The sequence below is a fragment of the Hyla sarda genome, chromosome 1 (genome assembly GCF_029499605.1).
Source record: "Hyla sarda isolate aHylSar1 chromosome 1, aHylSar1.hap1, whole genome shotgun sequence".
Classification (NCBI taxonomy): Eukaryota; Metazoa; Chordata; class Amphibia; order Anura; family Hylidae; genus Hyla; species Hyla sarda.
The window spans coordinates 567,955,679-568,099,857 of NC_079189.1; the positions used below are offsets into that span (position 1 = coordinate 567,955,679).

General features: G+C 46.0%; 1 protein-coding gene across 1 annotated transcript; it reads left to right on the forward strand.

Moving 5' to 3' along the window:
- Positions 1-45,507: 45,507 nt before the first annotated feature.
- Positions 45,508-108,351, forward strand: LOC130275675 (uncharacterized). Its single transcript, XM_056523941.1, has 3 exons — positions 45,508-45,716; positions 104,096-104,281; positions 107,756-108,351. Exons 1-3 carry the CDS (start codon positions 45,620-45,622, stop codon positions 108,349-108,351), a joined length of 879 nt encoding a protein of 292 aa, XP_056379916.1. The 5' UTR covers positions 45,508-45,619.
- The last annotated feature ends 35,828 nt before the right edge of the window (positions 108,352-144,179 follow it).

Sequence of the window (144,179 nt, forward strand, 5' to 3'; positions counted from 1 at the left end):
GATATGAGATAGATAGAGACGTCAGTGTTTCCCAACCAGTGTGCCTCCAGCTGTTGCACAACAACAACTTTCAGCATGCCCACACAGCCAAAGGCATGCTGGGAGTTGTAGTTATGAAACAGCTGGAGGAACTCCTGTTAGAAAACACTAAGTGATAGCAGTGGCGTCTCCAGCATTCAAATTTAGGGGGGGCATATGGGGGGCCAGTGACAAAAGTGGGGGGGGCAATTTTAAAACGTGTGTATGTGTGTATATATATATATATATATATATACACACACACATTTTTTTTCCGTTTTTGCCATAGATTTTTGGGTAAATGACTGATGTCATTATAAAGTAGAATTGGTGGCGCAAAAAATAAGCCATCATATGGACTTTTAGGTGCAAAATTGAAAGGGTTATGATTTTTAAAAGGTAAGGAGGAAAAAACAAAAGTACAAAAACGGAAAAACACTCGGACCTTAAGGCGTTAAAACCTTTGGACACTACCATCAAATTTGATAGCGGCATCTAAAGTGTTAATGTCGGACATCAGCCTGATTGGTGATGTCTGGCATTAGCTGAGGGTTCTAGCTAATGATTTATACAACACAGTGGGAGCAGGCACTGTGCGTACACATACGCCTTGTGTCCTTAGGTCTCATTTACACGGATGGATCCTCAGCATATTTTACGCTGCGGATCCCCCGACAATGGACCCTACAGTGCTGCCTCCATCTGTGCCTGATCATAACCGCAATCCTCCGCTACGAGCAGACACGCTGTGATATGTATACTCGCACACATCGCGGCTGCTCTCGGCCTAGTTCAGAGAGCAGGAGGAGCGGCCATGATGTGTGTGAGTATACACATCAAAGTGTGTCTGCTCGTAGCGGAGGATTGCCATTATGAGCAGGCACAGATAGAGGCAGCACTGAAGGGTCCATTGTCGGCGGATCCGCAGCGTAAAATACACTGTGGATCCACCCCTGAATGAGCCCTTAGGATACGCTCACACGTACAGGATCTGCTGCATATTTTCTGCAGCTGATTTTGCTACCTATTGAAGCTAATGGGTTGCAAAATCAGCTGCACAAAATATGCAGCAAAAATATGCAGCAGATCCTGTACATGTGAATGTACCCTTGAGGGGTTAATGAGGGGTTAATGTGTTCACATGTTGTCCTTCCAGAGGGGTCACTTTCCCTCCTCCAGTGTCCACAGGTCTCCAACAGGACACATTACCAGAACAATTTATGGAAAAATCGCGGCAAAAATTGCGCTGTTTTACCGCGATTTACGAAAAATCGCGGTATAAGCGCGCAATTTTTGCCGCGATTTTTCCCAAAAATAGTTGTGATAATGTGGCCTGTTGGTGACCTGTGGACACTGGAGGAGGGAAAGTGACCCCTCTGGACTGCTACTATACACATGACCCAGCCCCGGGTTATACTGCTGATCAGGGGGAGAGAGAGGCAGGACACGGGGACATCACTCACCTCACATGCTGTGCTGTGTGACCTGTCAGCTCTCGACCCCTCCTCTCCTGTGCTGGGGCGGAGCCATCAATGTATCGGGACATCCCTATTTATTTTAAATTGGGGGGCCCAAGGGGGGGCACGGCCTGATCTAGGGGGGGCCATGGCCCCCTCTGCCCCCCCCCCCCCTAGCGACGCCACTGAGTGATAGGTAGATTGATAGATTAACAGATAGATCAGTGTTTCCCAACCTGGGTGCCTCCAGCTGTTGCAAAACTACAAGTCCCAGCATGCCCACACAGTCAGAGCTCTTATAGCTGTGACTGCAAACTGCGGCTGCTTAGTATTAAGAGCAGGCAGGGGGATGGCCCAACCCACAGAAGGTCCGGCCCACCGGGAAAATGCCCGGTGTGCGCAATGGCCAGTCCGGGCCTGGCTACGCTGCAGTACGTAGCTGCGCACAGGCACGTGGCCTCATCCCCCAGAATTCCTTGCTGTCTTAAAGGGCAAGTAACTAATACGGGCAGGCCGCAGGCATCAGCTGGCCTGCCGAATGAGGTATATTTAAAATTTTCTTACCGGAGTGACAGTGCTTATTGAAAGTAGCGGCGGGCGGGGGGAGATAAAACCATTATCGGTCCCCCAGCCTGAATTGGTGTGGGGGGGGGGGGGATCCATCCTCCCTGGTTCCTACGCCCCTGGGCTGCTGATAGGCTGCATCCTGCATGTAATTCAGGGTCATCCCGCCTACTTCCCTTCCCGCCTACCCAGCATTCCTTCCTCCATGTACTGACATGTGGATCCGCCATTTTAGATGCCCTGGAGCCTGCACCGCAGTAAATGGAATTTAATGATGTGATTTGGGTGATAGAATTGCGGCGATATTCGCATCTGTTGCGAATCGACTATTTTCTAAAATTCGTAACAAATTCGGCTTCATCAGTTTCGATTCGCTCTTCTCTAAAAGAGAACCCATTATGTTCAGACAATGTGTACGTCTCATGTACGTTTTGTTCCTTCTGATTTTCTTGTGTCATTAAATTTATATTTTGGTAGGAAAAGGCAACGTATAATAAGTCTGAGACATCATAATATATGTAATGATTTTTTTAACCTGTGCACTGCTTACACAAAGAAACCAAATTGAAGAGGTAAGATCTCGAACGTTACGATTTTATTAGGTCAGTTTTTACTACATGTTTTGAATACTGGATGACATATACAGTGCTATGAAAAAGTATTTGGCTCTTTACTGATTTCTCTCTTTTTTTTTTTTTTTGCATATTTGTTACACTTAAAGGAGTACTTCAGTGCAGGAACACTTATCCCCTTTCCAAAGGATATGAAAGAAGTGTCTGATCGCGGGGGTTAATCCACTTGGACCCACCGCAATCTCCTACATGGCACCCAGGTTCTCTCCAGGAAGAGAGGGATTCAAACCCCACAAAAAGCGGCCACTGACACCCCCCCTCTATGTATCTCTATGGGAGAGCCTGAGATACCCGAATGCTGTATCTCTAACTCCCCTATAAAGATGCATGGAGGAGGCGTGTCAGCCACCACTTCATGCGGGGGTCAACATGCCGCATTACTGGGGACTGCGGGGGTCCTGTGCAGAAGATCGCAAGGGTTTTCAGCAGTTGAACCCCCTACAATCAGATATTTATCCCCTATCTTTTGATAGGGATTGAGTGTTCCTGCACCTAAGTTTTCCTTTTAAGTGGTACCTAGGAGGAAAAAATTCTAATAAACTGGTGAAAGAAATGTATACACATTTGTAAATTACTTTAAGGACCAGGCCCATTTTGGCCTTAAGGACCAGAGTGTTTTTTGCACATCTGGCCACTGTCACTTTAAGCATTAATAACTCTGGGATGCTTTTACCTTTCATTCTGATTCAGAGATTGTTTTTTCGTGACATATTCTACTTTATTTTTTACACTCGCATGTTCCTGTAGACCCAGTTTTTGAAGTTTTTACAAGGGGTAAAAGGAGAAAAATCCTCTCAAAATTTGTAACTCAATTTCTCTCGAGTAAGGAAATACCTCATATGTGTATGTCAAGTGTTCGGCGGGCGCAGTAGAGGGCTCAGAAGGGAAGAAGCGACAATGGGATTTTGGAGAGTGAGTTTTTCTGAAATGGCTTTTGGGGGGCATGTCACATTTAGGAAGCCCCTATGGTGCCAGAACAGCAGAAAACCCCCCACATTGCATACTCTTTTTGGAAACTACACCCCTCATGGCACGTCCAGTGAGCCTTAACACCCCACAGGTGTTTGACGACTTTTCATTAAAGTCATTAAAGTGACGTTTTTTATCCCAAATTTACCCTTTTTACAAAGGGTAATGGGAGAAAATGCCCCCCAAAATTTGTTACCCCATCTCTTCTGAGTGTGGAAAAACCCCATGTTAGGACGTAAAATGCTCTGCGGGCGAGAAGGAGTCACATTTGGCTTTTGGAAAGCAAATTTTGCTGAAATAATTTTTGGGGGGCATGTCACATTTAGGAAGCCCCTATGGTGCTAGAACAGCAAAGAAAAAAAAATACTATTTTGGAAACTACACCCCTCAAGGAACGTAACAAGGGGTACAGGGACCCTTAACACCACACATGTGTTTGACGACTTTTTGTTAAAGTTGGATGTGTAAATGGAAAAAAAAAATTCACTAAAATGCTGTTTTTCCCCCCAAATTTTACATTTTTTACAATAAGAGTGAATTACCCCCAAAATTTGTAACCCCATTTTTTCTGAGTATGGAAATACCCTGTGTGTGGACGTCAAGTGCTCTGCTGTGCACTACAATGCTCAGAAGAGAAGGAGCGCCATTGAGCTTTTGGAAAGAGAATTTGTTTGGAATGGAAGTAAGGGGCCATGTGCGTTTACAAAGCCCCCCGTGGTGCCAGAACAGTGGACATGTGACCCCATTTTGGAAACTAAACCCCTCACAGAATTTAATGATGGGTGCAGTGAGTATTTACACCCCACTGGCGTTTGACAGATCTTTGGAACAGTGGGCGGTGCAAATGAAAAATTACATTTCATTTTTCTCCGGTGTGGCGTAAAATGCTCACTGCACCCCTTAATACATTACATGAGGGGTGTAGTTTACAAAATGGGGTCACATGTGGGGGGGGGGATCCATTATTCTGGCACTATGGGGACTTTTAAACACACGTGGCCTTCAATTCTGGAACAATTTTCTTTTCAAAAGCCCAATGGCGCTCCCTCTCTTCTGTGCATTGTAATTAGTCCGCAGAGCACTTTACATCCACATATGGGGTATGTTCTTGCTAAGAAGAAATGGGGTAAAAAAAACTTTGGTGGGGGGCGTTTTTCCTATTTTCCCTTGTCAAAATGAAAAATTTACAGTAACACCTTTCCCATCAAACTTTAATGAAAATTTGTCAAACACCTGAGGGGTGTTAAGGCTCACTCTACCCATAGTTACATTCCGTGAGATATGTAGTTTTCAAAATGGGGTCACATATGGATATTTATATTTTTTGTGTTTGTTAGAACCGCTGTAAAATCAGCCACCCCTGTGCAAATAGCCAATTTAGGACTCAAATGTTCATAGTGCGCTCTCACTCCTGAGCCTTGTTGTGCATCCGCAGAGCATTTTAGGCCCACATATGGGGTATTTCCATACTCAGAAGAAATTGCGTTATAAATTTTGGGGGTCTTTTTTTCCTCTTACCGCATGTGAAAATAGAAAGTATGGGGCAACACCAGCATGTTAGTGTCATTTTATTTTTATTTTTTTACACTAACAGGTTGGTGTAGACCCCAACTTTTCCTTTTCATAAGGGTTAAAAGGAGAAAAAGACCCCCATAATTTGTAGTGCAATTTCTCCCGAGTATGGAAATACCCCATATGTGGCCCTAAACTGTTTCCTTGAAATACAATAGGACTCCGAAGTGAGAGCGCTCCATGCACATTTGAGGACTAAATTAGGGATTGCATGGGGTGAACATAGGGGTATTCTACGCCAGTGATTCCCAAACAGCGTGCCTCCAGCTGTTGCTAAACTCCTAGCATGCCTGGTCAGTAGCTGTCTGGAAATGCTGGGAGTTGTTGTTTTGCAACAGCTGGAGGCCCAGTTTTGGAAACACTGCTGTAAAATAAGTTTTTCATTTTGTATTGGGGGGGACAGTGTAAGGGCGTGTATATGTGGTGTTTTACCCTTTATTATGTGTTAGTTTAGTGTTTTTAAGGTACATTCACATTGGTGGGGGTTTACGGTGAGTTTCCCGCTAAGAGTTTGCCGCAGCTCAAACTTGAAGTAGGAAACTCACTGTAAACTCGCCCGTGTGAATGTACCCTATACATTCACATGAGGGGGGGCAAAAACCTCCAGCTGTTTCAAAAGTACAACTCCCAGCATGCACTGACAGACCATGCATGCCGGGAGTTGTACTTTTGCAACAACTGGAGGCACACTGGTTGGAAAACCTTCAGTTAGGTTCTGTTACCTTACTCAGTATTTTACCAACCAGTGTGCCTCCAGCTGTTGCAAAACTACAACTCCCAGCATGTACTGATAGCCGAAGAGCATGCTGGGAGTTGTAGTCTTGCAAGATCTAGAGGGCCACAGTTTAGAGACCACTGCACAGTGATCTCCAAACTGTAGCCCTCCAGCTGTTGCAAAACTATAAATCCCAGCATGCCCACACAGCAAACAGCTGTCTGGGCATACTGGGAGTTGTAGTTTTGCAACTTCTGGAGGGCTAAAGTTTAGAGACAACTGTGTAGTGGTCTCAGACTGTAGCCCTCCAGATGTTGCAAGGCAACTCACCTGCTTCCATAGGATCCAGGGAGCCGCATCGCCGTCCTCTTCTGCTGCCGATTGCTGCCTGCTGCTGCCGCCGATGGGTAAGTGGACTTCAGCACCGGTCCTCCTCGGTTTCCCCGTTCTGCCCAGCCTATTGTGGGTGGGCAGAATGGGGAAACCGAAAGTTAACCCCCCCCTCTCCCGATCTGCTATTGGTCTTCACTTCCAGATGAGCAATAGCAGGGATAGTAGGGTGGCACCCTTGCCACCTCACTCCTATCCCTTCAGGGGGATCGTGGGTGTCTTGGACAACCCCGGTCCCCCTTATTTTCCAGGTTACCGGTCAAAGTGTGAATTCATCGGCGATTTGCAGCGATCGCCGACATGGGGGGGGTCTGATGACCTCCCTGGGCATTTGCTCGGGGTGCCTACTGATCGATATCACAGTGACCCCAGTCCGGTACCAGGGAGAGAAGGCGTAGGTCCCTAAGTGGTTAAAAACCTTAATCATTCCAGTATTTATCAGCTCTCGTATACTACAGAGGAAGTTGTGTAGTTGTTTCCAGTCTGAGCACAGTGCTCTCTGCTGCCACCTCTTTCTGTGTCAGGAACTGTCAAGAGCAGGAGCAAATCCTCATAGCAAACCTATCATGCTCCAGACAGTTCCTAACATGGACAGATGTGGCAGCAAAGAGCAATGTGGTCAAACAGAAAAGAACTACACAACTTCCTCTGTAGTATACAAAAGCTGATAAGTACTGGAAGGGTTTTGTTTTTCATATAGAATTAACTTGGCTCCCATGCAACGCAACTCCAGCCTGTGGCCCACTGTTTCTCCTCCTAACATCGCTAAAGTAATCGCAAAATTTGGCCAAGGATGAAATCGCTACATAGTAAAAATGTAAAAATCGTGATTCTATTGCAATATATTGTGCAGCCAGAATAAAAAGTAAGATACATATATTCCTATACATTTAAAGAGTTTAAGACTACAAAGACAAACAGGAGATTTGCATTTTTTTTTTAAATGATAAGACATTTATTATAAGAACATAACAATCTGTTTTCTTCCTCCTTCTTGTTGTTATGGAGAGAGGTTGGTGCCGTTGGATCTCTTGGCTCTAGGTCTTTATCTCTAGAGTTGCCGCAGTTCTAGTTGTTCCAGTAGTAAGTTCTGGGCTGTGGCGTGAAATTCCAACTCCAACATACAGATGACAGGTTCTTATGATGTTCTGCATGGTCCTCTATACTCCAAAGGCATCAATCTTAACCCTTAGGGAGATGCTGCAGGTGTTCCTGGACATGGTCAACAATAGGTGTTGCAGGTTGAAATAGTAAGTCACATATGTCAGCAGGGTGAGGACCAGCATTGACCACTCGATGATCTTGACAAAGGCTTCACTCATCTCTTTACATTCTCCAGCACACAGGTGGGTGTATACAATGACCCCACTTCCGATAATAAGAAACACACAGGCAAGGGCCATGGCAGAGCAGATGGCTCTAACATGGCAGATGACTCTTGATGTTCCCGGCACTTTGTACAGGAGGATGGATTGACACATGTTGTATGTTCCAGCACATATGAATGTAGTCATGGCGGCGATGAGATGAATCATCGGGTAGTCTTTGGTTGAAAATACTGACATGATGACAGTCAGGACACAGGATGACCAAGCGATGACTAGTAGGGTCTTCTGGATCAAGGGCTGACGGGGTCCAAAGTCTTCACGATGGAACAAGATGAACCTATAATTCAGCCATGTCAGACCAAAAGAGGCTATGGCCATCCCTATAAATCCTAAACAGAATGGGATCTGTTCAGGAAAGAAAATCCCCGTCTCACTGATGTATACCAGTGGGGATTCAGCATGGCCTTGGATCATGGTGATGGTGTAGCTGGTGGAGATCCAGACCATACACCAGAGGGCCAGGAAGAGGGGAATGAACCCCAATCCTTTAATCTCCATAGATGAAGAAAAAAGGCACAAAAGGCAAAAACCGCAAGGGAAATGCAAACCACTCTGTAACAATCTACAGACTGAAGGCCTGGGCACTGTCAGAGCAATGTAATGCCTCCAGAATTCTATGACATCACGTGATGTCACCAAGACTCTTTCTTTGTTTCTTGGAGTTGTTCATGGTTACATATCTGCTATGAACAGAACCTGATGTGACTCCATTTTGATCATCTTTGATAATTTGATAGTAATAAAATGTATTTATTTAATTTTAGAACAATCATTAGAACAATACAACAATATTTAAGCTATAATCATATCTTATTTCCCTTATTATCTTATTTATCTTAAAGGGGGTGGATTATAGACAAAAGCAATCACTCGTTCAAGTCCGTCTGTTTTAACAGTCAAAATAAAAAAACTGCCCTTTCCCATCTATTACTACTTCCCTCTCTTCACATTTATAAAATATGTCTGTAATTTTATTTCTCACTGGAATCATCACTCAGCTTTTATAGTAGTTTGAATCACATCCCTTTTCCCATAAAAAAAAACAATGTAAATAAAAATAAACATGTGGTATTGCCGCATGCGGAAATGTCCGAATTATAAAAATATAGTGTTAATTAAACCGCACGGTCAATGGCGTACGCACAAAAAAAATTCCAAAGTCATGAAAAAATAAATAAAAAGCTAACTAAAAGTCCGATCAATACAAAAATGGTACCGATGAAAACTTCAGATCACGGTGTAAAAAATCAGCCCTTATATCAGCCCGATATTTTTTCTTCAATTTTGTCGCACAATAAAATTTTTTTCCATTTTTTGGTAAAATGACTAATGTCACTGCAAAGTAGAATTTGTGCAAAAAATGGCAAAAAATAAGCCATCATATGGAATTTTATGTGCAAAATTGAAAGCGTTATGATTTTTAGAAGGTGATGAGGAAAAAATGAAAACGCAAAAACGGAAAAACCCTGCATCCTTAACCCCTTAAGGACGCAGGACGTAAATGTACGTCCTGGTGAGGTGGTACTTAACGCACCAGGACGTACATTTATCTCCTAAGCATAACCGCGGGCATCGGAGCGATGCCCGTGTCATGCGCGGCTGATCCCGTCTGCTGATCGCAGCCAGGGACCCGCCGGCAATGGCCGACGCCCGCGATCTCGCGGGCGTCCGCCATTAACCCGTCAGGTGCCGGGATCATTACAGATCCCGGCATCTGCGGGAGTTCGCGATTTAAATGAACGATCGGATCGCCCGCAGCGCTGCTGCGGGGATCCGATCATTCATAACGCCGCACGGAGGTCCCCTCACCTTCCTCCGTGCGGCTCCCGGCGTCTTCTGCTCTGGTCTGTGATCGAGCAGACCAGAGCAGGAGATGACCGATAATACTGATCTGTTCTATGTCCTATACATAGAACAGATCAGTATTAGCAATCATGGTATTGCTATGAATAGTCCCCAATGGGGACTATTCAAGTGTAAAAAAAAAATTTAAAAAAATGTCAAAGTAAAAGTAAAAAAAAAGTGAAAAATCCCCTCCCCCAATAAAAAAGTAAAACGCCCGTTTTTTCCTATTTTACCCCCAAAAAGCGTAAAAAACATTTTTTATAGACAAATTTGGTATCGCCGCGTGCGTAAATGTCCGAACTATTAAAATAAAATGTTAATGATCCCGTACGGTGAACGGCGTGAACGAAAAAAAATTTAAAAAGTCCAAAATTCCTACTTTTTTAATACATTTTATTAAAAAAAAAATTATAAAAAGTGTATTAAAAGTTTTTTATATGCAAATGTGGTATCAAAAAAAAGTACAGATCATGGCGCAAAAAATGAGCCCCCATACCGCCACTTATACGGAAAAATAAAAAAGTTAGAGGTCATCAAAATAAAGGGATTATAAACGTACTAATTTGATTAAAAAGTTTGTGATTTTTTTTAAGCGCAACAATAATAAAAAAGTATATAATAATGGGTATCATTTTAATCGTATTGACCCTAAGAATAAAGAACACACGTCATTTTTACCATAAATTGTACGGCGTGAAAACAAAACCTTCCAAAATTAGCAAAATTGCGTTTTTCGTTTTAATTTCCCCACAAAAATAGAGTTTTTTGGTTGTGCCATACATTTTATGATATAATGAGTGATGTCATTACAAAGGACAACTGGTCACGCAAAAAATAAGCCCCCATACTAGTCTGTGGATGAAAATATAAAAGAGTTATGATTTTTAGAAGGCGAGGAGGAAAAAATGAAAACGTAACAATTAAATTGTCCTTAAGGTCAAAATGGGCTGAGTCCTTAAGGGGTTAAAGGGGTTAAAGGGGTACTCCAGTGGAAAACTTTTTTTTTTCTTAATCAACTGGTGCCAGAAAGTTAAACAGATTTGTAAATGACTTCTATTAAAAAATCTTAATCCTTCCAGTGCGTATAAGCTGCTGAATACTGCAGCAGAAATTATTTTCTTTTTGGAACACAGAGCTCTCTGCTGATATCATGACCACAGTGCTCTCTGCTGACACCTCTGTCCATTTTAGGAACTGTTCACAGTAGGAGAAAATCCCCATAGCAAACATATGCTGCTCTGGACAGCTCCTAAAATGGACTGAGATGTCAGCAGAGAGCACTGTGTTCTGAAAAGAAAAGAATTTCCTCTGTATTATTCAGCAGCTAATAAGTACTGGAAGGAGTAAGATTTTTTAATAGAAGTAATTTACAAATCTGTTTAACTTTTTGGCACCATTTGATAAAAAAAAAAAGTTTTCCACCGTAGTACCCCTTTAATGTGCTATATGTAAGTGTATGGAAAAGTAGTTGTCTGTGCACACAATATGCAAAAAAGGACATTGTTTTTTACAGCCGTGTAAATAAGTGACATGTTGCGGATGCTAAAATTTTTCCTTTTTTTAACATATTTTGTTCAAAACAACCACTTTTTCATAGACATACATAAAGCATATTAATGATAAAAATACTGACACAACCTTTCTCCTTACACATTTTTGGATTTTGTGGACACATTTTTTTTTAAAATAAAATATGCCTGAAATACACTTTATGTACCTAGTCTGTTAAAGTAAGACAATTTCCCATGATAAAAACCACTAAATAAAGCATACAGTTACAAAATAACACTGGTATATAAGGAGAAATATCACCATACATATTACCATCATATTGTTACTGATCAAATCCTGTATACTGAGACCAATATTACCAATAATACCAGTATAAAAAGGAGGAGTATTATCACTATACAGTACATAAATGTGGATACAGAGACAAAAAAAAGACATGGTCGCACATCCACAAAATGCACAAATGATCTAGCGCTTCTCAGCAATATATATAAAACAAACAGGTCATTTGTGTACTTTATGATCATAAAGTGCATGAAGCCTGCCAGTCTGGTCACGGCCACCTGGATGTGGTGGGTCCCTAACATCCCTAGCATAACATGGTGTTGCACCACGCGGCGACCACTACCGCCACATAGTTACATAGTTACATAGTTAGTATGGTTGAAAAAAAACATATGTCCATCAAGTCCAACCAGGGAATTGAAGTGAAGGGTGTAAGGGGATAAGGGAAAGGGATGTAGTTTTATAATTCTGCATAAGCATTAATGTTATTTTGTTCCAGGAATGTATCTAACCCTGTTTTAAAGCTGTTAATTGTTCCTGCTGTGACCAGTTCCTGAGGTAGACCGTTCCATAAATTCACAGTCCTCACGGTAAAGAAGGCGTGTCGCCCCTTTCGACTAAACCTTTTCTTCTCCAGAAGGAGGGAGTGCCCCCTCGTCCTTTGGGAGGGTTTAACCTGGAACAGTTTTTCTCCATATTTTTTATATGGGCCATTTATATACTTATATACGTTTATCATATCCCCCCTTAAACGTCTCTTCTCAAGACTAAACAATTGTAACTCCTTTAATCGCTCCTCATAGCTAAGATGTTCCATGCCCCATATTAGTTTAGTCGCGCGTCTCTGCACCCTTTCCAACTCCGCAGTGTCCCTTTTATGAACAGGCGACCAAAACTGAACAGCATATTCCAGGTGAGGCCGTACCAATGCTTTATAAAGGGGGAGTATGATGTCCCTGTCCCTTGAGTCCATGCCTCTTTTTATACATGACAATATCCTGCCAGCTTTGGAAGCAGCAGCCTGACATTGCATGCTATTCTGTAGTCTGTGATCTACAAGTACACCCAGATCCTTCTCTACCAGTGACTCTGCCAGTTTAATCCCCCCTAAGACATACGATGCATGCAGGTTATTAGTACCCAGATGCATAACTTTACATTTATCCACATTGAACCTCATTTGCCAAGTGGATGCCCAGACACTTAGTCTATCCAAGTCATCTTGTAACTTATGCAAATCCTCTATAGACTGTACCGTGCTCCAAAGCTTGGTGTCATCTCCAAAGATAGAAACAGAGCTGTTAATGCCATCCTCTATATCATTGATAAATAAATTAAACAACAGCGGGCCCAGTACTGAACCTTGGGGTACACCACTAATAACCGGGGACCAATCAGAGTACGAATCATTGACCACCACTCTCTGGGTACGATCCATGAGCCAGTGTTCAATCCAGTTACAAACTAAAGTTTCCAAGCCCAAGGACCTTAACTTACCTGTCAGACGTCTATGAGGGACAGTATCAAACGCTTTGGCAAAATCCAGAAACACTATATCCACAACCATTCCTCTGTCAAGGCTTCTATTCACCTCTTCATAAAAGCAAATTAGATTGGTTTGACAACTTCTATCCTTAGTAAACCCATGCTGGCTATCACTTATAATACTATTATCCCCTATGTATTCCTGTATGTAATCCCTTATAAGTCCTTCAAACAATTTACCCACAATGCACGTTAAACTTACTGGTCTATAGTTTCCTGGGGAAGACCTAGAGCACTTTTTGAAGATTGGCACCACATTCGCCTTGCGCCAGTCCCTTGGCACAATATCAGACACCAGAGAATCTCTAAATATCATGAACAAGGGTAAAGATAGTACTGAACTTACCTCTTTAAGAACTCTTGGTTGTAGTCCATCCGGCCCTGGAGATTTGCTTACATTTATATTACTTAACTTACCTTGTACCATCTCTACATTAAGCCAGTTCAGTACATTACATGATGTGTTACCAGCACTGACCTGGCCAATGTCAGCTCCTTTTTCCATAGTGTATAGAGAACTAAAGAACCCATTCAGTAGCTCCGCCTTCTCTTGATCGCCCGTGACAACCTCCCCATTATCATTATTAAGGGGTCCTACATGCTCTGTCCTTGTTTTTTTTATATTTATCTAAAAAAATATTTAGGATTAGTTTTGCTTTCTTTGGCCACCTGTCTCTCATTTTGAATTTTTGCTGTTTTTATTACATTTTTACAGATTTTATTAAGCTCCTTGTACTCTTTAAATGTTATAGCTGACCCATCAGATTTGAATTTTTTGAAGGCTATTTTTTTGTTGTTTATTGCTCTTTTAACATCATTTGTCAGCCATGTAGGATTTAGTTTTAATCGTTTATATTTGTTCCCCTTTGGTATATATTTAGCTGTATAGTTATTTAGAGTTGATTTAAAGATGTCCCATTTACCTTCTGTATCAGTATTTGAGAACATCTCCCCCCAGTCTATGTCCTGTAGTGCAGCCCTCAGCCCAGGGAAATTTGCCTTTTTAAAGTTATATGTTTTTGCTTTTCCCGTCTGTCTTTGTTTTCTACATTTTAAGTCAAAAGTAACTATATTGTGGTCGCTATTACCAAGGTTTTCCCGCACAGTTACATTACCAACCAGCTCTGCGTTGTTGGAAATGATCAGATCCAACAAAGCATCACTTCTTGTTGGGTCCTCCACAAACTGGCCCATAAAATTATCCTGCAATAAATTTAGGAATTGTCACCCCTTTGTAGTTTTAGCCAGCCTCCGGCCCCAATATATATCTGGATAGTTAAAATCTCCCATTATTACCACTGTACCTGCCCGGGTGGCCCTCTCTATTTGTTTATACAGCCGACCTTCTATCTCTTCATTGATATTAGGGGGTCTGTAGATTACACCAAATACTATTTTTTTTAATATTTCCCTCCTTTTGTAATTCTACCCACAGTGATTCCACATCCTCAGAATCATCACACACTATGGCATCGTTCACACTGACTTTCATACCACTTCTTACATACAGACAGACTCCACCACCTTTTCTGTTCATTTAATCCTTGCGAAACAATGTAAACCCCTGCATATTAACAGCCCAGTCATGCGAGGAGTCCAGCCATGTCTCAGTGACCCCAACTATATCAATATGTTCCTCCAGTATCAAGGCCTCAAGCTCCCCCATTTTATTTGCTAGGCTTCTGGCATTTGTGAACATACACTTTACATTTCCATTAAGTTTTACACATATAGTCTCACTAATGGGATTTTCAGAGTTATTGGGGTTAATATTATTTGAGTTATAATGGCTAATTGTACTATTTAAGTTATTGGGGCTAATGGGATTTTTTGAGTTATTGGGTCTAACGTTATTATTGAAGTTATTGGGGCTAATGGGATTTTTGGCGTTATAGGGTCTAACGTTGTTATTTAAGTTATTGGGGCTAACGGTATTTTTTGAGTTAATGGGGCTTATTATAGTTGTTGAGTAATTGGGGCTAATGGAATTTTTTGAATTATTGGGATTACAATTTTTCAGGCTACATTTATTTTTACGGCTGGTTTGTAACCCATGGATCTCCTTATCCACTGCTCTTAACCTCCCCCCACAGGACTCCTCTCCACCCACCATTATGTCCTGACCCCTCTCTAACCTATCCATCCCACTGTCTGCTTTCTTTGCTTTATTATCCTCCCCCCACTCACCTAGTTTAAATACTCAGCCACCCCTTCCAGGATTCTCTCCCCCAGCACAGCGGACCCCCTTCCATTCAGGTGCAAATTATCCGTAGAATAGAGTTTGTACCCCAATGAAAAGTCAGCCCAGTGCTCTAAAAACCCAAACCCTTCCCTCTCGCACCACGACTTAAGCCATGCATTTAACTCCCTAAGCTCCCGCTGTCTTTCCTGCGATGCGCATGACACAGTAAGTATTCCAGAGAACACAACCTTAGAGGTCCTTCCCTTCAGCTTGGCACCTAGTTCCTTGTAATTATTCTTCAACGACCTCCACCTACCATGTATTCTGTCGTTGGTTCCCACATGGACCACGACAGCTGGGTCATCCCCAGCCCCCCCTAGTAATTTGTCCACCCTTTCCACCACATGCCGAACCCTGGCACCAGGGAGACAGCAAACCATTTGGTTGAGGTGGTCTTGGCGACAAATTATTCTATCCGTCTTCCAGATTATAGAATCCCCTACCACAACTAACTGTCTTGGCCTACCTGCGTTACCATCCCCCACACTACTAGTTGAGCTGTTCCCCCGGCTGTTAGGGAGACCAGTATCCACTAGGGTTGCCATTTCTGATACTGAGGCCCTCGCATCATCGCCCAACTTGGCAATTTTACTTGGGAGATCAGAAGCAGAAGTGACCTTCCTTTTCCTTGCCCCCTTTCCAGTCCCTCTAACTACATTAACCCAGCTCCCTACTTGGGCCTCCTGGCTAGTTTCTCCAACCTCCATTTCTACCCCACTAACTGCTTGCTCTGTAAGATTGTCAATCGCCCTCAATGTTGCATTTTGCTCCTCTAGATCTCTAATACGAGCTTCCAGGTGGGCAACATGCTCACATTTGTCAGAGCGGTATTCACCCTGAAGCTGCTGCTCCAGAGATGTATACATGTGGCACAATGTGCACTGAAGAAAACCTCCAATCCTGCTGTCCATATCCTTGGTGACAAACAGCTGTTATTAACTATTAAGAAAAACTACTTTTATCAAGGGAGTGTAATACTTTCAGTTACAGTGGGTCCTGCTTACAACTCCTGCATTTTAAACTTCTGCCACGACACCAGTGCCCACGGGAGGGGGACGACCCGCTGGCCAAGCAGCCCCAAATGCCACTCGAACCAGCCCACGGGACGCCACCCCCCCCCCCACGCAGACACGGTGCCACGGCGGGAGCAGCCACCACACAGTACCACACCAGTGTGAACAGGGTGTAATAGTTCACTTACCATGTGCCTTCAGCCAGAGGCTGGAAGCCTAGCCAGGAAGGGAGGGGCCCTAAAGCACTTCCTGCTCACTTATATGTGCAAGGGCTATGGGGGAGGGGTGAAGTGCAGACCAAGTAAAAACAAAAAAACGGAAAGGAGAATACAAAAATGTGGATACAGAGACAAAAAAAGACATGGTCGCACATCCACAATATGCACAAATGATCTAGCGCTTCTCAGCAATATAAATATAAAACAAATAGGTCGTTTGTGTACTTTATGATCATAAAGTGCATGAAGCCCGCCAGCCTCGTCACGGCCACCTGGATGTGGCTGGTCCCTAACATCCCTAGCATAAAATGGCGCTGCACCACGCGGCGACCACCACCGCTACGACACCAGTGCCCACGAGAGGGGGACGACCCGCTGGCCGAGCAGCCCCAAATGCCACTCGAACCAGCCCACGAGACGCCCCCTCCCATGCAGACACGGTGCCACGGCGGGAGCAGCCGCCACGCAGTACCACACCAGTGTGAACAGGGTGTAATAGTTCACTTACCATGTGCCTTCAGCCAGAGACTATGAACATGCCTGAAATACACTTTTTGTACCTAGCCTGTTAAGGTAAGACAATTTCCCATGATAAAAGCCTCTAAATAAAGCATACAGTTACAAAATAACACTGGTATGTAAGGAGAAATATCACCATACATATTACCATCATATTGTTTCTGACCAAATCCTGTATACTGAGACCAATAATACCAATATAAAAGGAACACTTTTATTGCCATACATATTCCTATCATACTGTTACTGACCAAATCCTGTATACTGAGACGAATATTACCAATAATACCAGTATACAAATAAGAATAATACTGCTACACCATGACCACTACCATTACCACCACATAGTGACTGTATAAAAACCACTGAAAAGAAACCAATATTCCCAATACAAAGCCCATATAGTAGTGACCCTGGCTCTATACAGGCACTGCAGACTGTATAAGTGATTACAGTGCAGTTACATCTACTGACTCACAGAGAGCGTCTTCTTGGAGTCGTTCTCTTATCTTTTCTTCTCTGTCTTGCTTAGATCATCATGAATTCTTCTTCCAATCATGAGTTGTCACTGCAGGATCTGCCAAGCAACAAACATATTAGGCTCCACACTTTTTAAGCACATTCCCCACCTGTTCCTTACTCTCAGTGCCCTAGGTAATGCCCCCAGCAGGTAGGTAGAGAATCTCCACAATAAGTTACAAGCCCCCAGTAGGTTGGTAATGCCCCCAGTACATAGGGAATGCCCCTCGTATTGCTCCCAGGCAGGTAATGCCTCTGGTAGGTAGGGTATAGGTAATGCTACCAGGAAGTAGTACCCCCAGGTAGGTTATGCCCCCAGAAGGTACCAGGTGATGCCCAAAGATAGGTTGTAGTTAATGCCCTAAAAGGTAGGTAGTAGGTAATGTCCCCAGTAGGTAGTAGGTAAGTTGCAATATAGGTAATGTTCCAGTAGCTAGTGACCCCCCAGGTAGTTACTGCCCCTTGCAGGTAATTGGTAAGGTAATGCCCATGATAAGTAGTGCTCTCAGTAGGCAGTACCACCAGTAGGTACTTTACCCAGGTAAGTAATGCTGGCAGCCCCTGTGCTTGCCTTAAAGTACCCGCAGCCCACCCTGCAGTCTAAGTGAATAGAGGTTTGGGGCTAGACTTGGGGTTAGGGGCTCACAGTGGTCCCTCCTTTCTGCTGTTTAAAGGAAAACTGTCAGCAAACCAACCACATTAACCAGTGGTACTGGCTGGTAGTGCACGTGATGCTGATTAACCAATTAAGGACCGGGGTTTTTTCCGTTTTTGCATTTTCGTTTTTTGCTCCTTGCCTTTAAAAAATCATAACTCTTTCAATTTTGCACCTAAAAATCCATGTGATGGCTTATTTTTTGCGCCACCAATTCTACTTTGTAATGACATCAGTCATTTTGCCCAAAAATCTATGGTGAAACGGAAAAAAAAATCATTGTGCGACAAAATTGAAAAAAAAAAAACGTTTTGTAATTTTGGGGGCTTCCGTTTCTACGTAGTACATTTTTCGGTAAAAATTACACCTTCTCTTTATTCTGTAGGTCCATACAATTAAAATGATACCCTACTTATATAGGTTTGATTTTGTCATACTTCTGGAAAAAATCATAACTACATGCAGGAAAATTAATACGTTTAAAATTGTCCTTTTCTGACCCCTATAACTTTTTTATTTTTCCGTGTATGGGGCGGTATGAGGGCTCATTTTTTGTGCCGTGATCTGATGTTTTTAATGGTACCATTTTTGCGTTGATAGGACTTATTGACCTATTGCACTATTTTGGACTTTGGAATTTTTTTGTGCACACGCCATTGACCGAGCGGTTTAATTAATGATATATTTTTATAATTCGGACATTTCCGCACGCGGTGATACCATATTTGTTTATTTTTATTTACACTGTGTTTTTTTTTTTTATTGGAAAAGGGGGGTGATTCAAACTTTTAATAGGGGAGGAATTAAATGATCTTTATTCACTTTTTTTGCAGTGTTATAGGTCACATAGGGACCTATAACACTGCAAACACTGATCTTCATCATTGATCACTGGTTTCTCATAAGAAACCAGTGATCAACGATTCTGCCGCATGACTGCTCATGACTGGATCTCAGGCACTGAGCAGTCATTCGGCGATCGGACAGCGAGGAGGCAGGTAGGGGCCCTCCCGCTGTCCTGTCAGCTGTTCGGGATGCCGCGATTAGCCGCGGCTATTCCGAACAACCCGACTGAGCTAGCCGGCAACTTTCACTTTTAGCCGCGCGGCTCAGCGCGCTATTAGAGACGGGTCCCGGCTTCACTATGACGCCGGGCCCGCCGTGATATGACACGGGGTTACTGTGTAACCCCGCGTTATATCAGGACAGCAGGACCAAGGACGTACCGGTACGTCCTTGGTCCTTAAGGGCTTAAAATGATGCTATCCTTGCCAGGATCTGTCCCCTTGTTCTGTTGTTATATTCCGTTTTGTTATTATGGTAGTGAGGACCAAGTGGCACGGGCGGGGTGAGAAGCTTGTGTGATAGCCTGGGAGATGTAGGGTATGCGGAGTGCTTGTTAACCCTTGCTATTCGTGACGCCAGGGTATGGGCTCCTCAATAAAGCTTTCCCTACCGGCACCCTTCCCAAGAGCGATAGGGAGGTAGATAAGAAGAATAGATTGTCCACAACCGGAGAGTTTTCTGAAACAGCATTATCGTTTACTGAAGGTTTTCTGCAAGCTTCAATATTACAACAGTCTCTGGGTATAACAACAGCTTTTGTTTGATTATTGACAAAGGTTGGGAATTTAGAATTGAGTCTTTTGATACTATGCTTTGCTCCACTGGATTTAGGGGTTAATTGCAGTCCAGTAGTCACGCTAGCAATAGCGGGGATTTAGGTTTGAACTCACGGTTTTGGTTCCGCTGAGGCGGCAGGTGTTTGAGGCCTAGCTTGTCTTTGAAAGTTGCTCGCAGTTGGACGCAGCTCCCTTATATGGGCAGGGGCTGGACTACTGCTAAATGGTCCATACTGATGTCAATCATCATTACAGAGATTTGTGGGTAACACGTGACCCAAGGACCTCCTAAGGTCCTGCAACATACAATAGAGGTTACTAGCATGGTCACATGACCGAAGGTCCTGCGACGCCGAACAAGGTAAATACTATACATTACTATAAAACATATATATAATTATTAAATATATACATTTATCATTATTAGAGATAAACTTTAGGAGAGGCGACTAGGGGCTGTCCCACCTGAGGAACCCTACCTGAACGTAGTTACTCTGACTTTGGGGACCTCTACACAAGGTACTGTATGCAATACTGTACCGGGACACCACACTTGCCTTCGGGCACTGTGACATTGGCTGGGCTAATGAATATTCATTCCCTCCCTCCCTTTCCCTCTCCACTTTCCAAACACGTTTTCTGTACATGTGCCGCTTCCTGAGCTGTACAGAAGCTGCGCTGAGGCCACTTCCGAGTGTACCCAGGAAGCGGCACATGTGCAGAAGATGTTTTTGGGAAGCGGAGAGGGAGAAGCGGAGGGAGGGAGTGAATGTTCATTAGCCCGGCCGATGTCACAGTGCCCGAAGGCAAGCTTCTCTCCCCGCCTGTGCCACTTGGTCCTCATTACCATAATCACAAAACGTGAAGGTTAGCATCATTTTTATCATCATCACCTGCACTACCAGCCAGTACCACTGGTTAGTGTGGCTGACTTTGCTGACAGTTTTTCCTTTAAAGGGGTATTCCGGGAATATTTTTTATTTGGCTATGCTACAGGAGCTGTAAAATTAGTGTAGTTCATAATATAGTGTCTGTATAGTGTGTGACGGTTTTCTCACAATTCTTCTGTGAATTTCACCTCACTATTTATTTTTACCAGCATACAAAATGACTGTTGTCTCGGATTTTTCCCAGCTTGCAATGCGGCCGAGACCTGACTCACTAGTCAGCTGATGACAGGGAGTCTGTCTGCTTCAATGGGTGGAGGGATCAATCAGCCACTAATGCAACAGCTGGAGGCACGCTAATTGAAAACCACAGGTGTGCAGCTCATTTATGTTTCAATGGGTGGGGTGGCTGATTTGTGTGAGGGAGGAAAATGGAATTGTGAGATTTGTAGTCAAAAAAAGAAAAGTCAAACAGGAAAAACAAGTTCACAAAATGCTTGCCACTGTATTATGGTAATCTCATGACTTAACATTAGCCCCAAGACAAGCGCAGATCCTTCCTAAGTATGTCCATTACTGTCTGCCAGGTACGTACTAAAATCACCTTATGGTGGATAACCCCTTTAAGTATGCTATGGGTAAATGAAAAAGAAAAATGGTGGTCCCCCTCTCAGGAAAGTCCCTGAATATAAGAAAAATAGAAAGACAGATAGATATGAGAGATTAATAGATAGATATTAGATAGATTGATAGATATGAGATATATAGATAGGATATAGATAGATAGATAGATAGGAGATAGATAGATGAGATATATAGATATGAGATAGATAGATATGACATAGATAGATAGATATGAGATAGATAGATAGATATGAGATAGATAGATAGATTGAAAGATTAACAGATAGACCAGTGTTTCCCAACCTGGGTGCCTCCAGCTGTTGCAAAACTACAAGTCCCAGCATGCCCACACAGTCAGAGCTCTTATAGCTGTGACTGCAAACTGCGGCTGCTTAGTATTAAGAGCAGGCAGGGGGACGGCCCAACCCACAGAAGGTCCGGCCCACCGGGAAAATGCCCGGTGTGCGCAATGGCCAGTCCGGGCCTGGCTACGCTGCAGTACGTAGCTGCGCACAGGCACGTCACCTCATCCCCCAGAATTCCTTGCTGTCTTAAAGGGCAAGTAACTAATACGGGCAGGCCGCAGGCATCAGCTGGCCTGCCGAATGAGGTATATTTCAAATTTTCTTACCGGAGTGACAGTGCTTATTGAAAGTAGCGGCGGGCGGGGGGAGATAAAACCATTATCGGTCCCTCAGCCTGAATTGGTGGGGGGGGGATTCATCCTCCCTGGTTCTTACGCCCCTGGGCTGCTGATCCTGCATGTAATTCAGGGTCATCCCGCCTACTTCCCTTCCTGCCTTGCCTACCCAGCATTCCTTCCTCCATGTACTGACATGTGGATCCGCCATTTTAGATGCCCTGGAGCCTGCACCGCAGTAAATGGAGTTTAATGATGTGATTTGGGTGATAGAATTGCGGCGATATTCGCATCTGTTGCAAATTGACTATTTTCTGAAATTCGTAACAAATTCGGGTTCATCAGTTTCGATTCGCTCTTCTCTACTGAACAATATCGCTTCATTAAAGAGAACCCATTATGTTCAGACAATGTGTACCTCTCATGTACGTTTTGTTCCTTCTGATTTTCTTGTGTCATTAAATTTATATATTTTGGTACGAAAAGGCAACGTATAATAAGTCTGAGACATCATAATATATGTCATGATTTTTTAACCTGTGCACTGCTTACACAAAGAAACCAAATTGAAGAGGTAAGATCTCGAACGTTACGATTTTATTAGGTCAGTTTTTGCTACATGTTTTGAATACTGGATGACATATACAGTGCTATGAAAAAGTGCTTGGCCCCTTTACCGATTTCTCTCTCTATTTTAATTTTTTTTTTGCATATTTGTTACACTTAAAGGAGTACTTCAGTGCAGGAACACTTATCCCGTTTCCAAAGGATATGAAAGAAGTGTCTGATCGCGGGGATTAAACCACTTGGACCCATCGCAATCTCATACATGGCACCCAGGTTCTCTTCAGGAAGAGAGGGTTTCAAATCCCACAAAAAGCGGCCACTGACACACCCCCTCTATGTATCTGAGAGAGCCTGAGATACCCGAATGCTGTATCTCTAACTCTTCTATAAAGATGCATGGAGGAGGCGTGTCAGCCAACACTTCATGGGGGGGGGGGGGGGGTCAACATGCCGCATTACTGGGGACTGCCGGGATCCTGTGCAGAAGATCGCAAGGGTTCTCAGCAGTCGGACCCCCTACAATCAGATATTTATCCCCTATCTTTTGATAGGGATTGAGTGTTCCTGCATCTAAGTTTTCCTTTTAAGGGGTACCTAGGAGGAAAAAATTCAAATAAATCGGTGAAAGAAATGTATACACATTTGTAAATTACTTTAAGGACCAATCCCATTTTGGCCTTAAGGACCAGAGTGTTTTTTGCACATCTGACCACTGTCACTTTAAGCATTAATAACTCTGGGATCCTTTTACCTTTCATTCTGATTCCGAGATTGTTTTTTCGTGACATATTCTACTTTATTTTTTACACTCGCATGTTCCTGTAGACCCAGTTTTTGAAGTTTTTACAAGGGGTAAAAGGAGAAAAATCTTCTCTAAATTTGTAACTCAATTTCTCTCGAGTAAGGAAATACCTCATATGTGTATGTCAAGTGTTCGGCGGGCGCAGTAGAGGGCTCAGAAGGGAAGAAGCGACAATGGGATTGTGTAGAGTGAGTTTTTCTGAAATGGTTTTTGGGGGGCATGTCACATTTAGGAAGCCCCTATGGTGCCAGAACAGCAGAAACCCCCCCACATTGCATACTATTTTTGGAAACTACACCCCTCATGGCACGTCCAGTGAGCCTTAACACCCCACAGGTGTTTGACGACTTTTCATTAAAGTCAGATGTGTAAAAGAAAAATAAAGTGACGTTTTGAAATGGTTTTTGGGGGGCTTGTCACATTTAGGAAGCCCCTATGGTGCCAGAACAGCAGAAAACCCCCCACATTGCATACTATTTTTGGAAACTAAACCCCTCATGGCTCGTCCAGTGAGCCTTAACACCCCACAGGTGTTTGACGACTTTTCATTAAAGTCAGATGTGTTAAAGAAAAATAAAGTGAAGTTTTTTTTATCCCAAATTTACCCTTTTTACAAAGGGTAATGGGAGAAAATGCCCCCCAAAATTGTTACCTCATCTCTTCTGAGTATGGAAAAACCCCATGTTAGGACGTAAAATGCTCTGCGGGCGAGAAGGAGTCACATTTGGCTTTTGGAAAGCAAATTTTGCTGAAATAATTTTTGGGGGGCATGTCACATTTAGGAAGCCCCTATGGTGCTAGAACAGCAAAGAAAAAAAATACTATTTTGGAAACTACACCCTTCAAGGAACGTAACAAGGGGTACAGGGACCCTTAACACCTCACAGGTGTTTGATGACTTTTTGTTGAAGGTGGATGTGTAAATGGAAAAAAAGAATTTTCACTAAAATGCTGTTTTTTCCCCCCAAACTTTACATTTTTTACAAGGGGTAATAAGAGTCCATTTCTTCTGAGTATGGAAATACCCCGTGTGTGGACGTCAAGTGCTCTGCTGGTGCACTACAATGCTCAGAAGAGAAGGAACGCCATTGAGCTTTTGGAAAGAGAATTTGTTTGGAATGGAAGTAAGGGGCCATGTGCGTTTACAAAGCCCCCCGTGGTGCCAGAACAGTGGACCCCCCACATGTGACCCCATTTTGGAAACTAAACCCCTCACAGAATTTAATGATGGGTGCAGTGAGTGTTTACACCTCATTGGCATTTGACAGATCTTTGGAACAGTGGGCGGTGCAAATGAAAAATTACATTTCATTTTTCACCGGTGGGGCGTAAATGCTCTCTGCACCCCTTAATACATTACATGAGGGGTGTAGTTTACAAAATGGGGTCACATGTGCGGGGGATCCATTGTTCCGGCACTATGGGGGCTTTTTAAACACACTTGGCCTTCAATTCCGGAACAATTTTCTTTTTCAAAAGCCCAATGGCACTCCCTCTCTTCTGTGCATTGTAGTTAGTCCGCAGAGCACTTTACATCCACATATGGGGTATGTTCTTACTATTTTCCCTTGTGAAAATGAAAAATTTAGGGTAACACCTTTCCCATCAAACTTTAATGAAAATTTGTCAAACACCTGAGGGGTGTTAAGGCTCACTAAACCCATAGTTACATTCCGTGAGGAGTGTAGTTTGCAAAATAGGGTCACATATGGGTATTTATATTTTTGTGTTTATGCTAAAACAGCTGTAAAATCAGCCACCCCTGTGCAAATCGCCAATTTAGGACTCAAATGTACATAGTGCGCTCTCACTCCTGAGCCTTGTTGTGCGTCCGCAGAGCATTTTAGGCCCACAAATTTTGGGGGTCTTTTTTTCCTTTTACCGCATGTGAAAATAAAAAGTATGGGGCAACACCAGCATGTTACTGTCATTTTTTATATTTTTTTTACACTAACAGACTGGTGTAGACCCCAATTTTTTCTTTGCATAAGGATTAAAAGGAGAAAAAGACCCCCATAATTTGTAGTGCAATTTCTCCCGAGCATGGAAATACCCCATATGTGGCCCTAAACTGTTTCCTTGAAATACAATAGGGCTCCGAAGTGCGAGAGCGCCATGCACATTTGAGGACTAAATTAGGGATTGCATAGGGGTGAACATACAGGTATTCTATGCCAGGGATTCCCAAACAGCGTGCCTCCAGCTGTTGCTAAACTCCTAGCATGCCTGGTCAGTAGCTGTCTGGAAATGCTGGGAGTTGTTGTTTTGCAACAGCTGGAGGCCCAGTTTTGGAAACACTGCCGTACAATACGTTTTTCATTTTTATTGGCGGGGACAGTGTAAGGGCGTGTATATGTAGTGTTTTACCATTTACTGTGTGTTATTTTTGTGTTTTTAGGGTACATTCACACTGGTGGGGGTTTACGGTGAGTTTCCCGCTAGGAGTTTGCCGCAGCTCAAACTTGAAGTAGGAAACACACTGTAAACTCGCCCGTGTGAATGTACCCTATACATTCACATTGGGGGAGGGGGCAAAAACCTCCAGATGTTTCAAAACTGCAACTCCCAGCATGCACTGACAGACCATGCATGCTGGGAGTTGCACTTTTGCAACAGCTGGAGGCAAACTGGTTGGAAAACCTTCAGTTAGGTTCTGTTACCTTACTCAGTATTTTACCAACCAGTGTGCCTCCAGCTGTTGCAAAACTACAACTCCCAGCATGTACTGATCCCCGAAGAGTATGCTGGGAGTTGTAGTCTTGCAAGATCTAGAGGGCCACAGTTTAGAGACCACTGCACAGTGATCTCCAAACTGTAGCCCTCCAGCTGTTGCAAAACTATAAATCCCAGCATGCCCACACAGCAAACAGCTGTCTGGGCATGCTGGGAGTTGTAGCTTTGCAACTTCTGGAGGGCTACAGTTTAGAGACCACTGTGTAGTGGTCTCAGACTGTAGCCCTCCAGATGTTGCAAGGCAACTCACCGGCTTCCGTAGGATCCAGGGAGCCGCATCGCCGTCCTCTTCTGCTGCTGATTGCTGCCTGCTGCTGCCGCCGATGGGTTAGTGGACTTCAGCGCCGGTCCTCCATGCTTTCCCCGTTCTGCCCAGCCTAATGTGGGTGGGCAGAACGGGGAAAGCGAAAGTTAACCCCCCTCTCCCGATCTGCTATTGGTCTTCACTTCCAGACGACCAATAGCAGGGATAGTAGGGTGGCACCCTTGCCACCTCACTCCTATCCCTTCAGGGGGATCGTGGGTGTCTTGGACAACCTTGATCCCCCTTATTTTCTAGGTCACCGGGTCAAAGTGTAAATTCACTGGCGATTTGGAGTGATCGCCGACATGGGAGGTGGGGTCTGATGACCCCCCATGGGCATTTGCGCTGGGTGCCTGTTGATCGATCGATCGATATCACAGTCACCCCGGTCCGGTAACAGGGAGCAAAGGCGTAGGTCCCTAAGTGGTTAAAAACCTTAATCATTCCAGTATTTATCAGCTCTCGTATACTACAGAGGAAGTTGTGTAGTTGTTTCCAGTCTGAGCACAGTGCTCTCTGCTGCCACCTCTTTCTGTGTCAGGAACTGTCCAGAGCAGGAGCAAATCCTCATAGCAAACCTATCATTCTCCAGACAGTTCCTAACATGGACAGATGTGGCAGCAGTGAGCAATGTGGTCAAACAGAAAAGAACTACACAACTTCCTCTGTAGTATACAAAAGCTGATAAGTACTGGAAGGGTTTTGTTTTTCATATAGAATTAATTTGGCTCCCATGCAGCGCAACTCCAGCCTGTGGCCCACTGTTTATCCTCCTAACATCGCTAAAGTAATCGCAAAATTTGGCCAAGGATGAAATTGCTATATCGTAAAATGTAAAAATCGTGATTCTATTGTAATATATTGTGCAGCCAGAATAAAAATTAAGATACATATATTCCTATACATTTAAAGAGTTTAAGACTACAAAGACAAACAGGAGATTTGCATATTTTTTTAAATGATAAGACATTTATTATAAGAACATAACAATCTGTTTTCTTCCTCCTTCTTGTTGTTATGGAGAGAGGTTGGTTCCTTTGGATCTCTTGGCTCTAGGTCTTTATCTCTAGAGTTGCCGCAGTTCTAGTTGTTCCAGTAGTAAGTTCTGGGCTGTGGCGTGAAATTCCAACTCCAACATACAGATGACAGGTTCTTATGATGTTCTGCATGGTCCTCTATACTCCAAAGGCATCAATCTTAACCCTTAGGGAGATGCTGCAGGTGTTCCTGGACATGGTCAACAAAAGGTGTTGCAGGTTGAAATAGTAAGTCACATATGTCAGCAGGGTGAGGACCAGCATTGACCACTCGATGATCTTGACAAAGGCTTCACTCATCTCTTTACATTCTCTTTACAGGTGGGTGTATACAATGACCCCACTTCCGATAATAAGAAACACACAGGCAAGGGCCATGGCAGAGCAGATGGCTCTAACATGGCAGATGACTCTTGATGTTCCGGGCACTTTGTACAGGAGGATGGATTGACACATGTTGTATGTTCCAGCACAGATGAATGTAGTCATGGCGGCGATGAGATGAATCATCGGGTAGTCTTTGGTTGAAAATACTGACATGATGACAGTCAGGACACAGGATGACCAAGCGATGACTAGTAGGGTCTTCTGGATCAATGGCTGACGGGGTCCAAAGTCTTCACGATGGAACAAGATGAACCTATAATTCAGCCATGTCATACCCAAAGAGGCTATGGCCATCCCTATAAATCCTAAACAGAATGGGATCCGTTCAGGAAAGAAAATCCCCGTCTCACTGATGTATACCAGTGGGGAATCAGCATGGCCTTGGATCATGGTGATGGTGTAGCTGGTGGAGATCCAGACCATACACCAGAGGGCCAGGAAGAGGGGGATGAACCCCAATCCTTTAATCTCCATAGCAGATGAAGAAAAAAGGCACAAAAGGCAAAAACCGCAAGGGAAATGCAAACCGCTCTGTAACAATCTACAGACTGAAGGTCTGGACACTGTCAGAGCAATGTAATGCCTCCAGAATTCTATGACATCACGTGATGTCACCAAGACTCTTTCTTTGTTTCTTGGAGTTGCCATGGTTACGTATCTGCTATGAACAGAACCTGATGTGACTCCATTTTGATCATCTTTGATATCTGGATAGTAATAAAAAGTATTTATATAATTTTAGAACAGTCATTAGAACAATACAACAATATTTAAGCTATAATTATTTCTTATTTCCCTTATTATCTTATTTATCTAAAAGGGGGTGGATTATAGACAAATGCAATCACTCGTTCAAGTCCGTCTATTTTAACAGTCAAAATAAAAAACTGCCCTTTCCCATCTATTACTACTTCCCTCTCTTCACATTTATAAAATATGTCTGTAATTATATATCTCACTGGAATCATCACTCAGCTTTCCTAGTAGGAAAGCTGAATGATGTTTCCTGTTGTTTCTCACAGGATTCATCAGTCAGCTTTTCTAGTAGAAAAGCTGAGTGATGATTTCTGTGAGAAATATAATTGCAGCCTGCAGCCATATTTTTTCCACCCAGCTTTCCTAGACTTCAAAACAGCAACGTTTTCCTATATATGTGGTAACACCTAAAATGTAATTGCACAAATATAATTGCAGCCATAGGAAAGCTGAGTGAGAAATATTATTGTAGCCATTTTTTTCACCCAGCTTTCATACACTTCAAAAGAACAAAGTTTGCCTACATATGTGGTAACACCAAAAATATAATTGCACAAATATAATTGCAGCCATAGGAAAGCCGAGTGACAAATAAAATTGCAGCCATATTTTTTTCACCCAGCTTTTCTACTTCCTAGACTTCAAAACAGCAAAGTTTGCCTACATATGTGGTAACACATATCTAGGCAAACTTTGATGTTTTGAAGTCTAGGAAAGCTGGGTGAAAAAAAATATGGCTGCAATTATATTTCTCACAGGAATTATCACCCAGCTTTCCTAGTAGGAAAGCTGAATGATGATTCCTGTTATTTCTCACAGGAATCATCATTCAACTTTACAACTAGGAAAGATGAGTGATGATTCCTATCACGTGAGAGATATAATTGCAGCCATAATTTTTCCTAGACTTCAAAACAGCAAACTTTGCCTAAATATGTACTACCAAATGTTTAGGCAAACTTTGCTGTTCCGAAGACAGTCTAGGAAAGCTGGGTAAAAAAAATATATGGCTGCAATGATATATTTCTCACTTGAATCATCACTCAGCTTTCCTAGTAGGAAAGCTGACTGATGATTCCTGTGAGAAATATAATTCCAGGCGGGCGGCAGCCATAGATTAAGCTGGAGCTACCAAAATTAGGCCCGGGCATCTTACAATAAGCAGCCCATTTTAGCCATGGGTGTGGCTATGTGGAGGCGGGGCCACAAGTGGGAGGGGCCAGATGTCAATCATAGTTGGGTATAATAGGCTACACAATGGAAAACAATAAACAAATAATTTTTAAAAACGAAATATATACATATATATATATATATATATATATATATATATATATATACATAAACCAACAAGGCGCAGGACTCCAATAAAGTCCAAGGTGATTTATTATCTCATGTGAACATCAATACAACGTTTCAGCTTCTCCTGAAGCCATTTTCAAGCATAGTGGTATACACACAGTACGAGGGTTATATACCCAAGTGTTACAATAAAGTGCAATCAAGTAATTAACATATCAATCTCACTTCAAAATACAAAATCCATCATAATGTTACATTAAGTGCCCCATATTCATAAAGTGCCTGTGCAGAAATCCAATGTGCATATGTGTAAAGTGCTATTCATCTTTAAAATACATTAAAAAATGCTTGAAACTATTACAAAAGTTAATTATAAGTAATCATCATTATCAGGTACATGTGTAGATGTTATGTCATCTATTTTTAATGTCCTGAACAATACATACATTTCAGACATGAGGAGACTGCAGTCTTATCCCTTCCATGGCGACCGTAGCGTGGGTGAAATTTTAGTGCGCCTGCGCCGAAGCGCTACGTCACCTACTACGTGAATACAACAGAGAGCCACGTCACCGCACACATGGTGAGATCACCTGACCCTCCGCTCATATGCGGTCATGTGACCGAACAGCTCACGTGATCCCGCCGCCCTGGCAACGCCGAACGCTGTATAAGCTCCGTGTGCAGGGGCAGCTGGCCACCAACCTGTCCGGGCACATCACCTCATAACATAAACTATAAATTACTGGGTGAGACAGACATGTAGGAGCCATCCGTAAGGTACCGTATTTATCGGGGTATACCACGCACCGGCCTATAACACGCACCCTCATTTTACCAAGGATATTTGGGTAAAAAAAGTTTTTTACCCAAATATCCATGATAAAATGAGGGTGCGTGTGTGCGCGTGTATACCCCGATATACCCCCAGGAAAGGCAGGGGGAGAGAGGCCGTCGCTGCCCGCTTCTCTCCCCCTGCCTTTCCTGGGGTCTAGAGCGCTGCTGTCGGCCCTTTTCACCCCCTGGTTATCGCCGCCGCTGCCCGTTCTGTCCCCCTGACTATCGGTGCTGGCGCCGATAGCCATGGAGAGAGAAGCGGCACCGACAGCCAGGGGGAGAGAAGGGGCAGCGGCACCCATTGCCGGCGCCGCTACCCCGTTGCCTCCCCCCATCCCCGGTGGCATAATTACCTGAGTCGGGTCCGCGCTGCTCCAGGCCTCCGTCGTGCGTCCCCAGCGTCGTTGCTATGCACGACGCGGCGCTCTGACGCCATGCGCCGCGCCGTTCAGCGCATAGCAATGACGCCGGGGATGCACGACAGAGGCCTGGAGCAGCGCGGACCCGACTCAGGTAATTATGCCACCAGGGATGGGGGGAGGCAACGGGGCAGCGGCCGCTTCTCTCTCCCTGGCTATCACCAGGGGGTGAAAAGGGCCGACAGCAGCGCTCTAGACCCCAGGAAAGGCAGGGGGAGAGAAGCGGGCAGCGACGGCCTCTCTCCCCCTCCCTTTCCTGGGGATGTATCGGCGTATAACACGCACACAGACTTTAGGCTAAAAATTTTAGCCTAAAAAGTGCGTGTTATACGCCAATAAATACGGTAAGTATCGGCGCCCGATCCCACAATTAAGGGGTGGTCCCCACTGTACACAGATGATGCATGGATGTAGCAGAACCAACTTGTAGGAAAAGGGAAAAAAAGAAAGAAAAAAACAAAACAATCAATGAAAAAGGAAAAAAACAAATAAAATAAACTTCTCATATTAAATATAGTCCCCGAAGAGGATTGGAATCTTGTTTTTACTAAGTATTTTTATTCAGGGCAACCTTGCACCACTAGGGACGAGGGACTCAACCCGCCTCAATGAAGAGGTCAAGGGAGTACCCCGTCAAAGGGGGGTTTTGTTACGCCTGTGGGTTAATAGCCCCCATGCCCAACAACCCACCCACCTAGCTGCTTTCCAAGGGCGCTTACTCCACAGCAGCGCTAGCCCATTCTTAGACTAGGACATACAATGACATACAATGATGCCTATCTCTAACAGCATTCCAAAATCCAAAAAGGAAAAAGAAAATTATGAAAAGAAAAAGAAAAAATTAAATAAAAAATGCGCATACCATAATAGTAAAAATAATGATATGAGGTATGTCCTTACTCGAGAGAAATTGGGTTTCAAATACAAGTAAAAATTTTCTCCTTTTACCCCTTGCAAAAATTCAAAAATTGGGTCTACAAGAAAATGCGAGTGTAAAAAATGATGATTTTGAATTTTCTCCTTCACTTTGCTGCTATTCTTGTGAAACACCTAAAGGGTTAAAACACTTACTGAATGTCATTTTGAATACTCTGGGGGTGTAGTTTTTATAATGGGGTCATTTATGGGGTATTTCTAATATGAAGACCCTTCAAATCCACTTCAAACCTGAACTGGTCCCTGAAAAATAGTGAGTTTGAAAATTTTGTGAAAAATTTGAAAATTGCTGCTGAACTTTGAAGCCCACTGGTTTCTTCCAAAAGTAAAAACTCATCAATTTTATGATGCAAACATAAAGTAGACATATTGTATATGTGATCCCAAAAAAATATTTTGAATATCCATTTTCCTTACAAGCAGAGAGCTTCAAAGTTAGAAAAATGCAAAATTATCATTTTTTTCATCAAATTTGGGGATTTTTTACCAAGAAAGGATGCAAGTTACCACAACATTTTACCACTATGTTAAGGTAGAATATGTCACAAAAAAACAATCTCAGAATCAGAATGATAACTAAAAGCATTCCAGAGTTATTAATGTTTAAAGTGACAGTGGTCAGATGTGTAAAAAACGCTTTGGTCCTAAGGTGAAAAATGACTGGGTCCTTAACCCCTTAAGGACCGGAGGTTTTTCCGTTTTTGCATTTTCGTTTTTTGCTCCTTGCCTTTAAAAAATCATAACTCTTTCAAATTTACACCTAAAAATCCATATGATGGCTTATTTTTTGCGCCACCAATTCTACTTTGTAATGACGTTAGTCATTTTGCCCAAAAATCTATGGTGAAGCGGGAAAAAAAATCATTGTGCGACAAAATTGAAAAAAAACGCTGTTTTGTAACTTTTGGGGGCTTCCGTTTCTACGTAGTACATTTTTCGGTAAAAATGACACCTGATATGTATTCTGTAGGTCCATACGATTAAAATGATATCCTACTTATATAGGTTTGATTTTGTCGGACTTCTGGAAAAAATCATAACTACATGCAGAAAAATTAATACGTTTAAAATTGTCATCTTCTGACCCCTATAACTTTTTTATTTTTCCGTGTATGGGGCGGTATGAGCGCTCATTTTTTGCGCCGTGATCTGAAGTTTTTAACGGTACCATTTTTGCATTGATAGGACTTATTGATCACTTTTTATTCATTTTTAAATGATATAAAAAGTGACCAAAAATGCACTATTTTGGACTTTGGAATTTTTTTGCGCGCACGCCATTGACCGAGCGGTTTAATTAATGATATATTTTTATAATTCGGACATTTCCGCACGCGGTGATACCACATATGTTTATTTTTATTTACACTGTGTTTTTTTTTTTATTGGAAAAGGGGGGTGATTCAAACTTTTAATAGGGGAGGAGTTAAATGATGTTTATTCACTTTTTTTTTCCACTTTTTTTTTGCAGTGTTATAGGTCCCATAGGGACCTATAACACTGCACACACTGATCTTCATCATTGATCACTGGTTTCTCATAAGAAACCAGTGATCAACGATTCTGCCGGATGACTGCTCATGCCTGGATCTCAGGCACTGAGCAGTCATTCGGCGATCGGACAGCGAGGAGGCAGGTAGGGGCCCTCCCGCTGTCCTGTCAGCTGTTCGGGATGCCGCGATTAGCCGCGGCTATCCCGAACAGCCCGACTGAGCTAGCCGGGAACTTTCACTTTCACTTTTAGCCGCGCGGCTCAGCTTTGAGCGCGCGGCTAAAGGGTTAATAGCGCGCGGCGCCGCGATCGGCGCTGCGCGCTATTAGAGGCGGGTCCCGGCTTCACTATGACGCCGGGCCCGCCATGATATGACGCGGGGTTACTGTGTAACCCCGCGTTATATCAGAAGAGCAGGACCAAGGACGTACCGGTACGTCCTTGGTCCTTAAGGGGTTAAGGTTAAAGGGGTATTTCTGGAATTTTTTTTATTTGGCTATGCTACAGGGGCTGTAAAGTTAGTGTAATTCATATCATAGTGTCTGTACCTGTGTGTGACGGTTTTCTCACAATCATTATGTGATTTTTCCCCCAATATTTATTTTTACCAGTATACAAAATTACTGTTATCTCAGATTTTTCCCAGCTTGCAATGCGGCCGAGACCTGACTCACTAGTCAGCTGATGACAGGGAGCCTGTCTGCTTCAATGGGTGGAGGGATCAATGAGTAACTAATGCAACAGCTGGAGGCACCCTGATTGAAAACCACAGGTCTGCAGCACATTTAAGTTTCAATGGGTGGGGTGGCTGATGTGTGGGAAGGAGGAAAATAGAATTGTGGGATTTGTAGTCAAAAAAAGAAGAGTCAAACAGGAAGTACAAGTTCACAAAAAGCTAGCCACAGTATTATGGTAATCTCATGACTTAGCCATTTAGCCCAAAACAAGCGCAGATCCTTCCTAAGTATGTCCATTACTGCCTGCCAGGTACGTACTAAAATCACCTTATGGTGGAGAACCCCTTTAAGTATGCTATGGGTAAATGGAAAAAAAAATGGCGGTCCCCCTCTCAGGAAAGTCCCTGAATATAAGATAAATAGAATGACAGATAGATATGAGAGATAGATATTAGATAGATAGATAAATATGAGATAGATAGATAGATAGATAGATAGATATTAGATAGATAGATAGATAGATATTAGATAGATAGATAGATATGAGATAGATATAGATAGATATGAGATAGATAGATATAGATAGATCAGTATTTCCCAACCAGTGTGCCTCCAGCTGTTGCAAAACTAGATAGATATGATATGAAATAGAAAGATATTAGATAGATATGAGATAAATATGAGATAGATATGAGATAGATAAATATGAGATAGATAGATATGAGATAGATAGATCAGTGTTTCCCAACCAGTGTGCCTCCAGCTGTTGCAAAACTACAACTTTCAGCATGCCCACACAGCCAAAGCCATGCTGGGAGTCGTAGTTATGAAACAGCTGGAGGAACTCCTGTTAGAAAACACTAAGTGATAGATACATTGATAGATTAACAGATAGATCAGTGTTTCCCAACCTGGGTGCCTCCAGCTGTTGCAAAGCTACAAGTCCCAGCATGCCCACACAGTCAGAGACATGCTGGGAGTTGTATTATTGCAACAGCTGGAGGCACTCTGGTTGGGAAAGAGAGTGAGATGGAAGGTAGAGAGATATATAGAAAGTTACTTACTATACATGGCACCAGCTGTGGGCAGGGGAAGGCTTCCTTTAAGTGGGCAGCTTTAGGGTCTGTTGTGGAGCAGGAAATACAGCATGCTCCTGCTCCACCAATCGGACTGCACACAGGGGGTGATGTGGGGGAGGGGGGAGGAGCGGTCCTCTCAGCTGTTCTTTCCTTCCCAGAGAGTCAGTGCGGCCCCTGCGCTGATTGAAAAGGGCCTGAAGGGGAAAATTGTAAGTAAAAAACTCTGCAGCAGCGGCCACTTCACAGGCTCTCAGACCTGTCAGTCTCTGTGTCCCCCTGATCGTGGCCCTGGGCACAGCTCTTATAGCTGTGACTGCAAACTGCGGCTTAGTATTAAGAGCAGGCAGGGGGACGGCCCAGCCCACAGACGGCCCGGCCCACCAGGAAAAAGCCCGGTGTGCCCTATGGTCAGTCCAGGCATGGCTACGCTGCAGTACGTAGCTGCGCGCAGGCACGTCGCCTCATCCGCCAGAATTCCTCACTTTCTTAAAGGGCAAGTAACTAATTAATACGGGCAGGCTGCAGGCATCAGTGGGGCCTGCCGAATGAGGTATATTTCAAATTTTCTTACCGGAGTGACAGTGCTTATTGAAAGTAACGGCGGGCGGGGGGAGATAAAACCATTATCGGTCCCCCGTCCTCCCCGGTTCCTACGCCCCTGGGCTGCTGATGGGCTGCAACCTGCATGTAATTCAGGTTCATCCCGCCTACTTCCCTTCCTGCCTTGCCTTCCCGCCTACCCAGCATTCCTTCCTCCATGTACTGACATGTGGATCCGCCATTTTAGATGCCCTGGAGCCTGCACCACAGTAAATGGAGTTTAATGATGTGATTTGCGTGATAGAATTGCGGCGATATTCGCATCTGTTGCGAATCGACTATTTTCTGAAATTTGTAACAAATTCGGGTTTGTCAGTTTCGATTCGCTCTTCTCTACTGAACAATATCGCTTCATAAAAGAGAACCCATTATGTTCAGACAAGGTGTACGTCTCATGTACGTTTTGTTCCATCTGATTTTCTTGTGTAATTAAATTTATATATTTCGGTAAGCAGGGGCGGACACAGACAGGAGAGGGCCCTTTTGCAAAGAATGTGCCTGGCCCCCCCAAAACATCAATTGTTCAGGACCCCCCCTCCATGTGTCACTTACTCAGGTGGACCCCCATATGTCACTTGCTCGGGAGGACCCACCCTGTATAAGTTTCTAATTATTTATTAAGGCCTCCCATATGCTGCAGCTCATTCAAGCCCCCCACATTAGGTAGCATAGTTTCCCCACATTAGGTAGCATAGCTTTCCCACATTAGGTAGCATATATTCCCCATATTAGGTAGCATAGATTCCCAACATTAGGTAGCATAGATTCCCAACATTAGGTAGCATAGTTTCATCACATTACGTAGCATAGTTTCCCCACATTAGGTAGCATAGATTCCCTACATTAGGTAACAGTTTCCCCACATTAGGTAGCATAGTTTGCCCACATTAGGTAGCATAGTTTCCCCACATTAGGTAGCATAGTTTCCCCACAATAGGTAGCACAGATTCCCCACATTAGATAACATAGTTTCCCGTCATGAAATAGCATAGTTTCTACACATTAGGTAGCACAGATTCGGCACATTAGGTAACATAGTTTCCCCACATTAGGTAGCATAGTTTCCTCACATTAGGTAGCACAGATTCCCCACATTAGGTAACATAGTTTCCCCACATTAGGTAGCACAGATTCCCCACATTAGGTAACATAGTTTCCCCACATTAGGTAGCATAGTTTCCCCACATTAGGTAGCACAGATTCCCCACATTAGATAACATCGTTTCTCCACATTAGGTAGCATAGTTTCCCCACATTAGGTAGCACAGATTCCCCACATTAGGTAACATAGTTTCCCCACATTAGGTAGCATAGTTTCTCCACATTAGGTAGCATAGTTTCCCCACATTTGGTAGCATAGTTTCCCCACATTAGGTAGCACAGATTCCCCACATTAGGTAACATAGTTTCCCCACATAAGGTAGCATAGATTCCTCACATTAGGTAGCAATAGCCCCCCCAAACACACAGACAGACACACACAGAGACACACTTACGTGCCCTGCACAGCGCTTCTCCTCCCCGGCGGCGACCTGACGAGTGACGTCACTGATGTCCTCCTGAGCGGGTCTGCAGAAGTATGTCACTTGTGCGACGTCCCTCTTCAGACCCCGGTCGGCCGTGGCAGACTCACTGTCTAAAGTGCCCGTTGCGCTATTATACGCCGCAGCTGCTTTAGAACAGTGAGCAGCGGCGGCACCAACCCTACCATGAAGCTACTAGGCACAAAGAAAAAAAGGGGAAGCAAAATGCTGCTCCTGAAAAGTGCCACCTGGGACTTATGGTCCCACCGGGTCCCATGGTAGGGCCTACCAGGGGCGGCTCTAGACTTTGTGAGGCCTTAGGCGAAACTTGAACATGAGGCCCTGCTTTATTTTCTGCTGAAATTACATGGTGGTCCGGCTGTGAGATGGTTATACTGTGACATCACTGTATATTATCCCTGTACTGTGACATCACTGTGTGTATTATCCCTGTATTCTGACATCACTGTGTGTATTATCTCTGTACTGTGACATCACTGTGTGTATTATCCCTGTACTGTGACATCACTGTGTGTATTATATCTGAACTGTGACATCACTGTGTGTATTATCTCTGTACTGTGACATCACTGTGTATTATGTCTGTACTGTGACATCATTGTGTATTGTCCCTGTACTGTGACATCACTGTGTGTATTATCCCTGTACTGTGACATCACTGTGTATTATCCCTGTACTGTGACATCACTGTGTATTATCTCTGTACTGTGACATTACTGTGTATTGTCCCTGTACTGTGACATCACTGTGTGTATTATCCCTGTACTGTGACATCACTGAGTATTATACCTGTACTGTGACATCACTCTGTATATTATCCCTGTACTCTGACATCAGTCTGTATATTATCCCTATACTGTGACATCACTGTGTATTATTCCTGTACTGTGACATCACTGTGTGTATTATCTCTGTACTGTGACATCACTGTGTATTATCCCTGTACTGTGACATCACTGTGTGTATTATCCCTGCACTGTGACATCACTGTGTATTATTCCTGTACTGTGACATCACTCTGTATATTATCCCTGTACTGTGACATCACTCTGTATATTATCCCTGTACTGTGACATCACTGTGTATTATTCCTGTGCTGTGACATCACTGTGTGTATTATCTCTGTACTGTGACATCACTGTGTATTATCCCTGTACTGTGACATCACTGTGTATTATCCCTGTACTGTGACATCACTGTGTATATTATCCCTGTACTGTGACATCACTGTGTGTATTATCCCTGTACTGTGACATCACTGTGTATTATCCCTGTACTGTGAGATCACTGTGTATTATCCCTGTACTGTGACATCACTGTGTATTATCCCTGTACTGTGATATCACTGTGTGTAGTGTGACATCACTGTGTATATTATCCCTGTACTGTGACATCACTGTGTATTATCCATGTACTGTGACATCACTGTGTATTATTCCTGTACTGTGACATCACTGTGTATTATCTCTGTACTGTGACATCACTGTGTATTATCCCTGTACTGTGACGTCACTGTGTATTATCCCTGTACTGTGACGTCACTGTGTATTATTTCTGTACTATGACATCACTGTGTATATTATCTCTCCCTGTACTGTGACATCACTGTGTGTATTATCTCTGTACTGTGACATCACTGTGTATTATCCCTGTACTGTGACATCACTGTGTGTGTTATCTCTGTACTGTGACATTACTGTGTATTATCCCTGTACTGTGACATCACTGTGTGTATTATCTCTGTACTGTGACATCACTGTGTGTATTATCCCTGTACTGTGACATCACTGTGTATTATCCCTGTACTGTGACATCACTGTGTATTATGCCTGTACTGTGACATCACTGTGTGTATTATCCCTGTACTGTGACATCACTTTGTATATTATCCCTGTACTTTGACATCACTGTGTATATTATCCCTGTACTATGACATCACTGTGTATATTATCCCTGTACTGTGACATCACTGTGTATTATCCCTGTACTGTGACATCACTGTGTATTATCCCTGTACTGTGACATCACTGTGTATTATCCCTGTACTGTGACATCACTGTGTATATTATGCCTGTACTGTGACATCACTGTGTATATTATCCCTGTACTGTGACAATACTGTGTATATTATCCCTGTTCTGTGACATCACTGTGTATATTATGCCTGTATTGTGACATCACTGTGTATATTATCCCTGTACTGTGACATCACTGTATTATTCCTGTACTGTGACATCACTGTGTGTATTATCCCTGTACTGTTACATCACTGTGTATATTATTCCTGTACTGTGACATCACTGTGTGTATTATTCCTCTACTGTGACATCACTGTGTGTATTATTTCTGTACTGTGACATCACTGTGTGTATTATCCCTGTACTGTGACATCACTGTGTATATTATATCTGAACTATAACATCACTGTGTGTTATCTCTATACGGCAACATCACTGTTGATACTTACACTGCACTGTGACATCACTGTATATATTAAGCCTGTATACCCTAATGTCACTGTACATATTTACCTTGCACTGCGAGTGACAATACAGGGTAAATATGCACAGTGACATCACAGTTCAGAGTTAATATGAACAGTAATGTCTCTGTACAGGGACAATAAACAGTTTTGCCACTACAGGGTTAATAAACGCAGTGTTGTCACAGTAGAGGGTAACTATACAGTGATGTCATTGTACCGGGAAAATATACACAGTGAAGTCAGCATTCAAGAATAATAAACTGTGATGTCACTACAGGGTTGTTATACACTGTGACATCAAATTACAGGATGAAGCACAATGATGTTGCAGTTTATTATGAAGCACAGTGATGTCACAGTTTATTATGAAGCACAGTGATGTCACAGTTTATTATGAAGCACAGTGATGTCGCAGTTTATTATGAAGCACAGTGATGTCAGTTTATTATGAAGCACAGTGATGTCACAGTTTATTATGAAGCACAGTGATGTCGCAGTTTATTATGAAGCACGGTGATGTCGCAGTTTATTATGAAGCACAGTGATGTCACAGTTTATTATGAAGCACGGTGATGTCGCAGTTTATTATGAAGCACGGTGATGTCGCAGTTTATTATGAAGCACGGTGATGTCGCAGTTTATTATGTAGCACGGTGATGTCGCAGTTTATTATGAAGCACGGTGATGTCGCATTTTATTATGAAGCACGGTGATGTCGCAGTTTATTATGAAGCACGGTGATGTCACAGTTTATTATGAAGCACGGTGATGTCACAGTTTATTATGAAGCACGGTGATGTCACAGTTTATTATGAAGCACGGTGATGTCACAGTTTATTATGAAGCGCAGTGATGTCACAGTTTATTATGAAGCACAGTGATGTCACAGTATATTATGAAGCACAGTGATGTCACAGTTTATTATGAAGCACGGTGATGTCACAGTTTATTATGAAGCACAGTGATGTCACAGTTTATTATGAAGCACAGTGATGTCACAGTTTATTATGAAGCACAGTGATGTCACAGTTTATTATGAAGCACAGTGATGTCACAGTTTATTATGAAGCACAGTGATGTCACAGTTTATTATGAAGCACAGTGATGTCAGTTTATTATGAAGCACAGTGATGTCACAGTTTATTATGAAGCACAGTGATGTCACAGTTTATTATGAAGCACAGTGATGTCACAGTTTATTATGAAGCACAGTGATGTCACAGTTTATTATGAAGCACAGTGATGTCACAGTTTATTATGAAGCACAGTGATGTCACAGTTTATTATGAAGCACAGTGATGTCACAGTTTATTATGAAGCACAGTGATGTCACAGTTTATTATGAAGCACAGTGGTGTCACAGTTTATTATGAAGCACAATGCTGTCACAGTTTATTATGAAGCACAGTGATGTCACAGTTTATTATGAAGCACAGTGATGTCACAGAGACTACAGAATGTACAACTGTACGTATGATAAAGATGGCGGGATGCTATCGAAACGTCACACTTTGTTTTTGCACCTTATCTGGGAGTGCTGCTGGATCTTTAGTTTTGTAGATAGATAGATGATATATAGATAGATAGATAATAGATATGTGATAGATAGATAATAGATATGAGATAGATAGATAGATGATAGATAGATCAGTGTATCCCAACCAGGGGGCCTCTAGCTATTCCAAAACGACAACTCCCAGCATGTTTTTGGCTTTATGAGCATACTGGAAGTTGTAGTTTTGCAACAGCTGGACGTCACCTGGTTGGGAAACACTGATCTATCTATCTATCAATCATCTATCTATCTATCTATCCATCCAACAAAAAACAGATTGGAGCAGCACGTCCTATTGTACCATAGTGCTGGTGCAAGCGGCGAAAAGAGCTTTGGTCAAAGCAAGTCAGACATCTAGGAAGGATGCCGCAGCACACAAAAATAGTTCAAGTGTAAAAAAACAGTGGTTTATTCCATGAAAATACAAGCAAGCGACGTTTCAGCTTGAAAAAGGCTGCACTGGCAGCTGAAACGTCGCTTGCTTGTATTTTCATGGAATAAACCACTGTTTTTTTACACTTGAACTATTTATGTGTGCTGCGACATCCTTCCTAGATATCTATCCATCCATCTATATCCATCTATCTATTTATGTATCTATCTTTCTATTTATCTATCTATCTATCTCATATCTATCTCAGATAGATGAGAGATAGATAGATGAAAGATAGATATGATAGATAGATGAAATATAGATAGATACATAAATAGATGGATATATAGATAGAAAGATAGATAAATAGATGATAGATAGATAAATACTATGTCTTTCTATCTATCTAAAACAAATAAAAACGGCACAACCAAAATCCAGAAATTAGAGAGAAGTCGGGGTGCCCGCATACTTGGAACCTGGGTCCACTGGTTCCTCAATCCAGACAAAGAACAATATGATGCAGTACGCCACAAGTTTGCAGAAAATGGTGTTTTATTCCATCATGTACATAGACTATGCTCATGATGGAATAAACCACCATTTTCTGCAAACTTGTGGCGTACTGCATCATATTGTTCTTTATCTATCTATCTATCTATATCCTATCTATCTATATCATATCAATCTATCTATATCATATGCATCTATCTCCTATCTATCTATATCATATCTATCTATCTATCTATCTATCTATCTATCTATATCATATCTATCTATCTATATCATATGCATCTATCTCCTATCTATCTATATCATATCTATCTATCTATCTCATATCTATCTATCTATATCATATGCATCTATCTCCTTTCTATCTATATCATATCTATCTATCTATCTATATCCTATCTATCTATATCATATCAATCTACCTATATCATATGCATCTATCTCCTATCTATCTATATCATATCCATCTATCTATCTATATCATATCTATCTATCATCTATTTTTCTATCTATCTCATATCTATCTATCATCTATTTATCTATCTATCTATCTCATATCTATATATCCATCTATTTATGTATCTATCTATATAGCTATCTATCTATCTCTCATATCTATCTATCTTTCATCTATCTCTCATCTATCTGAGATAGATATGAGATAGATAGATAAATAGAAAGATAGATAGATGGATAGATAGATATGATATAGATAGATAGATATGAGATAGATAGATAGATAGGAGATAGATGGATAGGTAGATAGATACAGTGGTCCCTCAACATACGATGGTAATCTGTTCCAAACGGACCATCGTTTGTTGAAACCATCGCATGTTGAGGGATCCGTGCAATGTAAAGTATAGGACAGTGGTCTACAACCTGCGGACCTCCAGATGTTGCAAAACTACAACACCCAGAATGCCCGGACAGCCGTTGGCTTTCCGGGCATGCTGGGAGTTGTAGTTTTGCAACAGCTGGAGGCCCCCTGGTTGGGAAACTGATCTATCTATCTATCTATATCATATAAATTTATCTATATCATATCCATCTATCTCCTATCTATATCATATCTATCTATCATCTATCTATATCATATCTATCTATCATCTATCTATCGATCTGTCTATCATCTATCTATCCATCTATTTATGTATCTTTCTATATATCATCTCTCTATCTATATATCATCTATTTATCTATCTCATGTATATATATATATATATATATATGTGTATCTATATATCATCTATCTACCTATCTATCTCTCATATCTATCTATCTATCTCTCATCTATCTGAGTTAGAAAGATAGATAGATATGAGAAAGATAGATAGATATGAGATAGATAGATAGGAGATTGATAGATAGATAGATCAGTGTTTCCCAACCTGGGGGCCTCCAGCTGTTGCAAAACTACAACTCCCAGTATGCTCATAAAGCCAAAGGAATGCTGGGAGTTGTAGTTTTGCAACAGCTGGAGGCCCCCTGGTTGGGAAACACTGAACTACCTCCCACTGTCTCCCGAACTACAACTTTCCCCCTCTCGGGTTGCCACCCTGCCGGTATTTTACTGGCACAGCCGGTATTTTCATTCAGATTCCGGGCTGTGCCGGTAAGTTTGGATGAAAAATACCGGCCATGCAATTGCCGGTATTTTTCATTCACTGTCGTCACACTAACCTGAAAAAAAACAAAAACCTCCTGTTCTGTTCAGTGCCGGCACCGCTGAGCGGGAGTGTGGGCCGCACGCCCGCACCATGCCGCTCAGCACAGCACCCTGTGTGACTGACTCTGAGGCTGTCCCTGTCTCCCAGTCCCAGTCTAAAACTTTACCTGTGCAATGCTGTGCGGCCGGATCTGCGGAGGGACGTTGCGGAAGTGACGTCACTCCGCAGACCCGCGCAGGACGTCACGTCACTCGCCGAGACTGAGAGGAGACTGGAGAGGTGATGCGGTAGTAGGTAAGTGTGTCTGTTACTATGTGTGTGTCTGTGTTTGTGTGTCTGTCAGTCAGTGTTTGTGTGTCTGTCAGTCAGTGTTTGTGTGTCTGTCAGTGTTTGTGTGTGTGTGTGTTTCTCTGTCTCTGAATTCCACCCCAATTCCCCTGTGGCAATTCCCCCCGCCCCAATTCCAAGGGGGGGGGGGGGGGGGGTGGAAACTTACTATACCTATGGGGAAGAGGGGGGGGGGGGGGTAACTGCCTATACCTATGGGGAAGAGGGGGGTAACTGCCTATACCTATGGGGAAGAGAGGGGGGGGGTAACTGCCTATACCTATTGGGAAGAGAGGGGGGGGGGTAACTGCCTATACCTATGGGGAAGAGGGGGGGGGGTAACTGCCTATACCTATGGGGAAGAGGGGGGGGGGGGTAACTGCCTATTCCTATGGGGAAGATAGAGGGGGGGTAACTGCCTATACCTGAGGGGGAGGGGGGTAACTGCCTTTACCTATAGGGAAGAGTGGGGGGGGGGGGGTAACTGCCCATACCTATGGAGAAGAGAGGGGGGGTAACTGCCTATACCCGAGGGGGGGGGGGTAACTGCCTATTCCTATGGGGAAGAGAGAGGGGGGGTAACTGCCTATACCTGAGGGGGGGGGGGGGGTTACTGCCTATTCCTATGGGGAAGAGAGGGGGGGTAACTGCCTATACCTATAGGGAAGAGAGAGGGGGGGTAACTGCCTTTACCTATGGGGAAGAGAGGGGGGGGGGGTAACTGCCCATACCTATGGGGAAGAGAGGGGGGGGTAACTGGGGGGGTAACTGCCTATACCTATAGGGAAGAGAGAGGGGGGGTAACTGCCTTTACCTATGGGGGGGGGGGGGTAACTGCCTATACCTATGGGGAAGAGGGGGGGGGGTAACTGCCTTTACCTATAGGGAAGAGGGGGGGGGGGTAACTGCCTATACCTATGGGGAAGAGGAGGGGGGGGGGTAACTGCCTACACCTATGGGGAAGAGGGGGGGGGGTAACTGCCTATACCTATGGGGAAGAGAGGGGGGGGTAACTGCCTATACCTATGGGGAAGAGAGGGGGTGACTGCCTATAGGGAACGGGGGGGGGGGGGTGTAACTACCTATACTTATTGGGGGGGCTACCTAACTTTATACCTGGATGCCTAACTACTTACCTACATACCAGGCTATCTAACTATTTACCTGGCCTTCATACATGGCTGCCTAACTACCTAGCTAGCCCCCTACCTACCTGGCTTGTCACCTACCTACATATCTGGCTTCCTTATCTACCTACCTAGTTACCTATTTACCTGGCTACCTACCTACCTGCCCTTTTACTGTGAAGGACACCAAGGAGGGCATTATTACACTTTGTGGGCCTATAGAAGGATTGTGTAGAGGAGGGCACTGAATATATGCAGAGTCTGACATGTTTTTCCTGCAGATGTTAAGAGATCCACATGGCGGTCTTATCCGGACGGAGAAGAAAAGGAAAGAGGACGCCGATGATCAGAAAATACGTCATTGTGAGTCCCAAAATGTAACTGTAATCACTTATATGGTCTACACATCCTGTGTACAGCTGATATCTACCGCCATATGGTCCTGTATATAATCACTTATATTGTGTACAGATCCTGTATAGTATACTGGTCTGTGTATAGTGGTTTTATTCAGTACAACATTTTCAGTTTTCCACCTACAGAGCTATATGAGGGCTTTATCGGTATCAATTTGGTTTTGATGATTTTTCATCCTATTTTTTGTTGTTGGTAGTGTGTATACAGAGGAGCTGTTATAATGTTTGCATTTGCACTATTTGGTGAGGTTGTCAAATGGATTTATATTTGTATTTGCTGGGTAACCCCTTAAATGTATTGCCTGCTATTAAATAAATGTTATTTACAATTGTATTCTCTAAATGTAATTGTTTTGTGCAATATAGGAAAATTCCCCCCGCATATATATTGTGTCCATCCCATCCCCTCTGCCATTTCTTTACCCCCCCATCCCCCATGCCATTTCTTTCCCCCCCCCCATCCCCCATGCCATTTCTTTACACCCCCCCCATCCCCCAAGCCATTTCTTTCCCCCCCCCATCCCCCATGCCATTTCTTTACCCCTCCCCATCCCCCATGCCATTTCTTTACCATCCCCCATGCCATTTCTTTACCCCCCCATCCCCCATGACATTTCTTTACCCCCCCCCATCCCCATGCCATTTCTTAAACCCCTGATCCCTCGTCCTCTGTGCAATCGACCCCTCCCCTTTTTTTAGCTCCACCCCCACATAGCCACACCCACGACCGGTATTTTTCTGAGGGAAAGGTGGCAACCCTACGGCTCCCCCAAGCAAGTTACTTACTTTAAAAGGGCAGCATCAGCAGTGGGCAGTGGGCAGGTAAGTCTTCCATACTGGTGGTGTCCGGGCCTGTATACACACAGCAGGCCTGCTCCACAAGGTCCAGCATACAGGGGAGTGAGAGAGGGGGAGGAGCTTCCTGTCTGCTTTTCCCAGTCTGCATAGCGCGGCCCCGGCGTGGTGACAGGGCTGCTGGCTGAAGTAGATGGCTCGCCCCCCCCCCCCCCCCCCCCAGAGACGCCACTGGCTGCAGAGGTGGTTGAACGCAGCGTCCATCCGGGTGCTGTCAAACTTGCTGTGGTCGGGGAGTATGCGGTGGTATGTGGCCACATCCCCCCCTTGTCACATTCCTCCCCCCTGTCACATCCCCCCCTTGTCACATTCCTCCCCCCTGTCACATCCCCCCCTGTCACATCCCCCCCCCTTGTCACATCCCCCCCTTGTCACATCCCCCCCCCCTGTCACATCCCCCCCCCCTGTCACATACCCCCCTTGTCACATCCCCCCTTGTCACATTCCTCCCCCCTTGTCACATTCCCCCCTTGTCACATTCCTCCCCCCTTGTCACATCCCCCCCCCCTTGTCACATTCCCCCCCCCCCCCTGTTACATTCTCCCCTGTGTCACATTCCTCCCCCCTGTCACATTCCCCCCCCCCCCCCCCCCCCTTGTTACATTCTCCCCTGTGTTACATTCCCCCCCTTCTCACCTTGTCCTGCAGCAGGATACACTGGGTTTGCCGGGCAGATTTCAAACCTAGTGTATTTGCTGCAGAACAAGTCCTTTTCCCTTCAGCCAATCACAGGCTTTACACCACTGCGGCCTGTGATTGGCTGAAAATTGAAAGGTCCTGTAAGATGAATAGTGAAGAGAGCAGGGACCAGAGCGCACGGAGGGGAATGACATCTGCAGGGACCGGGATTAGGTAAGCAAAAGTTTTTTTTATTTTCTACCTTTTTACTTTTACACTTAGCTCAGTGTTTTACTACCAGGGGGCCTCCAGCTGTTGTGAAACTACTGCTCCCAGCATGCCCGGACAGCCTTTGGCTGTCCGGGCATGCTGAGAGTTGTAGTTTTGCAACATCTGGAGGCCCCCTAGTTGAGAAACACTGACTTTTAGTATATGTCTTTACCTGCTCTGGCCGGCCCCCGCCACGGCAGCCGACCCGAGCAGATAATCACATATTTTCCCGGGGGCTGCATCACTATATCGCAAAAAGCAAAAATCGCAATTCGATTGCTTTTGCAATATACTGTGCAGCCCGCACAACAACTCTGCAATTCTACCCCGAGCGTGACTCGGGGTTACTGCTTCTAGCAGCGAAAATTAACCCCGAGTCACGCTCGGGAATACCGCTAGGCTGGTTAAGGACCAGGCCCATTTTGGCCTTAAGGACCAGAGCGTTTTTTGCACATCTGACCACTGTCACTTTAAGCATTAATAACTCTGGGATGCTTTTACCTTTCATTCTGATTCAGAGATTGTTTATTCGTGACATATTCTACTTTATTTTTTACACTCGCATGTTCCTGTAGACCCAGTTTTTGAAGTTTTTACAAGGGGTAAAAGGAGAAAAATCCTCTCAAAATTTGTAACTCAATTTCTCTCGAGTAAGGAAATACCTCATATGTGTATGTCAAGTGTTCGGCGGGCGCAGTAGAGGGCTCAGAAGGGAAGGAGCGACAAGGGGATTTTGGAGAGTGAGCTTTTCTGAAATGGTTTTGGGGGGGCATGTCCCATTTAGGAAGCCCCTATGGTGCCAGAACAGCAGAAAACCCCCCCACATTGCATACTATTTTTGGAAACTACACCCCTCATGGCACGTCCAGTGAGCCTTAACACCCCACAGGTGTTTGACAACTTTTCATTAAAGTCAGATGTGTAAAAGAAAAATAAAGTGAAGTTTTTAATCCCAAATTTACCCTTTTTACAAAGGGTAATGGGAGAAAATGCCCCCCAAAATTTGTTACCCCATCTCTTCTGAGTATGGAAAAACCCCATGTTAGGACGTAAAATGCTCTGCGGGCGAGAAGGAGTCACATTTGACTTTTGGAAAGCAAATTTTGCTGAAATAATTTTTGGGGGGCATGTCACATTTAGGAAGCCCCTATGGTGCTAGAACAGCAAAGAAAAAAAATACTATTTTGGAAACTACACCCCTCAAGGAACGTAACAAGGTGTACAGGGACCCTTAACACCACACAGGTGTTTGACAACTTTTTGTTAAAGTTGAATGTGTAAATGGAAAAAAAACATTTTTCACTAAAATGCAGTTTTTTTTCACAAATTTAACATTTTTTTACAAGGGGAAATAAGAGTAAATTACCCCCAAAATTTGTAACCCCATTTCTTCTGAGTATGGAAATACCCTGTGTGTGGACGTCAAGTGCTCTGCTGATGCACTACAATGCTCAGAAGAGAAGGAGCGCCATTGAGCTTTTGGAAAGAGAATTTGTTTGGAATGGAAGTAAAGGGCCATGTGCGTTTACAAAGCCCCCCCGTGGTGCCAAAACAGTGGACCCCCCCCCACATGTGACCCCATTTTGGAAACTAAACCCCTCACAGAATTTAATGATGGGTGCAGTGAGTATTTACACCCCACTGGCATTTGACAGATCTTTGGAACAGTGGGCAGTGCAAATGAAAAATTACATTTCATTTTTCTCCAGTGGGGCGTAAATGCTCACTGCACCCCTTAATACATTACATGAGGGGTGTAGTTTACAAAATGGGGTCACATGTGGGGGGGGGGTCCATTATTCTGGCACTATGGGGGCTTTTTAAACACACGTGGCCTTCAATTCCGGAACAATTTTCTTTTCAAAAGCCCAATGGCGCTCCCTCTCTTCTGTGCATTGTAATTAGTCCGCAGAGCACTTTACATCTACATATGGGGTATGTTCTTACTAAGAAGAAATGGGATAAAAAAAACTTTGGTGGGGGGCGTTTTTCCTATTTTCCCTTGTCAAAATGAAAAATGTAGGGTAACACTTTTCCCATCAAACTTTAATGAAAATTCGTCAAACACCTGAGGGATGTTAAGGCTCACTATACCCATAGTTACATTCCGTGAGAGGTATAGTTTCCAAAATGGGGTCACATATGGGTCTTTATATTTTTTGTGTTTATGTTAAAACCGCTGTAAAATCAGCTACCCCTGTGCAAATTGCCAATTTAGGACTCAAATGTACAACACAATGCGCTCTCACTCCTGAGCCTTGTTGTGCGTCCGCAGAGCATTTTAGGCCCACATATGGGGTATTTCCATACTCAGAAGAAATTGTGTTACAAATTTTGGGGGTCTTTTTTTCCTTTTACCGCATGTGAAAATAAAAAGTATGGGGCAACACCAGCATGTTACTGTCATTTTTTTAATTTTTTTACACTAACAGGCTGGTGTAGACCCCAACTTTTCCTTTTCATAAGGGTTAAAAGGAGAAAATGACCCCCATAATTTGTAGTGCAATTTCTCCCGAGTATGGAAATACCCCATATGTGGCCCTAAACTGTTTCCTTGAAATACAATAGGGCTCCGAAGTGAGAGAGCGCCATGCGCATTTGAGGACTAAATTAGGGATTGCATAGGGGTGAACATAGGGGTATTCTACGCCAGTGATTCCCAAACAGCGTGCCTCCAGCTGTTGCTAAACTCCTAGCATGCCTGGTCAGTAGCTGTCTGGAAATGCAGGGAGTTGTTGTTTTGCAATAGCTGGAGGCCCAGTTTTGGAAACACTGCCGTACAATACGTTTTTCATTTTTATTGGGGGGGACAGTGTAAGGGCGTGTATATGTAGTGTTTTACCCTTTATTGTGTGTTAGTTTAGTGTTTTTTGGGTACATTCACAATGGTGGGGGTTTACGGTGAGTTTCCCGCTAGGAGTTTGCCGCAGCTCAAACTTGAAGTAGGAAGCTCATTATAAACTCGCCCGTGTGAATGTACCCTGTACATTCACATAGGGGGGGGGAGGGGGCAAAAACCTCCAGCTGTTTCAAAACTACAACTCCCAGCATGTACTGACAGACCATGCATGCTGGGAGTTGTACTTTTGCAACAGCTGGAGGCACACTGGTTGGAAAACCTTCAGTTAGGTTCTGTTATCTAACTCTGTATTTTACCAACCAGTGTGCCTCCAGCTGTTGCACAACTACAATTCCCAGCATGTACTGATCGCCGAAGAGCATGCTGGGAGTTGTAGTTTTGCAAGCTCTAGAGGGCCACAGTTTAGAGACTACTGCACAGTGATCTCCAAACTGTAGCCCTCCAGCTGTTGCAAAACTATAAATCCCAGCATGCCCACACAGCAAACAGCTGTCTGGGCATGCTGGGAGTTGTAGTTTTGCAACTTCTGGAGGGCTACAGTTTAGAGACCACTGTGTAGAGGTCTCAGACTGTAGCCCTCCAGATGTTGCAAGGCAACTCACTGTTCCGTAGGATCCAAGGAGCCGCATCGCCGTCCTCTTCTGCTGCCGATTGCTGCCTGCTGCTGCCGCCGATGGCTAAGTGGACTTCAGCGCCGGTCCTCCTCGATTTCCCCGTTCTGCCCAGCCTATTGTGGGTGGGCAGAACGGGGAAACCGAAAGTTAACCCCCCTCTCCCGATCTGCTATTGGTCTTCACTTCCAGACGACCAATAGCAGGGATAGTAGGGTGGCACCTTTGCCACCTCACTCCTATCCCTTCAGGGGGATTGTGGGTGTCTTGGACAACCCCGATCCCCCTTATTTTCCAGGTCACCGGGTCAAAGTGTGAATTCACCGGCGATTTGCAGCGATCGCCGACATGGGTGGGGGGATGTCTGATGACCCCCCTTGGCATTTGCTCGGGGTGCCTGTTGATCGATATCACAGTCACCCGGGTCTGGTACCAGGGAGCGAAGGCGTAAATCCCTAAGTGGTTAACCCCTTAAGGACCAATGCAAATAAACCTGTACGCCCCTGAAAGACCAGGCCTGTTTTTTCAAATCGGGGATGTCTGTCTTTATTAGAGAATAACTCTGGTAACGTTTTGCCAATCACGATAATTCTGACATTATTTTTTTGTCACAAGTTGTCCTTCATGTACATAGTAAAAGTAAGCCGATATCATTTGTAGTTTTTTTTTACAATGCAAAAAATCATGAAATGTTTACAAAAAATTACGATTTTTTGCTATTTTAACACTAATTGGTTGCATATATTTATACTTACTAACCAAATAGTTCATGAAACTTATACTTTCAGATGTCTACTTTATTTTGACGTCATTTTTTAGTTTTTAATTAACATTTTAAATTAGTTAGAACCCTAACAATTTAACTTGAAATTTTGAAAATTTGAAAAGTAAATTTTTTTTATGTGCTATGCAAGGTTTGCAGAAATTAAAAGGTAGTAGAACATAGGAACACCCCCCAAATGACCCCATTTTAAAAACTAGACCCCTCAAGGTATTCCCTAGGGGGTACAGTGAGTATTTTAACACCATAGTTTTTTGGCAGGAATTATTACAAAGTCAGTGTTAAAAATTCGAAAATTGCAATTTTTCACAAATGCATCATTTGGGGGGCATATTTTTTGTACATCACTTCTGATATTGAAAGAAATGCACCCTATATTTTATTTAGCTGCTTGTCCCATGTTCGGAAATACCCCCGCTTTGGCCATATATGGTTCCTTGGCCGCGTGGTAGGACTCAGAAGGAGAGGAGCGCCATTTGGCTTTCAGGGCAGAACAGTACCCCCACCCCCACAAGTGACCCCATTTATATACCGCACCCCTACAAGTTATTGGCTGGTCGGCTGGCAGTATAACGCGTCTGTCTGTGCCAGTTAAGGCTCCTGATGGATATATCCGCCATGTTGTGGGAATAAGCACCCGCTCATGGCGAATATATCCATCACTGCTGCGGCTGGGTAGCTCAGTGTGTCCGCTCATGACTGCTGGCGGGAAATCCGCCGCTATGAGTGGACGCACAAAGCTACCCAGCCGCAGCAGCGAGCTCATTACCGTGACTGCTGCATAATGTGTAGGATCACGTGGCGGACATCCGCAGCATATTACATGCTGCGGATGTCCGCCAATGCGATCCTACACATTATGCTTTTTTTTTTTTATTAGATTCATTTAATAAATGTATATTTAATATATATTTTTTTTACACTTTTATTACATTTTTACACTTTTATTTTATTTATTTATTTATTTTTACACTTTTTAATGCTTTGGAATACTTAGTATTCCAAAGCATTGCAGTTATATGCTGCCTGCCAGTTTTCACTAGCAGGCAGCATATTTCACTGGCAGGCAATACCCAGGGCAGACCTGGGGGTCTTTGTAGGACCCCCGGCAGCCCAGGTATGCAGCAGCACCCCGCGATCGCGATGCGGGGTGCTGCAGGAGAGACAGAGGGAGCCCACTCCCTCTGTCAGAACTCCTTACAGCGCGCGGTCACTTCTGACCGCGGCTGTAAGGGTTAAACTGCCGGGAGTGAAGTGAACTTCACTCCCGGCAGTGCGGCCACACACAGCACCCCGCGATCGCGATGCGGGGTGCTGCAGAGGAGACAGAGGGAGCCCCCTCCCTCTGTCAGAACTCCTTACAGCCGCGGTCACTTCTGACCGCGGCTGTAAGGGTTAAACTGCCGGGAGTGAAGTGAACTTCACTCCCAGCAGTGCGGCAGGCCCCGGCCAGCCGCGTATTACACGCAGCACCCTGCGATCGCGATGCGGGGTGCTGCAGGAGTGACAGAGGGAGCTCCCTCTGTCATAACGCTTACAGCCCGCGGTCACTTCCGACAGCGGCTGTAAGGGTTAAAACTGCCGGGACCGAAGTTCACTTCGGTCCTGGCAGTGCAGCAGGGTCCCGGCTGTGTGATACAGCCGAGTCCCTGCTGCGATCTCGTGGGTGCACTGGGCCCACTTTTTAATGCTTTGGAATACTTAGTATTCCAAAGCATTGCAGTTATATGCTGCCTGCCAGTTTTCACTAGCAGGCAGCATATTTCACTGGCAGGCAATACCCAGGGCAGACCTGGGGGTCTTTGTAGGACCCCCGGCAGCCCAGGTATGCAGCAGCACCCCGCGATCGCGATGCAGGGTGCTGCAGGAGAGACAGAGGGAGCCCCCTCCCTCTGTCAGAACTCCTTACAGCGCGCGGTCACTTCTGACCGAGGCTGTAAGGGTTAAACTGCCGGGAGTGAAGTGAACTTCACTCCCGGCAGTGCGGCCACACACAGCACCCCGCGATCGCGATGCGGGGTGCTGCAGAGGAGACAGAGGGAGCCCCCTCCCTCTGTCAGAACTCCTTACAGCCGCGGTCACTTCTGACCGCGGCTGTAAGGGTTAAACTGCCGGGAGTGAAGTGAACTTCACTCCCGGCAGTGCGGCAGGCCCCGGCCAGCCGCGTATTACACGCAGCACCCTGCGATCGCGATGCGGGGTGCTGCAGGAGTGACAGAGGGAGCTCCCTCCCTCTGTCATAACACTTACAGCCCGCGGTCACTTCCAACCGCGGCTGTAAGGGTTAAAACTGCCGGGACCGAAGTTCACTTCGGTCCTGGCAGTGCAGCAGGGTCCCGGCTGTGTGATACAGCCGAGTCCCTGCTGCGATCTCGTGGGTGCACTGGGCAGCACCCACGAGAAGAATGGACGAGTATAGACGTCCAGGTGCGGGAACGCCCGCCAACCTGGACGTCTATACTCGTCCATGGTCGTTATCGGGTTAAAAACCTTAATCATTCCAGTATTTATCAGCTCTCGTATACTACAGAGGAAGTTGTGTAGTTGTTTCCAGTCTGAGCACAGTGTTCTCTGCTGCCACCTCTTTCTGTGTCAGGAACTGTCCAGAGTTGGAGCAAATCCTCATAGCAAACCTATCATGCTCCAGACAGTTCCTAACATGGACAGAGGTGGCAGCAGAGAGCAATGTGGTCAAACAGAAAAGAACTACACAACTTTCTCTGTAGTATACAAAAGCTGATAAATACTGGAAGGGTTTTGTTTTTCATATAGAATTAATTTGGCTCCCATGCAACGCAACTCCAGCCTGTGGCCCACTGTTTCTCCTCCTAACATCGCTAAAGTAATCGCAAAATTTGGCCAAGGATGAAATCGCTACATAGTAAAAATGTAAAAATCGTGATTCTATTGCAATATATTGTGCAGCCAGAATAAAAATTAAGATTCATATATTCCTATACATTTAAAGAGTTTAGGACGATTTGCATTTTTTTTTTAAATGATAAGACATTTATTATAAGAACATAACAATCTGTTTTCTTCCTCCTTCTTGTTGTTATGGAGAGAGGTTGGTGCCTTTGGATCTCTTGGCTCTTGGTCTTTATCTCTAGAGTTGCCGCAGTTCTAGTTGTTCCAGTATAAGTTCTGGGCTGTGGCGTGAAATTCCAACTCCAACATACAGATGACAGGTTCTTATGATGTTCTGCATGGTCCTCTATACTCCAAAGGCATTGATCTTAACCCTTAGGGAGATGCTGCAGGTGTTCCTGGACATGGTCAACAATAGGTGTTGCAGGTTGAAATAGTAAGTCACATATGTCAGCAGGGTGAGGACCAGCATTGACCACTCGATGATCTTGACAAAGGCTTCACTCATCTCTTTACATTCTCCAGCACACAGGTGGGTGTATACAATGACCCCACTTCCGATAATAAGAAACACACAGGCAAGGGCCATGGCAGAGCAGATGGCTCTAACATGGCAGATGACTCTTGATGTTCCGGGCACTTTGTACAGGAGGATGGATTGACACATGTTGTATGTTCCAGCACATATGAATGTAGTCATGGCGGCGATGAGATGAATCATCGGGTAGTCTTTGGTTGAAAATACTGACATGATGACAGTCAGGACACAGGATGACCAAGCGATGACTAGTAGGGTCTTCTGGATCAAGGGCTGACGGGGTCCAAAGTCTTCACGATGGAACAAGATGAACCTATAATTCAGCCATGTCAGACCCAAAGAGGCTATGGCCATCCCTATAAATCCTAAACAGAATGGGATCCGTTCAGGAAAGAAAATCCCCGTCTCACTGATGTATACCAGTGGGGAATCAGCATGGCCTTGGATCATGGTGATGGTGTAGCTGGTGGAGATCCAGACCATACACCAGAGGGCCAGGAAGAGGGGGATGAACCCCAATCCTTTAATCTCCATAGATGAAGAAAAAAGGCACAAAAGGCAAAAACCGCAAGGGAAATGCAAACCGCTCTGTAACAATCTACAGACTGAAGGCCTGGACACTGTCAGAGCAATGTAATGCCTCCAGAATTCTATGACATCACGTGATGTCACCAAGACTCTTTCTTTGTTTCTTGGAGTTGTCATGGTTACGTATCTGCTATGAACAGAACCTGATGTGACTCCATTTTGATCATCTTTGATAATTTGATAGTAATAAAATGTATTTATTTAATTTTAGAACAATCATTAGAACAATACAACAATATTTAAGCTATAATTATTTCTTATTTCCCTTATTATCTTATTTATCTAAAAGGGGGTGGATTATAGACAAATGCAATCACTCGTTCAAGTCCGTCTATTTTAACAGTCAAAATAAAAAACTGCCCTTTCCCATCTATTACTACTTCCCTCTCTTCACATTTAGAAAATATGTCTGTAATTATATTTCTCACTGGAATCATCACTCAGCTTTCCTAGTAGAAAAGCTGAATGTTGATTCCTGTGAGAAATATAATTGCACCCTAGAGCCATATTTTTTTCCACCCAGCTTTCCTAGACTTCAAAACAGCAACGTTTTCCTATATATGTAGTAACACCTAAAATATAATTGTACAAATATAATTGCAGTCATAGGAAAGCTGAGTGAGAAATATTATTGCAGCCCTTTTTTCCACCCAGCTTTCCTACAATTCAAAACAGCAAAGTTTGCCTACATATGTGGTAACACCAAAAATATAATTGCAGAAATATAATTGCAGCCATAGGAAAGCTGAGTGACAAATAAAATTGCAGCCATATTTTTTTTCACCCAGCTTTTCTACTTCCTAGACTTCAAAACAGCAAAGTTTGCCTACATATGTGGCAACACATATCTAGGCAAACTTTGATGCTTTGAAGTCTAGGAAAGCTGGGTGAAAATAATATGGCTACAATTATATTTCTCACAGGAATCATCACCCAGCTTTCCTAGCAGCAGGAGCTACCTTGCAGGAGACCGTCTCTTCACCAGGCTCTTTTACAACTGCGACACACAGCTCCTCTTTGGCGGGCAAATAGAGCTACGCTCAGGGCCGGACTGGGATCAAAATTAGGCCCGGGTATCTTACAATAAGCAGCCCATTTTAGCCATGGGTGTGGCTATGTGGAGGTGGGGCCACAAATGGGAGGGGCCAGATGTCAATCATAGTTGGGTATAATAGGCTACATAATGGGAAAAATAAACAAATAATAAAAAAAAATGAAATATATATAAGTAAATATGTGTAGATGTTACGCCTAGCGCTCCGGGTCCCCGCTCCTCCCCGGAGCGCTCACGGCGTCTTTCTCCCTGCAGCGCCCCGGTCAGTCCCGCTGACCGGGAGCGCTGCACTGTTTTGGCCGTTGGGGATGCGATTCGCACAGCGGGACGCACCCGCTCGCGAGTCGCATCCCAGGTCACTTACCCGTCCCGGTCCCCTGCTGTCATGTGCTGGCGCGCGCGGCTCCGCTCTCTAGGGCGCGCGCGCGCCAGCTCTCTGAGACTTAAAGGGCCAGTGCACCAATGATTGGTGCCTGGCCCAATTAGCTTAATTGGCTCCCACCTGCTCCCTGCCTTTATCTAGTCTCCTCCCTTGCACTCCCTTGCCGGATCTTGTTGCCTTGTGCCAGTGAAAGCGTTTAGTGTGTCCAAAGCCTGTGTACCTGAACTTCTGCTACCCATCCTGACTACGAACCTTGCCGCCTGCCCCCGACCTTCTGCTACGTCTGACCTTGCTTCTGCCTACTCCCTTGTACCGCGCCCATCTTCAGCAGCCAGAGAGGTGAGCCGTTGCTAGTGGATACGACCTGGTCACTACCGCCGCAGCAAGACCATCCCGCTTTGCGGCGGGCTCTGGTGAAAACCAGTAGTGGCTTAGAACCGGTCCACTAGCACGGTCCACGCCAATCCCTCTCTGGCACAGAGGATCCACTACCTGCCAGCCGGCATCGTGACAGTAGATCCGGCCATGGATCCCGCTGAGGTGCCGCTGCCAAGTCTCGCTGATCTTCCCACGGTGGTCGCTCAGCAATCGCAGCAGATTGCCCAACAAGGACAGCAGCTGTCGCAGTTGACCGCCATGTTACAGCAAATTCTGCCCCTGCTACAGCAGCAACCATCTCCTCCGCCAGCTCCTGCACCTCCTCCGCAGCGAGTGGCCGCTCCTAACCTCCGCTTGTCCCTGCCGGACAAATTTGATGGGGACTCCAGACTCTGCCGTGGATTTTTGTCTCAGTGTTCCCTGCATATGGAGATGTTGTCAGACTTGTTTCCTACAGAACGGTCTAAGGTGGCGTTCGTAGTGAGCCTTCTTTCAGGAAAGGCCTTGTCTTGGGCCACACCGCTCTGGGACCGCAATGATCCTGCCACAGCCACAGTCCAGTCCTTTTTTGCTGAAGTCCGAAGTGTCTTTGAGGAACCTGCCCGAGCCTCTTCTGCTGAGACTGCCCTGCTGAACCTGGTCCAGGGTAATTCTTCCGTTGGCGAGTACGCCATACAATTCCGTACTTTTGCATCTGAACTATCCTGGAATAATGAGGCTCTCTGCGCGACCTTTAAAAAAGGCCTATCCAGTCGCATCAAGGATGTGCTGGCCGCACGAGAGATTCCTGCCAACCTCCAAGAACTCATCCATTTGGCTACCCGCATTGACATGCGTTTTTCTGAGCGACACCAAGAGCTCCGCCAGGAAAAAGACTTAGATCTCTGGGCACCTCTCCCACAGCATCCTTTGCAGTCTATGCCTGGGCCTCCCGCCGAGGAGGCCATGCAAGTGGATCGGTCTCGCCTGACCCAGGAAGAGAGGAATCGCCGTAGAGAAGAAAATCTCTGTCTGTACTGTGCCAGTACCGAGCATTTCTTGGTGGATTGCCCTATCCGTCCTCCACGCCTGGGAAACGCACGCACGCACCCAGCTCACGTGGGTGTGGCATCTCTTGGTTCTAAATCTTCTTCTCCACGTCTCACGGTGCCCGTGCGGATTTCTCCTACAGCCAACTCCTCCCTCTCAGCCTTGGCCTGCTTGGACTCTGGTGCCTCCGGGAATTTTATTTTGGAGTCCTTTGTCAATAAATTCTGCATCCCGGTGACCCGTCTCGCCAAACCGCTCTACATTTCCGCGGTCAACGGAGCCAGATTGGACTGCACCGTGCGTTACCGCACAGAACCCCTCCTGATGTCTATCGGACCCCACCACGAAAGGATTCAGTTCTTCATTCTCCCCAGTTGTACCTCTGAGGTCCTCCTCGGTCTGCCATGGCTCCGGCTTCATTCCCCCACCCTTGATTGGACCACCGGGGAGATAAAGAACTGGGACTCTGCCTGCCATAGGAAGTGCCTCTCCCCCCCTCCCAGTCCCGTCAGGCAAACCTCTGTGCCTCCTCATGGCCCCCGTCCTGGTGTCACACTGCCCCGTGCCCGGCTTCGCCCTCTGCCCTCCCTCCCCATTCCCACTCCTGCTGTACTGCCTGCCGTTGAGGAAACCCTCCATTCTTTCCCGGGGTCCTCATCCCAGGGGAGGCAGTTGCCGGTCAAAGAAAAGGGGAGACCTAAGGGGGGGGGTACTGTTACGCCTAGCGCTCCGGGTCCCCGCTCCTCCCCGGAGCGCTCACGGCGTCTTTCTCCCTGCAGCGCCCCGGTCAGTCCCGCTGACCGGGAGCGCTGCACTGTTTTGGCCGTTGGGGATGCGATTCGCACAGCGGGACGCACCCGCTCGCGAGTCGCATCCCAGGTCACTTACCCGTCCCGGTCCCCTGCTGTCATGTGCTGGCGCGCGCGGCTCCGCTCTCTAGGGCGCGCGCGCGCCAGCTCTCTGAGACTTAAAGGGCCAGTGCACCAATGATTGGTGCCTGGCCCAATTAGCTTAATTGGCTCCCACCTGCTCCCTGCCTTTATCTAGTCTCCTCCCTTGCACTCCCTTGCCGGATCTTGTTGCCTTGTGCCAGTGAAAGCGTTTAGTGTGTCCAAAGCCTGTGTACCTGAACTTCTGCTACCCATCCTGACTACGAACCTTGCCGCCTGCCCCCGACCTTCTGCTACGTCTGACCTTGCTTCTGCCTACTCCCTTGTACCGCGCCCATCTTCAGCAGCCAGAGAGGTGAGCCGTTGCTAGTGGATACGACCTGGTCACTACCGCCGCAGCAAGACCATCCCGCTTTGCGGCGGGCTCTGGTGAAAACCAGTAGTGGCTTAGAACCGGTCCACTAGCACGGTCCACGCCAATCCCTCTCTGGCACAGAGGATCCACTACCTGCCAGCCGGCATCGTGACAGTAGATATATATAGATACATATATAGATATATACACACACACATAAATACACATACACACGCTATACTGGCTATGATCACACAGTATACACAGTATATTTTAAGCGTATTTCATTTTAAATCGCAAAATCGCAGAATGATTGTGTACTTTTTTCCTATATTTTTTGTTATATACACACAAATATTGTACATAAATACATTATATTAGAAATCGAAGAAGAACAATATTTCAGTTCATGCACAAATATACATACAAAATTTATGTATTTTTTATATTAACCTCTTATTAACTCGGCATCATACCGGGTCGGTCCCGGCGGCTAATGATAGCCGGGACCCTGGGCTAATAGCGTGCTGCACTGAGCGCTATTAACCCTTTAGACGCGGCGATCAAAGTTGATCGCCATGTCTAAAATGAAAGTGAAAGCTTCCCAGCAGCTCAGTCAGGCTGATCGGGACCATTGCGATAAAATCCCAATGTCACGATCAGCTAGCATGCGAGCGGAGGTCCCATCACCTGTCTCCGTCGCATCCGATCAGCGATTGATTGCTCCAAGCCTGAGATACAGGCTTGAGCAATCGACCATCTATAACACTGATCAATGCAAAGCTATGGCTTTGCAGGGATCAGTGTAGAAGATCAGTGTGTGCAGTGTAATAGCCCCCTATGGGAGCTATAACACTGCAAAAAAGTGAAGAAAATAAAAAGTTAATAAAGGTCATTTAACCCCTTCCCTAATAAAAGTTTGAATCACACCCCTTTTCCCATAAAAAAAAACCAATGTAAATAAAAATAAACATGTGGTATCTCCGCATGCGGAAGTGTCCGAATTATAAAAATATATTGTTAATTAAACCGCACAGTCAATGGCGTACGCGCAAAAAAATTCCAAAGTCATGAAAAAATTAATAAAAAGCTATCAAAAAGTCCGATCAATACAAAAATGGTACCGATAAAAACTTCAGATCACGGTGTAAAAAATGAGCCCTCATAGCGGCCCGATATTTTTTCTTCAATTTTGTCGCACAATTAATTATTTTTTCCGTTTCGCTGTGGATTTTTTGGTAAAATGACTAATGTCACTGCAAAGTAGAATTTGTGCAAAAAATTGCAAAAAATAAGCCATCATATGGAATTTTATGTGCAAAATTGAAAGCGTTATGATATTTAGAAGGTGATGAGGAAAAAGTGAAAATGCAAAAACGGAAAAACCCTGCATACTTAAGGGGTTAAAGGGGTACTCCGGTTGAAAACTTTTGTTTTTTAATCAACTGGTGCCAGAAAGTTAAACAGATTTGTAAATTACTTCTATTAAAAAATCTTAATCCTTCCAGTGCGTATAAGCTGCTGAATACTGCAGCAGAAATTATTTTCTTTTTGGAACACAGAGCTATCTGCTGCTATCATGACCACAGTGCTCTCTGCTGACACCTCTGTCCATTTTAGGAATTGTCCACAGTAGGAGAAAATCTCCATAGCAAACATATGCTGCTCTGGACAGTTCCTAAAATGGACTGAGATGTCAGCAGAGAGCATTGTGTTCCAAAAAGAAAATAATTTCTTCTGTATTATTCAGCAGCTAATAAGTACTGGAAGGAGTAAGATTTTTTTAATAGAAGTAATTTACAAATCTGTTTAACTTTCTGGCACCAGTTGATAAAAAAAAAAAAGTTTTCCACCGTAGTACCCCTTTAATGTGCTATATGTAAGTGTATGGGAAAGTAGTTGTCTGTGCACACAATATGCAAAAAAGGACATTGTTTTTTACAGCCGTGTAAATAAGTGACATGTCGCGGATGCTAAAATTTTTCCTTTTTTTTTTTTTTTACATATTTTGTGCAAAACAACCACTTTTTCATAAACTTATTAAAGCATAAAGCATATTAATGTTAAAAATACTGACACAACCTTTCTCCTTACACATTTTTGGATTTTGTGGACACATTTTTTTTTTTTTTAAATAAAATATGCCTGAAATACACTATATGTACCTAGCCTGTTAAGGTAAGACAATTTCCCATGATAAAAACCTCTAAATAAATTATACAGTTACAAAATAACACTGGTATATAAGGAGAAATATCACCATACAAATTACCATCATATTGTTACTGACCAAATCCTGTATACTGTGACCAATATTACCAATAATATCAGTATAAAAAGGAGGAGTATTATCACTGTACAGTACATAAATGTGGATACAGAGACAAAAAAAAAAAAACGACATGGTCGCACATCCACAATATGCACAAATGATCTAGCGCTTCTCAGTAATATATATATATATAACAAACAGGTCGTTTGTGTACTTTATGATCATAAAGTGCATGAAGCCCGCCAGCCTTGTCACGGCCACCTGGATGTGGCGGGTCCCTAACATCCCTAGCATAAAATGGTGCGGCACCACGCGGCGACCACCGCCGCCACGACACCAGTGCCCACGGGAGGGGGACGACCCGCTGGCCGAGCAGCCCCAAATGCCACTCGAACCAGCCAACGGGACGCCCCCCCCATTCAGACACGGTGTCACGGCGGGAGCAGCCGCCACGCAGTACCACACCAGTGTGAACAGGGTGTAATAGTTCACTTACCATGTGCCTCCAGCCAGAGACTGGAATCCTAGCCAGGAAGGGAGGGGCCCTAGAGCACTTCCTGCTCACTTATATGTGCAAGGGCTATGGGGGAGGGGAGAAGTGCAGACCAAGCAAAAACAAGAAAACGGAAAGGAAAATATAAAAATGTGGATACAGAGACAAAAAAAAGACATGGTCGCACATCCACAATATGCACAAATGATCTAGCACTTGTCAGCAATATATATAAAAAAAACAGGTCGTTTGTGTACTTTATGATCATAAAGTGCATGAAGCCCGCCAGCCTCGTCACGGCCACCTGGATGTGGCGGGTCCCTAACATCCCTAGCATAAAATGGCGCGGCACCATGCGGCTACCACCACCGCCATGACACCAGTGCCCACGGGAGGAGGAAGACCCGCTGGCCGAGCAGCCCCAAATGCCACTCTAACCAGCCCACCGGATGCCCTCTCCCACGCTGACACGGTGCCACGGCGGGAGCAGCCGCCACGCAGTACCACACCAGTGTGAACAGGGTGTAATAGTTCACTTACCATGTGCCTCCAGCCAGAGACTATGAATATGCCTGAAATACACTTTATGTACCTAGCCTGTTAAGGTAAGACAATTTCCCATGATAGACACCTCTAAATAAAGCATATAGTTACAAAATAACACTGGAATATAAGGAGAAATATCACCATACATATTACCATCATATTGTTTCTGACCAAATCCTGTATACTGAGACCAATATTACCAATAATGCCCTTATAAAAAGGAGGAGTATTATCACTATACAGTACATATCAACATCATACTGTTACTGACCAAATCCTGTATACTGAGACCAATAATACCAGTATAAAAGGAGCACTTTTATTGCAATACATATTCCCATCATACTGTTACTGACCAAATCCTGTATACTGAGACGAATATTACCAATAATGCCAGTATACAAACAAGAATAATACTACTACAACATGACCACTACTGTCACGATTCGGCAGGCTGGAGGTGGATCCTCTGTGTCAGAGAGGGATTGGCGTGGACCGTGTCGGTGGACCGGTTCTAAGTAGCTACTGGTTTTCACCAGAGCCCGCCGCAAAGCGGGATGGTCTTGCAGCGGCGGTAGCAACCAGGTCGTATCCACCGGCAATGGCACAACCTCTCTGACTGCTGAGATAGGCATGGTACAAGGGATAAGGCAAGAGCAAGGTCGGACGTAGCAGAAGGTCAGGGCAGGCAGCAAGGATCGTAGTCAGGGGCAACGGCAGGAGGTCTGGAACACAGGCTAGGAACACTCAAGGAAAGGCTTTCTCTGGCACAAGGGCAACAAGATCCGGCGAGGGAGTGCAGGGGAAGTGAGGTATAAGTAGGGAGTGCACAGGTGCAAGCTAATTAGGGAGATTGGACCAGGCACCATCATTGGTGCACTGGCCCTTTAAATTGCAGAGACCCGGCGCGCGCGCGCCCTAAGGAGCAGGGCCGCGCGCACAGGGACAACACAGACGGGGAACGGGTCAGGTACGGGGACCGAGATGCGCATCGCGAGCGGGCGCGTCCCGCATCGCGAATCGCATCCCGGCTGGGAGCAATATCGCAGCGCACCCGGTCAGCAGGTCTGACCGGAGCGCTGCGAATTAAAGAACGCTGCGAGCGCTTCGGGGAGGAGCGGGGACCCGGAGCGCTCAGCGTAACAGTACCCCCCCCTTGGGTCTCCCCCTCTTCTTGGAGCCTGAGAACCTGAGGATAAGACTTTTGTCCAGGATGTTGTCCTCAGGTTCCCAAGATCTCTCCTCTGAGCACTCAACTAAAAAGGGTCCAAGATAACGTGGTCCCAGATTAAAACTGGGGACACGGAAGCGGATATACTTGGTGGAGAGCCACACAAAAACAGGAGGAGTTCTTCTTTTTTCTTCGGCAAGCTTCTTCACCCGGGATGAGGCTAGTATGAGGGTTTTTAGAGTCTTTTTCCAGATGGTGGCGAAGCCCCGGGAAACCACATCAACAGCGGGCACACAAGAAGGCGTGGGGGTGGGGAGGGAGGGAAGAGGGTCAAGCTTGGCACGGGGCAGAGTGTTAACAGGACGGGGGCTGTGAGGAGGAGACACAGCATAGTCCAGATAGGCCTTGGGGAGACCAGGTAAAGGGGGAGACACAGAGGTTTGACTGACGGGACTGGGAGCAGACGTGAGGCATTTTCTGTGGCAAGAAGCACCCCAGCTCTTGATCTCCCCGGTGGTCCAGACAAGGGTAGAGGAGTGGCGTTGGAGCCATGGCAGACCGAGGAGGACTTCAGAGGAGCATTTGGGCAAAACAAAAAGTTCCATGCTCAAGAGCAGGGGTTCTGTGCGGTAACGCACAGTGCAGTATAGAAGTAATTCTTTCTTTTTACGGCGAGTCCTCTCTTCAGGGGTCAGGCGAGACTGATCCACTTGCATAGCCTCCTCGGCGGGAGGCACAGGGGTGGATTGCAAAGGATATTGTGAGAGAGGTGCTCCGAGCGGTGTGGCACATGGCAGGGCCTTCCCAGGCAGGAGACCACGGCAGAGTCTAGAGTCCCCATCAAATTTGTCCGGCAGGGACAAGCGGAGGTTAGGAGCGGCCGGTCGCTGCGGAGGAGTTGCAGGAGCCGGCCGAGGAGATGGTTGTTGCTGTTGCAGCTGCTGTGTCTGTGACTGAAGTTGCTGTATCTGTGGCAGCAGCTGCTGTATCTGTGACTGAAGTTGCTGTGTCACGGTGGTCAAGTATGACAGCTGGTGATTTCGTTGGGTGATCATTAGGGATTGCTGGGCAATCACCGTGGAAATGTCGGCAAGACTTGACAGCGGCACCTCAGCGGAATTCATGGCCGGATCTACTGTCACGATTCGGCAGGCCGGAGGTGGATCCTCTGTGTCAGAGAGGGATTGGCGTGGACCGTGTCGGTGGACCGGTTCTAAGTAGCTACTGGTTTTCACCAGAGCCCGCCGCAAAGCGGGATGGTCTTGCAGCGGCGGTAGCAACCAGGTCGTATCCACCGGCAACGGCACAACCTCTCTGACTGCTGAGATAGGCATGGTACAAGGGATAAGGCAAGAGCAAGGTCGGACGTAGCAGAAGGTCAGGGCAGGCAGCAAGGATCGTAGTCAGGGGCAACGGCAGGAGGTCTGGAACACAGGCTAGGAACACTCAAGGAAAGGCTTTCTCTGGCACAAGGGCAACAAGATCCGGCGAGGGAGTGCAGGGGAAGTGAGGTATAAGTAGGGAGTGCACAGGTGCAAGCTAATTAGGGAGATTGGACCAGGCACCATCATTGGTGCACTGGCCCTTTAAATTGCAGAGACCCGGCGCGCGCGCGCCCTAAGGAGCGGGGCCGCGCGCACAGGGACAACACAGACGGGGAACGGGTCAGGTACGGGGACCGAGATGCGCATCGCGAGCGGGCGCGTCCCGCATCGCGAATCGCATCCCGGCTGGGAGCAATATCGCAGCGCACCCGGTCAGCAGGTCTGACCGGAGCGCTGCGAATTAAAGAACGCTGCGAGCGCTTCGGGGAGGAGCGGGGACCCGGAGCGCTCAGCGTAACAACTACCATTACCACCACATAGTGACTGTATTAAAACCACTGAAAAGAAACCAATATCCCCAATACAAAGCCCATATAGTAGTGACCCTGGCTCTATACAGGCACTGCAGACTGTATAAGTGATTACAGTGCAGTTACATCACAGAAAGCGTCTTCTTGGAGTCATTCTCTTATCTTTTCTTCTCTGTCTTGCTTAGATCATCATGAATTATTCTTCCAATCATGAGTTGTCACCGCAGAATCCGCCAAGCAACAAACATATTAGGCTCCACACTTTTTAAGCACATTCCACACCTGTTCCCTACTCTCAGTGCCCTAGGTAATGCCCCCAGCAGGTAGGTAGAGAATCTCCCCAATAAGTTAGAAGCCCCCAGTAGGTTGATAATGCCCCCAGTACATAGGGAATGCCCCTCGTATTGCTCCCAAGCAGGTAATGCCTCTGGTAGGTAGGGTATAGGTAATGCTACCAGAAAGTAGTACCCCCAGGTAGGTTATGCCCCCAGTAGGTACCAGGTGATGCCCCCAGATAGGTTGTAGTTAATGCCCTAAAAGGTAGGTAGTAGGTAATGTCCCCAGTAGGTAAGTTGCAAGATAGGTAATGTTCTAGTAGCTAGTGACCCCCCAGGTAGTTACTGCCCCTTGCAGGTAGTGCCCTCAGTAGGTAGTGCCCCCAGGTAGGTAATGCCCATGATAAGTAGTGCTCTCAGTAGGTAGTACCAACAGTAGGTACTTTACCCAGGTAAGTAATGCTCCCAGTAGATAGTGCCCCCATAAAGTAGTGCCTGTCCCTGGCAGCCCCTGTGCTTGCCTTAAAGTACCCGCAGCCCACCCTGCAGTCTAAGTGAATAGAGGTTTGGGGCTAGACTTGGGGTTAGGGGCTCACAGCGGGCCCTCCTTTCTGCTGTTTAAAGGAAAACTGTCAGCAAACCACCCGCACTAAACAGTGGTACTGGCTGGTAGTGCACGTGATGCTGATTAAAATGATGCTATCCTTGCCAGGATCCGTCCCCTTGTTCTGTTGTTATATTCCGTTTTGTTATTATGGTAGTGAGGACCAAGTGACACGGGCGGGTGAGAAGCTTGTGTGATAGCCTGGGGGATGTAGGGTATGCGGAGTGCTTGTCAACCCTTGCTATTCGTGACGCCAGGGTGGGGGCTCCTCAATAAAGCTTTCCCTACCGCCACCCTTCCCAAGAGCGATAGGGAGGTAGATAAGAAGAATAGATTGTCCACAACCGGAGAGTTTTCTGAAACAGCATTAACGTTTACTAAAGATTTTCTGCAGGCTTTAATATTACAACAGTCTCTGGGTATAACAACAGCTTTTGCTGGGGGCAGGGACACATCCGTGACATCGACCGTGCACACTTGCCGACGTTTTAAAGTGACAGCGTCCCTGCCCCGGCTGCTAACCAACAGAAGGAGGTCCCGCTACAGCTTCCGTATGGTATGAAGTTGTAAAATAGATAGTTAGATATGGGACCAGCCAAAGGAGGGCGGGGGGTGGCCGGGGACGGGGGGTGGTGGGGTCGGGTTAGCGGGCATTACTGGCGGCCACGGTCCGGATCTGGACCGCGGTCCGCCAGTTGATTACCCCTGGCCTAGGTCTTATTTTTGGGGTAGGGCTTATATTGCAGCCCACCCTGAAAATACTGCTAGGGCTTACTTTCGGGGTAGGGTTTATTTTCGGGGAAACACATAAACAGCTGTCCACCTGCACTAAGAGTCTAAACTTCACGGCTACCAGCTCTAGCCGGGCACACACTTACAAATCTCCTACCTCTAGGAGTCTCTTGGTCTTAGGGGTAAATTGCGGTCCAGTAGTCACGCTAGCAATAGCAGGGATTTAGGTTTGAACTCACGGTTTTGGTTCCGTTGAGGCCGGCAGGTGTTTCAGGCCTAGCGTGTCTTTGAAAGTTGCGTAGCACCGTCCTGTTAGTTCGGCATCCACGAGAGCAGCAACCCAAGAGAGCGATAATTGGACGCAGCTCCCTTATATGGGCAGGGGCTGGACTACTGCTAATTGGTCCATACTGATGTCAATCGTCATTACAGAGATTTGTGGGTAACACGTGACCCAAGGACCTCCTAAGGTCCTGCATCATACAATAGAGGTTACTAGCATGGTCACATGACCGAACAAGGTAAATACTATACATTACTATAGAACATATATATAATTATTAAATATATACATTTATCATTATTAGAGATAAACTTTAGGAGAGGCGACTAGGGGCTGTCCCACCTGAGGAACCCTACCTGAACGTAGTTACTCTGACTTTGGGGATTTCTACACAAGGTACTGTATGCAATTCTGTACCGGGACACCACACTTGCCTTCGGGCACTGTGACATTGGCTGGGCTAATGAATATTCATTCCCTCCCTCCCTTTCCCTCTCCACTTTCCAAACACGTCTTCTGTACATGTGCCGCTTCCTGGGCTGTACTGAAGCTGCGCTGAGGCCACTTCCGGGTGTACCCAGGAAGCGGCACATGTGCAGAAAATGTTTTTGGGAAGCGGAGAGGGAGAAGCGGAGGGAGGGGATGAATATTCATTAGCCCGGCCGATGTCACAGTGCCCGAAGGCAAGCTTCTCTCCCCGCCCGTGCCACTTGGTCCTCATTACCATAATCACAAAATGTGAAGGTTAGCATCATTTTAATCAGCATCACCTGCACTACCAGCCAGTACCACTGGTTAGTGTGGCTGACTTTACTGACAGTTTTACCTTTAAAGGGGTATTCCGGGAATATTTTTTATTTGGCTATGCTACAGGAGCTGTAAAGTTAGTGTAGTTCATAATATAGTGTCTGTGCCTGTGTGTGACGGTTTTCTCACAATTCTTCTGTGAATTTCACCTCACTATATTTTTTTACCAGCATACAAAATGACTGTTGTCTCGGATTTTTCCCAGCTTGCAATGCGGCCGAGACCTGACTCACTAGTCAGCTGATGACAGGGAGCCTGTCTGCTTCAATGGGTGGAGGGATCAATCAGCCACTAATGCAACAGCTGGAGGCACGCTAATTGAAAACCACAGGTATGCAGCTCATTTATGTTTCAATGGGAGGAAAATGGAATTGTGGGATTTGTAGTCAAAAAAAGAAAAGTCAAACAGGAAAAACAAGTTCACAAAATGCTTGCCACAGTATTATGGTCATCTCATGACTTAACATTAGCCCCATTTAGCCCCAAGACAAGCGCAGATCCTTCCTAAGTATGTCCATTACTGTCTGCCAGGTACGTACTAAAATCACCTTATGGTGGATAACCCCTTTAAGTATGCTATGGGTAAATGAAAAAAAAATTTGTGGTCCCCCTCTCAGGAAAGTCCCTGAATATAAGATAAATAGAAAGACAGATAGATATGAGAGATAAATAGATAGATATTAGATAGATTGATAGATAGATATGAGATAGATAGATATGAGATAGGTAGATAGGAGATATATAGATATGACAGATAGATAGATAGATAGATATGAGATAGATAGATAGATATGAGATAGATAGATAGATAGAGAAGTCAGTGTTTCCCAACCAGTGTGCCTCCAGCTGTTGCAAAACAACAACTTTCAGCATGCCCACACAGCCAAAGGCATGCTGGGAGTTGTAGTTATGAAACAGCTGGAGGAACTCCTGTTAGAAAACACTAAGTGATAAATAGATTGATAGATTAACAGATAGATCAGTGTTTCCCAATCTTGGTGCCTCCAGCTGTTGCAAAACTAAAAGTCCCAGCATGCCTACACAGTCAGAGCTCTTATAGCTGTGACTGCAAACTGTGGCTGCTTAGTATTAAGAGCAGGCAGGGGGACGGCCCAGCCCACAGATGGTCCGGCCCACCGGGAAAATGCCCGGTGTGCGCACTGGCCAGTCCGGGCCTGGTTACGCTGCAGTACGTAGCTGCGCACAGGCACATCGCCTCATCCCCCAGAATTCCTTGCTGTCTTAAAGGGCAAATAACTAATACAGGCAGGCCGCAGGCATCAGCTGGCCTGCCGAATGAGGTATATTTCCAATTTTCTTACCGGAGTGACAGTGCTTATTGAAAGTAGCGGCGGGCGGGGGGAGATAAAACCATAATCGGTCCCCCAGCCTGAATTCTTGGAGGGGGGGGGGATATATCCTCCCTGGTTCTTACGCCCCTGGGCTGCTGATAGGCTGCATCCTGCATGTAATTCAGGGTCATCCCGCCTACTTCCCTTCCTGCCTTGCCTTCCCGCCTACCCAGCATTCCTTCCTCCATGTACTGACATGTGGATCCGCCATTTTAGATGCCCTGGAGCCTGCACCACAGTAAATGGAATTTAATGAAGTGATTTGCGCAATAGAATTGCGGCGATATTCGCATCTGTTGCAAATTGACTATTTTCTGAAATTCGTAACAAATTCGGGTTCATCAGTTTCGATTCGCTCTTCTCTACTGAACAATATCGCTTCATTAAAGAGAACCCATTATGTTCAGACAATGTGTACGTTTCATGTTTGTTTTGTTCCATCTGATTCTCTTGTGTCATTAAATTTATATATTTTGGTACGAAAAGGCAACGTATAATAAGTCTGAGACATCATAATATATGTCATGATTTTTTAACCTGTGCACTGCTTACGCAAAGAAACCAAATTGAAGAGGTAAGATCTCGAACGTTACGATTTTATTAGGTCAGTTTTTACTACATGTTTTGAATACTGGACGACATATACAGTACTATGAAAAAGTATTTGGCCCCTTTACCGATTTCTCTCTTTTTTCTTTTTTTTTGCATATTTGTTACACTTAAAGGAGTACTTCAGTGCAGGAACACTTATCCCCTTTCCAAAGGATATGAAAGAAGTGTCTGATCGCGGGGGGTCAACCACTTGGACCCACCGCAATCTCCTACATGGCACCCAGGTTCTCTTCAGGAAGAGAGGGTTTCAAATCCCACAAAAAGTGGCCACTGACACCCCCCCTCTATGTATCTCTATGGGAGAGCCTGAGATACCCGAATGCTGTATCTCTAACTCTCCTATAAAGATGCATGGAGGAGGCATGTCAGCCACCACTTCATGCGGGGGTCAACATGCCGCATTACTGGGGACTGCCGGGGTCCTGTGCAGAAGATCGCAATTGTTCTTAGCAGTCGGACCCCCTACAATCCGATATTTATCCCCTATCTTTTGATAGGGATTGAGTGTTCCTGCACCTAAGTTTTCCTTTTAAGGGGTACCTAGGAGGAAAAAATTCAAATAAACTGGTGAAAGAAATGTATACACATTTGTAAATTACTTTAAGGACCAGGCCCATTTTGGCCTTAAGGACCAGAGCGTTTTTTGCACATCTGACCACTGTCACTTTAAGCATTAATAACTCTGGGATGCTTTTACCTTTCATTCTGATTCCGAGATTGTTTATTCATGACATATTCTACTTTATTTTTTACACTTGCATGTTCCTGTAGACCCAGTTTTTGAAGTTTTACAAGGGGTAAAAGGAGAAAAATCCTCACAAAATTTGTAACTCAATTTCTCTCGAGTAAGGAAATACCTCATATGTGTATGTCAAGTGTTCGGCGGGCGCAGTAGAGGGCTCAGAAAGGAAGAAGCGACAATGGGATTTTGGAGAGTGAGTTTTTCTGAAATGGTTTTTGGGGGGCATGTCCAATTTAGGAAGCCCCTATGGTGCCAGAACAGCAGAAAACCCCCCACATTGCATACTATTTTTGGAAACTACACCCCTCATGGCACGTCCAGTGAGCCTTAACCCCTTCAGGACGGAGCCCATTTTGGCCTTAAGGACCGGAGCGTTTTTTGCACATCTGACCACTGTCACTTTAAACATTAATAACTCTGGAATGCTTTTAGTTATCATTCTGATTCCTGAGATTGTTTTTTCGTGACATATTCTACTTTAACATAGTGGTAAATTTTTGTCGATACTTGCATCCGTTCTTGGTGAAAAATCCGTAAATTTGATGAAAAATTTAGCATTTTGCATTTTTCTAACTTTGAAGCTTTCTGCTTGTAAGGAAAATGGATATTACAAATACGTTTTTTTTTGGTTCACATACACAATATGTCTACTTTATGTTTGCATCATAAAATTGACGTGTTTTTACTTTTGGAAGACACCAGAGGGCTTCAACGGTCAGCAGCAATTTTCCGATTTTTCACAAAATTTTCAAACTCAGTATTTTTCAGGGACCAGTTCAGGTTTGAAGTGGATTTGAAGGGTCTTCATATTAGAAATACCCCATAAATGACCCCATTATAAAAACTAAACCCCCCAAAGTATTCAAAATGACATTCAGTCAGCGTTTTAACCCTTTTGGTGTTTCACAGGAATAGCAGCAAAGTGAAGGAGAAAATTCCCAATCTTCATTTTTTACACTCACATGTTCATGTAGACCCAATTTTTGAATTTTTACAAGGGGTAAAAGGACAAAATTTTTACTTGTATTTGTAGCCCAATTTCTCTCGAGTAAGGAAATACTTCATATGTCTATGTAAAGTGTTCGGCGGGCGCAGTAGAGGGCTCAGAAGGGAAGGAGCGACAAGGGGATTTTGGGGAGTACGTTTTTCTGAAATGGTTTTTGATGGGCATGTTGCATTTAGGAAGCCCTTTTGGTGACAGAACAGCAAAAAAAAAAAACACATGGCATACCATTTTGGAAACTAGACCCCTCGGGGAATGTAACATGGGATAAAGTGAACCTTAATACCCCACAGGTGTTTCACGACTTTTGCAAATGTAAAAAAAAAAAAAAAAAAAAATTACCTAAAATGCTTGTTTTCCCAAAAATTTTTAATTTTTAAAAAGGGTAATAGCAGAAAATACCCCTAAAAATCTGAAGCCCAATTTCTCCCGATTCAGAAAACACCCCATATGGGGGTGAAAAGTGCTCTGCTGGCGCACTACAGGTCTCGGAAGAGAAGGAGTCACATTTGGCTTTTTGAAAGCAAATTTTTCTCTGGGGGCATGCCGCATTTAGGAAGCACCTATGGTGCCAGAACAGCAAAAAAAAAAAACCCACATGGCATATCATTTTGGAAACTAGACCCCTCGGGGAACGTAACAAGGGGTTAAGTGAACCTTTATACCCCACAGGTGTTTCACGACTTTTGCATATGTAAAAAAAAATTTTTTTTTTTACCTAAAATGCTTGTTTTCCCAAAAATTTTACATTTTTAAAAAGGGTAAAAGCAGAAAATACCCCCCAAAATTTGTAACACAATTTCTCCCGAGTACGGCGATACCCCATATGTGACCCTAAACTGTTGCCTTGAAATACGACAGGGCTCCAAAGTGAGAGCGCCATGCGCATTTGAGGCCTAAATTAGGGACTTGCATAGGGGTGGACATAGGGGAATTCTACGTCAGTGATTCCCAAACAGGGTGCCTCCAGCTGTTGCAAAACTCCCAGCATGCCTGGACAGTCAACGGCTGTCCGACAATACTGGGAGTTGTTGTTTTGCAACAGCTGGAGGCTCCGTTCTGGAAACAGTGACGTACCAGACGTTTTTAATTTTTATTGGGGAGGGGAGGGGGGCTGTGTAGGGGTATGTGTATATGTAATGTTTTTTACTTTTTATTAAATTTTTTGGTAGTGTAGTGTTTTTAGGGTACAGTCGCACGGGCGGGGGTTCACAGTAGTTTCTCGCTGGCAGTTTGAGCTGCAGCAGAAAGTTTGCGGCAGCTCAAACTTGCAGCCAGATACTTACTGTAATCCTCCGCCCATGTGAGTGTACCCTGTACGTTCACATTGGGGGGGGGGGGGGGGGGGGGGGTAGGGGACATCCAGCTGTTGCATAACTACAACTCCCAGCATGCCCGTTGGCTGTCGGTGACTGCCGAGAGTTGTAGTTTTGCAACAACTGTAGGCACACTGGTTATGTATCACTGAGTTTGTGACCTAACTCAGTGTTTCACAACCAGTGTGCCTCCAGCTGTTGCAAAACTACAACTCCCAGCATGTACGGTGCATGGTGTAAATTGACTGCTGAGAGTTGGAGTTTGCAACAGCTGGAGGCACACCGGTCGTGAAACACTGAGTTAGGTAAAAAAAAAAAAACTCTAAGTTTCACAACCAGTGTGCCTTCAGCTGTTGCAAAACTACAACTCTCAACAGTCACCGACAGCCAACGGGCATGCTGGGAGTTGTAGTTATGCAACCAGCAGATGCACCACTACAACTCCCAGCATGCACTTTAGCTGTTTGTGCAAGCTGGGAGTTGTAGTTATACAACAGCTGAAGGTACACTTTTCCATAGAAAAAATGTGCCTCCAGCTGTTGCAAAACCATAAGTCCCAGCATGCCCATGAGGGAATGCTGGGAGTTGTGGTGGTCTGCCTCCTGCTGTTGCATAACTACAGCTCCCAGCATGCCCTTTTTGCATGCTGGGAGCTGTTGCTAAGCAACAGCAGGAGGCTGTCACTCACCTCCAACGATCCAGCCGCATGAGGTCAGTCCCTCGCCGTCGCCGCTGCTCCTGGGGCCCCGATCCCAACATTGACGGCGGGGATCGGGGTCCCCAGCACCCGGGGTGCACGTCCCGCATCCGCTCACGTCCTCCGGAAGAGGGGCGGAGCGGGTGCGGGAGTGACACCCACAGCAGGCGCCCTGATTGGTCGGCCGGTAATCCGGCCGACGAATCAGGGCGATCGTGAGGTGGCACCAGTGCCACCTCACCCCTGCAGGCTCCGGCTGTTCGGGGCCGTCAGAGACGGCCCCGAACAGCCAGTAATTCCGGGTCACCGGGTCACTGGAGACCCAATTGACCCGGAATCGCCGCAGATCGCTGGACTGAATTGTCCAGCGATCTGCGGCGATCGCCGACATGGGGGGCATAATGACCCCCCTGGGCGATATGCCGGGATGCCTGCTGAACGATTTCAGCAGGCATCCGGCTCCGTTCCCCAACCGGCTAGCGGTGGGGACTGGAATTCCCACGGGCGTATGGATACGCCCTCGGTCCTTAAGGACTCGGAATGCAGGGCGTATCCATACGCCCTATGTCCTGAAGAGGTTAACACCCCACAGGTGTTTGACGACTTTTCATTAAAGTCAGATGTGTAAAAGAAAAATAAAGTGACGTTTTTTATCCCAAATTCACCCTTTTTACAAAGGGTAATGAGAGAAAATGCCCCCCAAAATTTGTTACCCCATCTCTTCTGAGTATGGAAAAACCCCATGTTAGGACGTAAAATGCTCTGCGGGCGAGAAGGAGTTACATTTGACTTTTGGAAAGCAAATTTTGCTGAAATAATTTTTGGGGGGCATGTCACATTTAGGAAGCCCCTATGGTGCTAGAACAGCAAAGAAAAAAAAATACTATTTTGAAAACTACACCCCTCAAGGAACGTAACAAGGGGTACAGGGACCCTTAACACCACACAGGTGTTTGACGGCTTTTTGTTAAAGTTGGATGTGTAAATGGAAAAAAGAAAAATTTCACAAAAATGCTGTTTTCCCCTTAAATTTTACATTTTTTACAAGGGGTAATAAGAGTAAATTACCCCCAAAATTTGTAACCCCATTTTTTCTGAGTATGGAAATACCCCGTGTGTGGACGTCAAGTGCTCTGCTGTGCACTACAATGCTCAGAAGAGAAGGAGCGTCATTGAGCTTTCGGAAAGAGAATTTGTTTGGAATGGAAGTAAGGGGCCATGTGCATTTACAAAGCCCCCCATGGTGCCAGAACAGTGGACCCCCCCACATGTGACCCCATTTTGGAAACTAAACCCCTCACAGATTTTAATGATGAGTGCAGTGAGCATTTACACCCCACTGGCGTTTGACAGATCTTTGGAACAGTGGGCGGTGTAAATGAAAAATTACATTTCATTTTTCTCCAGTGGGGCGTAAATGCTCACTGCACCCCTTAATACATTACATGAGGGGTGTAGTTTACAAAATGGGGTCACATGTGGGGGGGGTCCATTATTCTGGCACTATGGGGGCTTTTTAAACACACGTGGCCTTCAATTCTGGAACAATTTTCTTTTCAAAAGCCCAATGGCGCTCCCTCTCTTCTGTGCATTGTAGTTAGTCCGCAGAGCACTTTTTCCTATTTTCCCTTGTCAAAATGAAAAATTTACAGTAACACCTTTCCCATCAAACTTTAATGAAAATTTGTCAAACACCTGAGGGTGTTAAGGCTCACTAAACCCATAGTTACATTCCGTGAGGAATATAGTTTCCAAAATGGGGTCACATATGGGTATTTATATTTTTTGTGTTTATGATAGAAACGCTGTAAAATCAGCCACCCCTGTGCAAATCGCCAATTTAGGACTCAAATATTCATAGTGCGCTCTCACTCCTGAGCCTTGTTGTGCATCCGCAGAGCATTTTAGGCCCACATATGGGGTATTTCCATACTCAGAAGAAATTGCGTTACAAATTTTGGGGGTCTTTTTTTCCTCTTACCGCATGTGAAAATAGAAAGTATGGGGCAACACCAGCATGTTAGTGTCATTTTTTTTTTTTTTTTACACTAACAGGTTGGTGTAGACCCCAACTTTTCCTTTTCATAAGGGTTAAAAGGAGAAAAAGACCCCCATAATTTGTAGTGCAATTTCTCCCGAGTATGGAAATACCCCATATGTGGCCCTAAACAGTTTCCTTCAAATACAATAGGGCTCCGAAGTGAGAGAGCGCCATGCGCATTTGAGGACTAAATTAGGGATTGCATATGGGTGAACATAGGGGTATTCTACGCCAGTGATTCCCAAACAGCGTGCCTCCAGCTGTTGCTAAACTCCTAGCATGCCTGGTCAGTAGCTGTCTGGAAATGCTGGGACTTGTTGTTTTGCAACAGCTGGAGGCCCAGTTTTGGAAACACTGCCGTACAATAAGTTTTTCATTTTAATTGGGGGGGACAGTGTAAGGGCGTGTATATGTGGTGTTTTACCCTTTATTGTGTGTTAGTTTAGTGTTTTTAGGGTACATTCACACTGATGGGGGTTTACGGTGAGTTTCCCGCTAAGAGTTTGCCGCAGCTCAAACCTAAAGTAGGAAACTCACTGTAAACTCGCCCGTGTGAATGTACCCTATACATTCCCATAGGGGGGGGGGCAAAAACCTCCAGCTGTTTCAAAAGTACAACTCCCAGCATGCACTGACAGACCATGCATGCCGGGAGTTGTACTTTTGCAACAGCTGGAGGCACACTGGTTGGAAAACCTTCAGTTAGGTTCTGTTACCTTACTCAGTATTTTACCAACCAGTGTGCCTTCAGCTGTTGCAAAACTACAACTCCCAGCATGTACTGATCGCCGAAGAGCATGCTGGGAGTTGTAGTCTTGCAAGATCTAGAGGGCCACAGTTTAGAGACCACTGCACAGTGATCTCTAAACTGTAGCCCTCCAGCTGTTGCAAAACTATAAATCCCAGCATGCCCACACAGCAAACAGCTGTCTGGGCATACTGGGAGTTGTAGTTTTGCAACTTCTGGAGGGCTAAAGTATAGAGACAACTGTGTAGTGGTCTCAGACTGTAGCCCTCCAGATGTTGCAAGGCAACTCACCGGCTTCCGTAGGATCCAGGGAGCCGCATCGCCGTCCTCTTCTGCTGCCGATTGCTACCTGCTGCTGCCGCCGATGGGTAAGTGGACTTCAGCGCCGGTCCTCCTCGGTTTCCCCGTTCTGCCCAGTCTATTGTGGGTGGGCAGAATGGGGAAACCGAAAGTTAACCCCCCTCTCCCGATCTGCTATTGGTCTTCACTTCCAGACAAGCAATAGCAGGGATAGTAGGGTGGCACCCTTGCCACCTCACTCCTATCCCTTCAGGGGGATCGTGGGTGTCTTGGACAACCCCGATCCCCCTTATTTTCCAGGTCACCGGTCAAAGTGTGAATTCACCGGCGATTTGCAGCGATCACCGACATGGGGGGGGGTCTGATGACCTCCCTGGGCATTTACGCGGGGTGCCTACTGATCGATATCACAGTCACCCCGGTCCGGTACCAGGGAGCGAAGGCGTAGGTCCCTAAGTGGTTAAAAACCTTAATCATTCCAGTATTTATCAGCTCTTGTATACTACAGAGGAAGTTGTGTAGTTGTTTCCAGTCTGAGCACAGTGCTCTCTGCTGCCACCTCTTTCTGTATCAGGAACTGTCAAGAGCAGGAGAAAATCCTCATAGCAAACCTATCATGCTCCAGACAGTTCCTAACATGGACAGATGTGGCAGCAGAGAGCAATGTGGTTGTCACGATTCGGCTTCCAGGTAGTGGATCCTCTGTGTCAGCGAGGGATTGGCGTGGACCGTGCTAGTGGACCGGTTCTAAGAGGCTACTGGTTTTCACCAGAGCCCGCCGCAAAGCGGGATGGTCTTGCTGCGGCAGTAGCAACCAGGTCGTATCCACTAGCAACGGCTCTACCTCGCTGACTGCTGAGAAGGCGTGGGACAGAAGGACTAGGCAGAGGCAAGGTCAGACGTAGCAGAAGGTCGGGGGCAGGCGGCAAGGTTCGTAGTCAGGATGGGTAGCAGAAGTTCAGGTACACAGGCTTTGGACACACTAAACGCTTTCACTGGCACAAGGCAACAAGATCCGGCAAGGGAGTGCAAGGGAGGAGACCAGATATAGCCAGGGAACAGGTGGGAGCCAATTAAGCTAATTGGGCCAGGCACCAATCATTGGTGCACTGGCCCTTTAAGTCTCAGAGAGCTGGCGCGCGCGCGCCCTAGAGAGCGGAGCCGCGCGCGCCAGCACATGACAGCAGGGGACCGGGACGGGTAAGTGACCTGGGATGCGATTCGCGAGCGGGCGCGTCCCGCTGTGCGAATCGCATCCCCAACGGCCATGACAGTGCGGCGCTCCCGGTCAGCGGGACTGACCGGGGCGCTGCAGGGAGAAAGACGCCGTGAGCGCTCCGGGGAGGAGCGGGGACCCGGAGCGCTAGGCGTAACAGTACCCCCCCCCTTAGGTCTCCCTTTCTCTTTGTCCAGTAACTGCCTCCCCTGGGATGAGGACACCGGGAAAGAATGGAGGGTTTCCTCAACGGCAGGCAGTACAGCAGGAGTGGGAATGGGGAGGGAGGGCAGAGGGCGAGGCCTGGCACGGGGCAGTGTGACACCAGGACGGGGGCCATGGGGTGGCACAGAGGCTTGCCTGACGGGACTGGGAGGGGGGGAGAGGCACTTCCTGTGGCAGGCAGAGTCCCAGTTCCTGATCTCCCCGGTGGTCCAATCAATGGTGAGGGAATGAAGCCGGAGCCAAGGCAGACCGAGGAGAACCTCAGAGGTACAGTTGGGGAGAATGAAAAACTCAATCCTCTCAAGGTGGGGTCCAATAGACATGAGGAGGGGCTCTGTGCGGTAACGCACGGTGCAGTCCAATCTGGCTCCGTTGACCGCGGAAATGTAGAGCGGCTTGACGAGACGGGTCACGGGGATGCTGAATTTATTAACAAATGACTCCAAAATAAAATTTCCTGAGGCACCGGAGTCCAAGCAGGCCACGGCTGAGAGGGAGGAGCTGGCTGAAGAAGAAATCCGCACGGGTACCGTAAGACGTGGAGGAGCAGACTTGGAACCAAGAGACGCCACACCCACGTGAGCTGGGTGCGTGCGTGCGTTTCCCAGACGTGGAGGACGGATAGGGCAATCCACCAAGAAATGCTCGGTACTGGCACAGTACAGACAGAGATTTTCTTCCCTACGGCGATTCCTCTCTTCCTGGGTCAGGCTAAACCGATCCACTTGCATGGCCTCCTCGGCAGGAGGCCCAGGCGTAGACTGCAAAGGATGCTGTGGGAGAGGTGCCCAGAGATCTAAGTCTTTTTCCTGGCGGAGCTCTTGGTGTCGCTCAGAAAAACGCATGTCAATGCGGGTAGCCAAATGGATGAGTTCTTGGAGGTTGGCAGGAATCTCTCGTGCGGCCAGCACATCCTTGATGCGACTGGATAGGCCTTTTTTAAAGGTCGCGCAGAGAGCCTCGTTATTCCATGATAACTCGGAAGCAAGAGTACGAAATTGGATGGCGTACTCGCCCACTGAAGAATTACCCTGGACCAGGTTCAACAGGGCAGTCTCGGCAGAAGAAGCTCGGGCTGGCTCCTCGAAGACACTCCGGACTTCAGCGAAGAAGGACTGGACTGTGGCTGTGGCAGGATCATTGCGGTCCCAGAGCGGTGTGGCCCAAGACAAGGCCTTTCCTGAAAGAAGGCTCACTACGAACGCCACCTTAGACCGTTCTGTAGGAAACAAGTCCGACAACATCTCCATATGCAGGGAACACTGAGACAAAAATCCACGGCAGAGTTTAGAGTCCCCATCAAATTTGTCCGGCAGGGACAAGCGGAGGCTAGGAGCGGCCACTCGCTGCGGAGGAGGTGCAGGAGCTGGCGGAGGAGATGGTTGCTGCTGTAGCAGAGGCAGAAGTTGCTGTAACGTGGCGGTCAACTGCGACAGCTGCTGTCCTTGTTGGGCAATCTGCTGCGATTGCTGAGCGACCACCGTGGTAAGGTCAGCGAGACTTGGCAGCGGCACCTCAGCGGGATCCATGGCCGGATCTACTGTCACGATTCGGCTTCCAGGTAGTGGATCCTCTGTGTCAGCGAGGGATTGGCGTGGACCGTGCTGGTGGACCGGTTCTAAGAGGCTACTGGTGTTCACCAGAGCCCGCCGCAAAGCGGGATGGTCTTGCTGCGGCAGTAGCAACCAGGTCGTATCCACTAGCAACGGCTCTACCTCGCTGACTGCTGAGAAGGCGTGGGACAGAAGGACTAGGCAGAGGCAAGGTCAGACGTAGCAGAAGGTCGGGGGCAGGCGGCAAGGTTCGTAGTCAAGATGGATAGCAAGGGTTCAGGTAACACAGGCTTTGGACACACTAAACGCTTTCACTGGCACAAGGCAACAAGATCCGGCAAGGGAGTGCAGGGGAAGTGAACAGATATAGTCTGGGAGCAGATGGGAGCCAATTAAGCTAATTGGGCCAGGCACCAATCATTGGTGCACTGGCCCTTTAAGTCTCAGAGAGCTGGCGCGCGCGCGCCCTAGAGAGCGGGGCCGCGCGCGCCAGCACATGCCAGCAGGGGACCGGGACGGGTAAGTGACCTGGGATGCGATTCGCGAGCGGGCGCGTCCCGCTGTGCGAATCGCATCCCCGACGGCCATGACAGTGCAGCGCTCCCGGTCAGCGGGACTGACCGGGGCGCTGCGGGGAGAGAGACGCCGTAAGCACTCCGGGGAGGAGCGGGGACCCGGAGCGCTAGACGTAACAGCAAGGCAACTCACTGGCTTCCGTAGGATCCAGGGAGCCGCATCGCCGTCCTCTTCTGCTGCCGATTGCTGCCTGCTGCTGCTGCCGATGGCTAAGTGGACTTCAGCGCCGGTCCTCCTCGGTTTCCCCGTTCTGCCCAGCCTATTGTGGGTGGGCAGAACGGGGAAACCGAAAGTTAACCCCCCTCTCCCGATCTGCTATTGGTCTTCACTTCCAGACGACCAATAGCAGGGATAGTAGGGTGGCACCTTTGCCACCTCACTCTTATCCCTTCAGGGGGATTGTGGGTGTCTTGGACAACCCCGATCCCCCTTATTTTCCAGGTCACCGGGTCAAAGTGTGAATTCACTGGCGATTTGCTGCGATCGCCGACATGGGTGGGGGGATGTCTGATGACCCCCCTTGGCATTTGCTCGGGGTGCCTGCTGATCGATATCACAGTCACCCCGGTCCGGTACCAGGGAGCGAAGGCGTAGATCCCTAAGTGGTTAAAAACCTTAATCATTCCAGTATTTATCAGCTCTCGTATACTACAGAGGAAGTTGTGTAGTTGTTTCCAGTCTGAGCACAGTGCTCTCTGCTGCCACCTCTTTCTGTGTCAGGAACTGTCCAGAGCTGGAGCAAATCCTCATAGCAAACCTATCATGCTCCAGACAGTTCCTAACATGAACAGATGTGGCAGCAGAGAGCAATGTGGTCAAACAGAAAAGAACTACACAACTTCCTCTGTAGTATACAGAGGCTGATAAGTACTGGAAGGGTTTTGTTTTTCATATAGAATTAATTTGGCTTCCATGCAGCGCAACTCCAGCCTGTGGCCCACTGTTTATCCTCCTAACATCGCTAAAGTAATCGCAAAATTTGGCCAAGGATGAAATCGCTACATCGTAAAATGCAAAAATCATGATTCTATTGCAATATATTGTGCAGCCAGAATAAAAATTAAGATTCATATATTCCTATACATTTAAAGAGTTTAGGACGATTGGCATTTTTTTTTAAATGATAAGACATTTATTATAAGAACATAACAATCTGTTTTCTTCCTCCTTGTTGTTATGGAGAGAGGTTGGTGCCGTTGGATCTCTTGGCTCTAGGTCTTTATCTCTAGAGTTGCCGCAGTTCTAGTTGTTCCAGTAGTAAGTTCTGGGCTGTGGCGTGAAATTCCAACTCCAACATACAGATGACAGGTTCTTATGATGTTCTGCATGGTCCTCTATACTCCAAAGGCATCGATCTTAACCCTTAGGGAGATGCTGCAGGTGTTCCTGGACATGGTCAACAATAGGTGTTGCAGGTTGAAATAGTAAGTCACATATGTCAGCAGGGTGAGGACCAGCATTGACCACTCGATGATCTTGACAAAGGCTTCACTCATCTCTTTACATTCTCCAGCACACAGGTGGGTGTATACAATGACCCCACTTCCGATAATAAGAAACACACAGGCAAGGGCCATGGCAGAGCAGATGGCTCTAACATGGCAAATGACTCTTGATGTTCCGGGCACTTTGTACAGGAGGATGGATTGACACATGTTGTATGTTCCAGCACATATGAATGTAGTCATGGCGGCGATGAGATGAATCATCGGGTAGTCTTTGGTTGAAAATACTGACATGATGACAGTCAGGACACAGGATGACCAAGCGATGACTAGTAGGGTCTTCTGGATCAAGGGCTGATGGGGTCCAAAGTCTTCACGATGGAACAAGATGAACCTATAATTCAGCCATGTCAGACCAAAAGAGGCTAAGGCCATCCCTATAAATCCTAAACAGAATGGGATCCGTTCAGGAAAGAAAATCCCCGTCTCACTGATGTATACCAGTGGGGAATCAGCATGGCCTTGGATCATGGTGATGGTGTAGCTGGTGGAGATCCAGACCATACACCAGAGGGCCAGGAAGAGGGGGATGAACCCCAATCCTTTAATCTCCATAGATGAAGAAAAAAGGCACAAAAGGCAAAAACCGCAAGGGAAATGCAAACCGCTCTGTAACAATCTACAGACTGAAGGCCTGGGCACTGTCAGAGCAATGTAATGCCTCCAGAATTCTATGACATCACGTGATGTCACCAAGACTCTTTCTTTGTTTCTTGGAGTTGCCATGGTTACGTATCTGCTATGAACAGAACCTGATGTGACTCCATTTTGATCATCTTTGATAATTTGATAGTAATAAAAAGTATTTATATAATTTTAGAACAATCATTAGAACAATACAACAATATTTAAGCTATAATTATTTCTTATTTCCCTTATTATCTTATTTATCTAAAAGGGGGTGGATTATAGACAAATGCCATCACACGTTCAAGTCCGTCTATTTTAACCTTCAAAATAAAAAACTGCCCTTTCCCATCTATTACTACTTCCCTCTCTTCACATTTATAAAATATGTCTGTAATTTTATTTCTCACTGGGATCATCACTCAGCTTTCCTAGTAGGAAAGCTGAATGATGTTTCCTGTTGTTTGTCACAGGATTCATCAGTCAGTTTTTCTAGTAGAAAAGCTTAGTGATGATTCCTGTGAGAAATGTAATTGCACCCTTGAGCCATATTTTTTTCCACCCAGCTTTCCTAGACTTCTAAACAGCAACATTTTCCTATATATGTAGTAACACCAAAAATATTATTGTACAAATATAATTGCAGACATAGGAAAGCTGAGTGAGAAATATTATCGCAGCCCTTTTTTCCACCCAGCTTTCCTACAATTCAAAACAGCAAAGTTTGCCTACATATGTGGTAACACCAAAAATATAATTGCACAAATATAATTGCAGCCAAAGGAAAGCTGAGTGACAAATAAAATTGCAGCCATATTTTTTTCACCCAGCTTTTCTACTTCCTAGACTTCAAAACAGCAAAGTTTGCCTACATATGTGGTAACACATATCTAGGCAAACTTTGATGTTTTGAAGTCTAGGAAAGCTGGGTGAAAATAATATGGCTACAATTATATTTCTCACAGGAATCATCACCCAGCTTTCCTAGCAGCAGGAGCTACCTTGCAGGAGACCGTCTCTTCACCAGGCTCTTTTAGAACTGCGACACACAGCTCCTCTTTGGCGGGCAAATAGAGCTACGCTCAGGGCCGGACTGGGATCAAAATTAGGCCCGAGCATCTTACAATAAGCAGCCCATTTTAGCCATGGGTGTGGCTATGTGGAGGCAGGGCCACAAATGGGAGGGGTGAGATGTCAATCATAGTTGGGTATAATAGGCTACCTAATGGGAAAAATAAACAAATAATTTAAAAAAATGAAATATATATAAGTAAATATATATATATATACCGTATTTATCGGCGTATAACACGCACTTTTTAGGCTAAAATTTTTAGCCTAAAGTCTATGTGCGTGTTATACGCCGATACACTCCCAGGAAAGGCAGGGGGAGAGAGGCCGTTACTGCCCGCTTCTCTCCCCCTGCCTTCCCTGGGGTCTAGAGCGCTGCTGCCGACCCTTCTCTCCCCCTAGCTATCGGCGCCGCTGCCCGTTCTGTCCCCCTGACTATCGGTGCCGGCGCCCCATTGCCGGCGCCGATAGCCAGGGGGAGAGAAGCGGCGCCGACACCGATAGTCGGGGACAGAACGGGCAGCGGCACCGATTGCTAGGGGGAGAGAAGGGCCGGCAGCAGCGCTCTAGACCCCAGGAAAGGCAGGGGGAGAGAAGCGGGCAGCAACGGGCTCTCTCCCCTGCCTTTCCTGGGGTATATCGGGGTATACACGCGCACACACGCACCCTCATTTTACCATGGATATTTGGGTAAAAAACATTTTTTACCCAAATATCCTTGGTAAAATGAGGGTGCGTGTTATAAGCCGGTGCGTGGTATACCCCGATAAATACGGTATATATATATATATATATATATATCTATCTATCTATATATATACACATACATAAATTCACATACACACGCTATACAGGCTATGATCACACAGTATACACAGTATATTTTAAGTGTATTTCATTTAAAAAAATTGATCAGCAAAATCGCAGAAAGATTGTGTACTTTTTTCTTATATTTTTTGTTATATATACACAATTATTGTACATAAATACATTATATTAGAAATCGAAGAAGAACAATATTTCAGTTCATGCACAAATATACATACAAAATTTATGTATTTTTTATATTTACCTCTTATTAACTCTGCATCATACAGGGTCGGTCCCAACGCCTAATGATAGCCTGGACCCTGGGCTAATAGCGTGCGGCACCGAGCGCTATTAACCCTTTAGACGCGGCGATCAAAGTTGATCGCCATGTCTAAAATGAAAGTGAAAGCTTCCCAGCAGCTCAGTCAGGCTGATCGGAACCATCGCGATAAAATCGCAATGTCCCGATCAGCTAGCACGCGAGCGGAGGTCCCATCACCTGTCTCCGTCGCATCTGATCAGCGATTGATTGCTCCAAGCCTGAGATACAGGCTTCAGCAATCGACCACCTATAACACTGATGTCACGATTCGGCTGGCTGGAGGTGGATCCTCTGTGCCAGAGAGGGATTGGCGTGGACCGTGTCGGTGGACCGGTTCTAAGTTGCTACTGGTATTCACCAGAGCCCGCCGCAAAGCGGGATGGTCTTGCAGCGGCGGTAGCAACCAGGTCGTATCCACCGGCAACGGCTCAACCTCTCTGACTGCTGAGATAAGCGCGGTACAAGGGAGTAGACAACAGCAAGGTCGGACGTAGCAGAAGGTCAGGGCAGGCAGCAAGGATCGTAGTCAGGGGCAACGGCAGGAGGTCTGGAACACAGGCTAGGAACACACAAGGAAACGCTTTCACTGGCACAATGGCAACAAGATCCGGCGAGGGAGTGCAGGGGAAGTGAGGTATAAGTAGGGAGTGCACAGGTGAAGATACTTATTAGGCCTGCTGCGCCAATCAGTGGCGCAGTGGCCCTTTAAATCGCAGAGACCCGGCGCGCGCGCGCCCTAAGGAGCGGGGCCGCGTGCGCCGGGACAACACAGACGGGGAACGGGTCAGGTACGGGAGCCGAGATGTGCATCGCGAGCGGGCGCTTCCCGCATCGCGAATCGCATCCCGGCTGGCAGCAGGTCTGACCGGGGCGCAGTGAATAAGAGAACGCTGCGAGCGCTCCGGGGAGGAGCGGGGACCCGGAGCGCTCGGCGTAACAGTACCAAACCCCCCCCCCGCTTGGTTCTCCCCCTCTTCTTGGAGCCTGAGAACCTGAGGATAAGACTTTTGTCCAGGATGTTGTCCTCAGGTTCCCAAGATCTCTCCTCTGGGCCGCAATTCTCCCAGTCAACCAAAAAGAATCTTTTACCTCTGACCGTCTTGGATGCTAGAATCTCCTTCACCGAAAAGACGTCAGATGACCCGGAAACTGGAGTGGGAGAAACAACTTTGGGAGAGAAGCGGTTAAGGATGAGTGGTTTAAGGAGAGAGACATGGAAGGCATTGGGAATACGGAGAGAAGGAGGAAGAAGAAGTTTGTAAGAGACAGGGTTGATCTGGCACTTGACTTTGAAAGGACCAAGATAACGTGGTCCCAGTTTATAACTGGGGACACGAAAGCGGACATACTTAGCGGAGAGCCATACCTTGTCTCCGGGAGCAAAAATGGGGGGAATTCTTCTTTTCTTATCAGCATATTTTTTCATCCGGGATGAAGCCTGTAAAAGAGAAATTTGGGTTTCTTTCCATATGTCACTTCATCAACAGCGGGCAAACCAGAGGGCATGGGAGTGGGGAGGGGAGGAAGAGGGTGACGGCCGTACACCACGAAGAATGGGGATTTAGCAGAGGATTCGGAGACTCTGAAATTGTACGAGAATTCGGCCCATGGAAGTAGATCTGCCCAGTCATCCTGGCGGGAGGAAACAAAATGTCGCAAATAGTCACCCAGGACCTGATTAATTCTTTCTACTTGCCCATTGGATTGGGGATGATAAGAAGAAGAGAAGTTTAATTTGATCTTGAGCTGCTTACAGAGGGCCCTCCAGAATTTAGACACAAATTGAACGCCTCTATCCGAGACGATGTGCGTGGGCAATCCGTGAAGGCGAAAAATGTGTATAAAAAATTGCTTCGCCAACTGAGGCGCCGAAGGAAGGCCTGGAAGAGGGATAAAATGTGCCATCTTGGAGAATCGATCAACGACCACCCAAACAACTGTGTTGCCATGGGATAAAGGCAAGTCAGTAATAAAGTCCATACCAATCTGTGACCAAGGTTGTTCAGGAACAGGCAGAGGATGAAGGAGACCAGCAGGCTTCTGGCGAGGGGTCTTATCCCGGGCACAGACAGTACAAGCCCGCACGAAATCAACAACATCAGTCTCCAGAGTAGGCCACCAATAAAATCGAGAGATGAGTTGGATGGATTTTTTGATGCCAGCATGGCCTGCGAGGTGGGAGGAGTGTCCCCACTTGAGAATCCCGAGGCGCTGGCATGGAGAAACAAAGGTCTTCCCTGGAGGAGTTTGTCTGATGGAGGCTGGAGAAGTGGAGATCAGACAGTCAGGAGGAATGATGTGTTGCGGGGAGGCTTCCACTTCAGAGGCATCTGAAGAACGAGAGAGGGCATCGGCCCTAATCTTCTTGTCAGCAGGGCGAAAATGAATTTCAAAGTTAAAACGGGCAAAGAACAACGACCATCTAGCCTGGCGAGGGTTCAGCCGTTGGGCAGACTGTAGATAAGATAGATTCTTGTGGTCAGTGTATATAATAACTGGATATTTGGATCCCTCCAGCAGGTGCCTCCATTCCTCAAGCGACAATTTTATGGTCAGTAATTCTCGATCACCAATGGAGTAGTTTTTCTCCGCCGGAGAGAAGGTCCTAGAAAAAAACCCACAAGTAACAGCATGCCCGGAAGAATTTTTTTGTAGAAGAACTGCTCCAGCTCCCAGCGAGGAGGCGTCTACCTCCAATAAGAAGGGTTTAGATGGGTCAGGTCTGGAGAGTACGGGAGCAGAAGAAAAGGCAGACTTAAGATGTTTAAATGCATCTTTTGCTTGAGGAGACCAGGACTTAAGATTGGCGTTTTTCTTGGTTAGAGCCACGATAGGAGCCACAATAGTGGAAAAGTGTGGAATAAATTGTCTGTAATAATTGGCGAACCCCAAAAAACGTTGGATAGCACGGAGTCCGGAGGGGCGTGGCCAATCCAATACGGCTGATAGTTTATCTGGGTCCATTTGTAGTCCCTGGCCAGAGACTAAGTATCCTAGGAAAGGAAGAGACTGACATTCAAAGAGACATTTTTCCATTTTGGCATATAATTGATTGTCCCGAAGTCTCTGAAGAACCATGCGGACATGCTGGCGGTGTTCTTCTAGGTTAGCAGAAAAAATCAGAATATCGTCCAGGTAAACCACAACACAGGTATATAGAAGATCACAAAAAATTTCATTTACAAAGTCTTGGAAGACGGCAGGGGCGTTGCAAAGGCCAAAGGGCATAACCAGATATTCAAAGTGTCCATCTCTGGTGTTAAATGCAGTCTTCCATTCGTCCCCCTCCCTGATGCGGATGAGATTATAAGCACCTCTTAAGTCCAGCTTGGTAATGATGTGGGCGCCTCGTAGGCGGTCAAAGAGTTCCGAGATAAGAGGTAGGGGGTAGCGGTTTTTTACAGTGATTTTATTAAGTCAGCGGTAATCAATGCAAGGGCGTAGGGTGCCGTCTTTTTTGGAAACAAAAAAAAATCCAGCTCCGGCAGGGGAGGAGGACTTGCGGATAAACCCCTTTTTTAAGTTCTCTTGGATGTACTCCGACATGGCTTGAGTTTCCGAAGCAGACAGAGGATAGATTCTGCCCCGGGGTGGAGTAGTACCCGGGAGGAGGTCAATAGGACAGTCATAAGGCCTGTGAGGAGGCAAAGTCTCTGCTTGTTTTTTGCAAAAAACATCAGCATAATCCAGATAGGCCTTGGGAAGACCAGATACCGGGGGAACCACAGGGTCTTGACTGTGAGTACAGGGAGCCGGTTTAAGACAGTCCTTGTGGCAAGAAGTACCCCAGTTCTTGATTTCCCCTGTGGTCCAATCAAGGGTTGGGGAATGGCATTGAAGCCACGGTAATCCATGAAGAATTTCTGAAGTGCAGTTAGAGAGGACCAAAAATAAAAAAAAATTTGTGATGGGGTCCAATGCACATTAAGAGAGGTTCCGTGCGGTAACGCACGGTACAGTCCAATCTTTCATTATTAACAGAGTTGATGTAGAGGGGTCTGGCGAGACTGGTCACCGGGATGTTGAACCTGTTGATGAGAGAGGCCAAAATAAAATTTCCTGCAGATCCGGAATCCAAGAAGGACATAGCTGAGAAGGAGAAGGTAGAAGAAGAAATCCGCACAGGCACAGTAAGACGTGGAGAAGCAGAGTTCACATCAAGAGCTGTCTCACCTTTGTGCGGAGTCAGTGTGCGTCTTTCCTGGCGAGGAGGACGGATAGGACAATCCTTCAAGAAATGTTCGGTACCGGCACAGTACAGGCAAAGGTTCTCCATGCGGCGTCGTGTCCTCTCTTGAGGTGTCAAGCGAGACCGGTCAACTTGCATAGCCTCCACGGCGGAAGGCACAGAAACGGATTGCAGAGGACCAGAGGAGAGAGGAGCCGGGGAGAGAAACCGCCTCGTGCGAACAAAGTCCATATCCTGGCGGAGCTCCTCACGCCTTTCAGAAAAACGCATGTCAATGCGGGTGGCAAGATGAATAAGTTCATGCAGGTTAGCAGGAATTTCTCGTGCGGCCAGCACATCTTTAATGTTACTGGATAGGCCTTTTTTAAAGGTCGCGTAGAGGGCCTCGTTATTCCAGGATTATTCGGACCCGAGAGTACGGAATTGGATGGCGTACTCGCCAACAGAAGAATTACCCTGGACCAGGTTCAGCAGGGCAGTTTCGGCAGAAGAGGCTCGGGCAGGTTCCTCAAAGACACTTCAAATCTCCGTGAAGAAGGAGTGTACAGAGGCAGTGACAGGATCATTGCGGTCCCAGAGCGGTGTGGCCCATGACAGGGCTTTCCCAGACAGAAGGCTGACTACGAAAGCCACCTTTGACCTTTCAGTTGGAAACTGGTCCGACATCATCTCCAAATGCAGGGAACATTGCGAAAGAAAACCACGGCAAAACTTAGAGTCCCCATCAAATTTATCCGGCAAAGATAATCGGAGGCTGGATGCGGCCACTCGCTGCGGAGGAGGTGCAGGAGCTGGCGGAGGAGATGATTGCTGAAGCTGTGGTAGTAGCTGCTGTAGCATCACGGTCAGTTGAGACAGCTGGTGGCCTTGTTGCGCTATCTGTTGCAACTGCTGGGCGACCACCGTGGTGAGGTCGGTGACAACTGGCAGCGGGACCTCAGCGGGATCCATGGCCGGATCTACTGTCACGATTCGGCTGGCTGGAGGTGGATCCTCTGTGCCAGAGAGGGATTGGCGTGGACCGTGTCGGTGGACCGGTTCTAAGTTGCTACTGGTATTCACCAGAGCCTGCCGCAAAGCGGGATGGTCTTGCAGCGGCGGTAACAACCAGGTCGTATCCACCGGCAACGGCTCAACCTCTCTGACTGCTGAGATAAGCGCGGTACAAGGGAGTAGACAACAGCAAGGTCGGACGTAGCAGAAGGTCAGGGCAGGCAGCAAGGATCGTAGTCAGGGGCAACGGCAGGAGGTCTGGAACACAGGCTAGGAACACACAAGGAAACGCTTTCACTGGCACAATGGCAACAAGATCCGGCGAGGGAGTGCAGGGGAAGTGAGGTATAAGTAGGGAGTGCACAGGTGAAGATACTGATTAGGTCTGCTGCGCCAATCAGTGGCCCTTTAAATCGCGTGCGCGCCCTAAGGAGCGGGGCCGCGCGCGCCGGGACAACACAGACGGGGAACGGGTCAGGTACGGGAGCCGAGATGCGCATCGCGAGCGGGCGCATCCTGCATCGCGAATGGCATCCCGGCTGGGAGCAATATCGCAGCGCACCCGGTCAGCAGGTCTGACCGGGGCGCAGTGAATAAGAGAACGCTGCGAGCGCTCCGGGGAGGAGCGGGGACCCGGAGCGCTCGGCGTAACAACTCATCAATGCAAAGCTATGGCTTTGCAGGGATCAGTGTAGAAGATCAGTGTGTGCAGTGTAATAGCCCCCTATGGGAGCTATAAAACTGCAAAAAAGTTAAGAAAATAAAAAGTTAATAAATGTCATTTAACCCCTTCCCTAATAAAAGTTTGAATCACACCCCTTTTCCCATAAAAAATAAAAAACAATGTAAATAAAAATAAACATGTGGTATCTCCGCATGCGGAAATGTCCGAATTATAAAAATATATTGTTTTATGTTTATTTATATATTGAATTAAACCGTACGGTCAATGGCGTACGCGCAAAAAAATTCAAAAGTCATGAAAAAATGAATAAAAAGCTATCAAAAAGTCAGATCAATACAAAAATGGTACCGATGAAAACTTCATATCACGATGTAAAAAATTAGCCCTGATAGCGGCCCGATATTTTTTCTTCAATTTTGTCGCACAATTAATTTTTTTTCCGTTTCGCTGTGGATTTTTTTGTAAAATGACTAATGTCACTGCAAAGTAGAATTTGTGCAAAAAATGGCAAAAAATAAGCCATCATATGGAATTTTATGTGCAAAATTGAAAGTGTTATGATTTTTAGAAGGTGATGAGGAAAAAATTAAAATGCTAAAATGGAAAAACCCTGCATCCTTAAGGGGTTAAAGGGATACTCTGGTGGAAACCTTTTTTTTTTTTTTTTTTTTTTTTTTTTAATCAACTGGTGCCAGAAAGTTAAACAGATTTGTAAATTACTTCTATTAAAAAATCTTAATCCTTCCAGTGCGTATAACCTGCTGAATACTGCAGCAGAAATTATTTTCTTTTTGGAACACAGAGCTCTCTGCTGATATCATGACCACAATGCTCTCTGCTGACACCTCTGTCCATTTTAACAACTGTCCACAGTAGGAGAAAATCCCCATAGCAAACATATGCTGCTCTGGACAGTTCCTAAAATGGACTGAGATGTCAGCAGAGAGCACTGTGGTCATGATGTCAGCAGAGAGCACTGTGTTCCGAAAAGAAAAGAATTTCCTCTATATTATTCAGCAGCTAATAAGTACTGGAAGGAGTAAGATTTTTTTAATAGAAGTAATTTACAAATCTCAAGGAGAAGATGTGATATTCGGCACTGCTCCTACTGGCTAGACTGGATTGTACGGCGGGCGTGTGACTAGGACAAACCAATAGAGATGTGGTGGTGCTCTGACGTAGTAGCAAAGTTCAAATCTTCAATACAGTAGAGAATAGAATAACATCGGCACTCACCGGTCTTCTCTTTAAAAAGGCTTCTTAATTAATACATACTCACAACATGAAAAGCAGTAAGGGAGAGGGACCCGTGCAGGGGGGTAAGTAGTTGCCTACTACTTACCTTCCCTGCACGGGTCCCTCTCCCTTACTGCATTTCATGTTGTGAGTATGTATTAATAAAGAAGCCTTTTTAAAGAGAAGACCGGTGAGTGCCGATGTTATTCTATTCTCTACTGTATTGATAATTTACAAATCTGTTTAACTTTCTGGCACCAGTTGATAAAAAAAAAAAAGTTTTCCACTGTAGTACCCCTTTAATGTGCTATATGTAAGTGTATGGGAAAGTAGTTGTCTGTGCACACAATATGCAAAAAAGGACATTGTTTTTTACAGCCGTGTAAATAAGTGACATGTCGCGGATGCTAAAATTTTTCCTTTTTTTTTTTTTACATATTTTGTGCAAAACAACCACTTTTTCATAAACTTACATAAAGCATATTAATGTTAAAAATACTGACACAACCTTTCTCCTTACACATTTTTGGATTTTGTGGACACATTTTTTTTTTTTTTATAAAATATGCCTGAAATACACTATATGTACCTAGCCTGTTAAGGTAAGACAATTTCCCATGATAAAAACCTCTAAATAAATCATACAGTTACAAAATAACACTGGTATATAAGGAGAAATATCACCATACAAATTACCATCATATTGTTACTGACCAAATCCTGTATACTGAGACCAATATTACCAATAATACCAGTATAAAAAGGAGGAGTATTATCACTATACAGTACATAAATGTGGATACATAGACAAAAAAAAAGACATGGTCGCACATCCACAATATGCACAAATGATCTAGAGCTTCTCAGCAATATATATATAACAAACAGGTCGTTTGTGTACAGTACTTTATGATCATAAAGTGCATGAAGCCCGCCAGCCTCGTCACGGCCACCTGGATGTGGCGGGTCCCTAACATCCCTAGCATAAAATGGTGCGGCACCACGCGGCGACCACCATCGCCACGACACCAGTGCCCACGGGAGGGGAACGACCCGCTGGCCGAGCAGCCCCAAATGACACTTGAACCAGCCCATGGGACGCCCACCCCATGCAGACACGGTGCCACGGCAGGAGCAGCCATCACGCAGTACCACACCAGTGTGAACAGGGTGTAATAGTTCACTTACCAGGTGCCTCCAGCCAGAGACTGGAATCCTAGCCAGGAAGGGAGGGGCCCTAGAGCACTTCCTGCTCTATGTGCAAGGGCTATGGGGGAGGGGAGAAGTGCAGACCAAGCAGCAAAAACAAGAAAAAACAAGAAAACGGAAAGGAAAATACAAAAATGTGGATACAGAGACAAAAAAAAGACATGGTCGCACATCCATAATATGCACAAATGATCTAGCGCTTCTCAGCAAAATATATAAAACAAACAAACAGGTAGTTTGTGTACTTTATGATCATAAAGTGCATGAAGCCCGCCAGCCTCGTCACGGCCACCTGGATGTGGTGGGTCCCTAACATCCCTAGCATAAAATGGCGCGGCACCACGCGGCGACCACCACCGCCACAACACCAGTGCCCACGTTAGAAGGACGACCTGCTAGCCCCAAATGCCACTCGAACCAGCCCACGGGATGCCCCCTGCCACGCTGGCACGGTGCCACGGCAGGAGCAGCCGCCACGCAGTACCACACCAGTGTTAACAGGGTGTAATAGTTCACTTACCATGTGCCTCCAGCCAGAGACTATGAATATGCCTGAAATACACTTTATGTACCTAGCCTGTTAAGGTAAGACAATTTCCCATGATAAAAACCTCTAAATAAAGCATACAGTTACAAAATAACACTGGTATATAAGGAGAAATATCACCATACTTATTACCATCATATTGTTTCTGACCAAATCCTGTATACTGAGACCAATATTACCAATAATACCCGTATAAAAAGGAGGAGTATTATCACTATACAGTACATATCAACATCACACTGTTACTGACCAAATCCTGTATACTGAGACCAATAATACCAGTATAAAAGGAGCACTTTTATTGCCATACATATTCCCATCATACTGTTACTGACCAAATCCTGTATACTGAGACGAATATTACCAATAATACCAGTATACAAATAAGAATAATACTGCTACAACATGACCACTACCATTACCACCACATAGTGACTGTATTAAACCCACTGAAAAGAAACCAATATCCCCAATACAAAGCCCATATAGTAGTGACCCTGGCTCTATAGAGGCACTGCAGACTGTATAAGTGATTACAGTGCAGTTACATCACAGAAAGCGTCTTCTTGGAGTCATTCTCTTATCTTTTCTTCTCTGTCTTGCTTAGATCATCATGAATTATTCTTCCAATCATGAGTTGTCACCGCAGAATCTGCCAAGCAACAAACATATTAGGCTCCACACTTTTTAAGCACATTCCACACCTGTTCCCTACTCTCAGTGCCCTAGGTAATGCCCCCAGCAGGTAGGTAGAGAATCTCCCCAATAAGTTAGAAGCCCCCAGTAGGTTGGTAATGCCCCCAGTACATAGGGAATGCCCCTCGTATTGCTCCCAAGCAGGTAATGCCTCTGTTAGGTAGGGTATAGGTAATGCTACCAGAAAGTAGTACCCCCAGGTAGGTTATGCCCCCAGTAGGTACCAGGTGATGCCCCCAGATAGGTTGTAGTTAATGCCCTAAAAGGTAGGTAGTAGGTAATGTCCCCAGTAGGTAGTAGGTAAGTTGCAAGATAGGTAATGTTCTAGTAGGTAGTGCCCCCAGGTAGGTAATGCCCATGATAAGTAGTGCTCTCAGTAGGTAGTACCACTAGTAGGTATTTTACCCAGGTAAGTAATGCTCCCAGTAGATAGTGCCCCCATAAAGTAGTGCCTGCCCCTGGCAGCCCCTGTGCTTGCCTTAAAGTACCCGCAGCCCACCCTGCAGTCTAAGTGAATAGAGGTTTGGGGCTAGACTTGGGGTTAGGGGCTCACAGCGGGCCCTCCTTTCTGCTGTTTAAAGGAAAACTGTAAGCAAACAACCCGCACTAAACAGTGGTACTGGCTGGTAGTGCACGTGATGCTGATTAAAATGATGCTATCCTTGCCAGGATCCGTCCCCTTGTTCTGTTGTTATATTCCGTTTTGTTATTATGGTAGTGAGGACCAAGTGGCACGGGCGGGGTGAGAAGCTTGTGTGATAGCCTGGGGGATGTAGGGTATGCGGAGTGCTTGTTAACCCTTGCTATTCGTGATGCCAGGGTGTGGGCTCCTCAATAAAGCTTTCCCTACCGCCACCCTTCCCAAGAGCGATAGGGAGGTAGATAAGAAGAATAGATTGTCCACAACCGGAGAGTTTTCTGAAACAGCATTAACGTTTACTAAAGATTTTCTGCAGGCTTCAATATTACAACAGTCTCTGGGTATAACAACAGCTTTTGCTTGATGATTGACAAAGGTTGGGACTTTATCATTAAGAGTCTTTTGATATTATGCGTTGCTCCACTGGATTAAGGGGTTAATTGCGGTCCAGTAGTCACGCTAGCAATAGCGGGGATTTAGGTTTAACTCACGGCTTTGGTTCCACTGAGGCCGGCAGGTGTTTGAGGCCTAGCGTGCCTTTTAAAGTTGCGTAGCACCGTCCTGTTAGTCCGGCATCCACGAGAGCAGCAACCCAAGAGAGCGATAATTGGATGCAGCTCCCTTATATGGGCAGGGGCTGGACTACTGCTAATTGGTCCACACTGATGTCAATCATCATTACAGAGATTTGTGGGTAACACATGACCCAAGGACCTCCTAAGGTCCTGCAACATACCATAGAGGTTACTAGCATGGTCACGTGACCGAAGGTCCTGCGAGTCCAAACAAGGTAAGTACTATACATTACTATAGAACATATATATAATTAAGTCTTACGATACATTTTTGAGTCTCACTATACATTTTTGAGTCTTACTATACATTTTTGCCATGTTAGCTACCTGTTTAGTACACTGAGATTATATTGGCTTGCTTGAGGCTTTCTACCAAGAAGACTGGCTACTAGGGTCCCTTGGCTATACGCACTATCCCTAGAACACAACAGATAAACCTTACCTAGGTTACCTTCAATTCTAGCATAAGCATTTATTGAACACTCCAACAGGGTTTGGTGCATTCACCTGATAAGTGCAACTTTCACGACGAATGTCATGTTACTTTTGAGGTACCGTGTTTCTCCGAAAATAAGCCTGGGTCTTATATTAATTTTAGTCCAAAAAAAACACACTAGGGCTTATTTTCAGGGTAGGGCTTATTTATTTAAGGGGGGGGGCTGCAGGAGTGTGGAGGATGGGGGGCTGTGGGAGGATGGGGGGCTGTAGCAGTGTGGAGGATGGGGGGCTGTAGCAGTGTGGAGGATGCCGCACCCCCCCCCCCCATCTTCCACACTGCTACAGCCCCCCATCCTCCACACTGCTAAAGCCCTCCATCCTCCCACAGCCCCCCATCTTCCACACTGCTACAGCCCCCCATCCTCCCACAGCCCCCCATCCTCCACACTGCTACAGCCCCCCCCATCCTCCACACTGCTACCGCTCCCCCATCCTCCACACTGCTACAGCCCCCCCATCCTCCACACTAATACAGCCCCCCATCCTCCACACTGCTACAGCCCCCCATCCTCCCCTTCCTTTGTCATCCTCCACACTCCTACAGTGCCCCCCACCCCTCTGCCATAATAAACTACCGTACCTCACAACTTCATACAGTACAGAAGCTGAAGCTCTCAGCGGCAGCGGGACCTCCTTCTGTTGCTTAGCAGCTGTGGGCAGGGACATGTCCGTGACGTCGGCCGTGCACACGCGCGATAAGTCCGTGACGTCGGCCGTGCACACGCGCCGACGTTTTAAAGTGACAGCGTCCCTGCCCCGGCTGCTAAGCAACAGAAGGAGGTCCCGCTACAGCTTCCGTACGGTATGAAGATGTAAGATAGATAGTTAGATATGGGACCAGCCAAAGGAGGGCGGTGGGTGGCCAGGGACGGGGGGGGGTGGGGTCGGGTTTGCGGGCATTACTGGCGGCCACGGTCCGGATCTGGACCGCGGTCCGCCAGTTGATTACCCCTGGCCTAGGTCTTATTTTTGGGGTAGGGCTTATATTGCAGCCCACCCTGAAAATACTGCTAGGGCTTACTTTCGGGGTAGGGTTTATTTTCGGGGAAACACATAAACAGCAGTCCACCTGCACTAAGAGTCTAAACTTCACGGCTACCAGCTCTAGCCGGGCACACACTTACGAATCTCCTACCTCTAGGAGTCTCTTGGTCTAAGGACCAGGCACAAAAGCTTGATGGTTACATTACAACTTCAACAGTCTTAGCACAGTCTTGCTAGGCACATTTCTTGAACTGTTGCAGGAAAAGAGTCTGTAAAGACAACAAAACTTTAAAGCTGTATAAATGTCACAGTTCAGATGCAACTCTGGCAATATCGTCCTGCTCCTCGCCTAGTGCCTCTACCCCTCTCAGGATCACGAGCAGGCAAAGAGTTAATGTGGCTCTCCCACACCACATTAGTAAAGGTAGACTGTGACACTGAAGGATTGAGGTTAACAGTTGGTGCTGGTTGATTCGGCCCCACCTCCTCATCAGGCGTGGGTCACAGCACATTTGTTGGTACCTGGGGGGGGAGGCCAAAGCTCCTTGTCGGGAGTAGACCCAGGTACTTTGGTTGGTACCCGCGGTTGAGGCCAAACCTCCTGGATGGGAGTAGGCCAGGCTACTTTGTTGAAGGCAGAAGGAAGTGGGTGCTGCTGTAAAGACTCCTCCTCCTTGGGTATGTTGGTGGAGGCATCAGGAGCAGGCCATTTCGGCCTCAGCTGGAAGGGATCCGCTTCCCAATCATCAGAGGGAAAGTACTTGAAGGACAACTGGGTTGGAGCGGCTGGCCTATGACTGCGGCAGCCCACTCTCCTCGCAGGCCCTGGATGGGGGTGTACTCCACTATCTCACCCACCTCCAGGGAATGGAACTTCTTATGAAGATATGACCTCTGTACAGCTTGCCGGTTTACGAGGATGGTATAGCCGGTGTGGCAATCAATGAGGGTACCATAACCCCTGACCTTGTCGAACTTGGCCACTGTTGCTCTACGACGTTCCAAGGGCTTCTCCCCTTCTCGGGGATGATCCCACTTGCGAATGAAGAGTGCCTCCATCTCTTTGGTGTTCTCTTGGTAGCGGATCCTCTCCTCAAGAGGCAGATGTACATGCTTGGGGGCGTGAAGTTCTTTGTGACGGGACTTTAATTTTTTCCATCAGGTCGGCTATTTTCCCCTCCTGGCGGGCCTTTTCTTGTTGCACCTTAGGAGCCGATGGTAGGGGTTTCTCAGGCAGGCGTTGAAGCACATAATGCATATATTGGATAAAGTCAGGTTCATCCCCAAAGACCCATTGGGGCAATTTAGGTAAGCACGGTCGTGCATACTGCAGGCGGGCTGGTGGAGGAAGCTGGTGGAGGAAGAGAAAGCTGCCTTTGATTGGGTGCTAACAGAGAATTCCTCCGTCGGGATCTCAGCCCACGAACCCCCAGTGCGGTGGTGAGGGCACAATCTCACCGGTGATGGAGTTCCAGGTGTCCCTGCGGTGTCCCCTGGAGGGGTATCTTGCCAGTCGTCATCGTCATCAGGCAGTGGAGGAAGATTGCAGGCCCCCTCTTTTCGCGTGTGCTCTCTGCACACGGCACCATACGCAATTTTCCGTACAATTATATGGTGCTCCGTAACACATTGGGACAGTCTTTTATATAGGGGGAGTACACTTTACTTGGTGGCAACAGCTGGAGGCACACACCCGTGTCCTGTTCATAAGACGCCAAAAAGCTATGTGATGGCCTGGGGGATGTAGGGTATGGGGAGTGTAGTTGTGCGGTAACCAAAGGGTGCTTGTTAATCCTTGCTATTCGTGACGCCAGGGTGTGGGCTCCTCAATAAAGATTTTCCTACTGCCACCCTTCCCAAGAGCGATAGAGAGGTAGATAAGAAGAATAGATTGTCCACAACCGGAGAGTTTTCTGAAACAGCATTAACGTTTACTGAAGGTTTTGTGCAAGCTTCAATATTACAACAGTCTCTGGGTATAACAACAGCTTTTGTTTGATTATTGACAAAGGTTAGGACTTTAGCATTGAGTCTTTTGATACTATGCCTTGCTCCACTGGATTTAGGGGTTAATTGCAGTCCAGTAGTCACGCTAGCAATAGCGGGGATTTAGGTTTAACTCACGGCTTTGGTTCCACTGAGGCCGGCAGGTGTTTGAGGCCACACTTGCCTTCGGGCACTGTGACATTGACTGGGCTAATGAATATTAATTCCCTCCCTCCCTTTCCCTCTCCACTTTCCAAACACGTCTTCTGCACATGTGCCGCTTCCTGGGCTGTACTGAAGCTGCGCTGAGGCCACTTCCGGGTGTACCCAGGAAGCGGCACATGTGCAGAAGATGTTTTTTGGAAGCGGAGAGGGAGAAGCGGAGGGAGGGGATGAATATTCATTACCCCGGCAGATGTCACAGTGCCCGAAGGCAAGCTTCTCACCCCGCCCATGCCACTTGGTCCTCATTACCATAATCACAAAACGTGAAGGTTAGCATCATTTTTATCAGCATCACCTGCACTACCAGCCAGTACCACTGGTTAGTGTGGCTGACTTTACTGACAGTTTTACCTTTAAAGGGGTATTCCGGGAATATTTTTTATTTGGCTATGCTACAGGAGCTGTAAAGTTAGTGTAGTTCATAATATAGTGTCTGTATAGTGTGTGACGGTTTTCTCACAATTCTTCTGTGAATTTCACCTCACTATTTATTTTTACCAGCATACAAAATGACTGTTGTCTCGGGTTTTTCCCAGCTTGCAATGCGGCCGAGACCTGACTCACTAGTCAGCTGATGACAGGGAGCCTGTCTTCTTCAAAGGGTGGAGGGATCAATCAGCCACTAATGCAACAGCTGGAGGCACGCTAATTGAAAACCACAGGTCTGCAGCTCATTTATGTTTCAATGGGTGGGGTGGCTGATTTGTGGGAGGGAGGAAAATGGAATTGTGGGATTTGTAGTCAAAAAAAGAAAAGTCAAACAGGAAAAACAAGTTCACAAAATGCTTGACACAGTATTATGGTAATCTCATGACTTAACATTAGCCCCATTTAGCCCCAAGACAAGCGCAGATCCTTCCTAAGTATGTCCATTACTGTCTGCCAGGTACGTACTAAAATCACCTTATGGTGGATAACCCCTTTAAGTATGCTAGATAGATAGAGACGTCAGTGTTTCCCAACCAGTGTGCCTCCAGCTGTTGCACAACAACAACTTTCAGCATGCCCACACAGCCAAAGGCATGCTGGGAGTTGTAGTTATGAAACAGCTGGAGGAACTCCTGTTAGAAAACACTAAGTGATAGCAGTGGCCTCTCCAGCATTCAAATTTAGGGGGGGCACATGGGGGGCCAGTGACAAAAGTGGGGGGGCAATTTTAAAACGTGTGTATGTGTGTATATATATATATATACATATATATATATACACACACACACATATATATATATATTCATATATATATATATATATATATATATATATAAACACAATGATATTTTTTTTCCGTTTTTGCCATAGATTTTTGGGTAAATGACTGATGTCATTATAAAGTAGAATTGGTGGCGCAAAAAATAAGCCATCATATGGACTTTTAGGTGCAAAATTGAAAGGGTTATGATTTTTAAAAGGTAAGGAGGAAAAAACAAAAGTACAAAAACGGAAAAATGCTCGGACCTTAAGGCGTTAAAACCTTTGGACACTACCATCAAATTTGATAGCGGCATCTAAAGTGTTAATGTCGGACATCAGCCTGATTGGTGATGTCTGGCATTAGCTGAGGGTTCTAGCTAATGATTTATACAACACAGTGGGAGCAGGCACTGTGCGTACACATACGCCTTGTGTCCTTAGGTCTCATTTACACGGATGGATCCCCAGCATATTTTACGCTGCGGATCCCCCGACAATGGACCCTACAGTGCTGCCTCCATCTGTGCCTGCTCATAACGGCAATCCTCCGCTACGAGAACACATCGCGGGTGCTCTCGGCCTAGCTCAGAAAGCAGTAGGAGCGGCCATGATGTGTGCGAGTATACACATCAAAGTGTGTCTGCTCGTAGCGGAGGATTGCCATTATGAGCAGGCACAGATAGAGGCAGCACTGAAGGGTCCATTGTCGGCGGATCCGCAGCGTAAAATACACTGTGGATCCACCCCTGAATGAGCCCTTAGGATACGCTCACACGTACAGGATCTGCTGCATATTTTCTGCAGCTGATTTTGCTACCTATTGAAGCTAATGGGTTGCAAAATCAGCTGCACAAAATATGCAGCAAAAATATGCAGCAGATCCTGTACATGTGAATGTACCCTTGAGGGGTTAATGAGGGGTTAATGTGTTCACATGTTGTCCTTCCAGAGGGGTCACTTTCCCTCCTCCAGTGTCCACAGGTCTCCAACAGGACACATTACCAGAACAATTTATGGAAAAATCGCAGCAAAAATTGCGCTGTTTTACCGCGATTTGCAAAAAATCGTGGTAAAAGCGCGCAATTTTTTCCGCGATTTTTCCCCAAAATAGTTGTGATAATGTGGCCTGTTGGTGACCTGTGGACACTGGAGGAGGGAAAGTGACCCCTCTGGACTGCTACTATACACATGACCCAGCCCCGGGTTATACTGCTGATCAGGGGGGGAGAGAGGCAGGACACGGGGACATCACTCACCTCACATGCTGTGCTGTGCTGTGTGACCTGTCAGCTCTCGACCCCTCCTCTCCTGTGCTGGGGGCGGAGCCATCAATGTATCGGGACATCCCTATTTATTTTAAATTGGGGGGGCCCAAGGGGGGGCACGGCCTGATCTAGGGGGGGCCATGGCCCCCTCTGGCCCCCCCCTAGCGACGCCACTGAGTGATAGGTAGATTGATAGATTAACAGATAGATCAGTGTTTCCCAACCTGGGTGCCTCCAGCTGTTGCAAAACTACAAGTCCCAGCATGCCCACACAGTCAGAGCTCTTATAGCTGTGACTGCAACTGCGGCTGCTTAGTATTAAGAGCAGGCAGGGGGACGGCCCAGCCCACAGACGGTCCGGCCCACCGGGAAAATGCCCGGTGTGCGCAATGGCCAGTCCGGGCCTGGCTACGCTGCTGGGAGCAAACGGAGCGGGGGAACCCCTGGCGTAGTGGCGTCTTGACGGGGGTTTTAGTGGCCCTCCCAGATGTTTGTAAGGGTTAATGGGGTTAGAGGTATATTTCAAGAGAATGGGGGTTAAAGGGTTAAATGGCTGCTGCTCCTTTAAGGGACAGTAGCAGGTGGCTCGATAGTGGAGTGAAAGAGAGGTCATCTGGAGGGGAGGGGGAGGAGTGTATATAGGGGGGTGCCCCAGGGGGGGAGGGTACTCACCAGTCGGCGTGTAGAAGCGAGAAGAAGGTGCCATGTCGTTCCTGGATGATCTTTTCACCCACCTCCGGGCTGCTGCAGCGTCTCATGGGGATACTTGGGTGCAGGAACAGGTGCGGGGGGTCCTGGGGATCGGGAGTGGGGTGCAGGCTGACCCCCTCCCTGGCTTGCGGTGCGGGTCCCGTAGATCCAGGGCTCCGGAGCGTCTGAGTCCTGAGCCCACTCCCCGTAGCAGGCGGCAGTGCCTGAGCCCTGTGCGGTCTTCCCGGGAGATGGCAGGTACAGTGTGCGGGGGCACTTCCAGTGCGGCTTCCCGGGGGACAGTGTCAGGGCGTAGGGCAGAGGATGCAGGAGGGGGGGCAGCTGCTGGTCCCTCCGCTCCTTCCCCACTGTGCGGCCCGGGTGGTGGTGCGGCCGTCCCTGAGGTGGGGGTGTCAGGTCGGAGATCGTCGAGGAAGGGCACCAGGAGTGATCGGGGGACGGCCGGAGCTGCCGGTCCCCCTGTGATGGCGGCTGCGGTCTCTTCATCTGCCCGACGTGAGGCCCGGCAGGGTGGAGGAGGGGAGGCAGGGCCGGCCCTGTCCAGTGCAGGGTCGGGCTCTAGGCAGCGTTCTGGGGCCAGGTCTGCAGAGGAGAGGAGGCCCGGAGGCAGCAGGGACACGGCTGGCTCACCTTCTCTGAGTGCAGCCCAGCAGCGTACAGCACAGCAGCAGAGCTCCGGGAGTGCAGGGGAGGCCAGAGCTCGGAGATCTTCTGTCAGTGTCTCTCTGCCTGTGAGGGAAGATGGGCTGGCTGGAGTGCTACAGTGAGAGGGCGCCACCTGGTGGTAGGAGTCGGCATGGCAGGTCTGGAACTGCAGTTGGGGAATATTCTCCTTCTGATTCTTCCCTTTCTGATTGTGCTGCAGATGCTGAAGAGGAGCTGGCGAATCCGGAAAGGAGGGCGGCCGGTGAGGCGGTCATTCGTCGGCGGGAGCCTGGAGCGGATTTGGCGGGACCTTCAACAGCGCTGGACGACAGGAGTGCGGCCGGCGGTTCCAGGGAGAGGACGCCCAGGCCTGCGGCTGCTGGGGCATCGGCTTCGGGTCAGCCTGGTGAGTCCTCTGGGGATTTGGGGTTGGAGCCTGTTCCTTTGAATGTGACGGGGGATGGGGGGTTGCGGGTTTTGCTTTCACAGTTAATGAGTGTTTTGTCTGGGCGTCCTGGGGGTACGGCTGTGGGGGCGTCCCCGGTTCCTGTGTGGGTTGCTCCGGCGGCGGGAGTACAGGTTGAGGCGCCGGCGGGGGGCGGGTCGGTGGTGGCATCGGCCGTGGGTGGAGGTGCTGCGGGAGCTGCAGCGGTCGCTAAGGCAGCGGCGGAGGATGTCCGTATGGCGGACTCCGCGAAAGGGGAAGTGTATGTCTGTTTTGAGGGGCCCCTGGGGGCTCACTTGAAACCGGAAGTGAAGGAGAAGATCTGGAAGGACGAATATGTCGAGATCTTCTCCTTGCTTCCGTTGGAAAAATTTAATTTAGATAGGAAGAAGCCGGAGGAGAGTAAGAAGGAGGAGGAGGAGAAACGGCGGTATCGGCTGATACCTCGCACGTTTACTAATTGGATGCAGGCCTTTTCTATCCTGGCGAGTGTTATTGGGGAGAAGGCACCAGAACATTGTTCGGCGCTTTTTTGTTATTTTGATTCTATTGGTGAGGCGTACCGGGTGTATGGGGGAGTGGCGTGGCTGCGTTACGACGAGCATTTTCGTCAGCGCAAGGCGGTCCGGGCTTCCTTGAGGTGGGATCATAAGGACATAAGTTTATGGATGCGACTTATGGCCGCTCCTCGTGGGGGGTCTCAGCCCTTTCAGGGGGCGGCCGGCGGTTTCTCAGCGGCCGGACAGTCGGCCGGTTCGCGTCGGGGCTGCTGTTGGCAGTATAATGAAGGGCATTGCCGCTTCCTCTCAGATTGTAAATTTAAGCATGAATGTTCGGGGTGTGGGGGGGCTCACAGTTTCTCCCGATGTTTTAAGCGTGGGAAAGGAAAGGGAGCTGAGGCTTCAGCGTCCCGGGCGACTCCAGTGAGGGTGGACGTGATGCGGCCGTTTTTAAGACAGTACCCAAATAGGTCGGCGGCGGTTTTGTTGGAGGAGGGTTTTAGTTTGGGTTTTGTGATTCCCAGTTCGGCAGTTGCGCAGGGGGTTGGGGGGCGCAATTTGGTTTCGGCTTATGGTCATCCTCAGGTGGTCACGGCTAAGCTGCAAAGTGAGGTGGCGTTGGGCAGGATGGCGGGTCCTTTTCCGGACCCGCCATTGGCGTATTTGGTGGTTTCACCGCTAGGCCTGGTTCCTAAAATGGAGCCGGGCAAGTTCAGATTGATACATCATTTGTCTTACCCGGCTGGGGCTTCGGTTAATGATGGGATTGAGGAGGGTGTGTGTGCGGTGACATATACCTCTTTTGATGCAGCGGTGCGGTGGGTTCGGAAGTTTGGACAAGGGGCATTATTGGCCAAGACGGATGTGGAATCGGCGTTCCGTTTGTTGCCGGTCCATCCGGGTAGTTTTCATTTATTAGGAATTCGTTGGGAGGGTCAGTATTTTGTTGATTGTTGTTTACCAATGGGCTGTTCGATTTCATGTGCGTATTTTGAGGCTTTTAGTTGTTTTTTGGAATGGGTGGTGCGGCAGGAGGCCGGCTGGTCCTCTGTGCTGCATTACCTTGACGACTTTCTTTTTTTGGGGCCCAGGGGCTCTCGGATTTGTTCGGTGTTGTTGCATACTATGGAGGCGGTAGCGCAGCGTTTTGGGGTCCCGTTAGCTCCTGATAAGACGGAGGGACCGTCCACGGTGGTGAAGTTTTTGGGTATAGTGATTGATTCGGATCGTATGGAGTGTCGCTTGCCGGAGGATAAGTTGGCGGATTTGAGGCAGTGTGTGCAGCAGTGTCGGCGTTGTAAGAGGGCACCTTTGAAGGAGGTCCAGTCGTTGTTGGGGAAATTGAATTTTGCCTGTAGGATTTTACCTATGGGTAGGGTTTTTTGTAGACGTTTGTCCTTGGCCACGGCGGGGGTGACGGTTCTGCATCACTATGTTAGGTTGTCTGGGGAGGTGCGTGCAGACTTGGAAGTGTGGGATTCCTTTTTGTCGGTTTACAACGGCAGGTCCATGTGGATGGCGGAGGTGGTTGATGATGCTGAGTTGGAATTGTTTACCGATGCATCGGGTTCGGTAGGTTATGGGTCATTTTTTCAAGGGGAGTGGAGTGCGGCGGGGTGGCCGGATTCTTGGCGTGCGGCGGGTTTGGTGGCTAATCTAGTTGTGTTGGAGCTGTTTCCTATTGTGGTGGCAACGGAAATTTGGGGGGATCGGCTGAGGGATAGGAGGGTCCGTTTTCGTTGTGACAAAATAGGGGGGTGGTCCATGCGATTAATAATCAGACTTCTAGTTCTCCGTCGGTTTTGCGCTTGCTTCGTCATTTGGTTCTGCGGGGATTGTTGTTGAATGCGCAGTTTGTTGCTGTACATGTTCCAGGTGTTGTCAACTCTGTCGCTGATTCTCTTTCTCGTTCACAGTGGGACAGGTTTCGCGTGCTGGCACCGGAGGCGGAGCGGGATCCCTTGCCCCGATTGGCTGTGGAGCGTGGTTTGGGAGCGGCGGCGCAGTTGATTCAGAGGTCACTGAGTGCTCGCACTTGGTCTGCGTATTCAAAGGTTTGGGGTGAATGGGAGGTGTTACTGGAGAGGGTGGGTGTGTGTGCTGGTACTGAGGACTGGGTGACTGTGGTGCTGTATTTTGTGGGGATGCAGTTTGAGTCGGGGGTGTCTGTTTCGGGTGTGTCACGCCGTATGTCAGCTCTGGCGTTTTGGTTTTTGGTGCGGGGCCTGGGGGATGCCACTAAGCATTTTTTAGTGCGTCGCGCCCTTATGGGATACCGTAGGGGGGGTACGCAGCCGGATAGGCGTCGCCCGGTTTCTTTTGATTTGTTGGGTTTCCTGGTGGAACGGGTGGAGTGTGAATGCACGGATGCTTACGAGGTGCTGTTGTTTCGGGTGGCGTTTGTGTTGGCCTTTTTTGGGGCCTTTCGAATTTCGGAACTGGTTGCTCAGAGTAGATCGGTGGTTGGGGGTTTGTTGTATGGGGATGTGATTTTGCAGGCGGAGGGGGTGAGTTGTTTTTTACGCAGGTCCAAAACTGATCTGAGAGGTCGGGGTTGTTGGGTGGTTCTAGGTGAGTTGCCAGGGTCCTTGGTGTGCCCGGTGCGATGCGTGCGGGCGTTTCTGTCAGTGAGGCCGGATGGTATGGGATCTTTTTTAGTGCATAGGGATGGGTCATCTCTCTCGCGCTTTCAATTTGTGTCTGTTTTCCGTAGATGTTTGAAGGCACGGGGGCTAGAGCCAGGGGATTACAGTTCTCATTCATTTAGGATAGGGGCCGCCACTGAGGCGGCCCGGTGGGGGATGGGTGAGGAAGTGATTCGGCGGATTGGGCGTTGGGAGTCTGCTCGTTTTCGTCTGTATGTTCGTCCCCATCTGTTATGATTATGTTACGTGGGTTATTCTGCTTGCTATGTTTTCTTGTTTGTGTTTTTCAGGTCGTGATCCGTGCTTGGTGTGGATTTTTGGTCACTCCTATGTTCGGAGGGGGGCGATCCGGGCTGCGGTGAGACGGGACGGGAGGCAGCTGGGTTTTTCGAGGGACCTGGCGGTGTTGCGGTGGATTGGAATTGGTGGCATGCTGTGGTGCGGGGTGCTCCCTGAGGTACAGTTCAACGCTTCTTTGGACCGCCACCCGGACATCTTGGTGGTGCATGCTGGGGGCAATGATTTGGGCCTTCGATCGTCACGGGAGTTAATTAGAGACATTAAGCTTGACATTCTGAGGCTAAAATCTACCTTTCCAGGTTTGTTGTTCGTTTGGTCTGACATGGTGGCTCGGCGGGTGTGGCGGCACGCCAGGTCGGTGGATCGCTTGAATAAGGCTCGGGTCAAGCTCAACAAAGAGGTGGGGCGTTTTGTTCGTAGGAATGGGGGGATAGTGGTGAGGCACACTGATCTGGAGGGGGAGCCTTGGGAATTCTTGGATCCTGATGGTATTCATTTAAATGACATTGGAATGGATTTGTGGGCGTTGGCCTTGCAAGGGGGTATTGAGCTGGCGTTGCGTGTGTGGCGGGATGAAGGTCAGTGAGGTGTCACTGTCTTTCATCTGTGGCATGTGAAAGGGTCCCGGGAAGTTAATAGTTTGAAAGATAAATGTTTGAGATGGTTCAATTGGGCCTCCTGGTGGTGGTTCTGGGCCTCAGGAGTTCGAGGGATTGTGCGGAAGGTTACCGGGGTGCCCCGGGGCCAGGGGCTCGCGGCCAGGGGTAAGAAGCGTGTTGCACAAATCCGGTTGGGGGAGGGGAGTGCCCTCCAGTTTGGTTATGTTTATATGTAAATATTCAAATGTTATTTATTGGTTTGTTAAATAAATGGGCCACACGGCCCAATTTTCCCACAGCAGGTGTCAGTGTCTTTTCTATTGGGAGAAGGGGTTGTTACGTGGTTAAGAGTGGGTTAGAGAGGAAGGGATGTATCTAAAATCCCATCCAGTCAAGTACGTAGCTGCGCACAGGCACGTCGCCTCATCCCCCAGAATTCCTTGCTGTCTTAAAGAGCAAGTAACTAATATGGGCAGGCCGCAGGCATCAGCTGGCCTGCCGAATGAGGTATATTTCAAATTTTCTTACCGGAGTGACAGTGCTTATTGAAAGTAGCGGCGGGCGGGGGGAGATAAAACCATTATCGGTCCCCCAGCCTGAATTGGTGGGGGGGGGGGGGGGATCCATCCTCCCTGGTTCCTACGCCCCTGGGCTGCTGATAGGCTACATCCTGCATGTAATTCAGGGTCATCCTGCCTACTTCCCTTCCTGCCTTGCCTTCCCGCCTACCCAGCATTCCTTCCTCCATGTACTGACATGTTGATCCGCCATTTTAGATGCCCTGGAGCCTGCACCGCAGTAAATGGAATTTAATGATGTGATTTGGGTGATAGAATTGCGGCGATATTCGCATCTGTTGCGAATCGACTATTTTCTAAAATTCGTAACAAATTCGGGTTCATCAGTTTCGATTCGCTCTTCTCTAAAAGAGAACCCATTATGTTCAGACAATGTGTACGTCTCATGTACGTTTTGTTCCTTCTGATTTTCTTGTGTCATTAAATTTATATATTTTGGTACGAAAAGGCAACGTATAATAAGTCTGAGACATCATAACATATGTCATGATTTTTTTAACCTGTGCACTGCTTATACAAAGAAACCAAATTGAAGAGGTAAGATCTCGAATGTTACGATTTTATTAGGTCAGTTTTTACTACATGTTTTGAATACTGGATGACATATACAGTGCTATGAAAAAGTATTTGGCCCCTTTACTGATTTCTCTCTCTTTTTTTTTTTTTGCATATTTGTTACACTTAAAGGAGTACTTCAGTGCAGGAACACTTATCCCCTTTCCAAAGGATATGAAAGAAGTGTCTGATCGCGGGGGTTCAAACACTTGGACCCATCGCCATCTCCTACATGGCACCCAGGTTCTCTTCAGGAAGAGAGGGTTTCAAATCCCACAAAAAGCGGCCACTGACACACCCCCTCTATGTATCTCTATGGGAAAGCCTGAGATACCCGAATGCTGTATCTCTAACTCCCCTATAAAGATGCATGGAGGAGGCGTATCAGCCACCACTTCATGGGGGGGGGGTCAACATGCCACATTACTGGGGACTGCCGGGGTCCTGTGCAGAAGATCGCAAGGGTTCTCAGCAGTCGGACCCCCTACAATCAGATATTTATCCCCTATCTTTTGATAGGGATTGAGTGTTCCTGCACCTAAGTTTTCCTTTGAAGGGGTACCTAGGAGGAAAAATTTCAAATAAACTGGTGAAAGAAAGGTATACACATTTGTAAATTACTTTAAGGACCAGGCCCATTTTGGCCTTAAGGACCAGAGCATTTTTTGCACATCTGGCCACTGTCACTTTATGCATTAATAACTCTGGGATGCTTTTACCTTTCATTCTGATTCCGAGATTATTTTCTCATGACATATTCTACTTTATTTTTTACACTCGCATGTTCCTGTAGACCCAGTTTTTGAAGTTTTTACAAGGGGTAAAAGGAGAAAAATCCTCTCAAAATTTGTAACTCAATTTCTCTCGAGTAAGGAAATACCTCATATGTGTATGTCAAGTGTTCGGCGGGCGCAGTAGAGGGCTCAAAAGGGAAGAAGCGAAAATGGGATTTTGGAGAGTGAGTTTTTCTGAAATGGCTTTTGGGGGGCATGTCACATTTAGGAAGCCCCTATGGTGCCAGAACAGCAGAAACCCCCCCACATTGCATACTCTTTTTGGAAACTACACCCCTCATGGCACGTCCAGTGAGCCTTAACACCCCACAGGTGTTTGACGACTTTTCATTAAAGTCAGATGTGTAAAAGAAAAATAAAGTGACGTTTTTTATCCCAAATTTACCCTTTTTACAAAGGGTAATGGGAGAAAATGCCCCCCAAAATTTGTTACCCCATCTCTTCTGAGTGTGGAAAAACCCCATGTTAGGACGTAAAATGCTCTGCGGGCGAGAAGGAGTCACATTTGGCTTTTGGAAAGCAAATTTTGCTGAAATAATTTTTGGGGGGCATGTCACATTTAGGAAGCCCCTATGGTGCTAGAACAGCAAAGAAAAAAAAAATACTATTTTGGAAACTACACCCCTCAAGGAACGTAACAAGGGGTACAGGGACCCTTAACACCACACATGTGTTTGACGACTTTTTGTTAAAGTTGGATGTGTAAATGGAAAAAAAATTTCACTAAAATGCTGTTTTCCCCCCAAAATTTTACATTTTTTACAATAAGAGTGAATTACCCCCAAAATTTGTAACCCCATTTTTTCTGAGTATGGAAATACCCTGTGTGTGGACGTCAAGTGCTCTGCTGTGCACTACAATGCTCAGAAGAGAAGGAGCGCCATTGAGCTTTTGGAAAGAGAATTTGTTTGGAATGGAAGTAAGGGGCCATGTGCGTTTACAAAGCCCCCCGTGGTGCCAGAACAGTGGACATGTGACCCCATTTTGGAAACTAAACCCCTCACAGAATTTAATGATGGGTGCAGTGAGTATTTACACCCCACTGGCGTTTTTACAGATCTTTGGAACAGTGGGCGGTGCAAATGAAAAATTACATTTCATTTTTCTCCGGTGTGGCGTAAAATGCTCACTGCACCCCTTAATACATTACATGAGGGGTGTAGTTTACAAAATGGGGTCACATGTGGGGGGGGTCCATTATTCGGGCACTATGGGGGCTTTTTAAACACACGTGGCCTTCAATTCTGGAACAATTTTCTTTTCAAAAGCCCAATGGCGCTCCCTCTCTTCTGTGCATTGTAATTAGTCCGCAGAGCACTTTACATCCACATATGGGGTATGTTCTTGCTAAGAAGAAATGGGATAAAAAAAACTTTGGTGGGGGGCGTTTTTCCTATTTTCCCTTGTCAAAATGAAAAATTTACAGTAACACCTTTCCCATCAAACTTTAATGAAAATTTGTCAAACACCTGAGGGGTGTTAAGGCTCACTCTACCCATAGTTACATTCCGTGAGATATGTAGTTTTCAAAATGGGGTCACATATGGATATTTATATTTTTTGTGTTTGTTAGAACCGCTGTAAAATCAGCCACCCCTGTGCAAATCGCCAATTTAGGACTCAAATGTTCATAGTGCGCTCTCACTCCTGAGCCTTGTTGTGCATCCGCAGAGCATTTTAGGCCCACATATGGGGTATTTCCATACTCAGAAGAAATTGCGTTACAAATTTTGGGGGTCTTTTTTTCCTCTTACCGCATGTGAAAATAGAAAGTATGGGGCAACACCAGCATGTTAGTGTCATTTTATTTTTATTTTTTTACACTAACAGGTTGGTGTAGACCCCAACTTTTCCTTTTCATAAGGGTTAAAAGGAGAAAAAGACCCCCATAATTTGTAGTGCAATTTCTCCCGAGTATGGAAATACCCCATATGTGGCCCTAAACTGTTTCCTTGAAATACAATAGGGCTCCGAAGTGAGAGAGCGCCATGCGCATTTGAGGACTAAATTAGGGATTGCATAGGGGTGAACATAGGGGTATTCTACGCCAGTGATTCCCAAACAGCGTGCTTCCAGCTGTTGCTAAACTCCTAGCATGCCTGGTCAGTAGCTGTCTGGAAATGCTGGGAGTTGTTGTTTTGCAACAGCTGGAGACCCAGTTTTGGAAACACTGCTGTAAAATAAGTTTTTCGTTTTGTATTGGGGGGGACAGTGTAAGGGCGTGTATATGTGGTGTTTTACCCTTTATTATGTGTTAGTTTAGTGTTTTTAAGGTACATTCACATTGGTGGGGGTTTACGGTGAGTTTCCCGCTAAGAGTTTGCCGCAGCTCAAACTTGAAGTAGGAAACTCACTGTAAACTCGCCCGTGTGAATGTACCCTATACATTCACATGAGGGGGGGCAAAAACCTCCAGCTGTTTCAAAACTACAACTCCCAGCATGCACTGACAGACCATGCATGCCGGGAGTTGTACTTTTGCAACAGCTGGAGGCACACTGGTTGGAAAACCTTCAGTTAGGTTCTGTTACCTTACTCAGTATTTTACCAACCAGTGTGCCTCCAGCTGTTGCAAAACTACAACTCCCAGCATGTACTGATAGCCGAAGAGCATGCTGGGAGTTGTAGTCTTGCAAGATCTAGAGGGCCACAGTTTAGAGACCACTGCACATTGATCTCCAAACTGTAGCCCTCCAGCTGTTGCAAAACTATAAATCCCAGCATGCCCACACAGCAAACAGCTGTCTGGGCATACTGGGAGTTGTAGTTTTGCAACTTCTGGAGGGCTAAAGTTTAGAGACAACTGTGTAGTGGTCTCAGACTGTAGCCCTCCAGATGTTGCAAGGCAACTCACCTGCTTCCATAGGATCCAGGGAGCCCCATCGCCGTCCTCTTCTGCTGCCGATTGCTGCCTGCTGCTGCCGCCGATGGGTAAGTGGACTTCAGCGCCGGTCCTCCTCGGTTTCCCCGTTCTGCCCAGCCTATTGTGGGTGGGCAGAATGGGGAAACCGAAAGTTAACCCCCCCTCTCCCGATCTGCTATTGGTCTTCACTTCCAGACGAGCAATAGCAGGGATAGTAGGGTGGCACCCTTGCCACCTCACTCCTATCCCTTCAGGGGGATCGTGGGTGTCTTGGACAACCCCGGTCCCCCTTATTTTCCAGGTTACCGGTCAAAGTGTGAATTCATCGGCGATTTGCAGCGATCGCCGACATGGGGGGGGGGGGTCTGATGACCTCCCTGGGCATTTGCGCGGGGTGCCTACTGATCGATATCACAGTCACCCCAGTCCGGTACCAGGGAGCGAAGGCGTAGGTCCCTAAGTGGTTAAAAACCTTAATCATTCCAGTATTTATCATCTCTCGTATACTACAGAGGAAGTTGTGTAGTTGTTTCCAGTCTGAGCACAGTGCTCTCTGCTGCCACCTCTTTCTGTGTCAGGAACTGTCAAGAGCAGGAGCAAATCCTCATAGCAAACCTATCATGCTCCAGACAGTTCCTAACATGGACAGATGTGGCAGCAAAGAGCAATGTGGTCAAACAGAAAATAACTACACAACTTCCTCTGTAGTAAACAAAAGCTGATAAGTACTGGAAGGGTTTTGTTTTTCATATAGAATTAATTTGGCTCCCATGCAGCGCAACTCCAGCCTGTGGCCCACTGTTTCTCCTCCTAACATCGCTAAAGTAATCGCAAAATTTGGCCAAGGATGAAATCGCTACATAGTAAAAATGTAAAAATCGTGATTCTATTGCAATATATTGTGCAGCCAGAATAAAAATTAAGATTCATATATTCCTATACATTTAAAGAGTTTAAGACTACAAAGACAAACAGGAGATTTGCATTTTTTTTTAAATGATAAGACATTTATTATAAGAACATAACAATCTGTTTTCTTCCTCCTTCTTGTTGTTATGGAGAGAGGTTGGTGCCGTTGGATCTCTTGGCTCTAGGTCTTTATCTCTAGAGTTGCCGCAGTTCTAGTTGTTCCAGTAGAAAGTTCTGGGCTGTGGCGTGAAATTCCAACTCCAACATACAGATGACAGGTTCTTATGATGTTCTGCATGGTCCTCTATACTCCAAAGGCATCAATCTTAACCCTTAGGGAGATGCTGCAGGTGTTCCTGGACATGGTCAACAATAGGTGTTGCAGGTTGAAATAGTAAGTCACATATGTCAGCAGGGTGAGGACCAGCATTGACCACTCGATGATCTTGACAAAGGCTTCACTCATCTCTTTACATTCTCCAGCACACAGGTGGGTGTATACAATGACCCCACTTCCGATAATAAGAAACACACAGGCAAGGGCCATGGCAGAGCAGATGGCTCTAACATGGCAGATGACTCTTGATGTTCCGGGCACTTTGTACAGGAGGATGGATTGACACATGTTGTATGTTCCAGCACATATGAATGTAGTCATGGCGGCGATGAGATGAATCATCGGGTAGTCTTTGGTTGAAAATACTGACATGATGACAGTCAGGACACAGGATGACCAAGCGATGACTAGTAGGATCTTCTGGATCAAGGGCTGACGGGGTCCAAAGTCTTCACGATGGAACAAGATGAACCTATAATTCAGCCATGTCAGACCCAGAGAGGCTATGGCCATCCCTATAAATCCTAAACAGAATGGGATCCGTTCAGGAAAGAAAATCCCCGTCTCACTGATGTATACCAGTGGGGAATCAGCATGGCCTTGGATCATGGTGATGGTGTAGCTGGTGGAGATCCAGACCATACACCAGAGGGCCAGGAAGAGGGGGATGAACCCCAATCCTTTAATCTCCATAGATGAAGAAAAAAGGCACAAAAGGCAAAAACCGCAAGGGAAATGCAAACCGCTCTGTAACAATCTACAGACTGAAGGCCTGGGCACTGTCAGAGCAATGTAATGCCTCCAGAATTCTATGACATCACGTGATGTCACCAAGACTCTTTCTTTGTTTCTTGGAGTTGTCATGGTTACGTATCTGCTATGAACAGAACCTGATGTGACTCCATTTTGATCATCTTTGATAATTTAATAGTAATAAAATGTATTTATTTAATTTTAGAACAGTCATTAGAACAATACAACAATATGTAAGCTATAATTATTTCTTATTTCCCTTATTATCTTATTTATCTAAAAGGGGGTGGATTATAAACAAATGCAATCACTCGTTCAAGTCCGTCTATTTTAACAGTCAAAATAAAAAACTGCCCTTTCCCATCTATTACTACTTCCCTCTCTTCACATTTATAAAATATGTCTGTAATTTTATTTCTCACTGGAATCATCACTCAGCTTTCCTAGTAGGAAAGCTGAATGATGTTTCCTGTTGTTTCTCACAGGATTCATCAGTCAGCTTTTCTAGTAGAAAAGCTGAGTGATGATTCCTGTGAGAAATATAATTGCACCCTAGAGCCATATTTTTTTCCACCCAGCTTTCCTACACTTCAAAACAGCAACATTTTCCTATATATGTAGTAACACCTAAAATATAATTGCACAAATATAATGGCAGTCATAGGAAAGCTGAGTGAAAAATATTATTGCAGCCCTTTTTTTCCACCCAGCTTTCCTACAATTCAAAACAGCAAAGTTTGCCTACATATGTGGTAACACCAAAAATATAATTGCACAAATATAATTGCAGCCATAGGAAAGCTGAGTGACAAATAAAATTGCAGCCATATTTTTTTCACCCAGCTTTTCTACTTCCTAGACTTCAAAACAGCAAAGTTTGCCTACATATGTGGCAACACATATCTAGGCAAACTTGGATGTTTTGAAGTCTAGGAAAGCTGGGTGAAAATAATATGGCTACAATTATATTTCTCACAGGAATCATCACCCAGCTTTCCTAGCAGCAGGAGCTACCTTGCAGGAGACCGTCTCTTCACCAGGCTCTTTTACAACTGCGACACACAGCTCCTCTTTGGCGGGCAAATAGAGCTACACTCAGGGCCGGACTGGGACCAAAATTAGGCCCGAGCATCTTACAATAAGCAGCCCGTTTTAGCCATGGGTGTGGCTATGTGGAGGTGGGGTCACAAATGGGAGGGGCCAGATGTCAATCATAGTTGGGTATAATAGGCTACATAATGGGAAAAATAAACAATGAATTAAAAAAATGAAATATTTATAAGTATATATATATATATATATATATATATGTACACACACATACATAAATACACACACGCTATACAGGCTATGATCACACAGTATACACAGTATATTTTAAGCGTATTTCATTTAAAAAAATGTATCCGCAAAATCACAGAATGATTGTGTACTTTTTTCCTATATTTTTTGTTATATACACACAAATATTGTACATAAATACATTTATATTAGAAATCGAAGAAGAACAATATTTCAGTTCATGCACAAATATACATACAAAATGTATGTAATTTTTATATTAACCTCTTATTAACTCCGCATCATACCGGGTCGGTCCCGGTGGCTAATGATAGCCAGGACCCTGGGCTAATAGCGTGCGGCACCGAGCACTATTAACCCTTTAGACGCGGCGATCAAAGTTGATCGCCATGTCTAAAATGAAAGTGAAAGCTTCCCAGCAGCTCAGTCAGGCTGATCGGGACCATCGGGATAAAATCGCAATGTCCCGATCAGCTAGCACGCGAGCGGAGGTCCCATCGCCTGTCTCCGTCGCATCCGATCAGCGATTGATTGCTCCAAGCCTGAGATACAGGCTTGAGCAATCGACCACCTATAACACTGATCAATGCAAAGCTATGGCTTTGCAGGGATCAGTGTAGAAGATCAGTGTGTGCAGTGTAATAGCCCCCTATGGGAGCTATAACACTGCAAAAAAGTGAAAAAAATAAAAAGTTATTAAAGGTCATTTAACCCCTTCCCTAATAAAAGTTTGAATCTCACCCCTATTCCCATAAAAAAAAACAATGTAAATAAAAATAAACATGTGGTATCGCCGCATGCGGAAATGTCCGAATTATAAAAATATATTGTTAATTAAACCACACGGTCAATGGCGTACGCGCAAAAAAATTCCAAAGTCATGAAAAAATGAATAAAAATCTATCAAACAGTCCACTCAATAACAAAATGGTACCGATGAAAACTTCAGATCACAGTGTAAAAAAATTAGCCCTCATACCGTCCCGATATTTTTTCTTCAATTTTGTCGCACGATTAATTTTTTTTTCCGTTTCGCTGTGGATTCTTTGGTAAAATGACTAATGTCACTGCAAAGTAGAATTTGTGCAAAAAATGGCAAAAAATAAGCCATCATACGGAATTTTATGTTCAAAATTGAAATTGTTATGATTTTTAGAAGGTGATGAGGAAAAAATGTAAATGCAAAAACGGAAAAACCCTGCATCCTTAAGGGGTTAAAGGGGTACTCCGGTGGAAAACTTTTTTTTTTTTTTTTTTTAATCAACTGGTGCCAGAAAGTTAAACAGATTTGTAAATTACTTCTATTAAAAAATCTTAATCCTTTCAGTGCGTATAAGTGCGTATAATACTGCAGCAGAATTTTGTTTCTTTTTGGAACACAGAGCTCTCTGCTGATATCATGACCACAATGCTCTCTGCTGACACCTCTGTCCGTTTTAGGAACTGTCCACAGTAGGAGAAAATCCCCATAGCAAACATATGCTGCTCTGGACAGTTCCTAAAATGGACTGAGATGTCAGCAGAGAGCACTGTGGTCATGATGTCAGCAGACAGCACTTTGTTCCAAAAAGAAAATAATTTTCTCTGTATTATTCAGCAGCTAATAAGTACTGGAAGGAGTAAGATTTTTTAATAGAAGTAATTTACAAATCTGTTTAACTTTCTGGCACCAGTTAATAAAAAAAAAAAAGTTTTCCACCGTAGTACCCCTTTAATGTGCTATATGTAAGTGTATGGGAAAGTAGTTGTCTGTGCACACATTATGCAAAAAAGGACATTGTTTTTTACAGCCGTGTAAATAAGTGACATGTCGCGGATGCTAAAAGTTTTCCTTTTTCTTTTTTACATATCTTGTGCAAAACAATCACTTTTTCATAAACTTACATAAAGCATATTAAAGGAGTACTCTAGTGCAGAGTATTCCTGCTCCGTTCTGCCCGGGCTGCAAAATAAATGAAAATGAACCATCTGTTCGGTCCTCCGGTGCATCTCCTTCATACTTCCGGGTGTAATGAAGCGTCACTTGGTGCTCAGCCTATCGTCTGCCGAGGCAGAACATCGCGGCGGCCAACGATAGGCTGAGCGCCATGTGACGCTTCTTTACACCCGGAAGTATGAAGAGGATGGACCGGAGGACCGAACAGCTGTAGTGGCGCTCCGCGGGAACCCAGGGAGGTGAGTGATGGTTCATTTTCATTTATTTTGCAGCCCGGGCAGAACGGAGCAGGAATAATCTGCACTAGAGTACTCCTTTAATGTTAAAAATACTGACACAACCTTTCTCCTTACACATTTTTGGATTTTGTGGACACATTTTTTTTAAATAAAATATGCCTGAAATACACTTTATGTACCTAGCCTGTTAAGGTAAGACAATTTCCCATGATAAAAACCTCTAAATAAACCATACAGTTACAAAATAACACTGGTATATAAGGAGAAATATCACCATACATATTACCATCATATTGTTACTGACCAAATCCTGTATACTGAGACCAATATTACCAATAATACCAGTATAAAAAGGAGGAGTATTATCACTATACAGTACATAAATGTGGATACAGAGTCAAAAAAAAGACATGGTTACACATTCACAATATGTACAAATGATCTAGCGCTTCTCAGCAATATATATATAAAACAAACAAGTCGTTTGTGTACTTTATGATCATAAAGTGCATGAAGCCCGCCAGCCTCGTCACGGCCACCTGGATGTGGCGGGTCCTTAACATCCCTAGCATAAAATGGCACGGCACCACGCGGCGACCACCACCGCCACGACACCAGTGCCCACGGGAGGGGGACGACCCGCTGGCCGAGCAGCCCCAAATGCCACTTGAACCAGCCCACGGGGCGCCCCCTCCCACACAGACACGGTGCAACGACGGGAGCAGCCGCCACGCAGTACCACACCAGTGTGAACAGGGTGTAATAGTTCACTTACCATGTGCCTCCAGCCAGAGACTATGGATATGCCTGAAATACACTTTATGTACCTAGCCTGTTAAGGTAAGACAATTTCCCATGATAAAAACCTCTAAATAAAGCATACAGTTACAAAATAACACTGGTATATAAGGAGAAATATCACCATACATATTACCATCATATTGTTTCTGACCAAATCCTGTATACTGAGACCAATATTACCAATAATGCCAGTATAAAAAGGAGGAGTATTATCACTATACAGTACATATCAACATCATACTGTTACTGACCAAATCCTGTATACTGAGACCAATAATACCAGTATAAAAGGAGCACTTTTATCGCGATACATATTCCCATCATACTGTTACTGACCAAATTCTGTATACTGAGACGAATACTACCAATAATACCAGTATACAAATGAGAATAATACTGCTACACCATGACCACTACCTACCATTACCACCACATAGTGACTGTATAAAAACCACTGAAAAGAAACCGATATCCCAAATACAGAGCCCATATAATAGTGACCCTGGCTCTATACAGGCACTGCAGACTGTATAAGTGATTACAGTGCAGTTACATCACAGAAAGCGTCTTCTTGGAGTCGTTTTCTTATCTTTTCTTCTCTGTCTTGCTTAGATCATCATGAATTCTACTTCCAATCATGAGTTGTCACCGCAGAATCTGCCAAGCAACAAACATATTAGGCTCCACACTTTTTAAGCATATTCCCCATCTGTTCCCTACTCTCAGTGCCCTAGGTAATGCCCCCAGCAGGTAGGTAGAGAATCTCCCCAATAAGTTAGAAGCCCCCAGTAGGTTGATAATGCCCCCAGTATATAGGGAATGCCCCTCATATTGCTCCCAGGCAGGTAATGCCTCTGGTAGGTAGGGTATAGGTAATGCTACCAGAACGTAGTACCCCCAGGTAGGTTATGCCCCCAGTAGGTACCAGGTGATGCCCCCAGATAGGTTGTAGTTAATGCCCTAAAAGGTAGGTAGTAGGTAATGTCCCCAGTAGGTAAGTTGCAAGATAGGTAATGTTCCAGTAGCTAGTGACCCCCCAGGTAGTTACTGCCTATTGGTAGTGCCCTCAGTAGGTAGTGCCCCCATATAGGTAATGCCCATGATAAGTAGTGCTCTCAGTAGGTAGTACCACCAGTAGGTACTTTACCCAGGTAAGCAATGCTCCCAGTAGATAGTGCCCCCATAAAGTAGTGCCTGCCCCTGGCAGCCCCTGTGCTTGCCTTAAAGTACCCGCAGCCCACCATGCAGTCTAAGTGAATAGAGGTTTGGGGCTAGACTTGGAGTTAGGGGCTCACAGCGGGCCCTCCTTTCTGCTGTTTAAAGGAAAAATGTCAGCAAACCACCCGCACTAAACAGTGGTACTGGCTGGTAGTGCACGTGATGCTGATAAAAATGATGCTATCCTTGCCAGGATCCGTCCCCTTGTTCTGTTGTTATATTCCGTTTTGTTATTATGGCAATGAGGACCAAGTGGCACGGGCGGGGTGAGAAGCTTGTGTGATAGCCTGGGGGATGTAGGGTATTTGGAGTGCTTGTTAACCCTTGCTATTCGTGACGCCAGGGTGTGGGCTCCTCAATAATGCTTTCCCTACTGCCACCCTTCCCAAGAGTGATAGGGAGGTAGATAAGAAGAATAGATTGTCCACAATCGGAGAGTTTCCGGAAACAGCATTAACATTTACTAAAGATTTTCTGCAAGCTTCAATATTACAACAGTTTCTGGGTATAACAACAGCTTTTTCTTGATGATTGGCAAAGGTTGGGACTTCATCATTAAGAGTCTTTTGATACTATGCGTTGCTCCACTGGATTTAGGGGTTAACTGCGGTCCAGTAGTCACGCTAGCAATAGTGGGGTTTTAGTTTGAACTCACAGTTTTGGTTCCGCTGAGGCCGGCAGGTGTTTGAGGCCTAGCATGCCTTTGAAAGTTGCGTAGCACCGTCCTGTTAGTCCGGCATCCAGGAGAGCAGCAACCCAAGAGAGCGATAATTGGACGCAACTTCCTTATATGGGCAGGGGCTGGACTACTGCTTATTGGTCCATACTGATGTCAATAATCATTACAGAGATTTGTGGGTAGCACGTGACCCAAGGACCTCCTAAGGTCCTGCAACATACCATAGAGGTTACTAGCATGGTCACATGACCGAAGGTCCTGCGAGTCCAAACAAGGTAAGTACTATACATTACTATAGAACATATATGTAATTATTAAATATATACAATTATCATTATTAAAGATAAACTTTAGGAGAGGCGACTAGGGGCTGTCCCACCTGAGGAACCCTACCTGAACGTAGTTACTCTCACTTTATTTATTTATTTATTTATTTATTTATATAGCACCTACAGATTCCGCATGGGGACCTCTACACTAGGTACTGTATGCAACACTGTACCGGGACACCACATACCCCCTTACGTAAGATAAGTCGGCCTCGACGTCAGTCCCCTAAGACATAGGGACGAAGTGAAGGTCGGGTACAACATTAGAAGGCTACTTAACATTTTCCTTTGGTGTACATATATTGGTTTGGGTAAACTCACGAACAGGATTGGTTCAAGAATTTAGTAACAGGATGGTATTATTCACATGAGATACATCATACTAAACATTTTTCTAAATTTGCTATACATCTTTGAGGCTGTCTATACATTTTTAAGTCTTACGATACATTTTTGAGTCTCACTATACATTTTTGAGTCTCACTATACATTTTTGCCATGTCAGCTACCTGTTTAGTACACTGAGATTATATTGGCTTGCTTGAGGCTTTCTACCAAGAAGACTGGCTACTAGGGTCCCTTGGCTATACGCACTGATCCCTAGAACACAACAGATAAACCTTACCTAGGTTACCTTCAATTATGTGTATTACTTTTAGCTAGCAAGAGTATCTACTGGCGAGGCAGAACATCTCGCACACGTATAAGAACAGAGAATTGTGGCAGGAATTGGAAAATTACATTAGCTACAATTCCCAAAGCATTTACTTTAGTGTGATATATTTTTGTGCTTGTTTATGGGTGTACTAAATTTAAGTGAGGTAAGTACACTTAAGTGATAGTTTTCGAGGTACTATGTGTGTAGTACTATGTGTATTGTCAGTCTTGATACCTTAGGGGTAGTTTCCCTTGAGTGAACCTTTGAGAATGTGTTAGTGTTGGGTGACAAAACTGTTATTCCTCAGGGGAGCCGAGGAAGCCACCTTCTAGCAACTACTACAACACCTATTATTTATACATTTTCTATGTACATGTGTACAATAACCATTTACATTTAGTTACTCTAGCATAAGCATTTATTGAACACTTAAACAGGGTTCTGGTGCATTCACCTAATAGGTGCAACTTTCACAAGGAATGTCACGTTACTTTTGAGGTACCGTGTTTCTCCGAAAATAAGCCCGGGTCTTATATTAATTTCAGTCCCAAAAACACAGCGTAGGGCTTATTTATTTATGGGGGGCTGCAGGAGTGTGGAAGATGGGGGGCTGTGGGAGGATGGGGGGCTGTAGCAGTGTGGAGGATGGGGAGCTGTGGGAGGATGGGGGGCTGTAGCAGTGTGGAGGATGCCGCACCCCCCATCTTCCACACTGCTACAGCCCCCCATCCTCCCACAGCCCCCCATCCTCCACACTGCTACAGCCCCCCATCCTCCACACTGCTACAGCCCCCCATCCTCCCTCAGCCACCCATCCTCCACAGTGCTATAGCCCCCCCATCCTCCACACTGATACAGCCCCCCATCCTCCACACTGCTACAGCCCCCCATCCTCCCCTTCCCCTGTCATCCTCCACACTCCTACAGTGCCCCCCACCCCTCTGCCATAATAAACTACCGTACCTCACACCTTCATACCGTACGGAAGCTGCAGCTCTCAGCGGGGGGGCTGTGGGACAATGGGGGGCTGTGGGAGGATAGGGGGCTGTAGCAGTGTGGAGGATGGGGGGCTGTGGGAAGATGGGGGGCTGTAGCAGTGTGGAGGATGCCGCACCCCCCCCCCCATCTTCCACACTGCTACAGCTCCCCATCCTCCCACAGCCCCCCATCCTCCATACTGCTACAGCCCCCCCATCCTCCCACAGCCCCCCATCCTCCACACTGCTACAGCCCCCCATCCTCCCTCAGCCCCCATCCTCCACACTGCTACAGCCCCCCTCATCCTCCACACTGATACAGCCCCCATCCTCCACACTGCTACAGTCCCCCATCCACCCCTTCCCCTGTCAACCTCCACACTCCTACAGTGCCCCCCACCCCTCTGCCATAATAAACTACCATACCTCACACCTTCATACCCTACTTAAGCTGCAGCTCTCAGCGGCAGTGGGACCTCCTTCTGTTGCTTAGCAGCCGGGAGCAGGGACACGTCCGTGACGTCGGCCGTGCATACGCGCCGACGTTTTAAAGTGACAGCGTCCCTGCCCCGGCTGCTAAGCAACAGAAGGAGGTCCCGCTGCAGCTTCCGTACGGTATGAAGTTGTAAGATAGATAGTTAGATATGGGACCAGCCAAAGGAGGGGGGGGTGGTGGCAGGGGACGGGGGTGGGGGGGTCGGATTTGTGGGCATTACTGGCGGCCACAGTCCGGATCTGGACCGCGGTCAGCCAGTTGATTACCACTGGCCTAGGTCTTGTTTTCGGGGTAGGGCTTATATTGCAGCCCACCCTGAAAATACTGCTAGGGCTTACTTTCGGGGTAGGGTTTATTTTCAGGGAAACACGGTATATACACACAAACAGGCGTGCAGCAGTCCACCTGCACTAAGAGTCTAAACTTCACGGCTACCAGCTCTAGCCAGGCACACACTTACGAATCTCCTACCTCTAGGAGTCTTTTGGTCTTAGGACCAGGCACAAAAGCTTGACGGTTACATTACAACTTCAACGGTCTTAGCACAGTCTTGCTAGGCACATTTCTTGAACTGTTGCAGGAAAAGAGTCTGTAAAGACAACAAAACTTTAAAGCTGTATAAATGTCACAGTTCAGATGCAACTCTGGCGATATCGTCCTGCTCCTCGCCTAGTGCCTCTACCCCTCTCAGGATCACGAGCAGGCAAAGAGTTAATGTGGCTCTCCCACACCACATTAGTAAAGGTAGAGTGTGACACTGAATGATTGAGGTTAACAGTTGGTGCTGGTTGATTCGGCCCCACCTCCTCATCAGGCGTGGGTCACAGCACATTTGTTGGTACCTGGGGGGCAGACCAAAGCTCCTTGTCGGGAGTAGGCCGAGGTACTTTGGTTGGTACCCGCGGTCGAGGCCAAACCTTCTGGATGGGAGTAGGCCAGGGTACTTTGTTGAAGGCAGAAGGAAGTGGCTGCTGCTGTAAAGACTCCTCCTCCTTGAGTATGTTGGTGGAGGCTTCAGGAGCAGGCCATTTCGGCCTCAGCTGGAAGGGATCCACTTCCCAATCATCAGAGGGAAAATACTTGAAGGACAACTGGTTTGGAGCGGCTGGCCTGGTGACTGCGGCCGCCCACTCTCCTTGCAGGCCCTGGACGGGGGTGTACTCCACTATCTCACCCACCTCCAGGGAATGGGAGTTCTTATGAAGATATGACCTCTTTACAGCTTGCCGGTTTACGAGGATGGTATAGCCGGTGTGGCAATCAATGGGGGTACCATAACCTCTGACCTTGTCGAACTTGGCCACTGTTGCTCTACGATGTTCGAAAGGCTTCTCCCCTTCTCGGGGATGATCCCACTTGCGAATGAAGAGTGCCTCCATCTCTTTGGTGTTCTCTTGGTAGTGGATCCTCTCCTCAAGAGGCAGATGTACATGCTTGGGGGTGTGAAGTTCTCTGTGACGGGACTTACATTTTTTACATCAGGTTCCTCCCCAAAGACCAATTGGGGCAATTTAGGTGAGCACGGTCATGCATACTGCAGGCGGACAGGGATATCTCTGACTCAGGGCTGGTGGAGGAAGAGAAAGCTGCCTCTGGTGGGGTGCTAATAGAGGATTCCTCTGTCGGGATCTCAGCCCACGAACCCCCAGTGCGGTGGTGAGGGGGCAATCTCACCGGTGATGGAGTTCCAGGTGTCCCTGCGGTGTCCCCTGGAGGGGTATCTTGCCAGTCGTCATCAGGCAGTGGAGGAAGATTGCAAGCCCCCTCTTTTCGTGTGTGCTCTCTGCACATGGCACCATACGCAATCTTCCGTACAATTATATGGTGCTCCGTAACACATTGGGACAGTCTTATATATAGGGGGAGTACACTTTACTTGGTGGCAACAGCTGAAGGCACACACCCGTATCCTGTTCGTAAGATGCCAAAAAGCTATGTGATGGCCTGGGGGATGTTGGGTATGGGGAGTGTAGTTGTGCGGTAACCAAAGGGTGCTTGTTAATCCTTGCTATTCGTGACGCCAGGGTGTGGGCTCCTCAATAAAGCTTTTCCTACTGCCACCCTTCCCAAGAGCGGTAGGGAGGTATATAAGAAGAACAGATTGTCCGCAACCTTAGAGTTTTCTGAAACAGCATTAACGTTTACTGAAGATTTTCTGCAAGCTTCAATATTACAACAGTCTCTGGGTATAACAACAGCTTTTGCTTGATTATTGACAAAGGTTGGGACTTTAGCATTGAGTCTTTTGATACTATGCATTGCTCCACTGGATTTAGGGGTTAATTGCGATCCAGTAGTCACTCTAGCAATAGCGGGGATTTAGTTTTGAACTCACGGTTTTGGTTCCACTGAGGCCGGCAGGTGTTTGAGGCCTAGCGTGCCTTTTAAAGTGGCGTAGCACCGTCCTGTTAGTCCGGCATCCACGAGAGCAGCAACCCAAGAGAGCGATAATTGGATGCAGCTCCCTTATATGGGCAGGGGCTGGACTACTGCTAATTGGTCCATACTGATGTCAATCATCATTACAGAGATTTGTGGGTAACACGTGACCCAAGGACCTCCTAAGGTCCTGCAACATACAATGCCATAGAGGTTACTAGCATGGTCACATGACCGAAGGTCCTGCTACGCCGAACAAGGTAACATATACATTACTATAGAACATCTATATAATTATTAAATATATACATTTATCATTATTAGAGATAAACTTTAGGAGAGGCGACTAGGGGCTGTCCCACCTGAGGAACCCTACCTGAACGTAGTTACTCTGACTTTGGGGACCTCTACACAAGGTACTATATGCAATACTGTACCGGGACACCAAACTTGCCTTCGGGCACTGTGACATTGGCTGGGCTAATGAATATTCATTCCCTCCATCCCTTTCCCTCTCCACTTTCCAAACACGTCTTCTGCACATGTGCCACTTCCTGGGCTGTACTAAAGCTGCTCTGAGGCCACTTCCGGGTGAACCCAGGAAGCGGCACATGTGCAGAAGGTGTGTTTGGGAAGCGGAGAGGGAGAAGCGGAGGGGATGAATATTCATTAGCCCGGCCGATGTCACAGTGCCCGAAGGCAAGCTTCTCACCCCGCCCGTGCCACTTGGTCCTCATTACCATAATCAAAACGTGAAGGTTAGCATCATTTTTATCAGCATCACCTGCACTACCAGCCAGTACCACTGGTTAGTGTGGCTGACTTTGCTGACAGTTTTACCTTTAAAAGGGGTATTCCGGGAATATTTTTTATTTGGCTATGCTACAGGAGCTGTAAAGTTAGTGTAGTTCATAATATAGTGTCTGTATAGTGTGTGACGGTTTTCTCACAATTCTTCTGTGAATTTCACCTCACTATATTTTTTTACCAGCATACAAAATGACTGTTGTCTCGGATTTTTCCCAGCTTGCAATGCGGCCGAGACCTGACTCACTAGTCAGCTGATGACATGAAGCCTGTCTGCTTCAATGGGTGGAGGGATCAATCAGCCACTAATGCAACAGCTGGAGACACCCTGATTAAAAACCACAGGTCTGCAGCTCATTTATGTTTCAATGGGTGGGGTGGCTAATTTGTGGGAGGGAGGAAAATGGAATTGTGGGATTTGTAGTCAAAAAAAGAAAAGTCAAACAGGAAAAACAAGTTCACAAAAAGCTTGACACAGTATTATGGTAATCTCATGACTTAACATTAGCCCCATTTAGCCCCAAGACAAGCGCAGATCCTTCCTAAGTATGTCCATTACTGTCTGCCAGGTACGTACTAAAATCACCTTATGGTGCATAACCCCTTTAAGTATGCTATGGGTAAATGAAAAAAAAATGGCGGCCCCCCTCTCAGGAAAGTCCCTGAATATAAGAAAAATAGAAAGACAGATAGATATGAGAGATAAATAGATAGATAGATATGAGATAGATAGATATGAGATAGATAGATAGATATGAGATAGATAGATAGATAGATATGAGATTGATAGATAGACAGGTCAGTGTTTCCCAACCAGTGTGCCTCCAGCTGTTGCAAAACAATAACTTTCAGCATGCCCACACAGCCAAAGGCATGCTGGGAGTTGTAGTTATGAAACAGCTGGAGGAACTCCTGTTAGCAAACACTAAGTGATAGATAGATTGATAGATTAACAGTTAAATCAGTGTTTCCCAACCTGGGTGCCTCCAGCTGTTGCAAAACTACAAGTCCCAGCATGCCCACACAGTCAGAGCTCTTATAGCTGTGACTGCAAACTGTGGCTGCTTAATATTAAGAGCAGGCAGGGGGACGGCCCAGCCCACAGACGGTCCGGCCCACCGGGAAAATGCCCGGTGTGCGCAATGGCCAGTCCGGGCCTGGCTACGCTGCAGTACGTAGCTGCGCACAGGCACGTCACCTCATCCCCCAGAATTCCTTGCTGTCTTAAAGGGCAAGTAACTAATACGGGCAGGCCGCAGGCATCAGCTGGCCTGCCGAATGAGGTATATTTCAAATTTTCTTACCGGAGTGACAGTGCTTATTGAAAGTAGTGGCGGGCGGGGGGAGATAAAACCATTATCGGTCCCTCAGCCTGAATTGGTGGTGGGGGGGGGGGATCCATCCTCCCTGGTTCCTACGCCCCTGGGCTGCTGATAGGCTGCATCCTGCATGTAATTCAGGGTCATCCCGCCTACTTCCCTTCCTGCCTTCCCTTCCCGCCTACCCAGCATTCCTTCCTCCATGAACTGACAAGTGGATCCGCCATTTTAGATGCCCTGGAGCCTGCACCACAGTAAATGGAGTTTAATGAAGTGATTTGTGCGATAGAATTGCGGCGATATTCCCATCTGTTGCGAATTGACTATTTTCTGAAATTCGTAACAAATTCGGGTTCATCAGTTTCGATTCGCTCTTCTCTACTGAACAATATCGCTTCATAAAAGAGAACCCATTATGTTCAGACAATGTGTACGTCTCATGTACGTTTTGTTCCATCTGATTTTCTTGTGTCATTAAATTTATATATTTTGGTACGAAAAGGCAACGTATAATAAGTCTGAGACATCATAACATATGTAATGATTTTTTAACCTGTGCACTGCTTACGCAAAGAAACCAAATTGAAGAAGTAAGATCTCTAACGTTACGATTTTATTAGGTCAGTTTTTACTACATGTTTTGAATACTGGATGACATATACAGTGCTATGAAAAAGTGCTTGGCCCCTTTACCGATTTCTCTCTTTTTTTGTTTTTTTTGCATATTTCTTACACTTAAAGGAGTACTTCAGTGCAGGAACACTTATCCCCTTTCCAAAGGATATGAAAGAAGTGTCTGATCGCGGGGGTTCATCCACTTGGACCCACCGCAATCTCCTACATGGCACCCAGGTTCTCTTCAGGAAGAGAGGGTTTCAAATCCCACAAAAAGCGGCCACTGACACCCCCCTCTATGTATCTCTATGGGAAAGCTGGAGATACCCGAATGCTGTATCTCTAACTCTCCTATAAAGATGCATGGAGGAGGCATGTCAGCCACCACTTCATGGGGGGGGTCATCATGCCGCATTACTGGGGACTGCCGGGGTCCTGTGCAGAAGATCGCAAGGGTTCTCAGCAGTCGGACCCCCTACAATCAGATATTTATCCCCTATCTTTTGATAGGGATTGAGTGTTCCTGCACCTAAGTTTTCCTTTTAAGGGGTACCTAGGAGGAAAAAATTCAAATAAACCGGTGAAAGAAATGTATACACATTTGTAAATTACTTTAAGGACCAGGCCCATTTTGGCCTTAAGGATCAGAGTGTTTTTTGCACATCTTACCACTGTCACTTTAAGCATTAATAACTCTGGGATGCTTTTACCTTTCATTCTGATTCCGAGATTGTTTATTCATGACATATTCTACTTTATTTTTTACACTCGCATGTTCCTGTAGACCCAGTTTTTGAAGTTTTACAAGGGGTAAAAGGAGAAAAATCCTCACAAAATTTGTAACTCAATTTCTCTCGAGTAAGGAAATACCTCATATGTGTATGTCAAGTGTTCGGCGGGCGCAGTAGAGGGCTCAGAAAGGAAGAAGCGACAATGGGATTTTGTAGAGTGAGTTTTTCTGAAATGGTTTTTGGGGGGCATGTCCAATTTAGGAAGCCCCTATGGTGCCAGAACAGCAGAAAACCCCCCACATTGCATACTATTTTTGGAAACTACACCCCTCATGGCACGTCCAGTGAGCCTTAACCCCTTCAGGACGGAGCCCATTTTGGCCTTAAGGACCGGAGCGTTTTTTGCACATCTGACCACTGTCACTTTAAACATTAATAACTCTGGAATGCTTTTAGTTATCATTCTGATTCCTGAGATCTTTTTTTCGTGACATATTCTACTTTAACATAGTGGTAAATTTTTGTCGATACTTGCATCCGTTCTTGGTGAAAAATCCGTAAATTTGATGAAAAATTTAGCATTTTGCATTTTTCTAACTTTGAAGCTTTCTGCTTGTAAGGAAAATGGATATTACAAATACGTTTTTTTTTGGTTCACATACACAATATGTCTACTTTATGTTTGCATCATAAAATTGACGTGTTTTTACTTTTGGAAGACATCAGAGGGCTTCAACGGTCAGCAGCAATTTTCCGATTTTTCACAAAATTTTCAAACTCAGTATTTTTCAGGGACCAGTTCAGGTTTGAAGTGGATTTGAAGGGTCTTCATATTAGAAATACCCCATAAATGACCCCATTATAAAAACTAAACCCCCCAAAGTATTCAAAATGACATTCAGTCAGCGTTTTAACCCTTTTGGTGTTTCACAGGAATAGCAGCAAAGTGAAGGAGAAAATTCCCAATCTTCATTTTTTACACTCACATGTTCTTGTAGACCCAATTTTTTAATTTTTACAAGGGGTAAAAGGACAAAATTTTTACTTGTATTTGTAGCCCAATTTCTCTCGAGTAAGGAAATACTTCATATGTCTATGTAAAGTGTTCGGCGGGCGCAGTAGAGGGCTCAGAAGGGAAGGAGCGACAAGGGGATTTTGGGGAGTACGTTTTTCTGAAATGGTTTTTGATGGGCATGTTGCATTTAGGAAGCCCTTTTGGTGCCAGAACAGCAAAAAAAAAACACATGGCATACCATTTTGGAAACTAGACCCCTCGGGGAATGTAACATGGGATAAAGTGAACCTTAATACCCCACAGGTGTTTCACGACTTTTGCAAATGTAAAAAAATAAATAAAATTACCTAAAATGCTTGTTTTCCCAAAAATTTTTAATTTTTAAAAAGGGTAATAGCAGAAAATACCCCTAAAAATCTGAAGCCCAATTTCTCCCGATTCAGAAAACACCCCATATGGGGTTGAAAAGTGCTCTGCTGGCGCACTACAGGTCTCGGAAGAGAAGGAGTCACATTTGGCTTTTTGAAAGCAAATTTTTCTCTGGGGGCATGCCGCATTTAGGAAGCACCTATGGTGCCAGAACAGCAAAAAAAAAAACCCACATGGCATATCATTTTGGAAACTAGACCCCTCGGGGAACGTAACAAGGGGTTAAGTGAACCTTTATACCCCACAGGTGTTTCACGACTTTTGCATATGTAAAAAAAAATTTTTTTTTTTACCTAAAATGCTTGTTTTCCCAAAAATTTTACATTTTTAAAAAGGGTAAAAGCAGAAAATACCCCCCAAAATTTGTAACACAATTTCTCCCGAGTATGGTGATTCCCCATATGTGACCCTAAACTGTTGCCTTGAAATACGACAGGGCTCCAAAGTGAGAGCGCCATGCGCATTTGAGGCCTAAATTAGGGACTTGCATAGGGGTGGACATAGGGGAATTCTACGTCAGTGATTCCCAAACAGGGTGCCTCCAGCTGTTGCAAAACTCCCAGCATGCCTGGACAGTCAACGGCTGTCCGACAATACTGGGAGTTGTTGTTTTGCAACAGCTGGAGGCTCCGTTCTGGAAACAGTGACGTACCAGACGTTTTTCATTTTTATTGGGGAGGGGAGGGGGGCTGTGTAGGGGTATGTGTATATGTAGTGTTTTTTACTTTTTATTTAATTTTTTGGTAGTGTAGTGTTTTTAGGGTACAGTCGCACGGGCGGGGGTTCACAAAAGTTTGCGGCAGCTCAAACTTGCAGCCAGATACTTACTGTAATCCTCCGCCCATGTGAGTGTACCCTGTACGTTTACATTGGGGGGGGGGGGTCGGGGACATCCAGCTGTTGCATAACTACAACTCCCAGCATGCCCGTTGGCTGTCGGTGACTGCCGAGAGTTGTAGTTTTGCAACAACTGTAGGCACACTGGTTATGTATCACTGAGTTTGTGACCTAACTCAGTGTTTCACAACCAGTGTGCCTCCAGCTGTTGCAAAACTACAACTCCCAGCATGTACGGTGCATGGTGTACATTGACTGCTGAGAGTTGGAGTTTGCAACAGCTGGAGGCACACCGGTCGTGAAACACTGAGTTAGGTAAAAAAAAAAAAACTCAAAGTTTCACAACCAGTGTGCCTTCAGCTGTTGCAAAACTACAACTCTCAGCAGTCACCGACAGCCAACGGGCATGCTGGGAGTTGTAGTTATGCAACCAGCAGATGCACCACTACAACTCCCAGCATGCACTTTAGCTGTTTGTGCAAGGTGGGAGTTGTAGTTATACAACAGCTGAAGGTACACTTTTCCATAGAAAAAATGTGCCTCCAGCTGTTGCAAAACCATAAGTCCCAGCATGCCCATAAGGGTATGCTGGGAGTTGTGGTGGTCTGCCTCCTGCTGTTGCATAACTACAGCTCCCAGCATGCCCTTTTTGCATGCTGGGAGCTGTTGCTAAGCAACAGCAGGAGGCTGTCACTCACCTCCAACGATCCAGCCGCATGAGGTCAGTCCCTCGCCGTCGCCGCTGCTCCTGGGGCCCCGATCCCAACATTGACGGCGGGGATCGGGGTCCCCAGCACCCGGGGTGCACGTCCCGCATCCGCTCACGTCCTCCGGAAGAGGGGCGGAGCGGGAGTGACACCCACAGCAGGCGCCCTGATTGGTCGGCCGGTAATCCGGCCGACGAATCAGGGCGATCGTGAGGTGGCACCAGTGCCACCTCACCCCTGCAGGCTCCGGCTGTTCGGGGCCGTCAGAGACGGCCCCGAACAGCCAGTAATTCTGGGTCACCGGGTCACTGGAGACCCAATTGACCCGGAATCGCCACAGATCGCTGGACTGAATTGTCCAGCGATCTGCGGCGATCGCCGACATGGGGGGGCATAATGACCCCCCTGGGCGATATGCCGGGATGCCTGCTGACCGATTTCAGCAGGCATCCGGCTCCATTCCCCAACCGGCTAGCGGTGGGGACTGGAATTCCCACGGGCGTATGGATACGCCCTCGGTCCTTAAGGACTCGGAATGCAGGGCGTATCCATACGCCCTATGTCCTGAAGAGGTTAACACCCCACAGGTGTTTGACGACTTTTCATTAAAGTCAGATGTGTAAAAGAAAAAATAAAGTGACGTTTTTTATCCCAAATTCACCCTTTTTACAAAGGGTAATGGGAGAAAATGCCCCCCAAAATTTGTTACCCCATCTCTTCTGAGTATGGAAAAACCCCATGTTAGGACGTAAAATGCTCTGCGGGCGAGAAGGAGTCACATTTGGCTTTTGGAAAGCAAATTTTGCTGAAATAATTTTTGGGGGGCATGTCACATTTAGGAAGCCCCTATGGTGCTAGAACAGCAAAGAAAAAAAAATACAATTTTGAAAACTACACCCCTCAAGGAACGTAACAAGGGGTACAGGGACCCTTAACACCACACAGGTGTTTGACGGCTTTTTGTTAAAGTTGGATGTGTAAATGGAAAAAAGAAAAATTTCACAAAAATGCTGTTTTTCCCCCCAAATTTTACATTTTTTACAAGGGGTAATAAGAGTAAATTACCCCCAAAATTTGTAACCCCATTTTTTCTGAGTATGGAAATACCCCGTGTGTGGACGTCAAGTGCTCTGCTGTGCACTACAATGCTCAGAAGAGAAGGAGTGCCATTGAGCTTTTGGAAAGAGAATTTGTTTGGAATGGAAGTAAGGGGCCATGTGCGTTTACAAAGCCCCCCATGGTGCCAGAACAGTGGACCCCCCACATGTGACCCCATTTTGGAAACTAAACCCCTCACAGATTTTAATGATGGGTGCAGTGAGTATTTACACCCCACTGGCGTTTGACAGATCTTTGGAACAGTGGGCGGTGTAAATGAAAAATTACATTTCATTTTTCTCCAGTGGGGCGTAAATGCTCACTGCACCCCTTAATACATTACATGAGGGGTGTAGTTTACAAAATGGGGTCACATGTGGGGGGGGTCCATTATTCTGGCACTATGGGGGCTTTTTAAACACAAGTGGCCTTCAATTCTGGAACAATTTTCTTTTCAAAAGCCCAATGGTGCTCCCTCTCTTCTGTGCATTGTAATTAGTCCGCAGAGCACTTTACATCCACATATGGGGTATGTTCTTACTAAGAAGAAATGGGGTAAAAAAAAAACTTTGGTGGGGGGCGTTTTTCCTATTTTCCCTTGTCAAAATGAAAAATTTACAGTAACACCTTTCCCATCAAACTTTAATGAAAATTTGTCAAACACCTGAGGGGTGTTAAGGCTCACTAAACCCATAGTTACATTCCGTGAGGAATATAGTTTCCAAAATGGGGTCACATATGGGTATTTATATTTTCTGTGTTTATGTTAGAACCGCTGTAAAATCAGCCACCCCTGTGCAAATCGCCAATTTAGGACTCAAATGTTCATAGTGCGCTCTCACTCCTGAGCCTTGTTGTGCATCCGCAGAGCATTTTAGGCCCACATATGGGGTATTTCCATACTCAGAAGAAATTGCGTTACAAATTTTGGGGGTCTTTTTTTCCTCTTACCGCATGTGAAAATATAAAGTATGGGGCAACACCAGCCTGTTAGTGTAAAAAAAAAAAAATTACACTAACAGGCTGATGTAGACCCCAACTTTTCCTTTTCATAAGGGTTAAAAAGAGAAAAAGACCCCCATTATTTGTAGTGCAATTTCTCCCGAGTATGGAAATACCCCATATGTGGCCCTAAACTGTTTCCTTGAAATACAATAGGGCTCCGAAGTGAGAGAGCGCCATGCGCATTTGAGGACTAAATTAGGGATTGCATATGGGTGAACATAGGGGTATTCTACGCCAGTGATTCCCAAACAGCGTGCCTCCAGCTGTTGCTAAACTCCTAGCATGCCTGGTCAGTAGCTGTCTGGAAATGCTGGGACTTGTTGTTTTGCAACAGCTGGAGGCCCAGTTTTGGAAACACTGCCGTACAATAAGTTTTTCATTTTAATTGGGGGGGACAGTGTAAGGGCGTGTATATGTGGTGTTTTACCCTTTATTGTGTGTTAGTTTAGTGTTTTTAGGGTACATTCACACTGATGGGGGTTTACGGTGAGTTTCCCGCTAAGAGTTTGCCGCAGCTCAAACCTAAAGTAGGAAATTCACTGTAAACTCGCCCGTGTGAATGTACCCTATACATTCCCATAGGGGGGGGGGGGGCAAAAACCTCCAGCTGTTTCAAAAGTACAACTCCCAGCATGCACTGACAGACCATGCATGCCGGGAGTTGTACTTTTGCAACAGCTGGAGGCACACTGGTTGGAAAACCTTCAGTTAGGTTCTGTTACCTTACTCAGTATTTTACCAACCAGTGTGCCTCCAGCTGTTGCAAAACTACAACTCCCAGCATGTACTGATCGCCGAAGAGCATGCTGGGAGTTGTAGTCTTGCAAGATCTAGAGGGCCACAGTTTAGAGACCACTGCACAGTGATCTCTAAACTGTAGCCCTCCAGCTGTTGCAAAACTATAAATCCCAGCATGCCCACACAGCAAACAGCTGTCTGGGCATACTGGGAGTTGTAGTTTTGCAACTTCTGGAGGGCTAAAGTATAGAGACAACTGTGTAGTGGTCTCAGACTGTAGCCCTCCAGATGTTGCAAGGCAACTCACCGGCTTCCGTAGGATCCAGGGAGCCGCATCGCCGTCCTCTTCTGCTGCCGATTGCTACCTGCTGCTGCCGCCGATGGGTAAGTGGACTTCAGCGCCGGTCCACCTCGGTTTCCCCGTTCTGCCCAGTCTATTGTGGGTGGGCAGAATGGGGAAACCGAAAGTTAACCCCCCTCTCCCGATCTGCTATTGGTCTTCACTTCCAGACAAGCAATAACAGGGATAGTAGGGTGGCACCCTTGCCACCTGACTCCTATCCCTTCAGGGGGATCGTGGGTGTCTTGGACAACCCCGATCCCCCTTATTTTCCAGGTCACCGGTCAAAGTGTGAATTCACCGGCGATTTGCAGCGATCACCGACATGGGGGGGGGGGGTCTGATGACCTCCCTGGGCATTTGCGCGGGGTGCCTACTGATCGATATCACAGTCACCCCGGTCCGGTACCAGGGAGCGAAGGCGTAGGTCCCTAAGTGGTTAAAAACCTTAATCATTCCAGTATTTATCAGCTCTTGTATACTACAGAGGAAGTTGTGTAGTTGTTTCCAGTCTGAGCACAGTGCTCTCTGCTGCCACCTCTTTCTGTATCAGGAACTGTCAAGAGCAGGAGAAAATCCTCATAGCAAACCTATCATGCTCCAGACAGTTCCTAACATGGACAGATGTGGCAGCAGAGAGCAATGTGGTCAAACAGAAAAGAACTACACAACTTCCTCTGTAGTATACAAAAGCTGATAAGTACTGTAGGGGTTTTGTTTTTCATATAGAATTAATTTGGCTCCCATGCAGCGCAACTCCAGCCTGTGGCCCACTGTTTCTCCTCCTAACATCGCTAAAGTAATCGCAAAATTTGGCCAAGGATGAAATCGCTATATCGTAAAATGCAAAAATCGTTATTCTATTACAATATATTGTGCAGCCAGAATAAAAATGAAGATACATATATTCCTATACATTTAAAGAGTTTTGGACTACAAAGACAAACAGGAGATTTGCATTTGTTTTTAAATGATAAGACATTTATTATAAGAACATAACAATCCGTTTTCTTCCTCCTTCTTGTTGTTATGGAGAGAGGTTGGTGCCGTTGGATCTCTTGGCTCTAGGTCTTTATCTCTAGAATTGCCGCAGTTCTAGTTGTTCCAGCAGTAAGTTCTGGGCTGTGGCGTGAAATTCCAACTCCAACATACAGATGACAGGTTCTTATGATGTTCTGCATGGTCCTCTATACTCCAAAGGCATCAATCTTAACCCTTAGGGAGATGCTGCAGGTGTTCCTGGACATGGTCAACAATAGGTGTTGCAGGTTGAAATAGTAAGTCACATATGTCAGCAGGGTGAGGACCAGCATTGACCACTCGATGATCTTGACAAAGGCTTCACTCATCTCTTTACATTCTCCAGCACACAGGTGGGTGTATACAATGACCCCACTTCCGATAATAAGAAACACACAGGCAAGGGCCATGGCAGAGCAGATGGCTCTAACATGGCAGATGACTCTTGATGTTCCGGGCACTTTGTACAGGAGGATGGATTGACACGTGTTGTATGTTCCAGCACATATGAATGTAGTCATGGCGGCGATGAGATGAATCATCGGGTAGTCTTTGGTTGAAAATACTGACATGATGACAGTCAGGACACAGGATGACCAAGCGATGACTAGTAGGGTCTTCTGGATCAAGGGCTGACGGGGTCCAAAGTCTTCACGATGGAACAAGATGAACCTATAATTCAGCCATGTCAGACCCAAAGAGGCTATGGCCATCCCTATAAATCCTAAACAGAATGGGATCCGTTCAGGAAAGAAAATCCCCGTCTCACTGATGTATACCAGTGGGGAATCAGCATGGCCTTGGATCATGGTGATGGTGTAGCTGGTGGAGATCCAGACCATACACCAGAGGGCCAGGAAGAGGGGGATGAACCCCAATCCTTTAATCTCCATAGATGAAGAAAAAAGGCACAAAAGGCAAAAACCGCAAGGGAAATGCAAACCGCTCTGTAACAATCTACAGACTGAAGGCCTGGGCACTGTCAGAGCAATGTAATGCCTCCAGAATTCTATGACATCACGTGATGTCACCAAGACTCTTTCTTTGTTTCTTGGAGTTGCCATGGTTACGTATCTGCTATGAACAGAACCTGATGTGACTCCATTTTGATCATCTTTGATAATTTGATAGTAATAAAATGTATTTATTTAATTTTAGAACAATCATTAGAACAATACAACAATATTTAAGCTATAATTATTTCTTATTTCCCTTATTATCTTATTTATCTAAAAGGGGGTGGATTATAGACAAATGCAATCACTCGTTCAAGTCCGTCTATTTTAACAGTCAAAATAAAAAACTGCCCTTTCCCATCTATTACTACTTCCCTCTCTTCACATTTATAAAATATGTCTGTAATTTTATTTCTCACTGGAATCATCACTCAGCTTTCCTAATAGAAAAGCTGAGTGATGATTCCTGTGAGAAATATAATTGCACCCTAGAGCCATATTTTTTTCCACCCAGCTTTCCTAGACTTCAAAACAGCAACGTTTTCCTGTACATGTAGTAACACCTAAAATATAATTGTACAAATATAATTGCAGCCATAGGAAAGCTGAGTGAGAAATATTATTGCAGCCCTTTTTTCCACCCAGCTTTCCTACAATTCAAAACAGCAAAATTTGCCTACATATGTGGTAACACCAAAAATATAATTGCACAAATATAATTGCAGCCATGGGAAAGCTGAGTGACGAATAAAATTGCAGCCATATTTTTTTCACCCAGCTTTTCTACTTTCTAAACTTCAAAAACGCAAAGTTTGCCTAAATATGTGGCAACACATATCTAGGCAAACTTTGATGTTTTGAAGTCTAGGAAAGCTGGGTGAAAATAATATGACTACAATTATATTTTTCACAGGAATCATCACCCAGCTTTCCTAGCAGCAGGAGCTACCTTGCAGGAGACCGTCTCTTCACCAGGCTCTTTTAGAACTGCGACACACAGCTCCTCTTTGGCGGGCAAATAGAGCTACGCTCAGGGCCGGACTGGAATCAAAATTAGGCCCGGGCATCTTACAATAAGCAGCCCATTTTAGCCATGGGTGTGGCTATGTGGAGGCGGGGCCACAAATGGGAGGGGCCATATGTCAATCATAGTTGGGTATAATAGGCTACATAATGGGAAAAATAAACAAATAATTTAAAAAAATGAAATATATATATATATATATATATATATATATATATACATACACATAAATACACATACACACGCTATACAGGCTATGATCACACAGTATACACAGTATATTTTAAGAGTATTTAATTTAAAAAAATGGATCCGCAAAATCGCAGAAAGATTGTATACTTTTTTCCTATAATTTTTGTTATATACACACAAATATTGTACATAAATACATTATATTAGAAATCGAAGAAGAACAATATTTCAGTTCATGCACAAATATACATACAAAATGTATGTATTTTTTATATTAACCTCTTATTATCACCGCATCATACCGGGTCGGTCCCGGCGGCTAATGATAGCCGGGACCCTGGGCTAATAGCGTGCGGCACAGAGCGCTATTAACCCTTTAGACGCGTCGATCAAAGTTGATCGCCATGTCTAAAATGAAAGTGAAAGCTTCCCAGCAGCTCAGTCAGGCTGATCGGGACCATTGCGATAAAATCGCAATATCCCGATCAGCTAGCACGCGAGCAGAGGTCCCATCGCCTGTCTCCGTCGCATCCGATCAGCGATTGATTGCTCCAAGCCTGAGATACAGGCTTGAGCAATCAACCACCTATAACACTGATCAATGCAAAGCTATGGCTTTGCAAGGATCAGTGTAAAAGATCAGTGTGTGCAGTGTAATAGCCCCCTATGGGAGCTATAAAACTGCAAAAAAGTGAAGAAAATAAAAAGTTAATAAAGGTCATTTAACCCCTTCCCTAATAAAAGTTTGAATCACACCCCTTTTCCCATAAAAAAAAAACAGTGTAAATAAAAATAAACATGTGGTATCGCCGCATGCGGAAATGTCCGAATTATAAAAATATATTGTTAATTAAACCGCATGGTCAATGGCGTACGCGCAAAAAAATTCATGAAAAAATGAATAAAAAGCTATAAAAATGTCCAATCAATACAAAAATGGTACCGATTAAAACTTCAGATTACGGTATAAAAAATGAGCCCTCATAGCGGCCCGATATTTTTCCTTTAATTTTGACACACAATTTTTTTTCCGTTTCGCTGTGGATTTTTTTGTAAAATGACTAATGTCACTGCAAAGTAGAATTTGTGCAAAAAATGGCAAAAAATAAGCCATCATATGGAATTTTATGTGCAAAATTGAAAGCGTTATGAATTTTAGAAGGTGGTGAGGAAAAAATGAAAATGCAAAAACGGAAAAACCCTGCATCCTTAAGGGGTTAAAGGGGTACTCCGGTGGAAAACTTTCTTTTTTCTTTTAATCAACTGGTGCCAGAAAGTTAAACAGATTTGTAAATTATTTCTATTAAAAAATCTTAATCCTTCCAGTGCGTATAAGCTGCTGAATACTGCAGCAGAAATTATTTTCTTTTTGGGACACAGAGCTCTCTGCTGATATCATGACCACAATGCTCTTTGCTGACACCTCTGTCCCTTTTAGGAATTGTCCACAGTAGGAGATAATCCCCATAGCAAACATATGCTGCTCTGGACAGTTCCTAAAATGGACTGAGATGTCAGCAGAGAGCACTGTGGTCATGATGTCAGCAGAGAGCACTGTGTTCCAAATAGAAAATAATTTCCTCTGTATTATTCAGCAGCTAATAAGTACTGGAAGGAGTAAGATATTTAATAGAAGTAATTTACAAATCTGTTTAACATTCTGGCACCAGTTGATAAAAAAAAAGTTTTCCACCGTAGTACCCCTTTAATGTGCTATATGTAAGTGTATGGTAAAGTAGTTGTCTGTGCACACAATATGCAAAAAAGGACATTGTTTTTTACAGCCGTGTAAATAAGTGACATGTCGCGGATGCTAAAATTTTTCCTTTTTTTGACATATTTTGTGCAAAACAACCACTTTTTCATAGACTTACATAAAGCATATTAATGTTAAAAATACTGACACAACTGCCTCCAGCTGTTGCAAAAGTACAACTCCCAGCATGCATGGTCTGTCAGCCGGGGGCAGGGACATGTCCGTGACGTCGGCCGTGCACACGCGCGACATGTCCGTGACGTCGGCCGTGCACACGCGCCGACGTTTTAAAGTGACAGCGTCCCTGCCCCGGCTGCTAAGCAACAGAAGGAGGTCCCGCTACAGCTTCCGTACGGTATGAAGTTGTAAGATAGATAGTTAGATATGGGACCAGCCAAAGGAGGGCGGTGGGTGGACGGGGGGTGGTGGGGTCGGGTTTGCGGGCATTACTGGCGGCCATGGTCCGGATCTGGACCGCGGTCCGCCAGTTGATTACCCCTGGCCTAGGTCTTATTTTTGGGGTAGGGCTTATATTGCAGCCCACCCTGAAAATACTGCTAGGGCTTACTTTCGGGGTAGGGTTTATTTTCGTAGAAACACGGTATATACACATAAACAGGCGTGCAAGGATCAGCAGTCCACCTGCACTAAGAGTCTAAACTTCACGGCTACCAGCTCTAGCCGGGCACACACTTACGAATCTCCTACCTCTAGGAGTCTCTTGGTCTAAGGACCAGGCACAAAAGCTTGACGGTTACATTACAACTTCAACAGTCTTAGCACAGTCTTGCTAGGCACATTTCTTGAACTGTTGCAGGAAAAGAGTCTGTAAAGACAACAAAACTTTAAAGCTGTATAAATGTCACAGTTCAGATGCAACTCTGGCAATATCGTCCTGCTCCTCGCCTAGTGCCTCTACCCCTCTCAGGATCACGAGCAGGCAAAGAGTTAATGTGGCTCTCCCACACCACATTAGTAAAGGTAGAGTGTGACACTGAAGGATTGAGGTTAACAGTTGGTGCTGGTTGATTCGGCCCCACCTCCTCATCAGGCGTGGGTCACAGCACATTTGTTGGTACCTGGGGGGAGGCCAAAGCTCCTTGTCGGGAGTAGGCCCAGGTACTTTAGTTGGTACCCGCGGTTGAGGCCAAACCTCCTGGATGGGAGTAGGCCACGGTACTTTGTTGAAGGCAGAAGGAAGTGGGTGCTGCTGTAAAGACTCCTCCTCCTTGGGTATGTTGGTGGAGGCATCAGGAGCAGGCCATTTCGGCCTCAGCTGGAAGGGATCCGCTTCCCAATCATCAGAGGGAAAGTACTTGAAGGACAACTGGGTTGGAGCTGCTGGCCTAGTGACTGCGGCCGCCCACTCTCCTCGCAGGCCCTGGATGGGGGTGTACTCCACTATCTCACCCACCTCCAGGGAATGGAACTTCTTATGAAGATATGACCTCTGTACAGCTTGCCGGTTTACGAGGATGGTATAGCCGGTGTGGCAATCAATGAGGGTACCATAACCTCTGACCTTGTCGAACTTGGCCACTGTTGCTCTACGACGTTCCAAGGGCTTCTCCCCTTCTCGGGGATGATCCCACTTGCGAATGAAGAGTGCCTCCATCTCTTTGGTGTTCTCTTGGTAGCGGATCCTCTCCTCAAGAGGCAGATGTACATTCTTGGGGGCGTGAAGTTCTTTGTGACGGGACTTGAATTTTTTCCATCAGGTCGGCTATTTTCGCCTCCTGGCGGGCCTTTTCTTGTTGCGCCTTAGGAACCGATGGTAGGGGTTTCTCAGGCAGGCGTTGAAGCACATCATGCATATATTGGATAAAGTCAGGTTCATCCCCAAAGACCCATTGGGGCAATTTAGGTAAGCATGGTCGTGCATACTGCAGGCGGGCTGGTGGAGGAAGCTGGTGGAGGGCTGGTGGAGGAAGAGAAAGCTGCCTTTGATGGGGTGCTAACAGAGGATTCCTCCGTCGGGATCTCAGCCCACGAACTCCCAGTGCGGTGGTGAGGGGACAATCTCACCGGTGATGGAGTTCCAGGTGTCCCTGCGGTGTCCCATGGAGGGGTATCTTGCCAGTCGTCATCGTCATAAGGCAGTGGAGGAAGATTGCAGGCCCCCTCTTTTCGCGTGTGCTCTCTGCACATGGCACCATACGCAATTTTCCGTACAATTATATGGTGCTCCGTAACACATTGGGACAGTCTTTTATTTAGGGGGAGTACACTTTACTTGGTGGCAACAGCTGGAGGCACACACCCGTGTCCTGTTCATAAGACGCCAAAAAGCTATGTGATGGCCTGGGGGATGTAGGGTATGGGGAGTGTAGTTGTGCGGTAACCAAAGGGTGCTTGTTAATCCTTGCTATTCGTGACGCCAGGGTGTGGCCTCCTCAATAAAGCTTTTCCTACTGCCACCCTTCCCAAGAGCGATAGGGAGGTAGATAAGAAGAATAGATTGTCCACAACCGGAGAGTTTTCTGAAACAACATTAATGTTTACTGAAGGTTTTGTGCAAGCTTCAATATTACAACAGTCTCTGTGTATAACAACAGCTTTTGTTTGATTATTGACAAAGGTCGGGACTTTAGCATTGAGTCTTTTGATACTATGCCTTGCTCCACTGGATTTAGGGGTTAATTGCAGTCCAGTAGTCACGCTAGCAATAGCGGGGATTTAGGTTTGAACTCACGGTTTTGGTTCCGCTGAGGCGGCAGGTGTTTGAGGCCTAGCGTGTCTTTGAAAGTTGCTCACAGTTGGACGCAGCTCCCTTATATGGGCAGGGGCTGGACTACTGCTAAATGGTCCATACTGATGTCAATCATCATTACAGAGATTTGTGGGTAACACGTGACCCAAGGACCTCCTAAGGTCCTGCAACATACAATAGAGGTTACTAGCATGGTCACATGACCGAAGGTCCTGCTACGCCGAACAAGGTAAATACTATACATTACTATAAAACATATATATAATTATTAAATATATACATTTATCATTATTAGAGATAAACTTTAGGAGAGGCGACTAGGGGCTGTCCCACCTGAGGAACCCTACCTGAACGTAGTTACTCTGACTTTGGGGACCTCTACACAAGGTACTGTATGCAATTCTGTACCGGGACACCACACTTGCCTTCAGGCACTGTGACATTGGCTGGGTTAATGAATATTTATTCCCTCCCTCCCTTTCCTTCTCCACTTTCCAAACACGTCTTCTGCACATGTGCCGCTTCCTGAGCTGTACTGAAGCTGCGCTGAGGCCACTTCCGGGTGTACCCAGGAAGCGGCACATGTGCAGAAGATGTTTTTGGGAAGCGGAGAGGGAGAAGCGGAGGGAGGGGATGAATATTCATTACCCCGGCAGATGTCACAGTGCCCGAAGGCAAGCTTCTCTCCCCGCCCGTGCCACTTGGTCCTCATT

What these genes read in the sequence shown, in the direction of transcription:
- LOC130275675 (XM_056523941.1), top strand. Translation starts at nt 45,620, where the DNA reads ATGTTTTTCCTGCAGATGTTAAGAGATCCACATGGCGGTCTTATCCGG. An exon ending in TGATCAGAAAATACGTCATT is followed by an intron (nt 45,717 to 104,095) that starts GTGAGTCCCAAA and finishes ATTGTGCTGCAG; the next exon opens with ATGCTGAAGAGGAGCTGGCG. An exon ending in ATCGGCTTCGGGTCAGCCTG is followed by an intron (nt 104,282 to 107,755) that starts GTGAGTCCTCTG and finishes TGTGTTTTTCAG; the next exon opens with GTCGTGATCCGTGCTTGGTG.